General features: G+C 50.3%; 1 protein-coding gene across 1 annotated transcript; it reads right to left on the reverse strand.

Moving 5' to 3' along the window:
• Positions 1 to 59,011: 59,011 nt before the first annotated feature.
• LOC111590840 (uncharacterized) lies at positions 59,012 to 60,678 on the reverse strand. The gene is made up of 2 exons (XM_023301726.2): positions 60,360 to 60,678; positions 59,012 to 60,282 (listed from the first exon to the last, which is right to left on the reverse strand). The coding sequence occupies exons 1-2, from the start codon at positions 60,599 to 60,601 to the stop codon at positions 59,217 to 59,219; spliced, it is 1,308 nt and encodes a 435-aa protein (XP_023157494.1). The 5' UTR covers positions 60,602 to 60,678; the 3' UTR covers positions 59,012 to 59,216.
• Between the last annotated feature and the right edge of the window lie 83,501 nt (positions 60,679 to 144,179).

A 144,179-nucleotide genomic window follows, 5' to 3' on the forward strand; every position in this document is an offset into this window, starting at 1 on the left:
CAGTCCATTCCCACATGTTCGTCAGCCTTCCCTCTGGTCTTTTTTTTTTTGAAATATAGTCTACCCCGGTCTGTATATATGTCCAGGAGTGGGAGTATACACGTGGTGTTACTTAATATATTGTTGTAATATAATAATATCTAGTTTAATAAATAGAACTATATAACATGTGCAAAGGTACGATGGAATAGATTAAAAAGCTGCAGAATATACCAGCAATCACGACGAAACATAGAACGTTTTATATGTAGACTCACCTAGACAACTTTTATTCGGCGAGACTCCTTAATTTCTAGTTCATCTTAAATTTGAACTCTGCACAGTTTCTAGATTTACCTAATGATTCAAGTTTATAATGGGATCAGAATTGACATCACTCCTGTTGTCGTGTCACACGTTCCAATTCATCTTTTAGAATTGGACTCGTGAGAGCACGTTAGGATTGAAGAAATTATTATTATCTATCTAATAATTGTGCCATTTGTTTTTATTCGTCATAGAAATGAAACTCAGCACTACGGTGAACACACTTATCCAGCTCATACAATTTCAGACCACATAATTAATCGTTCGTCCATTTTGATATTATAGACATTGTACCATTGAATTGCACTAGAAACGGAACATATTGGTACGAAGATCCTCATGTAGCACTTATTTTTATTTAAGGTATTTTAATACAGAAGAATAGACGAAGAGACTGAGATGGCCAGATGGGTAGAGACATGGATGTTTAGAAGAGCTTTAGTTCTAAAAAAACATCTAGATCACCAGCTCTACCTAAACCATATTATCATGAAGCAGCTCGACACCGTGAAATTATGGTCTCATAGACTTAGGCCCTGTTCCAATCTCGCGAGATAAACTTTAGCAGCTTCTTTTTAGCTACTTTTAGCCATTTGTAATCTAAACAGGAGAGCTAATAGTGGTAATTGAAGCTAAACTTTAGCACTTCAATTCATATAGCTAAAGTTTAGGAGGAAGCTAAAGTTTATCCCATGAGATTGAAACGGAGCCTTATTTTAAAAAAAGCTCTAGCATTAATATAAACTCATACGTAATTATAAAAATGTCCAAGGACCAATGAAAAACAATACAAATTATACAAGAGAGGTACAGCCGTACAGTAGCAGGCTAGCAGCTTCGAGGCAAGGACGGCTTTAGCGCGCGAAGTCGTCGCGGTCGCCCCCAGCCACACATCAAGCCATGGGGCCGCGACGCCGTCCGGAGCTGCGGGAGGCGCGCGGCGGCGGGGAACGGGGCAAGTCGCGGCGCGCGGCGTGGCAGGCTCGGGGCCAGAGCCTGCGCGGCGACGTCGGTCGGACACGCGGCCGCCATTCCTATTATAAAAATAAGCTGGATAGCCTGGAATGGCCAGAGGCCTCGGTGGCCGGAGCTCACGATGGTGGCGCTGGCAGCGCATGCGATGCGAGCTAACCTGCGGTAGAGACACGACGGACGAGAGGGAAGGTTACTTGTTGGGCCCAAACTGAGTGGGTGCTCGGCGAATGATGGGCCAGACAAACAAATGTTCAAAAGGGCCACCAACCGGCAACCGGTTTTGGTTTGCTCTGATCCGGTCTGAGAGGGTCAGCCAGGCAGAAAAGGTTGACGTCGGTCACGCCGGCAGTCAGACGAGACGACCAGAATACCAGATGTTGCCATTGCCGACTTGCCGTGTACGTGATTAGAATTTAAAATTTCGAAAACCTAGTTTTTATATTACGGAAACTGTTGGTTGCGACCCGGTCCAGATTTATCGCGGCCTACCAGCTGACAGCGTGAGAGATTGCCGTGTACGTGCTTTTAGATGCTTCTCGCAGTAACCCTTTAAAAAAAGACGTTTAGTAGGGCTAGGGCTCTGCCTTCTTTTCAGAGAAAAACTAGAGCTTCGAGCTCTGTCAAACAGGTTCTTAGTCTTCATTTATCAACTGGGACCAGAAATCTTCGTTGAATTCTGATAATATGAGAAGTTGATCTGGCAATTCTCTTGGGATACTAGAAGATTGTCTTCAACGCCTACCCCTCCCCTCGATTTAGTGATGCTAGTGTTCCTCTATTCATGCATCGTATGCCGCTATACCTCCCCTATATGGTACAGTGATCTTCTTTCTCCCCTTGCTTCTAGTGACACGCTATCCTCTGCTTCGTACACTGCAGCAATTTTCCATGCCAACCACCAGTGTTCGGCGAGAGAGATAAAATTGACATTATATGTTTAAGGTGGGGTATAGAGTGAAAATATAGGGAAACCCATGTGGTAGAGAGATTGCTGATGTGATATGAAAATAATTTATAGGAGACTGCCCCTGTTTGTTTTGGCTTATGGCAGCTTCTGGCCACCAGAAGCTGCTGTGGACTACCAAACAATCAGCTTTTCAGCCAGCTTCTATAAAATTTGTTGGGGCAAAAACCATCCAAAATCAACACAAACATATAATCGGTTGAGTCGTTGTAATAGTAGGAATCCGTCACTTTCTAGATCCTGAGCCCTATGAACAACTTTATCTTTCTCCACACGTAATCATAATAATATTCAGATTCTCTCCATAGCTAGATTCTTCTCACAGTCAGATTTTCAGAAAAGCTGGTCAGAAAAAAGCTGAACCAAACAGCACGCTAGGTATAAGGTATACTACTCCTTTGCTGCTGAAAGCTCAACGCGCGTGTTGGGCCATGCATAGATTGCGATGCGTGTATTGCTCAGCGTGTAGCGCCCACTACTAGCATAAGCTAGCTCACTCGAGATCGTGGGTCTATGTACATGTACGTGAGGACGTTGTCGTCTCCATCAACGAACGTACGGTCTTCGGTCTACGCCGCGTAAAGTCAACCAGGCGACTCGGTGCACGGCCACGTCCACAGAAACACGTACGCATACAGCACGTTACGTGCCACCACCACGTCATCGCCCGTGACGTGGCTGTGATACCCGCAGCGAGCGAGGCTGTGTTCTCCACTTCTCCTCGTTCTTCTAGACTGTTGTATAAAATCCAGCTCTGTTGCTGAAGGAAACACATTTATTATTTGCAGGACATCGACTTCTTTCGACGTGAGTCGAGCTGGTCAGACCGGCAGAAAAGGTTGACGTGGGTCACGCACGCCGCGCCAAGCAGTCAGCCTCAGCCCCGCCGGATGTTGCCATTGCCGACTTGCCGGGTACGTGATTCGAATTCAAAATTTCAAACACCTAGTTTTGTACTGTGTTGCCAAACCGCTGGTTAATTGCGATCCGGTCCAGAGATTTATCAGCAGAGAGAGAGAGAGAGAGAGAGGCACATCGGGATACAGTCAGTGGCAACGCAGTTTGCTGGTGGATGTTCACGCGGTGACACCATAGCCCATGTTTAGGGGATACCATATGGGCCATGAAGTCCGCTGGTTACGGCTTCGGGTTGGTCTGGGTCGAGCCTTCCCGTCAGTTTCGTACCTTTGGAATTGGGGAGTACGGGCCAGGCCGTATGTGGCTCTCTCAACGCTAGAGGGGGGGGGGGGGGGGGGGGGGGGGGGGGGGAAGGGATTGTTGAACAATGTAGTTGTTGCAGATCCCCGATCCGAACTCCGAACCCTCCCAATAGCAGTAGGGACATGAGAAGTTGTAGAAGCCTGTTCCCTTCCCAGCAACCCAACACAGAGAGGAACAAGAGACACAGTGGATGGAAGCTCTTTCTGTCTATCTTTATTATGAGGGGTATGGATACCAAGGTTCTTATGACGTCGCCTAGGCGTCCAGGCGACTCTAGTTTTTAGGCGTCGGCCTCGCCGTGCCTTGGCAGCATATGGTGTCGCCACGGCGCGCCTAGGCGTCGCCATGGCATCCAGTTCCGCCACGGACGAGGGAGTTTTTGAGGGCCGCTGCTTCTCGCGCGTACAGACAGGGTTTTAGCCTTACTGTTTTAGGGTTTGCAGCCGCCTCTCCTCCATCCTGAGCGCCGCCTCTGCTATCTGCTCCAGTGCGCCGCGCCGCCGCTCCTCCATCTAGTGCCACCTCTGCTTCAGTGCGCCGCGCCGCCTCTGCTTCAGTGCGCCGCATGGCCTTTGCTCCAGTGCCGCCGCGCCACCTACTCCAGTGCGCCGCGCCGCCTGCTCCATCTAGCGCCGCCTCTCCTCCGGTGCTTTCCTCAGGTCTTCCTCTTCCTCTGTTATTCCTCTTCCTCAATTCATCTGTTGAGTGCTGCTGCTCGCCTGCTCTCCCTGTGTCCCTCATCTCCTATTTTGTATGCAGCAAGCCAGCAAGAGTGCACCGCTGCAAGTCTGCAACAACACCCGTCCACCATCATCAATCAATGGCTAGCCCATCTTCAGTCAACAATGTCAACTATGATCCAAAGACAGACAAAGCAAGGAAGGCTAGCTCAAATGATCCAGGTTGGAAGTATGGTTATTGGGCAAATTTGGCAAATAGAGATCAAGTGACATGCACCCTTTGTGACACCATAGTTTCTGGATGGATAAAAAGGCTAAAGCAGCATCTAGCAGGTGGCTATGGAGATACAAAGGCTATGGAGATAAAAAGGCTAAAACACCATAGTTTATCACTGATTTGTTAGAATTTTTTTTTGCATATCCTCGCCTAGGCAATCCTCATATGGCGTCGCCTCGCCGCACGCCTAACTCGCCTAGGCGTTTGGAAGGGGGTCGGTCGCCATGCCTCGCCTTAACGCCTTAATAACCTTGATGGATACATATATATAACTTGTGTACCCCTAAGGGCAGTTTCGGTATTAGCCCATTAAACCCGTTTTAGGGTTTCTCAACACTTCCCCTTGGACGAATACCGTGACGACTTATGTCTCATCAAAACTCCGAAAAACCCAGTGGGAAAAATGGAGAAAGAGAGCATAGTGCCACTCGATGTATTGCACTTGTTGCCTCGTTAAAAACTATATGTGAGAAACTTCAGGAAAACTCACAATGGGAAAAAGAGTACAACGGGTGTCTTCAGGACAACTATAACCTTCAAGGTGTATAATATACGATCTTCAGGTCGAATTGTAAGGGCTGAAGTTCAGAGGTGATCTCCCCCTGAACCCTGCAAATCTCTCAAATCCCTCATCCCTATACCTCGTACACATTTTCTGAATGTGACTGTAGGTAAGAATTTAGTGAATAAATCTGCCAGATTATCACAAGACTTGACTTGCAGGATTTTTACCTCACCCTCGTTCTGGAGTTCATGAGGATAAAAATACTTAGGACATATATGCTTAGTCATATTGCTCTTAATATAGCTCGTTTCCATTTGTGCAACACATGCAACATTATCTTCATAGATAATGGTGGGGGTATTTGCGGTGTTATAACCACATGACTTCTATATGTAGTTAGTCATCCGTCGTAGCCAAGCACATTCTCGTGCGGCTTCATATAGTGAAATTATTTTCTGAGTGGTTAGTAGACGTCCTTATTAATGTCTGTTTGCACGATATCCAGGATACAGCAGTGCCACCACATAGAAATACAAAGCCAGTCTGAGATATACCATTATGGGGATCTGACTGATATCCAGCATCAGCATAGCCCACCATAGTCTGGTCCTGATTCTTCGGAAAAAACAGGCCAAGATCTTGAGTGCCTTTGAGGTATCTAAGTATAGTCTTAACACCTACCCAATGTCTTCTGGTTGGGTCTGCACTGTATCTAGCTAGTAGATTTACCGCAAATGCAATATCAGGCCTGGTGCAATTCACAAGGTACATCAGTGCTCCAATAGCGCTAAGGTAAGGAACTTCAGGTCCCAACGATTTCTCATCATCGCTCTTTGGTCTAAATGGGTCAATATCCATTTCGAGGGATCTCACGACCATCGGGGTCTTTAAAGGGTGAGCTTTAATCATATTAAATCTCTCAAGGACCTTTTTACAATAGGTCGACTGGTGTACAAATATTCCTTCTGGGAGATGCTCGATCTGCAGGCCTAAGCAAAACTTGGTTTCTCCCAAGTCTTTCATTTCAAACTCTGTCTTGAGGTAGGTGCTAGCCTCCTCAATATCCTCAGCATATCCAATGATATTCAAGTCATCAACATAGATCGAAACTATGCAAAAACCCTTCTAAGATTTTCCAATGAATACGCAAGGAGAATCTGGATTATTTACGTATCCCTTTGTCGGCGTTTCGACCCCGGGGGGTCCCTGGACCGACGAGTAAATTGTCGCCGCGTGTCCCAGCCTAGATGGGTCGGCGCGAGACGGAGCACGAAGGGGGGAAGGGAACACGCAAAGGGGAAACCCGCGGCCTTCGTGTTGCCCTGTGCCCAGGTCGGGTGCGCTTGCAGTAGGGGGTTACAAGCGTCCGCGTGGGAGAGAGCGCGAGCCTTACGCGTCGGCCCGTTCTCCCGCGCGGCCAACCTTCTCGTAGAGAGCCCTGGACCTTCCTTTTATAGGCGTAAGGAGAGGGTCCAGGTCTACAATGGGGGGTGTAGCAGTGTGCTAACATGTCTAGCAGAGAGGAGCTAGAGCCTTAAGTACATGCGGTCGTGGCAGCCGGAGAGGTTTTGGCACCCTATTCATGTGATGTCGTGGTCGTCGGAGGAGCGCTGGAGCCTTGCGGAAGGACAGCTATCGGGGCTGTCGAGTCCTTGCTGACGTCTCCTTGCTTCCGTAAGGGGCTGAGAGCCGCCGTCGTCATGGAGCACGCGGGGCGCCATCATTATTTGTTTACCGGAACGAGCCAGATGGGACGCCGGTCTTGTTCCCCGTAGCCTAAGCTAGCTAGGGGTAGGGTAATGATGGCCCTTCCTGTGACGTGGTCGGTCCAAGCCCTAGGTCAGGCGAGGCGAAGGCTCCTCCGGGGCCGAGGTCGAGTCCGTCTTCCGAGGCCGAGGCTGAGTCCGAGCCCTGGGCTCGGGCGAGGCGGAGTACGTCGTCTTCCGGAGCCGAGGCTGAGTCCGAGCCCTGGGGTCGGGTGAGGCAGAGTTCGTCATTTTTCGGAGCCGAGGCTGAGTTCGAGCCCTGGGGTCGGGCGAGGCGGAGTTCGTCGTCTTCCAAAGCTGAGGCTGAGTCCGAGCCCTGGGGTCGGGCGAGGCGGAGTTCGTTGTCTTCCGGAGCCGAGGCTGAGTCCGATCCCTAGGGTCGGGCGAGGCGGAGTTCATCATCTTCCGGAGCCAAGGCTGAGTCCGAGCCCTAGGGTCAGGCGAGGCGGAGTTTGTCGTCCGAGGTCGAGGTTGAGTCCGAGCCCTGGGGTCGGGCGAGGCGAAGTCCATCTTCCGAGGCCGAGACGGGGGCCGAGCCCTAGGGTCGGGCGAGGCGGAGCTTCCTATGGCGCTCGAGGCCGGACTTGGCTGCTGTCAGCCTCACTCTATCGAGTGGCACAACAGTCGGAGTGACACAGGCGACACTGTTTTCTTGTCAGGTCGGTCAGTGGAGCAGCGAAGTGACTGCGGTCACTTCGGCTCTGTCGACTGAAGAGTGCGCGTCAGGATAAGGTGTCAGGCCATCCTTGCATTAAATGCTCCTGCGATATGGTCGGTTGGCGTGGTGATCTGGCCAAGGTTGCTTCTCTGCGAAGACTGGGCTTTGGGCGAGCCGAAGGTGTGTCCGTTGCTTGAGGGGGCCCTCAGGCGAGACGTGAATCCTCTGGGGTCGGCTGCCTTTGCTCAAGGCTGGGCTCGGGCGAGGCGAGATCGTGTCCCTTGAGTGGACTGAGCCTTGACCTTAATCGCGCCCATCAGGCCTTTGCAGCTTTGTGCTGATGGGGGTTACCAGCTGAGATTAGGAGTCTTGGGGGTACCCCTAATTATGGTCCCCGACAGTAGCCCCCGAGCCTCGAAGGGAGTGTTGATACTCGCTTGGAGGCTTTTGTCGCACTTTTTTGCAAGGGGACCGACCTTTCTCGGTTGCGTTTCGTTCCGGTGGGTGCGCGCGAGCGCACCCGCCGGGTGTAGCCCCCGAGGCCTCGGAGGAGTGGTTTGACTCCTTCGAGGTCTTAGTGCGTTTCGTGATGCTTCGGCCGGTCTGGTTGTTCCCTCATGCGAACTGGCCGTAGCCCGGGTGCACAGTCGAGTCCCAAGTTCTCGTGCTGGTATGTTGACGCTATCAACGGTTCGGCCGGAGCCGAGTTTGCGAGAGCAGCCCCTGAGCCTCCACATAGAGCGAGAGGACGGTCAAGGACAGACTTGGCTTTTTACATACGCCCCTGCGTCGCCTTTCCGCAAGGAGGAGGGGGGGAAAGCGCCATGTTGCCCTCGGAGGGCGCCGAACATGGTGTCTCCAGTGAGTTGCTAACGGGTAATCCGAGTGGACGCTCGTGCCCCATTCGTTAGGGGTCAGCTAGTGGCCCGGAGGCGCGCTCCAGAAGTACCTGCAGGTGATTTGCCGGACTCGGTCCCCTTTTGACGGGGTCCGAGGGCTCGATGCCTCCCTCTGGTGGGATTCCGTTACAAAATCGTTCCCGTGGGTCTCGGAAATGTCCTAGGGTACCTCGGGAGCGTAGTCCGAGCCTTGGTTATGTATCGAACGTACCCAGGGTCATCCCTCACTCTGCGTGCTCTAAGGCAGCTGTCAGAACCCTTCGAGGGCCAGCCTACGAACCCCTGATCAGTAGTGGGCGCGGAGCTCGAGTGGCCTGAGGCGGCCGTTGAACCCTTCCGAGGGGCCAGCCTTCGAACCTCTGACCAGTAGTGGGCACGGAGCCCGAGTTCTCTGAGGCGGCTGTTGAACCCTTCCGAGGGGCCAGGCTTCGAACCTCTGATCAGTAGGGGGGCTCGGGGCCCGCTTCCTTCGTGGAGAAGGATCCCTTTCGGAGTATCCCCTTTCTCGGTCCCTGTGGCAAGAGAGAGAAAGAGGAAGTGGAAAAGGATACGAAATCGAATGACATGGCACACCTTTTTTTTGACGCGGTCATTATGGCGGAGGTGAAGTGTCGCCTGCTTCGCCTGCCAAAAGTGTCGCCTGTCCTACCGCAGAGTTAATGCAACAGGACGGGTGGTTGGCGGGCCAGCCGTTGTGCGTGCGTGAGCCGTTCGGGGAACGGAACACGGGCGCGTCGTCTTCACGCCGTGGGAGAGGGCTCTCCCGCTGTCCCAGAAGGGGACGTGAGCCTGCTGACGACTTGACTGCTGCTTCCGCCCGCCTGCCATCGCCATTACTGCCGGCCCATTTCTGGTCGTATCGACCGTCGCGCCTTCTCCCGCGGCTGACTGACCCGTGACCGATGTGCTCGGTTGGCACTGTCGGGTCATGCGCAGGGTCGCCTCGAGTTGCGGCACCGGTTCTACAGTCGAGAAGGCGCGGTACTAGCGCGAGTGGTGGTGCAGTTTCTCGCACGTAGTAACCGGCGCGCCGGTTACATGACGTGTGGGCCTGGGCCTCCATGCTGGTCGCGTCGAAGTCGAAAGGGTGTGCCCCCTTGGTGCGGTTGCATGCCGCCTGCATGGCGGTCCGCCCTTTCACCTGCTGGTCTGGGCGAAAGTGGAGGAGCGCTTGTAACCGCTGGGCAGTTACGCGTGCCGCGCGCGGTAGTTTGGCTTCTTCTGCCCTGGGCCAGCTTGCATGACGCGTGGGACCCAGCCCCCGTGTCGTAGGGGGAGGACCTTGGAGCGTGTTGGAGAGGACTCAGCCCGCGACGGCTGAGGACGCAAGTGGGGAGAGTTGCCTTTAAAAGATGGGTGACCCCCTTGGAAGGCAACCATGTCTTCGTACTCCCTTCATGCATCGTCTTGCTGGGGAACACTCGCGTCGCATTCGTCTTGCTGTCGTTGGAGGAACGCAACTTCGCGGAAGTTGGTACCTTTCAGCCATCGCTCGGCTTCTAGGATTTTCATCAGGCAGCCTGGCTGCATCCCCTCGCCGGTGGTCACCCAAGACGGTGACCACCAGCTTGATGGTGGGGAGGAGCAAGCCAGGCTGCACCCCCTGCCCCACCCTCGGCTTCAAGGATCTTCATCATCCTGGCTAGGGCGGAGGGCGAGGCGAGCCGGAGCTCCAGCTCCCACGCGGGTCGGTGGACCACCTCTTCTTCCAGCTTCTGGGGGTGGAAACCATCCCCCAGCTCTGCGGAGGAGGCGCCCTCCAGCCATGATGGCGAAGGCGAACTGTTGCTGCCCAGCTAGGATGCAACATTCCGTCCTCTGTCCTCGCTTTCGCGGCAAGGACGGGAGTGAGGACCTGCCGGTGCGCTTTGGGGCGGCCGGCGCTCGCTGGTGCGGCGTTGGTGGACAGGTGGACGCCGCCGTTGATGCTGACGTGGTGGCAGCTGGAGAAAGCTTCTCTGTCGACAAGCCAGTCAGCGCTACCCGTGGACCAACCTCCGGCTCTTTGGCTTTAATGTCTGGTTCGCGTCCCTTGAGTGGGGACGCGAACGAGAGCCTTCCAGCTGCAGCGTCCGTCCTGGGACCATCGCTGCTGCTGCAGAGGTCGCTGGCGAGTCGCCCGGAGCTTGTCGCCCCACAGGCTCTCCGGTGTGGAGGTTGTTCATACCCACGGGAGTGGAACCGGAGTTCCGTTTGTAATGGCACCTTGAGTGCCGGTGTTTGTTCATTGTGGCTGTCGGGGCCTGAACATGTATGTATTTTTGGCATGAAGTCGTGTTTTTTCCTCATTTCGAGCACTAGGACTCGCTTGTCGGCTAACTGGACCGCTTCACCAAGTGTGAGTTGCCTCGTGCGAAGGTGACGAGTGAAGTATCCGTATCCCGGAGGCATAGGAGTCCCTCGGCTCGGTCGGCCTTGCCGCCCGAGGCTTCTCTTGCTTAGTTAAAGGAACCCTCGGCCGCTCTACGGTGAGCCGGAGCCGAGGGCAGCGGTGCCAGCGTGGACAGAGGCAGAGTTGGCTTGAAAAGAAGACTTCGTCGGCCGGAGCCTGGCCGGGCCGTCCACTGGTGGGACCAGCACCGAAGTCGGGTTGCCGAGGCCATGAGCCGGGCTGGTGTCCTCGGGGGACAGCTAGCTGAGTCTTCGGGGCGGCCGGCCGAGCCGTCTGCTCGGGCCGGGTTCCTAGAGGAGACCCTAGCGGCGATGGACCGAGCGTGGTGCTGACGTCGTCCTTCGGAGCGGAGATCCTTCGCCCGTGTTGTCGTCCGAGGCTCGGTCGGACTTCGCCGAAGGTGGAGTTGACGCCGAGGGTGCTGCTGCTCCCCCTCTATCGACGTCTAAGCTGCAGGATCGGTTCATCTTGTAGCGTGCGTATGTTTTCTGCGGCCGCCGAGGCCCAAACATATCGTCGTTGTGTTGTAAAGCTGCGTTTCTTTTCCCCTTGTTTCGAGTATCAGGACTTATTTGTCGGTAACAGAATTGTTTGTCCGAGCGAGAGTTACTTTTCGCGGAAGGTGATGAGTGAGGTATCCGTATCCCGGAGCCGTAGGAGTCCCTCGGCTCGGTCGACCTTGCCACTTACGTGTACTCTTTACTCGTCCGTAGGATTCTGCTATCGATGTAGCCGAGAAAACCCGAAAAACCGTTTCGGCAGAAAGGTTTCCGAGCATTAAGACTTGTTCGGTCAGCGGAATCGCTTATCCGAGCGTGAGTTACTTATCGCAGAAGGTGATGAGTGAGGTATCCATATCCCGGAGGCGTAGGAGTCCCTCGGCTCGGTCGGCCTTGGCTACTTACGTGTACTCCGTCGTTTTCAGGATCCCACTTTCGAAGTAGTCAAAAAGCACGAAAGACGTTCTGGCAGAAAGACTTTTTCCGAGGAAAATTTTGACGCAGAGGGGGTGCCCCCCTTCTAGCCCTCGAGGGAGGGTCGGGCTTTGCCGAGGCAGGGCTGACCCTTCCTTGATGGTTAGACTTTGTATGTAAATGAGGTGTACGAACAACTTGAAAGCATCTTAAGGGTATAAGCGACGTAGCTATCGGATGTTCCAAGCGTTGCTGTAGACCTCGCCTTGACTGTTGGCCAGCTTGTATGTTCCGGGCTTCAAAATCTTGGCGATGATGAATGGCCCTTCCCAGGGAGGCGTGAGCTTGTGCCGCCCTCGGGCGTCTTGTCGCAGCCGAAGCACCAAGTCGCCCACCTGGAGGTCTCGGGACCGAACCCCTCAGGTGTGGTAGCGTCGCAGGGACTGCTGATACCGCGCCGAGTGTAGTAAGGCTATGTCCCGAGCCTCTTCCAGCTGGTCCAGTGAGTCTTCTCGGTTGGTTCGATTGCTTTGGTCATCATACGCCCTCGCCCTCGGGGAACCGTATTCTAAGTCTGTGGGCAAGATGGCCTCGGCCCCATAGACTAGAAAAAACGGTGTGAAGCCCGTGGCTCGGCTCGGCGTTGTCCTCAGACTCCAGACCACCAAGGGGAGTTCCTTCATCCATCGCCTGCCGAACTTGTTGAGGTCGTTGTGGATCCTCGGCTTGAGTCCTTGCAGAATCATGTCGTTGGCACGTTCTACCTGCCCATTCGTCATGGGGTGAGCCACGGCGGCTCAGTCCACCCGGATGTGGTGATCCTCGCAGAAGTCTAGGAACTTTCTGCCGGTGAACTAGGTGCCGTTGTCGGTGATGATGGAGTTCGGGACCCCAAAGCGATGGATGATGTTGGTGAAGAATGCCACCGCCTGTTCGGACCTGATGCTGTTTAGGGGTCGGACCTCGATCCACTTGGAGAATTTGTCGATGGCGACCAGCAGGTACGTGTAGCCCCCGGGTGCCTTCTGCAAGGGACCGACGAGGTCCAGACCCCACACAACAAACGACCAGGTGATGGGTATTGTTTGCAGAGCCTGAGCGGGCAGGTGGGTCTGCTTCGCGTAGAATTGACACCCTTTGCAGGTGCGGACATTTCTAGTGGCGTCGGCCACCGCGGTCGGCCAGTAGAAACCTTGTCGAAAAGTGTTTCCAACAAGGGCTCGAGGCGCTGCGTGATGACCGCAAGCCCCCGAGTGTATTTCTTGTAAGAGCTCCTGGCCTTCGGCGATGGATATGCATCGCTGGAGGATGCCGGAGGGGCTGCGGTGGTAGATCTCCTTCCCGTCACCCATTAAGACGAATGACTTGGCGCGTCGCGCCAGTCATCGAGCTTCGGCTCTGTCGAGGGGTAGCTCTCCTCGGTGGAGATATTGCAGTTACGGGGTCTGCCAGTTTCGATTAGGCGAGACCCCATTCCGCTCTTCCTCGACGCATAGAGCCTCATCCTCGGTAGCCGAGGGTGCCTCGGGCTGAGCCGAGGGCGCCTCGGGCTGGGCCGAGACCTTCTCGGGCTCGGGCGTGTCATCGGTCTTGACTAAGGGTTGATGTAGGTCTCGGGAGAAGACGTCGGGAGGGACGGTCATCCGCCCCGAGGCTATCTTAACCAGCTTGTCCGTAGTCTCGTTGTATCGTCGGGCGATGTGGTTGAGCTCGAGCCCGTAGAACTTGTCCTCCAGGCGCCGAACCTCATCGCAGTAGGCTTCCATCTTCAGGTCGCGGCAGTGGGAGTTCTTCATGACTTGGTCGATGACAAGCTGCGAGTCACCGCGAGCGTCGAGGCGTCGGACCCCTAGCTCGATGGCGATGCGCAACCCGTTGACCAGAGCCTCGTACTCAGCCACGTTGTTGGACGCCGGGAAATGGAGGCGCAGCACGTAGCGGAGGTGTTTCCCGAGGGGCGAGATGAAGAGCAGGCCCGCGCATGCCCCGGTTTTCATCAGCGACCCATCAAAAAATGTGGTCTAGAGTTCCGGTTGGATCAGAGCTGCCGGGAGTTGGGTGTCGACCCATTCAGCCACAAAGTTTGCCAAGACTTGGGACTTGATGGCCTTCTGAGGGGCGAACGAGATTGTCTCGCCCATGATTTCCACTGCCCACTTTGCAATCCTACCCGAGGCCTCTCGGCACTGGATGATCTCCTCCAGGGGGAAGGATGACACCACAGTCACCGGATGAGACTCGAAGTAGTGTCGCAACTTCCGCCGCGTCAGAATCACCGCGTACAGCAGCTTCTGAATCTGTGGGTAGCGGATCTTGGTCTCGGACAGTACCTCACTGATGAAGTAGACCGACCTCTGGACGGGCAATGCATGCCCTTCTTCTCGTCTCTCAACCACGATCGCGGTGCTGACCACCTGAGTGGTAGCGGTGACGTAGATCAAGAGGGCTTCTCCAGCAGCGGGGGGCACCAAGATGGGCGCGTTCGTAAGGAGCGCCTTGTCACACCCGGGTTTTAGGGGTCCAAAGCCCGGGCGCGAACATAAACACCAGGTGTGCTGGGACCAAGTCTCACACATATGATGCATAGTGGCACAGGATCGAATGTCACATCTTTACTATATAACAGGAGTTCTATACAAAATAAATAGATAATTACATTATAAGGAGACAATAGTCCAGCAACCCAAAGTTGACTGGGAGACGACGGCCTAGACCTCTCACGAACACATCGCAGCATCCTCCATGCGCCTCATCCTGTGGTACCTGTTCTTGACCTGTGGGGGGGGTGTGAGACAGCAAGAGTGAGCTCACATACGTTCATCGCTCAACAAGTTGTGGGGAATAATGTGCATGAACTCGCCAAAGGTGGGAGCTCACGTGAAGTGTAAGGCTTACCAAAGAGGATGGTTAGAGCTGAGCATTGCTTTTAAAGTTGGTCAAAATTTTATTAGCAGTTACTAAGTATAAGTAAATACCAACCCAATTAAGTAGTAGAACAAAAGTAACAACATCACCTGCGATGCAATGCATATGACAAATTGAATTTAGTTCCATAAATTAATCATGTGAGGGTCCGAGCTGCTCATGACCGTGAGCACGACTAGTATACCAGTTTTACACTCTGCAGAGGTTGCACATCTTTACCCACAAGTCATGTTACCCATCTGCCAAGGGATCGCGACTTCCCATACACCTCTACCGAGGAGGCAAGGCAGGGTAACACTACGAGGCCTTTACAAAGTTCCACTAGCTTCAGAAAACCCGCTACAGTTTATAGGAAGCTCCAATGCAGGGTTCTTGCCTGACCGCCATCGCAGCAAAATCAACCAAGGACCTCCCTACACTGACCACTCCCCTACTGCCCTTGCCCCTTTCGGGTAAGGTAGTCCTCTACTAGCTTTCCTAATTAATCAGCCAAGGGCGTCCATAAACCCTTGTGGTAGCACTGTTTTCCCGGGTGGTCGCTCCATGTTCCAATTAACATAATGATCTTATCATGAACAGTGATAATAAATAGATAATAAAAGTGTGATCATGAATAATGTATCTTCATACCCAAAACCACATAAAGCACTAGCAAGTACTACCCAAAAAGTTCAGTGGTAAACAAGGTATAAAGATAATCAAACTAGGGCAAAATTAACCTATGCAAATCATTATGATTAATCAGAACATGAGTAGGTAAAAAGAAGTGATCAAGGGCACAACTTGTCTGGGACTTGAGATTCCAGGTATCAGGATGATCTTCAGGTGACTCGTAACCTCGCGCTAGTCGTAGCAATACAAACAAGCATGGTATAGACAAAATTAACATCACACCAAACATACGAATAAACTACGTAATAATAATCTACGCGTTTCTACAAGATCGTAGAAACAAGAACCACTAAATTCGGAGCTACGGTTATTAAGTTATGAATTTCTGAAATCATTTAGCACCTAGAATAGATTAATTCAATTGAACAATTTTAATTCAAGTTTCATGGTTAAACAAAGGTACTATGTGATAAACAATGTTAATAATTTTTTTGCAATTGGAATGGATTAAAAATAAGCTAAGATGAATTTTCTATGAATTATATAAGTTCTTGGGATTATTTTTATACTCAAAATCGATTTCTAAATCTCTTTTCCTATTTTTCTTTAATTCATGGACTGCGACCACTAATATCACAGAGTTTAGGGGTTGTTTTACAATTTCTAGGGCACAGATGTAAATACTTTACACAGGGCACAGACGACGAGTTGATTTGAGAATATTACAGGGGCTCATTAGCAAAATCGGTGGCGTGAAGGGGTACGGGCCAACTTGGGCCGCCCGATGAAGGACCAAGGGCCCGGATTAGATCCTAAAATTTAAGCGAACCGGTACGCCCACAGCCGTTTGATCCGAGATCCACGGTCGGAATTAGAAACGCGAAGGGGTATGCACGGACGCGATCCCAAACGTTCAACTAGCATCAGACGTTCGGGGCTTAAGGGTTTCTAGATCTAATCTTGACCGCACATCAATGGATGGACGGCAAAGGGGCTTTCTTCCTCCCACGGCGGAGGAGAGCGGCAGCGCGCCCCCAATGACTACGAAGCCGTCGCCGGAGCACGCCGGGTCAGCGCCCCGGTGCACCCCGCACCAATCCAGACCGCGATTCGCAACAGGGAGGGTAATTCGAGCGTGGCAGAAATACTCACCGACGATAGAGAGCTACAGAGCGATCTAGCCATGGGGATCCGTGGGTTTGGGCGTGAGGCGAACTTCCGTCGAGAAATTGCGGCCCCACCCATCACCAACGTGCAATTAGCTGGGCTGTTCAGGTGCGGTGCACACCCGCGACAACCCAGGGCGAGGAATCGGTGTCTGGCGATGGCGTACAAGCATGCTCATGGTGGCGGCCGGACAGCACACGACGACGAGCAAGTTCTCAACGCACCGATTAGAGCAGGCGAGAAGGGGGGAAAGAGCACGGTTCGATTTATACACCGGCGGCGAAGTCCGAGCGGATCGAGACGCGGTAAGCGCGGGTCCAGGCGGATTTCTCTCCCGGTTGTTACGATCTGAGCTCAACAACCAGAGGAGGGAGACCAACCTGAAAGTCCTTCGTCCTTTGAAACATTATTTCCCTTAGGATACAATGATTTTCAGACGAAGGTTATGAAGGGCGTACCTTCATAAACACAGCATACAATGACGAAGAATGAATCATAAAAAGTATGAAGGATAATATAGACAATTATATATTATTATCAACTTATTTTTGCATTATTATTATGAAGAAACAGAAATGACATTGAATTACAAATGTACCTTCAGCTTGGAAGGGGATGAAAGTACAGGTGTGACACAAAAGCAAATGCCAAATCAGCGTGAACAGTACGGGGGTACTGTTCACCTATTTATAGGCACGGGACACAGCCCATACAAAATTACATTCATGCCCTTTACATTTGATAATAATTCTATAGTAATCCACCGAGGTCTGAATAGCCTTTTCATCTTTAAGTCGGTTTCATTTTCTGCTACCACGCCGAAGCTTTCCCGCTCACATCTTCGGCGCTGTATCAACCTTCGTATTATCTTGGGCTTCTCCTACTGTGATACTGACTCGAGTCCGAAGATACCTGTTCACACATTATACTCCAGAAATACTGTTAAATCCTGTTTTTGAGGACCTTCGTAAGCCGAAGGTCCCCAACAGTAGCCCCTCGCAATATTAATTTGTTTAAAATAATAAATTTAGATTGCGACATGGATGAAGGCTTTAAGCCGAAGGTCCGAAAAAACACCTTCCCTTTGCTAGAATAGCAACATTCACTGACAGGCGGGGTCTTTCAATTTTCAACGCACTGGGCGTATAAATAAGATCATACCGCAAGCTCATTTGGCACGCTCTCTTGCCATCTGCTCCCGCCCACTCAATTTTTAGCTCTTGCGCACCAAGATTTGCTTAGCTTTTTAAGTTTTGAAGCTTCGGCACTGAAAACAGTTTTTTAGTGTTTCCGAAGATGTCTGAAGATAAGAAGGCTGCTACTGAGATGAAGCTGAGTCTCGATGAAGAGAAGAATCTGGGGTTTCTTATAGCAATGTCGAAGACCAATACAGAAAAAATCACCAAAGAGATTTTAGAAGGTTTGTCTGAAGATACTGATGACAGCGACAGTTATGATGTGGATAGTGGTGGTGAAGACTCCGAAGATCGCCCTTGGCGACCAAGCCATGCGGTTTTCGGCAAATCAAGTATCAAAGAAAATCATCTTGTCAACATGAGAGGAAGGTATTTCCGGGACTTGTCCGTTGTTAGAGCCGATGAAGGAGAAAAGACTTGTCCGAACCCTGAAGAAAATGAAGTCGTAGTGTACCGAAGCTTTTTGAAAGCTGGACTTAGATTTCCCCTGAGCAACTTTGTCGTAGAGGTGCTGAAAATATTCGAAGTATATCTTCACCAACTTACCCCCGAAGCAATCATAAGGCTGAATATCTTCGTGTGGGCCGTGAGAAGCCAAGGTCTGGAGCCTGATGCGAAAAGTTTCTGCAATATACACGAATTATCATACGAGACAAAACCTTGGGGTAAGGAACAATATCACAATAATTTTGGCTGCTACAGTTTCGTTTCTCGGTCTGGGTCAAGCTGTCCCGTGCCAACCTTTCGGAAGAGATGGCCTGGCGACTGGATGACAGAATGGTTTTATGTGAAAAATGACCTGATAGTACGGGAAGATATCAAAGGTATAATTATGCGCCCTATTTGGCAAAGCTTCGGCCTGCGGAGACCGAAGGTTGAAATGAATGAAGCTGCCGAAGAATGCCAGAGAGCCTTCGGTGTTATTTGTTCTTTTATTGGAGCAAGAGATTTGGTACAAGAGCATATTGCCTTCAGAGTATGGCCGCTCGCGGAAAAATGGGAAATGCCGCAAGAAACCATAAAGGAGGCTGACGAAGGTGGACTTATCAGGCTGAAGTATACTTTCAAGTTCGGAAATAAATTCGTTGAGCCAGATGATGACTGGCTAAAAAGTATTGAAAATTTAAGTGATGAACTGCTTGGGGCTTACTCGAAGGCCGAAGATACTGCACTGTCAGCAGCCTTCGGAGGCCGAAAAAAGAAAAGACTGAACCGGGTGTTTGATGCAATCGGGTTCATCTACCCTGACTATCGATATCCCATTCGAGGGCAGAAAAGAAAAAGCACAACCTCTGCAAAAGAAGAAGCTACAGCTGCTCCTAGTGAGCCAGCACCGAAAAGAAAAAGGATAAAGGTCCTCACACATCGGCCACGCTATATTGAACCAGCTTCGGTGCCTGAGTTCACCGGAGAGACCTCTTCGGCCACCGAAGCTGCAAAGCCAACCAAGCCAACCTTGCTGCCAGAAGTCGCAGAAATGGCCGAAGCGCCAACAAGAATAGAATTGGAAGAACCAAAGATTTTGTTACCAGAAACCAAAGAGATGGCCGAAGCGCCATCGACAGAAAAAATGGAAGAAGTAAAAGGACCAACTGAGGGATCAAAAATATCAGAAGTTTTAAGTCCTTCAGCAAATGTTGAGACAATAAAAAATCAAAAGGTGCTTGCGGTGACTCCGAAAAGAAAGAGAATGGTCAATGTGCTAGATGTTCTGGAAACAATTAAATCCTCAAGCAGACCTCCAAAGAAGACTGTTGCCACTGCCGAAGCGAAAACTGAAATTTCTGATACCAAGGCTCCAGAGCAAGAAACTGAAGCTGAAGCTGGGCTCTCAGAGCCCACGAAGGTAAAATCCTTGGAAACCGAGGAAGAAAAAATAACGGAGCCAATTCTTGTTGAAGAAATCAGTGCTATTGCCCCCGAAGCATCCCCCAAAGTCCTTGATTATATTGTTCGTCATGCTTCGGGGAAAAATTATCAGAAAAAGAAAAGCAAGAGGCCCAGCTTTACGCCCAAAAACTGAAGTATCCAAAGGGGGCGTTAATATTCAATGGCAGTGGAGAAGAAGACTTTTTGTATTGTCTCCCTGACAACAAGGAGATTTCTGTCTGTCGGGAGATGAGCAAGAGCTTCGGATTCCCAACACTAGAAGACGGGCTCTCGGTGTTGTCGAAAAACGAAGTGGCCGACAGCCTGGCATACAATAGCTTAAAGGTACAAAAAAATGAGATCTTTGTATTTTTTGTTGAAACCAAAATTTTCGTTTGCTTAAATCTATTGACGCACACACATTTTTCTTTGCAGGGCCTTATACTTAGCAATGCCCTCAGGGCCCAAAAAGATGCCGAAGACGAAGGATGCGCTATAGCCCTGAGCAACCTTCGTTCCGAAGTAATTGAACTGAGGAACGAAGGTCTCGAAAAAGATAAAATATTACATTCATTGATAAATAGAATAAAAGAAGACGAAGCTACTTTTAAAGGTCAAGCTGAAGCTCAGAAGCGTGAAATTGAAGATCTTCGAAAACAACTGGCCAGAGCCAAAGAGGAACGCCTACTTGAAGAAACGAAGCGAGAACTTAGCGACCAATGGGCAAATCATTTAGAGGGAACTGTTGAAGAGCTTCGTTCGTCCAAGAAAAGATGCTATAACAAATCTATGGAGTGTGTTAAGAAGTTGAAAGCTAGCTTCGCCAGCGTCGGCGCATTCTCGAGCGAAGAAAGCTTTACAAGAGGCAACCCCGAAGGTCCCATCGAATGGATTAATCATGAAGCTGAGGCCTTCGAGGAAATTTTAAATAGCCGCGGAGACATATGTGCTTTCTCGGGTGCCAGGGGAATTGCCACCATTTTGGAGAAAAAGGGCTGTGAGCATGTAAAGATTTTAGCGCAATCCGAAGACACCTTGTCCTTCGAAGATGCAAGAGATCCTTCAGCCGAAGCTAGCATGGTTGGTGGAAAATTTTTCACCGATGTCTGGGATAATGGTGGCCAAGAAATGGCCCGAGAAATTATCCAAAAAAGCGAAAAGGGCATTCACGATGCTAGAAAAGTAGCTGAGGCTGCTGAAAAAAGCGCAGAGCCCGAAGGACAAATAGGTATTAACTAGTGGTTTTTATTGTGTTGTAATTTTTTTTTGTTTTAAACTTCGTTCGCAATTTGTAATAGCAATGTAGTCGTACCCTGTCCTCCTTCAGATCCTACTAAAGCGTCTCCGGGCCCTCACCCGAAAGGAGACGACGAAATTAAAAAGATGGCTGAAGCTATCATGGATGAAGTTGTTAACCGGCTCCTGAACGAGGCTGCGGAAGTTGTTCTGAGAGAAGATTAAGTACTATTGTAAAAACTGCTGAAATGTAACATGTGTAACATCTTGTAGCCCTGAACATAATATACCTGCTTTTATTGTTCAATTCTTTACGATGCATGAAATTTTACATACGTACCGTTTTTGAGTCTTTGACGAAAAAACACCTTCCCTTCTTTTCATGCTTCGTGAAGAAGAATTTTTATTTGTCACAACAATATCCGTAGTGTTCTGATGAATAATATCCAAGCTTCGTGAAGATATTTTCCGAAGCTACACTTCCGAAGATCAATAGTGTATCTCCTTGCGTCTTAGCATGATTTTCCCCCTTTTCAAAACATTCTTCTGAAGATCGATATTGTCACACCCGGATTTTAGGGGTCCAAAACCCGGGCGCGAACATAAACACCAGGTGTGCTGGGACCAAGTCTCACACATATGATGCATAGTGGCACAGGATCGAATGTCACATCTTTACTATATAATAGGAGTTCTATACAAAATAAATAATTAATTACATTATAAGGAGACAACGATCCAGCAACCCAAAGTTGACTGGGAGACGACGGCCTAGATTTCTCACGAACACGCCACAGCATCCTCCAAGCGCCTCATCCTGCGGTACCTGTTCTTGACCTGTGGGGGGTGTGAGATAGCAAGAGTGAGCTCACATACGTTCATCGCTCAACAAGTTGTGGGGAATAATGTGCATGAACTCGCCAAAGGTGGGAGCTCACGTGAAGTGTAAGGCTTACCAAAGAGGATGGTTAGAGCTGAGCATTGCTTTTAAAGTTGGTCAAAATTTTATTAGCAATTACTAAGTATAAGTAAATACCAACCCAATTAAGTAGTAGAACAAAAGTAACAACCTCACCTGCGATGCAATGCATATGACAAATTGAGTTTAAGTTCCATAATTTAATCATGTGAGTGTCCGAGCCGCTCATGACCGTGAGCACGGCTAGTATACCAGTTTTACACTCTGCAGAGGTTGCGCATCTTTACCCACAAGTCGTGTTACCCATTTGCCACAGAGTTGATCAGACTCCATACACCTCTACCAAGGAAGCGAGACAGGGTACCACTACGAGGCCTTTACAAAGTTCCACTAGCTTCAGAAAACCCGCTACAGTTTATAGGAAGCTCCAATGCAGGAATCCCTTGCAGGACCGCCATCGCAGCAAAATCCTCCCGAGGGCCTCCCTACACTGACCACTCCCCTACTGCCCTTGCCCCTTTCGGGTAAGGTAGTCTTCCACTAGCTTTCCTAATTAATTGGCCAAGGGCGTCCCATTAAACCCTTGTGGTAGCACTGTTTTCCCGGGTGGTTCTCCATGTTCCAATTAACATAATGATCTTAACATGAACAATAAATAACAACTGATAACAAAAGTATAATCATGAATAGTGTAATCTTCATACCCAAAACCACATAAAGCAATAGCAAGTACTACCCAAAAAGTCCAGTGGTAATCAAGGTATAAAGATAGTCAAACTAGGGTAACCTATTGGGTCCCATCAAAATTAACCTATGCAGATCATTATGATTAATCAGAACATGACTGGGTAGAAAGAAGTGATCAAGGGCACAACTTGCCTGGGTCTTGAGATTCCAGGTACCAGGATGATCTTCAGGTGACTCGTAACCTCGCGCTAGTCGTAGCAATACAGACAAACATTGTATAGGAAAAATTAACATTACACCAAACATACAAATAGAATATACAGTAATAAACTAGACATTAAAATAAGATCACATGAACTGGAATCATTAAGTTTGGAGGTATAGATTTTAAGTTATGGATTTTCTAATGTTTTATGTGCTTAATACAAGGTTAAGTGCTAGATAAATTTAAATGAGTCTTTCATGCCAAAACAGTGTCACTATTTGATAGAGGGTAATATTACAAAATTATAGGAACTGGAATGGACTAATTTGGAGTTCATATGGAGTTTCTATGAATTATACAAATTCTAGGTATTGTTTTTATTTTTAAAACTCATTTTTCTAATTTAATAACCCCACTGGACTGGGCCTCAATAACAGAAAACAGCAGGGGCTATGGTGAAATGTTCCTAAGACTCAAAGAGTCCCTGGCGTGGACGGCGGGTTAATTTCTATCTTTTGCAGGGGCTCATTCGCAAAGCAGCACCCGCGAAGGGGTATCTGTTGATATGGGCCATCAGATTAGAAACGGACGTCCCAGATTAAATCCGATCATCCCGAACCGGTATGCGCTCACAACCTGAGGATCCCGATCTGACGGTGGTGGTTTTAAAGAGATAAGGAGGGTTCTGAACCGCCCAATCAAAATCCAAAGGCCATCGCTGATACTGTGCCAAGCTACACCCAGATTGAATCTGCACCACTCATCAACAAATCCACGGTTCCCACTGTCCTAACCTTTCATCTAATCTTGACCGCAAGCCATGAGATCAACGGCCCAAACACTCTCCCCTACCTTCCGCTATTTACCAGGTCACGGCAACCCATGACCGCACGCGGAGGTCACGGCGACGCATGCCGGAGCACCGGATTCCAACCCACCGTGCCCCACTCCCAGGCCTGAATAGTACGACGCAAAGCGGAGGCAACAACCATTCACCAGAGGAGGTACTCACCGTGAATCACCCCGCACAAAGACCTGCCCACGGCAGAACGCCGGCACCAAGGTCTGGTGCACGATTGCTTGAGTTCCGCCCAGCCGTTCCTCAAATTGGTGGTGGAGAAAGCTTCCCCAAGACTCGGCGATCAATCCTATACCCACACTGGACACCGAATGGCCCCCAGATAGCGTGACGATGGTGGCGGCGGCGCTTCCTGTCTCTCTCTCCTCTCCGCTAGATCTGCGACGACGAGCACTGGGCGCGGACGCGCGGTAGCTTCGGTGAGTGCGAGCACGGTCGCGAGGGCCGGGTTTTATAGGGTCTACGCCACGGATTCCAAGCAGAGGGGGGGCACGGATGTTGCGTGAAGTTCGCCGTCCGCTCCGGCGCGCGCGGTTTCCGCGGATTTCGTTGCCGGCCGAGTCAAACGGGGAAGAAGACCCCGCTGTCGAGGGGGTCCCACAAGCAGCGAGTATGCACAGGTGAAGCTCAGATGGAAAGGCTGGCCACTTGGGCCCACAAATCGGCGAAACAAGGCGCAACACAGCCGTGGGATGAGGGGCTGATCGCAGCCGCAGTAGCTGACCCGTGGGGCCGGGGTGTCGGCACCAAGGGGAGTTTGGGTTGTACGGTAGAGATGTTAGTTGGGCCAGGGAGTGAGAAATTGGCCCGCACGTGTGGTCTTCCCCTTTTTTTATCTTTTTTTTTCTGATTTCTTTTATCCTTAACTCTTTTAAATCCAAATCTGGATTCAAACTTATTTGGGAATTTGAACCTATCTTAATTATGCAGTTTGGTCAAACCATCATAGCAAGGTTTTATTTATCCCATATTTGTTTTATTTTGTATAGTAGTTTTCCTTTACTTCTCCAATTTTCTAAAATTGCAAATTAGGTCTCAAATCACAATATTAACTTAATTATATTTTTATCGATATTACCATTGTTTATAAATACACAATCCAATAAACTCCAGCATGGTGCACAAGTTGTTCATGTCTTATTTCTTTTATTTACTCATTCTTAATTACAATTATTCTCGTGTTGAAATGAATGTATGAAACACAAATAAGGAGATCGGTTGTATTATCATTGTATACATTTTTGGGTCTTACAGATATTGTGTCCCCCTCTTGTGCCATATGCAGCATGATGTATGATGCTTATGCTATGCGAAATGATGCGATGATGTTATGTTATGTAAATGGTGTTTATTCCGAAGACACACACACATCCCTGCGATAAATCACATAATCTTTTTGAATCAGTGTTGACTTTTTGCTATAAGCCTCCCTTAGGAGCTTCTTCGCCTTTTACTTCAGCGAAATCAGCGTTTATTTTTCGCTGTAAGCCTCCCTTAGGAGCTTCTTCGCCTTTTACTTTCAGCGGTATTCGCGTTGACTTTTCGCGCTTCGCCTTTTACTTAGGCGGTATCAGCGTTGACTTTTCGCTGTAAGCTCTGCATTCCCTTTGGAACGACTTTGGAGCAAAAAACTTACACTGCGCTCCCTTTGGAACGGCTTTTTGTGACTTCGGCAAACTTACTCTGCGTTCCTTAGAACGACTTTTTGGTGCTTCGAAGAATTTTTGATAATTCGAAGGTCCTCCTTGTTAACGCAAACCTTTAAGCTTCAACAACTTAAGCCTGTGGAGAAAATATATTTTCCTTGTGGCAAACAACGAAACTATTACATGAAATCTAAATAATGTCCTTTATTACACAGAAAATAAAACTGAATGAAAAAGACTGCTATCAAGGTAGGATATTTGTCAATAGATGTGCTTTGACTCTGGCACAGTGCTGTTGACTGTGCGAGCTTCGGACTGTTTTATGAAGTCCCTTTGGTGTGGAGTGTAGGAAACGGGTGACGCCTAAGAGGGGGGGGGTGAATTAGGACTTCCAAAACTTTCGCTAAACTAGGCCACAATTAAATCCCTAGAGCAAAACCTTTGCAAGTAATCAAACTAGAGTGTGCAAACTAGGTTTTGTCTAAGTGTTGCTATCTCTACCGCAAAGGTTAAGTTTCAATCTACACTAAACAAGTATGACTACAAGATTGAAACTTAAATGCTTAATACAAATATGGAAAGTAAAGAGCTAGGTAGAGAAGCAAACTCTCGTGGATGACGCCGGTATTTTTACCGAGGTATCCGGAACCACGCAAGGTCCCGACTAATCCTCGTTGGTGCCCCTACGCAAAGGGAAGCCCACGCGAGGGCCAAGCACCTCGGTCGAGTAACTCCGTAGAGAGCCGCGGGCCTTCTCCACGCGCAAGTGGTGCTCCGCTTCCGGCTCCTCTCGGACGCTCCCCGCCGTCTCCACTATCGAGCTTCCGGCCGAAACGCCGCGGGCCTCGTTCCCTCCGGTACACGGTGGCGGCCGTGACACAAACGCGGTTGTCACGGTCTCGCAAGACTCTCGCCCCACTCGGTACAATTACAACGACTCACGCAAGAGCCGAGGGGTTGTGTGGTTTTACAAAACTCACTCAACTAACTAGGATTCACCTAGAGCAAGCGCTAATGCGGTCTAACTAACCTAAGCACTTCACAAAGCACCTACGCTAATCACCGAGTGATTCTATTAAGCACTTGGGTGTTTGAGCACTTGGAAATGTCTACAATATGCCTTGGTATGTTTCTTGGGCTCCCACACCTCCAAATGGCCGGTTGGGTGAAGTATATATAGGCCCCAACTCAAATATAGCCGTTGGAAAGCAGTTCTGCAGCTTTCTGCGGCGCACCGGACAGGTGCACCGGACTGTCCGGTGGTGCACCGGACATCCCACGTGTACTAGCCGTTAAAAGTAGCCGTTTGAGCTTCCGAAGATGGCGCACCGGACATGGCGCACCGGGCGGTCCGGTGTGCACCGGACAACCCATGTCCGCTTGTCGTATTTTGGCCGTAACTTTTAGCTCCGAACTCCGATTTCGATGATCTTGTACTTTTTGGAAAGCTTATGAAATTCTCTACATCCCAGAGTTGAAGCCATATCAGTTTGAGCAAATTTGGCACACCGGACAGGCCAGTGTGCACCGGACATCCCATATGCTACTGCAGTTTTTCAGCAATTCCGACTTCGTATTATGGGCATAACTTTTAGCTCCGAACTCCGATTTTGATGATCTTGGACTTTTTGGAAAGCTTATAAAATTGTCTACATCTCAGAGTTAAAGCCATGTCAGTTTGAACAGATTTGATGTTGTGAAACACTTCCAATTCAGTCAGCCCTTCCTCTCAACTTTATCAACTTCACTTTTGTTTTGTAGCTTTGTATCTCACTTCTACTTCTTGATGTGTTGGACTCTTAGCATATATAAAGTGTCTTCAATATTACTTTGTAATGTCTTCTATGAGTCTTATAATGTCTTATTTGAGGTGTTGCATCCTCAGAGCCTCAGTGCAATCCACTTTGCATCCTGTGAACTACAACACACAAACACTTGGGAAATACATTAGTTCACGGATTGTGTTGTTCATCAAACACCAAAACTCAATTAGCCAAATGACCCGGGGTCCATTTTCCTTACAATCTCCCCCTTTTTGGTGATTGATGACAACACAACCAAAGCAAGCAAATATTACAAGTATTTGAATGAAAATATGCAATCTACTTGCTAGGATGCAAGTTTGTCCCCACAATGTGATATTATGGACTTAAGCCTCCCCCTAACTCCATAATTCACTTACTTCCTATTTTGGACCAAATAACCAAAACCACTGGAAAAACCATTTGTAGATATAAAATTTAAAATTGGTGGTGTTTGGTGTTTGATATAGTTTTCATTGCTTTGGTCCTTAAACTTCTCCCCCTTTGGCATCAACCACCGAAAAGGAAGACATTAAAAGCATGTAGGAAGTAAAAAAAAGCTTGCCCTCATCAAGAATCTTATCAAATGATATCACTTAGAAGGATATTAAATTAAACCACATGAATGATACCAGTTGAAAGGAACTCCCCCTAAATGAGTGTTCTCTTTAGAAAGAAGTTTCTCCCCCTTTTTAGAGATGAAGAAATACTCCCCCTGACAGAGATCCTCTACTTAGGAAAAAGCATGTGAAAATTAGAGGTGCAAGACATGATTTGAAAAGACTAACTTCCCTTATGCATAGGTAACAGAATATGAGTTAACTACTTATGCATTTTTAGCAACATGGAAGCATATGATATGAAATATAGTCTAATCAAATATTGGAGAAGACATGTAAATGATACTGAATGTAGTCTCAAAAGATACCGATTGAAGATCAATGGCGAGCTTGAGAGACATGAGAGTTCTTGGAGATTTTGCAGTGGAAGATTGTTGTCTTTCTCCGGGGACCTTATTTTCCTTACAATGAGACTATCACAAGAAATAGACTTGAAAAGGTGTTAGTCTCAAAGTGTTAGATTATAGAGTAACCTCCCCCTAAAGGTGTGCATACAAGTTTTGAATACTTGTAGGAGACATGCACTTTGATTTGATATCAAGAGGGGTAAATTATCCATAATCCTAACTTTGGCACATATAAGTTAAATGATACAACTTGTAGGAATCAAAATTTTCAATTTATGCATCATTTACTATGGAGAGATATAGAAGCTATGTGCCGTGCTTAAATAAACATTTTAAGCCATGTAGGTTTGCTCAAGTATATGAATTTAAAAACAAGCAATCCTACAATATGATTTACCTAGTATGCATGATTTTGAACAAAAGTACATAACAAATGTAATACTAGGCAAGAAAGGTAAACTAGATAAAAGGTAAATAGATACGCATATCTAAAAACAAGAAATATAATACAACTAGTTACCTTAGTCATGGGTGGGAAATTTGGGTCAAAAATTTTCACTAACCCACTTGGCAATAAACTTGATCTAATATGATGTATCCCATGATATACATCCAAATTTGCCAAGTCTCCAAATTTCCCAAGGACCTTCGGTCCACTCACTTCCCTTTCGGGATCCAAACCTTCTTGGTGCTTTTCATGGTTGAAATTATCTCCTTTGGCACCCAGATGCGTTTGGCCCCCTTTCCTTTGTTGGCTTGCTTGTTGGCCTTGATTGCTATCACCTTTTCGTTCTTTTTCTTCTTGATCAAATATGGTGTAGCATCCTTTTTGTTCACCTTTTTGATGTAGGTGTTGGAGATTTTGCTTGATGGCTTTTGCTTGAGCTTTCGCCTTTGTTTATCCCCGATCATCGCCTTGCATTGGAAAGACTTGTGGCCTTCCATGTGGCATAGTCTACAAATCACAGTTTCTCCCTCCATAGGCTTGTTCACTCCCGCAGTGGTGTTATCCTGTGAAGGTCGGATTTGTTTGGCTTTGCCTTTCTTGTCATACAAAGCCTTGCCAAGGCGAGCCACTTCTTGCTTTAATTGTTCATTTTCCTTTGCAACCTCATCCGAACATGTCTTTACAACAATATTCTCAACAACGACTTGGTTGCAGGGGTTAGAATCATCAATTAAATCAAAGCAGGAAGTAGAAGCATCTTTCTTAATTATTTCAGGTATTTCAACTAAAGATGTTGCTGGGGTGCTACCAATGTTTTCTAGCTTAGTAGTTAGCTCATTATTGTGTATGCTAAGAATTTCCATTTTCTCTAGCAAATTTTCAATAGCTTCTTGGGAGCTAGCTAACTTAGCCTTAAGTTTTTCATTCTTTTTAATAAGGCTATCATCGGTAGCAGTGGATGGAGCACTAGATTCTAATAGCTCAATTTTAGTTGATAGCTCACTATTTAAGTTTGCAAAAGTTTCAAATTTTTCTAGCAAACCTTTGTAATCATTTTGAGAGCTAACCAACTTATTTTTCAAAGTTTTAAGTTGAGCTTTTTGCTTAGTGCAAACATCCTGGAAAAATTCTACGGCTTCCGCAAGCTCATCTAGAGAGGGCTTTCCCTCACCTTCATCATTACTACTACTTTCATCACTAGAGGATGGAATGCTTTTGTTACCTCTTGCCATAAGGCATTTGTGTGATGACCGTGATGATCGTGACGAGGACCGGTGGCTGCGTGTCCTTGGAGGTTCATCTTCACTTGAAGAATCATCCCAAGTTCTAACACTTGTTAGCGCCTTGCCTTTGCTCCTCTCCTTTTTGGGTTTGGCCATATTTGGACAGTTGTCCCTGAAGTGACCCTTCTCCCCACATGCGAAGCATCCTCTCTTCCTTTGCTTTTTCCTGTCAATGTTAAAGAGAAGATCCTCGACCTGCAGGGGCACACCCATTAGATTAATCTTGCGGATCATCCCCATTACCTTTCCGACGCGTCGGATCGTTTCTTCGTCCTCGGAGGATGATGTGCATGGTTGATTATCTTCATCATCATCACTTTCTTCTTCTTCCTCTTCTTCACTTGAGGAACTTGGAGTGGGAGCCTTCTTTTTGCCCTTCCTTTCATCACAAGCAAAAGCATATGGTCTTGAGGAAGTTGGCTCCTCTCCCCGACTCATTTTTCGCGACATCTCAAAGGCCGCGATTTTCCCAATCACAATGGTCGGGGTCATGTTGCTTAAGTCCTCCATGTTGTGAAGGATGGTGATGATGCTCCCATATCTTTGTTGTGGTAGCAGGGAGATAATCTTCCTCACAATGTCCGCATCACCTAGCTTATTAATGCCAATAGAATTGAGCTCATTGATAATTAGATTCAAGCGAGAATACATGTCTCTAACAAGCTCATCATCTTTCTGTCACACCCGGTTTTGGAAGGCAAACCGAATGCGAACTATGTACGTGCCAGGATCAGAACTCACGTACACAGCGATTACATAAATGAACATCATCACACAATGCTCGAATAATAACATAAAAGAGTACTTATTACATCATAGAGTCATAGACATCCACATAGTCATTGTCTTAACAAGTAAATCAAAGTACTAGCGGAACGCAGTAAAGATAAGGCCTTCACAGGCAGCTGACTGGGGGGTTGCCGCCAACCCACACCTAGAATTCGTCGTAGTCTTGGAACTCCTGGAAGTCTCCTTCCACGGCTTCGCCTTCTCCTGAGCAGTGGTTACAATGCGGACAACCTGGTGTTTTGTGGTAAAGCAAGGATGAGTACACATCAACGTACTCAGCAAATGTCCCGTTTGGCTGAAGTGGACTAGCTTTATGTGGGGTTAGGCTCAAGCAGCTGCTTTTAGTTGGTCAGGTATTTATCATTAGTAGAAGCCAGATTTTAGCATTAACCAACCCGTAAACCATTTCCTCATCGAGGAACAACATCATCATATTCGAACCAAAACCATAACATAATCCTTGTATCCCGAACCATCTGTATCTCTAATCAAAGAGGATCCCAAGGCTGCTCTTAACCGTGAGCACGGCTGATATACCAGTTTCACTACCCTCTGCAGAGGTTGCACACTTTACCCATGAGTCATGATTCCCTTTCTACCCGGGGAGAGCTAATCCCCATTGACCACTACCTAGGTGGTCCGGCAGGGCATCACTATGTAGCTTTTACAAAGATTCCCTAGAGATCATAGCTGCCCGTTAGGTTTCTCCAGTTTGATAAACACAGTACCCCTCCCCACAGGAGAGTGACTAACAAAGAGCAAAACGAAAGAACCTCGGCACTCAGCCTCGGCAGAGCAAGCACTGTGCCTGGACCCCATTGACGGCACGACGGCTAAGCAACTACACCTCTAGTTCATCTAATTAATGAGCTAAGGGCATCCCATTTCACCCTCATGGTTGCACTGTTATCCCGGGTGGTCTCTCAACGAACAAGTCCTTACGGAGAGGTACTCAGGAAACAGCCTGAGCCCCCTAGAGTATCACAAGATCATCAACATCATCAGGATAACAGTATCATAAATAGTCACATCATGTTCATTGATTAAGTTAAGGCAATAGCAGAGTGCTAACCATAACAACCCATAAGGTCATCAAGGATAAAGTAAAGTGTAAAGCTAGTCAATCCTTAGGTTTCGAGTGAGTCACGCGGGGTAGTAAGTTATAAATGAATAGGACATAATGGGACAGAGGACACTTGCCTTCACCAAACTGCTGATCAGGGACTTCCTCTGCAACTTCCTCAGGAAACACAGACTGCTCGTTGTCTACGTAAAGTAATCATTCACACTATGCACTTGGGAAAATAACAAACAAAAAGCAACATACCAAACATATGCAGCAGAGAGGGATCACAAGTTCATAGCAGAAAAGGATGGGCACTCTGGTGTTCCCTAGGTCTGGGTAGAGGACTATACAAAGTGATTCATTATCCACTAATCAGGTTTAAGTCAGGGGTGGGATTAAATCATTACATGGTTTTAAGTTCCTAAACCTAAGTGTTTAAGTCCATAAACTTAAGTACTCTAACTTTTATTAAAGTCTACCAACTTCTAATTATCTCAAATATGGTTCCAATAACCCTAATCCTATCCTAATGATTAATCATTAATTGGTACATGGAAACAGCAGGGAAACATTGTTTAAATAGATAGACAAAAACATCATGAGCATTTTGCAATTTGAAGCACCTAATTTGGAGTTCATATGACAAAGTTATGAATTTTACAAGTTTGGGGATTAAAAATATACCCTAAATACCTATTTTGAATTAAATAAAAGGCCCAGGGACCTAACTGAGAGAAACCAGGGACGACGGGTTCAAATTCCAGAAAACCGGGGGTCTCTTTAAGAAAACGCGCGGGCGAAGGGGTATCGGGCTACTACGGCCGTCAGATCTAAAGCGAACGGCCAGGATTAGATCCTGCGGGCGGGCGCGCGAGCGCGCGGCGGCCTGGGCGGCTGACAGGCGGGACCGGGCGGGCAGAGCGAGCGCGCGGGCGGGCTGACAGGCGGGGCCGGCGGGCAGAGCGAGCGCGCGGGCGGGCTGACAGGCGGGGCCCAAACGGCAGGGAGACGGGGTGTGGGGAAAGCGGGCCTGGGCCGCTGGATCTCCGGCGGACGGCCAGGATTAGGCTTGACCTAATTAAAACGGGATCGCCCGATCTGGGACGGACGGTGGGGATCGGGTGGCCGGCCTGGGCTTCTCCTACGGCTAGCTGGGGCGGCGGCGCTCGTCCCCGCGGCGGAGGACTCGCCGGAGACGAAGGGCGCGGGCGGTTAGCGGGCCTCCGAGGCGACCTGAGCGGCCGGGAAGGTTGGGGAGGGCACGGGGAGTCCTCTGGTGGGGTCTGGGTCGGGGCAGGGGCACCGGAGGGGGGCGGTCCACGGCGGAGCGGCTCGGCGGCGGCATAAATCTACTCCGGCGAGGAATTACACACGGCAGAAGGCAATACACGGGTCGATAGGGGCGGGAGAGGTTCTTTACCTCAAGGCGGGCTCCGGGGACTCCTCGGCGGCGGCAATGGCGCGACGGTGGCCCGGGGCGGCAGTGGCGGACCTCCGCGGCTGCACGGGGAACGGCGGGTGAGCGCGGGCAGAGAGAAATAGGGAGGGGGAGAGGAAATTGGGGCGCGTCCCGGGTTGCGGACGCCGGGGCGAAGCTCACCGTGGCAACGGACACGGCGGAGCTCCAACGGCGGCCGGGAAACGAGCTCGGGACGGCGGGGATTTGTGGCGGCGGTGCTCTGGCGTGCGCGCAGCGAGGGAGAGGTGGAAGAGGGGTCTGCTGGAGCGCAAATGGGGGAGGGGGAGAGGGCGAGTGGGGCTCGGGGCTCAAGTGGCCAGGGGCGGGGCGGTTGCGAGCTCCACGCGCGACGTGGGCGCGGAGAAGGCGGGCGCGCGCAGCTCGGGCGGCGGTTACGCGAGGACGACGGGGCTGACAAGCCGGGCCCGCGAGCAGAGAGAGAGGGGAAAGCGGGGGCGGGCGCGCGGAAGGCGGCCGCGCTGACGGGCGGGCCCGCCAGGGCAGAGAGAGCGGGGGGGGAGAGGCGCGCGCGGGATGGGCCTAGCTGGGCCGAAAGGCTGAGGGGGGCGGGGGAGTGGCCTTCTTTCCCTTTTTCTTTTATCCTGGAATTGTTTTCTCTTTTCTTTTTATTTTCTCTATTTGATTCAAATCCAAATAAGCCACAAATTCAAATTAGACTTTCCAAGAATTATGCACTAAGCAAAAGTGAAATCTAGGGTTCAACATGATGCAACAACTCATACTCCCTTAGGGTTTAACCATATTAAACTATAATTACAAATAAAATAAGCACTTTTCTCCTATAGAAATGAGAAAGAAAAGAATGAGGAAGGATGAGAAAAGGGAAGTAACACCTGAATTTGTGAATATGAGCAAAGAAATTTTATACCCCCAAATTCAGGGTGTTACACTTTCATAGCAAAAGAATTATACTCATTTAAGACTAGGCAATGTTTTTGCTCACGGACATTGGTTGTGCCGTCATGGAGCTCATGCAATTTTAGCCAAATCTCATTAGCAGTTTTCAGGGTAAATACTTGATTGAAAATATCCATGCTAAGAGATTCATACAAGCAATTTTTGGCTCTAGCATTTAAATGAATTTCTTTTTCTTCACTCGTGGTGGGTTTCTCGGGATTCTTGAGGGGTTTCATCCCGTCACGAGTGACTCTCCAAACACCTAGATCAACGGCCTCTAGGTAACAAGCCATTCTAGCACTATAATATGGGAAGTTAGTGCCGTCGAAGTGTGGTGGCCTATGGGTATCCATCCCTTCCTCTAAAAAGCGTCGGCTCTTTTAGCGGTGAAGCTAAAGCGTTTCAAATGAGCCAAACCGGGCTCTGATACCACTTGTAGGAAACGGGTGACGCCTAAGAGGGGGGGGGGGTGAATTAGGACTTCCAAAACTTTCGCTAAACTAGGCCACAATTAAATCCCTAGAGCAAAACCTTTGCAAGTAATCAAACTAGAGTGTGCAAACTAGGTTTTGTCTAAGTGTTGCTATCTCTACCGCAAAGGTTAAGTTTCAATCTACACTAAACAAGTATGACTACAAGATTGAAACTTAAATGCTTAATACAAATATGGAAAGTAAAGAGCTAGGTAGAGAAGCAAACTCTCGTGGATGACGCCGGTATTTTTACCGAGGTATCCGGAACCACGCAAGGTCCCGACTAATCCTCGTTGGTGCCCCTACGCAAAGGGAAGCCCACGCGAGGGCCAAGCACCTCGGTCGAGTAACTCCGTAGAGAGCCGCGGGCCTTCTCCACGCGCAAGTGGTGCTCCGCTTCCGACTCCTCTCGGACGCTCCCCGCCGTCTCCACTATCGAGCTTCCGGCCGAAACGCCGCGGGCCTCGTTCCCTCCGGTACACGGTGGCGGCCGTGACACAAACGCGGTTGTCACGGTCTCGCAAGACTCTCGCCCCACTCGGTACAATTACAACGACTCACGCAAGAGCCGAGGGGTTGTGTGGTTTTACAAAAGTCACTCAACTAACTAGGATTCACCTAGAGCAAGCGCTAATGCGGTCTAACTAACCTAAGCACTTCACAAAGCACCTACGCTAATCACCGAGTGATTCTATTAAGCACTTGGGTGTTTGAGCACTTGGAAATGTCTACAATATGCCTTGGTATGTTTCTTGGGCTCCCACACCTCCAAATGGCCGGTTGGGTGAAGTATATATAGGCCCCAACTCAAATATAGCCGTTGGAAAGCAGTTCTGCAGCTTTCTGCGGCACACCGGACAGGTGCACCGGACTGTCCGGTGGTGCACCAGACATCCCACGTGTACTAGCCGTTAAAAGTAGCCGTTTGAGCTTCCGAAGATGGCGCACCGGACATGGCGCACCGGACGGTCCGGTGTGCACCGGACAGCCCATGTCCGCTTGTCGTATTTTGGCCGTAACTTTTAGCTCCGAACTCCGATTTCGATGATCTTGTACTTTTTGGAAAGCTTATGAAATTCTCTACATCCCAGAGTTGAAGCCATATCAGTTTGAGCAAATTTGGCACACCGGACAGGCCAGTGTGCACCGGACATCCCATATGCTACTGCAGTTTTTCAGCAATTCCGACTTCGTATTATGGGCATAACTTTTAGCTCCGAACTCCGATTTTGATGATCTTGGACTTTTTGGAAAGCTTATAAAATTGTCTACATCTCAGAGTTAAAGCCATGTCAGTTTGAACAGATTTGATGTTGTGAAACACTTCCAATTCAGTCAGCCCTTCCTCTCAACTTTATCAACTTCACTTTTGTTTTGTAGCTTTGTATCTCACTTCTACTTCTTGATGTGTTGGACTCTTAGCATATATAAAGTGTCTTCAATATTACTTTGTAATGTCTTCTATGAGTCTTATAATGTCTTATTTGAGGTGTTGCATCCTCAGAGCCTCAGTGCAATCCACTTTGCATCCTGTGAACTACAACACACAAACACTTGGGAAATACATTAGTTCACGGATTGTGTTGTTCATCAAACACCAAAACTCAATTAGCCAAATGACCCGGGGTCCATTTTCCTTACATGGAGCATATTGGCTCCCTTCTGGCTGCTGGCCTTGTTGCAGCGGTGGTGGAGGCGGAGGTTGTTGCCAGGAAGCTTGAGGTTGACTCGCCGAAGCAACAGAAACTGCAGGGTGGTTGCCTACATATTCTGGGATGTAAGGCGAATGATACGAAGCAGTGTGCATGACCTGCTTCGGCTGAGCCTGTTGTGCTGCAGCTTCGGCTATTTCCTTTTGCTTCTGGATGGTAACATGGCACATCCTGGTGGTATGGCCTTTGTTCTCACCACAGAACAAGCAAAAAATTCTTCTTGGTTGATCACCAAATCTTTCGCCGAAGCCCCTGGCGCCTCTGCCTCTCGGAGCTGGTGGTCGGAAGGAGCCTTGTTGCTGCCCCGAAGCCTGTGAGGAGCACTGTGGCCTTTGCTGCTGGCTCCCCCTATCATCATTTTGAGTAGAGTTGTGAATTGATCTAACGTGCCTCGGATAGAACCTCCCTCCGAAGCCCCTGGTCATTTCAGAAAACCTGAAAGCCTCCTCCCTTCTTTGACGAAAATCATTATCGGCTCGAATATACTCGTCCATCTTTTGGAGCAGCTTCTCCAAAGTTTGAGGAGGCTTCCTAGCAAAGTACTGAGCTGAAGGTCCTGGCCGAAGCCCCTTGATCATGGCCTCAATGACAATTTCGTTGGGCACTGTTGGTGCCTGTGCCCTCAGACGCAAGAACCTCTGGACGTACGCCTGAAGGTATTCTTCGTGATCCTGGGTACACTGGAATAGAGCTTGAGCAGTGACCGGCTTCGTCTGAAACCCTTGAAAGCTGGTTAACAACAAATCCTTCAGCTTTTGCCATGAAGTGATCGTTCCTGGTCGAAGGGAAGAATACCAGGTTTGAGCAACACTCCTGACAGCCATAACAAAAGATTTGGCCATGACTGCAGCATTGCCACCATACGAAGATACTGTTGCTTCATAGCTCATCAAAAACTGCTTCGGGTCTGAGTGACCATCGAATATGGGAAGCTGAGGCGGCTTGTAGGTCGGAGGCCAAGGTGTAGCCTGCAGCTCAGCGGACAGAGGAGAAGCATCATCAAAAACAAAATTCCCATGATGGAAATTGTCATACCAGTCATCTTCGTTGAGGAAACCCTCCTGATGAAGGTCTTGGTGCTGAGGCCTTCGGTGTTGCTCATCCTGAGTAAGATGACGAACTTCTTCAGAGGCTTCGTCTATCTGCCTTTGCAGTTCAGCTAGCCTGACCATCTTTTCCTTCTTCCTTTGTACCTGTTGATGAAGCATCTCCATGTCTCTGATTTCTTGATCTATCTCATCCTCTGGCGGTGTCGGGCTAACAGCCTTCCTTTTCTGACTTCGGGCCTCCCGAAGGGAGACTGTCTCCTGATTATGGTCCAGCGGTTGCAGAGCTGCAGCCCCAGTTGCTGAAGCTTTCTTCGGCGCCATAGCGAAGGTTTATGATCGCCGAAGGTGTTCAAAAACTCAAAGAGTGGAAGTGAGTTCACCGGAGGTGGGCGCCAATGTTGGGGACTTGTTCTCAAATGCTATGAGTTAAGAACAAGGCAACACAGAAAATGTTAATCGGTAAAGTCCTTCGTCCTTCGAAACATTATTTCCCTTAGGATACAATGATTTTCAGACGAAGGTTATGAAGGGCGTACCTTCATAAACACAGCATACAATGACGAAGAATGAATCATAAGGAGTATGAAGGATAATATAGACAATTATATATTATTATCAACTTATTTTTGCATTATTATTATGAAGAAACAGAAATGACATTGAATTACAAATGTACCTTCAGCTTGGAAGGGGATGAAAGTACAGGTGTGACACAAAAGCAAATGCCAAATCAGCGTGAACAGTACGGGGGTACTGTTCACCTATTTATAGGCACGGGACACAGCCCATACAAAATTACATTCATGCCCTTTACATTTGATAATAATTCTATAGTAATCCACCGAGGTCTGAATAGCCTTTTCATCTTTAAGTCGGTTTCATTTTCTGCTACCACGCCGAAGCTTTCCCGCTCACATCTTCGGCGCTGTATCAACCTTCGTATTATCTTGGGCTTCTCCTACTGTGATACCGACTCGAGTCCGAAGATACCTGTTCACACATTATACTCCAGAAATACTGTTAAATCCTGTTTTTGATGACCTTCGTAAGCCGAAGGTCCCCAACAGCGTCGGCGCCTATGATTCACCCCAATGGGTCGCGCGGTAGGAGCGCGTGAACTGGGCTGAGGCCAGGTTTGAGCCCATGAACCTTTCTTTCTTTTTCTATTTTTTTATTTCTTTCTTATCTATTTAAATTCAAATTCAGATTTCTAATTTAGATTTAGATTCTAGTTTGGGTTTTCATGTTCAACATTTTATTGTGAAATCAACTTTACATGATATGCAACATTGATATTATTTTATTTATTATTCTATTAACCATTGCCTTTTAAATGTGTAATTCCCACATTTTTATTTCAAGAACAATAGTTTTATATTATATGATCTCCATAAATAAAATGCTCTAACATATATCTCAAAGTGAATATCAATACTACTATTTGTAATATTTTTATTTATTTTCCTTCTTATTATTCAATTATGGGAGAAATCATTTTTTTTCTTTTTACCTCGTTTCTATTTTATATTTCCATTTATAATTTGAGATCAAATTTAAGTTATGGTTCCTTTAGTCAAATGAAATGCATCACAAAAAAAACATCAGCATGAGATGCATATTTCTTTATTTATTATTGGTCACTTGACTACTTTGATACTATTAATTGAGTATGCAAAAAGAAAAGAAAACCAAATAATCTGCAAAGGTTCCATAATCCCAAAACAACCACTTATAAATATATTTATTTATTTATCTTATTATATTTCCCTTATACAAATTTTAGGGCTTTACAAATCCTACCCCCCTTAAAAGAAATCTCGTCCCCGAGATTGGTAAGAAAAGGGATACAATAGGTTTGGTTTAGAATTTTAGTTTCTCATTGGGTTTTGGAAATCAAAGTTTTGTTCAAGTTTTTACATAACAGTTAGTAGACGATTTGGAACATATGGATATTGTATGTCTAGCCATCTATTAGGTCAGATGAGGTACGGTTATGGCATGTAGGGGTTGTGGCAAGTGTATAATAAGGAAAGACTTCATCCTAAACTCTGGACTTGATTCTTCCGACGATCCAACTTGATATTTGAATACTTGAGTTGATTCTTATCCTCCTTTGACTTGGTTGGTCTTCTTTGGCCTTTATTCTTGGAGTTGTCATCCGAGTTAAGGACATATGGCTAAGGATATATGGTTAGGATAGGCGGGGTACATGAGGTAGTTCGGTTTAAACAGAGTTTTACTTTGCTTTTGGGATATTTGGATTAGGCAGCCTATGATGTAGGTTAGGTTGTTGTTTACGGATAAGTTATTCTAAGACACTAATTTAGGTTATGATATGTTTGTAGAGGCAGTGTCTAATTCATATCCCCAGATTAACTAACCTGTTAAGTAACTCACACTAGATTGGATCATATTAGAGTATATGGGATATAGATTAAATCGGTATAATTAGATTAGACTAGATAATATCTAATTACATTGGATTAGATCATGGTTGTTACACTAGTGCGGGATAAATATGCTAATTAGGGCAAGATGAATCCATAAGGATAAGGTAGAATCTTTTGAGGTTAGTTAGATATATTAAGATGGGATAAGTAAAGTGGTTAGGATAAGATGAATCCTTCAAGATAAGATGAATCTATTAAGATAAGAGAATATTTTTAAGATAAGATGGATCCATTAGGTTTGATGTATTTTTAATAGGGAATATTCTGTGTTGTCTATTTTATAAATATTTTTCCTTATGTCTAGGTGTATATGTAGATGCAATTGTGGACATTACTCCACAACCCATCACACTCAATCAAACATCCAAATCAGACATGTACCACAAGAACAAACATTCAAGCACATAGATACTTAAAATAGTTTTTTTGTTCCTAAGAGTAGGTCTCCTATTCCTAAAAGTCACTTTAGACACTGGATTTCATGAAATCCACATTTGTCTTTAGAAGGATAAGGTAAGAATGATCAGAGTAAAGCGGAAATAGATGAGAAAGGATTAAGATAAGTTTAGAAAAGAATCAGAGTAGCAGAGGTAAGCAGATAATGGTTGTCCAGTTCTATCTAGGTTTTGTCCTACAGTCAACATTCCTCTGATACCACTTCTGTCACACCCGGGTTTTAGGGGTCCAAAGCCCGGGCGCGAACATAAACACCAGGTGTGCTGGGACCAAGTCTCACACATATGATGCATAGTGGCACAGGATCGAATGTCACATCTTTACTATATAACAGGAGTTCTATACAAAATAAATAGATAATTACATTATAAGGAGACAACGGTCCAACAACCCAAAGTTGACTGGGAGACGACGGCCTAGACCTCTCACGAACACATCGCAACATCCTTCATGCGTCTCATCCTGTGGTACCTATTCTTGACCTATGGGAGGGTGTGAGACAGCAAGAGTGAGCTCACATACGTTCATCGCTCAACAAGTTGTGGGGAATAATGTGCATGAACTCGCCAAAGGTGGGAGCTCACGTGAAGTGTAAGGCTTACCAAAGAGGATGGTTAGAGCTGAGCATTGCTTTTAAAGTTGGTCAAAATTTTATTAGCAGTTACTAAGTATAAGTAAATACCAACCCAATTAAGTAGTAGAACAAAAGTAACAACATCACCTGCGATGCAATGCATATGACAAATTGAATTTAGTTCCATAAATTAATCATGTGAGGGTCCGAGCTGCTCATGACCGTGAGCACGGCTAGTATACCAGTTTTACACTCTGCAGAGGTTGCGCATCTTTACCCACAAGTCATGTTACCCATCTGCCAAGGGATCGCGACTTCCCATACACCTCTACCGAGGAGGCGAGGCAGGGTAACACTACGAGGCCTTTACAAAGTTCCACTAGCTTCAGAAAACCCGCTACAGTTTATAGGAAGCTCCAATGCTGGGTTCTTGCCTGACCGCCATCGCAACAAAATCAACCAAGGACCTCCCTACACTGACCACTCCCCTACTGCCCTTGCCCCTTTCGGGTAAGGTAGTCTCCACTAGCTTTCCTAATTAATCAGCCAAGGGCGTCCATAAACCCTTGTGGTAGCACTGTTTTCCTGGGTGGTCGCTCCATGTTCCAATTAATATAATGATCTTATCATGAACAGTGATAATAAACAGATAATAAAAGTGTGATCATGAATAATGTATCTTCATACCCAAAACCACATAAAGCACTAGCAAGTACTACCCAAAAAGTTCAGTGGTAAACAAGGTATAAAGATAATCAAACTAGGGTAACCTATTGGGTCCCATCAAATTAACCTATGCAGATTATTATGATTAATCAGAACATGAGTAGGTAAAAAGAAGTGATCAAGGGCACAACTTGCCTGGGACTTGAGATTCCAGGTATCAGGATGATCTTCAGGTGACTCGTAACCTCGCGCTAGTCGTAGCAATACAAACAAGTATGGTATAGACAAAATTAACATCACACCAAACATACGAATAAACTACGTAATAATAATCTACGCGTTGCTACAAGATCGTAGAAACAAGAACCACTAAATTCGGAGCTACGGTTATTAAGTTATGAATTTATGAAATCATTTAGCACCTAGAATAGATTAATTCAATTGAACAAATTTAATTCAAGTTTCATGGTTAAACAAAGGTACTAGGTGATAAACAATATTAATATAAAATTTTTGCAATTGGAATGGATTAAAAATAAGCTAAGATGAATTTTCTATGAATTATATAAGTTCTTGGGATTATTTTTATACTCAAAATCGATTTCTAAATCTCTTTTCCTATTTTCTTTAATTCCTGGACTGCGACCACTAATATCACAGAGTTTAGGGGCTGTTTTACAATTTCCAGGGCACGGATGTAAATACTTTACACAGGGCACGGACGACGGGTTGATTTGAGAATATTATAGGGGCTCATTAGCAAAATCGGTGGCGTGAAGGGGTACGGGCCAACTTGGGCCGCTCGATGAAGGACCAAGGGCCCGGATTAGATCCTAAAATTTAAGCGAACCGGTACGCCCACAGCCGTTGGATCCGAGATCCACGGTCGGAATTAGAAACGCGAAGGGGTATGCACGGGCGCGATCCCAAACGTTCAACTAGCATCGGACGTTCGGGGCTTAAGGGTTTCCAGATCTAATCTTGACCGCACATCAATGGATGGATGGCAAAGGGGCTTTCTTCCTCCCACGGTGGAGGAGAGCGGCAGCGCGCCCCCAATGACTACGAAGCCGTCGCCGGAGCACGCCGGGTCAGCGCCCCGGTGCACCCCGCACCAATCCAGACCGCGATTCGCAACAGGGAGGGTAATTCGAGCGTGGCAGAAATACTCATCGACGATAGAGAGCTACGGAGCGATCTAGCCATGGGGATCCATGGGTTTGGGTGTGAGGCGAACTTCCGTCGAGAAATTGCGGCCCCACCCATCACCAACGTGCAATTAGCTGGGCTGTTCAGGTGCGGTGCACACCCGCGACAACCCAGGGCGAGGAATCGGTGTCTGGCGATGGCGTACGAGCATGCTCATGGTGGCGGCCGGATATCACACGACGACGAGCAAGTTCTCGACGCACCGATTAGAGCAGGCGAGAAGGGGGGAAAGAGCACAGTTCGATTTATACACCAGCGGCGAAGTCCGAGCGGATCGAGACGCGGTAAGCGCGGGTCCAGGCGGATTTCTCTCCCGGTTGTTACGATCTGAGCTCAACAACCAGAGGAGGGAGACCAACCTGACGACCCGGCCCCATGCGGCAGTGAGGGGTGCATAGCGCAGAGCGAATGACATTCAGGCCCCACGCGTCGGCGCCTGTGATTCACCCCAATGGGCCGCTCGGTAGGAGCGCGTGAACTGGGCTGAGGCCAGGTTTGAGCCTATGAACCTTTCTTTCTTTTTCTATTTTTTATTTATTTCTTATCTATTTAAATTCAAATTCAGATTTCTAATTTGGATTTAGATTCTAGTTTGGGTTTTCATGTTCAACATTTTATTGTGAAATCAACTTTACATGATATGCAACATTGATATTATTTTATTTATTATTCTATTAACCATTGCCTTTTAAATGTGTAATTCCCACATTTTTATTTCAAGAACAATAGTTTTATATTATATGATCTCCATAAATAAAATGCTCTAACATATATCTCAAAGTGAATATCAATACTACTATTTGTAATATTTTTATTTATTTTCCTTCTTATTATTCAATTATGGGAGAAATCATTTTTTTCTTTTACCTCGTTTCTATTTTATATTTCCATTTATAATTTGAGATCAAATTTAAGTTATGGTTCCTTTAGTCAAATGAAATGCATCACAAAAAAAACATCAGCACGAGATGCATATTTCTTTATTTATTATTGGTCACTTGACTACTTTGATACTATTAATTGAGTATGCAAAAAGAAAAGAAAACCAAATAATCTGCAAAGGTTCCATAATCCCAAAACAACCACTTATAAATATATTTATTTATTTATCTTATTATATTTCCCTTATACAAATTTTAGGGCTTTACACGCCTTCAGGTTCCCGAGGGCTTCCTCGGCCTCGGGGGTCCAAGTGAAGCACTCGATCTTTCTTAAGAGGCGGTACAGAGGTAGGCCTCTTTCGCCGAGGCGCGAGATGAAGCGGCTCAGAGCATCAAGGCATCCCATGACCCTCTGTACGCCTTTCAAGACCTTGATGGGCCCCATGTTGGTGATGGCCGCGATTTTCTCCGGGTTGGCCTCGATGCCCCGCTCGGAGACGATGAACCCCAAGAGCATGCCTCGGGGGACTCCAAAGACACACTTCTCGGGATTGAGTTTCACACCTTTCGCCTTGAGACACCGGAATGTCGTTTCAAGGTCGGAGAGGAGGTCGGAGGCTTTCCTCGTCTTGACTACGATGTCATCGACGTAAGCCTCAACCGTTCGACCAATGTGTTCGCCAAACATGTGGTTCATGCACCTTTGGTATGTCGCACCCGCATTCCTCAAACCAAATGGCATAGTAACGTAGCAGTACATGCCAAAAGGTATGATGAAAGAAGTCGCGAGCTGGTCGGACTCTTTCATCCTGATTTGGTGATACCCTGAGTAGGCATCGAGGAAAGACAGGGTTTCGCACCCAGCAGTGGAATCCACGAGTTGATCGATGCGAGGTAGAGGGTAGGGAACCTTCGGACATGCTTTGTTTAGACCAGTGTAGTCTACACACATCCGCCATTTCCCTCCTTTCTTTCTCACAAGCACAGGGTTGGCAAGCCATTTGGGATGGAATACCTCTTTGATGAACCCTGCGGCCATCAGCTTGTGGATCTCCTCGCCTATGGCCCTGCGCTTTTCTTCGTCGAATCGGCGCAGGGGCTGCTTCACGGGTCGGGATCCAGCTCGGGTATCCAGCGAGTGCTCGGCGACATCCCTCGGTATGCCAGGCATGTCCGAGGGACTCCACGCGAAAACTTCGGCGTTTGCGTGGAGAAAGTCGACGAGCACTGCTTCCTATTTGGGGTCGAGCTCGGAGCCGATCCAGATCTGCTTGGAGGCGTCGTTGCTGGGGTCGAGAGGGACGGACTTGACCGTCTCTGCTGGCTCGAAGTTGCCGGCGTGACGCTTCACGTCTGGCACCTCCTTGGAGAGGCTCTCTAGGTCGGCGATGAGGGCCTCAGATTCGGTGAGGGCCTCGGCGTACTCCACGCACTCCACGTCGCATTCGTACGCGTGTCGGTACGTGGGGCCGACGGTGATGACCCCGTTGGGGCCCGACATCTTGAGCTTGAGGTAGGCCTAGTTGGGGACGACCATGAACTTGGCGTAGCATGGCCTCCCTAGTACTGCGTGGTAGGTTCCTCGGAACCCAACCACCTCGAACGTGAGGGTTTCCCTTCGGAAGTTGGAGGGAGTCCCGAAGCAGACGGGCAGATCGAGTTGTCCGAGGGGCTGGACGCGTTTCCCGGGGATGATCCCGTGAAAAGGTGTCGCGCCGGCCCAGATCGAGGACAGATCGATCTGCAGGAGCCTGAGGGTCTCGGCGTAGATGATGTTGAGGCTGCTGCCTCCGTCCATGAGGACCTTGGTGAGCCTGACGTTGCCGATGACGGGGTCGACAACGAGCGAATATTTCCCCGAGCTCGGCACGCGGTCGGGGTGGTCGCCCTGGTCGAAGGTGATGGGCTTGTCGGACCAGTCTAGGTAGACTGGCGCCGCCACCTTTACCGAGCAGACCTCCCGACGCTCTTGCTTGCGGTGCCGAGCCGAGGCGTTCGCCACTTGCCCACCGTAGATCATGAAGCAGTCGTGGACCTCGGGGAACTCCTCTGCTTTGTGATCCTCCTTCTTGTCGTTGTTGTGGGCCCTGCCACCTTCTGCAGGTGGCCCGGCTCTGTGGAAGTGGCGCCGAAGCATGACGCACTCCTCGAGGGTGTGCTTGACGGGCCCCTGATGATAGGGGCACGGCTCCTTGAGCATCTTGTCGAAGAGATTGGCACCTCTAGGAGGTTTCCGAGGGTTCTTGTACTCAGCAGCGGCGACAAGGTCCGCGTCGGTGGCGTCGCGTTTCGCTCGCGACTTCTTCTTGTTCTTCTTCTTGGTGCCGCGCTGAGTGGATGCCTCGGGAACGTCTTCCGGCTGGCGGCCCTGGAGCTGTTTGTCCTTCCGGAAGATGGCCTCAACCGCCTCCTGGCCAGAGGTGAACTTGGTGGCGATGTCCATCAGCTCGCTCACCCTGGTGGGGGTCTTGCGACCCAGCTTGCTCACCAGGTCGCGGCAGGTGGTGCCAGCGAGGAACGCGCCGATGACGTCCGAGTCGGTGACATTGGGCAGGTCGGTGCGCTGCTTCGAGAATCGTCGGATGTAGTCCCGGAGAGACTCTCCCGACTGCTGGCGGCAGCTTCGGAGATCCTAGGAGTTCCCAGGGCGCACGTACGTGCCCTGGAAGTTGCCGGCAAAGGCTTGAACTAGGTCATCCCAGTTGGAGATCTGCCCCGGAGGCAGATGCTCCAGCCAGGCCTGAGCGGTGTCGGAGAGGAACAGGGGGAGGTTGCGGATGATGAGGTTGTCATCGTCCGTTCCACCCAGCTGGCAGGCCAGTCGGTTGTCCGCGAGCCACAGTTCCGGCATCGTCTCCCCCGAGTACTTTGCGATGGTAGTCGGGGTTCGGAACCGGGTCGGGAACGACGCTCGTCGTATGGCCCGGCTGAAAGCCTGCGGACCGGGTGGTTCGGGCGAGGGACTCCGATCCTCCCCGCTGTCGTAGCGTCCCTCATGCCTGGGGTGGTAGCCTCGGCGCACCTTTTCGTCGAGGTGGGCTCGACGGTCGCGGCGGTGGTGCTCGTTGCCGAGGCGACCCGGGGCCGCAGACGCCGTGTTGCGCGTGCGCCCGGTATGGACCGAGGCTTCCCGCATGAATTGGGAAGTCGCGGCGCGATGATCCGAGGGGTACCCCTGCCTTCGGGAGGAAGAGCTTTCGACCCGTCAGACCGCGGCATCCTCTAGGAGATTCTTGAGCTCTCCTTGGATACGCCGCCCTTAGGTGGTCGATGGTTCCGGCATCGCGCGGAGTAGTATTGCTGCCGCAGCCAGGTTCTGGCCGACCCCACTGGAAACCGGTGGCGGCCTTGCCCTGATGCCGTCGGCAATGCGGTGCTGGATGCCCTTGGGTAGATGACGCGCTTCTCCAGCCGGAGCTTGGTCCGCCATTCCTGCCCGATGTTCTGCCGGAACTGCTCAAGTGTTCCTGCTCCCTCGTCGAGCCTGGCCTGCATCTCGTGGATTTGCTCGAGCTGTGCGTCCTGACCCCCGCAGGGACTGGACCACAGCTAGCTCCCGAAGGATGTCAACGCGAGGTGCAGGCCTAGGGGGATCGCCGTTTTCCGGCATGCCAAGATGGTTGCCTTCGCCGGGACCCCCTAGATCGACGTGGAAATATTCACGACTTGGGCCGCAGTCCTCGTCGCCGAAGCTGTGGCTGCCATCGGAACAATCAGAGAGGCAGTAGTCGCATGCGGTCATGAAGTCCCGCATGGCACTGAGGTTACCGAGCCCAGAGAAATCCCAACAAAAGTCGGGCTCGTCATCTTCCTCGGAACCCGAGGGTCTGTAGGCCGAGACGGCCGTCAATCTGTCCCAGGGCGACCGCATATGGTACCCCGGAGGGTTTGGACATGCCTTTACAAAAGAGTCCACCGAAGCGGGGTTGCTTGGTGGGTCGCAACTGGATCTAAAAGGCATAGAACGAGAAACGGTCGGTACCTCTTGATCAACAGGTGGTGACGAAGTCGCGTCAGAGGCGGACTGCACCGTTGTCTCAGGTACGAGGCTGACACCTAGCAAGTCCTTCGCGAGCGTGCTGGCATCGTCCGTCCGCTTGGAGTTGGCGTGTTGCGGGGAAACAACGCTCGTCTTTGTCTCAGACGCGAGGTCGAAGCCCGACTTGTCCCCCGTTGGGGCGCCGGCGCCATCGACTCGCTCGACAGCCGACGAGGTGACGCCTCCTGCTTGGCCATGCCTGCCCCGCCTCCTCCTGCGTCGGCGGGAAAGGTGACAGGATAACCCCGGATGTTGCTCTTCCGCCACGAGGGGAAGACGTCGTCGATTCCGCCGCCGGTGGGAAGGCTGACGGCCGCCATTGTCGCTGTCGCGCGGCGGAGGAAGGAGTATCATATCGTAGCCGCCGTCGAGGGACATGAACTCAAGACTCCCGAAACGAAGCATCGTCCCGGGTCGAAGAGGTTGCTGGAGACTACTCATCTGGAGCTTGACAGGAAGCTGTTCGTCAACACGCAGCAGGCCCCTACCTGGCGCGCCAACTGTCGGCGTTTCGACCCCGGGGGGGTCCCTGGACCGACGAGTAAATTGTCGCCGCGTGTCCCAGCCCAGATGGGTCGGCGCGAGACAGAGCACGAAGGGGGGAAGGGAACAGGCAAAGGGGAAACCCACGGCCTTCGTGTTGCCCTGTGCCCAGGTCGGGTGCGCTTGCAGTAGGGGGTTACAAGCGTCCACGTGGGAGAGAGCGTGGGCCTTACGCGTTGGCCCGTTCTCCCGCGCGGCCAACCTTCTCGTAGAGAGCCCTGGACCGTCCTTTTATAGGCATAAGGAGAGGGTCCAGGTGTATAATGGGGGGTGTAGCAGTGTGCTAACGTGTCTAGCAGAGAGGAGCTAGAGCCCTAAGTACATGCCGTCGTGGCAGCCGGAGAGGTTTTGGCACTCTGTTCATGTGATGTCGTGGTCGTCGAAGGAGCGCTGGAGCCTTGCGGAAGGACAGCTGTCGGGGCTGTCGAGTCCTTGCTGACGTCTCCTTGCTTCCGTAAGGGGCTGAGAGCCGTCGTCGTCATGGAGCACGCGGGGCGCCATCATTATTTTTTTACCGGAACGAGCCAGATGGGACGCCGGTCTTGTTCCCCGTAGCTTGAGCTAGCTAGGGGTAGGGTAATGATGGCCCTCCCTGTGACGTGGTCGGTCCGAGCCCTAGGTCGGGCGAGGCGGAGGCTCCTCTGGGGCCGAGGTCGAGTCCGTCTTCCGAGACCGAGGCTGAGTCTGAGCCCTGGGCTCGGGCGAGGCGGAGTACGTCATCTTCCGGAGCCGAGGCTGAGTCCGAGCCCTGGGGTCAGGCGAGGCGGAGTTCGTCATTTTCCGGAGCCGAGGCTGAGTCCGAGCCCTAGGGTCGGGCGAGGCGGAGTTCATCGTCTTCCAGAGCCGAGGCTGAGTCCGAGCCTTGGGGTCGGGCGAGGCGGAGTTCGTCGTCTTCTGGAGCCGAGGCTGAGTCCGAGCCCTGGGGTTGGGCGAGGTGGAGTTCGTCGTCTTCCGGAGCCAAGGCTGAGTCCGAGCCCTGGGGTCGGGTGAGGCGAAGTTCGTCGTTAGAGGTCGAGGTTGAGTCCGAGCCCTGGGGTCGGGCGAGGCGAAGTCCATCTTCCGAGGCCGAGACGGGGGCCGAGCCCTGGGGTTGGGCAAGGCGGAGCTTCCTATGGCGCCCGAGGCCGGACTTGGCTGTTGTCAGCCTCACTCTGTCGAGTGGCACAGCAGTCGGAGTGACGCAGGTGGCGCTGTTTTCTTGTCAGGTCGGTCAGTGGAGCGGCGAAGTGACTGCGGTCACTTCGGCTCTGTCGACTGAAGAGCGCGCGTCAGGATAAGGTGTCAGGCCATCCTTGCATTAAATGCTCCTGCGATATGGTCGGTTGGCGTGGCGATCTGGCCAAGGTTGCTTCTTTGCGAAGACTGGGCTTTGGGCGAGCCGAAGGTGTGTCCGTTGCTTGAGGGGGCCCTCGGGCGAGACGTGAATCCTCCGGGGTCGGCTGCCTTTGCCCGAGGCTGGGCTCGGGCGAGGCGAGATCGTGTCCCTTGAGTGGACTGAGCCTTGACCTTAATCGCGCCCATCAGACCTTTGCAGCTTTGTGCTGATGGGGGTTACCAGCTGAGATTAGGAGTCTTGGGGGTACCCCTAATTATGGTCCCCGACACCCTTCTTCAGGAGGAATTCGATGAGCCGATTGTACCACATCCACCCAGATTGTTGAAGCCCATACAGCGCCCTCTGCAACTTAACGTTGTACATGTTGCGATTTGACTTGGCATCCGGAACTCTTAGCCCATCCGAGACCTTCATATAGATTTCTGAATCCAGTGACCCATACAAGTATGCGGTCACTACGTCCATCATCTGCATTTTTAAGTTTAAACCTGATGCCAGTGATATCAAATATCGAAACATTGTGCCACTCATTACCGGGGAGTAAGTTTCATCGTAATCGATGTCGGGTCTCTGCGTGAACCCTTGTGCTACAAGTCTCACTTTGTATCTCACCACCACGTTGTTCGCGTCCCTCTTTCGGACGAACACCCATTTGAACCCGACTGGGGTAACATTGGGGGGCGTGCGGGCGACAGGCCCAAATACTTGCCTCTTTGAAAGCGAGAGCAATTCCGTCTCTATTGCTTCTTTCCATTTGACCCAATCTGAGCGCTTCTGGCACTCTGCCATGGACTTTGGTTCAGGATCCTCAGCAATCACAACAGCGATCATAGAGACGAAATCAGTGTCGACAATTGTAGTCTTTCAGTTATATAACTCTCCCGTCTCAACATAGTTTATGGCAATTTCTTCAACTGAATCATCCGGTTTATTGTGATTTCCCAAGTTATTTGAAACCGGTTGTTCCGAAGTCCTTGTGCTTTTATTTGTGCGCACATTTGCACTAGGACGTTCACCTTCAAGGTGTGTCACTGCTGGAACATCTGAAAGGGAGCGCGTTGCATTCTATTCAGTAACTTGCCGGTGCAGGCGTCCCCGCTTGGCTGATACTGAATCATCCGGTTTTATCCCCCTTTTCCTAGGATGGGGAGTACGAGTAGAGTCTATACCCTGCAGAGGTATCTCCACTCTCTCCGGTGCATTTGCCGCAGGAATATGCGACTTCGACACTCCTCTTATATCAGTAAAGGCATCTGGCAGATTATTTGCTAAGTTTTGCAGGTGTATTATTCGTTGAACTTCAAGTTCGGTTTCTCTAGTGCGTGGGTCAAGCGATTGGATGCTACTAGCACTCCATTCTATTTCTCGGCATGCTTTGTTATTAAGGTACAATCCTCCCCCTAATGCCAGGAAATGCTCTTCATCGAAGATGCTATCAGCGTACCGAGTCGTGAACAGATCCCCAGTTCTAGGCTCTAAATATTTGATTATGGATAGAGATTCATAACCAACATAGATCCCCAACTTTCGGTGAGGTCCCATAGATGTACGCTGGGGTGGTGATATTGACACGTATACAACACAACCGAATTTTCGCAGATGGGAAACCACTGGTTGTTGACCACGCGTTAACTGGTGGGGAGAAGTAGAGTGGTAAGCAGATGGTCTATATTGGATTAAGGCTGCAGCGTGCAAATTTGCATGTCCCCAACAACTGGTCGGGAGTTTGTTATCTTGTAGAAGTGGCTTGGCTATGAATTTTATTCTTTTAATTAATGTTTAGCAAGTCCATTCTGTGTATGAACATGTGGTACATAATGCTCTACATTTATGCCCAAAGCAAGACAATAGTCATTAAAGTCCTTTGAGGTAAACTCTCCGGCATTATCCATCCTGCTTGACTGAATGCGGTTCTCCGGGAAGCTCGCACGCAAACGGATAATTTGGGCAATAAATTTTGCAAATGTGTGGTTCCGCGTGGACAACAGGCACACGTGGCTCCACTTAGTAGAAGCATCTATAAGAACCATAAAATATCTGAAGGGCCCCGATAGGGGGTTGATTGGACCACAGATGTCACCCTGAAGTCTCTACAGGAAACTCAGGGACTCAGCCTTTACTTTCAGGTAGGAGGGTTTAGTTATCAGTTTTCCTTTAACACAAGAGACGCATAGGAAGTCTTTAGGAATTTGTGTGGTTTTCATGCCATGGCCAATAGAGCTAGTTAAGATGTTCCGCATCATCCTTAATCCAGGGTGTCCTAGTCTTTCATGTCATACTCGAAAAGACTCATGATTTAAATATAGTAGACATCGCAACAAATTCAGGGGGTGGTTTAATTCTTGAGTAATACAACCCAGAGGAGGTGCCTTGCGCTTTCTCTACCACTTTTGTTTCACATTCGTCCGTTGATGTGATATGGAGGTATTCAGCACCACTCACACATGCAGTTGTAATGTGATAGCCACTACAACGGATATCTTTGAACGTGAGGAGAGTACGAGTTGCTCCTGGGTATAGGAATGCTTCTTCAATGAAGATCCTAGTACCGTTAGGGAGGACCACAATGGCTGGACCGGAGCCTACAATGCGGCCATTGTTGCCGACAATTGTAGTGATATTTTCAGTCCTCTTCAGGAGTGTCTGAAAATATTTCGTCTCTCTAAGAATCGAATTTGTGGCTGCGCTATCAATCAGGCATGGTTCATCGTTTTCCTCCATCGTGGGAAGTGGGTCTTGTTCTATATAAATAATATATAATATTGATTCAGTTCATCATTCATGATGACAACATATAATAGAGCAAGAACAATTAAACCATAAATGAGGAATAAACTAAATTGTAAAGCAATTAATCTCAATCAACTAAATAGTATGGGCTCAGCAGGAGCATTTATTACATCATAACCAAATAAATGTTCTTCTAGAAATAAAATTGCTATGAAAATAAATGTGGAGCTAATGGCTGATAACATGATCAACTACAGGAGATCATCAGTATCGAAATCGAAGTCAACTTTGCCTAACGAAGCATCGTTCTTAATTGTGGCATCAGCATTTATGGAAGCATGCTCAAACTGTGCAGCAGGCTGAGGCAACTCAAGGTGCTCTCCAGATGTGGCGTCTACAGGCACCTGGATAAAGTGAGCCTCTGAGTTCTGGCGTTTCTTCCATTCCTGATATATGTCAATCAGGTATTTCTCAGTGGTGCATGTACAGGACCAGTGCTGCTGAGACCCGCACCTAAAACATCCTTTGCCAGCATGCTTTGAGGCACTTGCATCGCCCTGTTGGGGGTTGCTTTTGCCTTTGCCTTTGCCTTTGCCTCTGCCACGACCATTGTTGCTACTACTGTCGTTGTCATTCTGTGGCTGCTTCTTAAAAGTTCCCCTTGTCGGCCCCTGATTATTGCGGCGCCCACGACCCCTTCCTATGGAGGAGCCTCTCTTCCCCTGAGACGAGAAGTTTGCATGTGCTTCTGGTATGGCCACAGCACTGACAGGACGCTTCTGGTAGTTTTGCATCAGGAGCTCATTCTGAGCCTCTGCGCCAAGCAACATGTTGACGAGCTCATAGTACTTCGTGTACTTGTTGTTTCTGTACTGCTGCTGAAGCACCATGTTAGAGGGGTGAAAGGTCTGGAGAGTTTTCTCAATCATCTCCAAGTCTGTGACTATCTGGCCACAAAACGTAGCTGAGCGACAATGCGATGAATGACAGTGTTGTAAGCCTCCACAGTCTTGAAGTCGAGGAAGCGGAGTGTGGCCCATTCCTGTTGCGCCCGTGGAAGCATCACATGCTTTTGCATACCGAAGCGCTCCCGCAGCTTCGTCCACAGTATTAGAGGGTCTTTCACCTCCAGATACTCCATCTTCAGTTCTGGATGGATGTGGCGCCTGAGAAAGATCGCGGCTTTTGCCTTCTCATGAAGCTGCAGGCCGATGTCGTTTGAGCCTAGCCGAATGATCGCCTTTCCCAACTGCATCGCCTCCAGATGAAATTGGCAGTCGTCAGCCCAGGTCAGGTAGTTTTTGCCATTCAGGGCACGCTCCGCGAAGTCAGTCTTGATGCCTTCAGCCATAGCCTGTCACTAGGATTGGGCGTTCGGTTCTTTGGTTCGGTTCGGTTCCTCGGTTCTTATAGAAATTCGGTTCTTCAAAAACTAGAACCGAAATAGCAAGATAAAGAAACCAGATCGACTAGTTCGGTTCTCGGTTCTTCGATTCTAACCGAACTGTAACAACCACTCTAAAATTCTGAATAACGACAACTTTTGTGAGAAATTTCAGCAACATCTCCCCACAAACAACCACAAGTGCACAATGACCAAAATTTCATAGATAATACATGGATGATTAGAGGTTCAACATAAGTCAATAAAACAACATCCAAAGTTACAAACACATGTCACAAATTGAATCTGGTACTTTCGGTTCTTTCGGTTTTTTCGGTTCTTTGGAGTGCAGAACCGAAAATATCTCATTTATTTCGGTTCTCAAAAAACCATAACCGAATTTCATTTCGGTTCCTTCGGCTCGGTTAGTTCGGTTCCGGTTCTTTTTGCTCGGGCCTACCTGTCACGCAAAATTAACTCCAGGTTAATTAGGCGTGCCAATTATCCATAACATAAATTTAAATGGTTGTACGTGCATTATTCTATTTACATAAATAAAATAGAATAAAATGATATACGAAACTGTCGGTACCCAAAATCAGGGGTACCCTCTTCTACAGCATAAAGACACCGCACCCATGCGACGTCTCCTAGCCACACGGAGGACGGCGCCTGACCCCACCGGATGGGCAGGCCAAAGGGCGTCACGTGGCAAGGAAAGACACCACACCTCAGTAAGTCCGGACCCCCACAGAAGGACACTGGACCCCTATATACATATAAGTCCGGAGCCTCCGGGTAGGTCCGAACTCCAGCAGGGTCCCGGAACGAGAAGGACCCTGGTGTGTGCAGGGGTCCAGTGCTGACACGTGTGCGGGCCTTGCCCTCCATTTCCCGCTCAGGCGGAGACCCGCTGCTTGTGGCCCATAACATAAGCTACCGGGCCGAACCTGACGAGAAGTCGTGCAGCCCCTGCATTTATTGAGGAAAAGATGCGCCACCTGCCACTGCGCTGACGGGTGACGTGCCCACTCAGCATTTAATGCGTCCCGTCCCATCCGCTGGCAGGCGGCGTCAAGGTCATCCAGCAGGCGGCGCGCCTGCTGGGTCTGTTGGCAAACAGTGCGCCCGTGCCGAGCGGCGCGCTATACTCATCTTCTCTTCCGCAAGAAGCTTCCCCTGTACGCCAAGGATACGCAGACCTCGAGCGCCAGGGCACAAGAAGATTGTCTCGGCAATAGACATTAGAGGATCCAAGCACTATATTCTTTATGTCCCTGGGCCCACATGTCGGGGCCCAGTCATTTTGTGCATGCCCCCCTTCAGCTATAAAAGGGAAGGCATACGACGTTACAAGGGGGCTCTCAGACCTAGCTTTAAGCAGACACTCATAAGTTCATACAAGCTCCAAGCAATACATCACACAGTAGAGTAGGGTATTACGCTCCGGTGGCCCGAACCACTCTAAACCCTCGTGTGCTCTCGTGTGTTGATCCACCAGCCTCGTAGCAAGCAAAACGCTTAGGCCCCTCATCTCTTCAGGATTTAGGGCGGGTGCAATCCGCCACCCGCCCGGGGAGATTTCCTCTCCGACAGAAACGTATAAAAAATCATAAACATGCATTTTTATTGTTTTCAACATGAAACACAAAATAAATAATACATACAAAATTAAATGTGCACTAAATAATACTAAACAAATTCATAAAAAATCTATCCTTATGCACGCCTGGGAGGAAATATGGTAGTAAAAAATAATAAACAAATAAATATTTATTACAGCCGAAAGTAACTAATCTCATAACAGTAGACCACAGAAATCGTCAACTGCGCATTCCTGCTCGACGCATGCACTTTAAGCGCAGCCTATTTGACGAGTCTATGCGTGCATGCAAGATGGTGAGGTCTTTTTTTTAACTGCTAGCTCCTTTCTTCACGCATCACAACGGCTGCAAAATCATATCCAGCGGCCAAGCGTGGTGGAGCCCATCGTTGCATGCGGATTACCTTTCCAACCACCATGCAAGGCACGGGGCACCATGCAAGGCACGAGGCATGGTGGAGCCCATCGTTGCATGCAGCACATTATCTTTCCAACCGCACGTCTCTAAGACTGTGTTCAACGGACGCCACTACCACTCCCCTCCCCTAACACTGTAGCCGTTTAAGGGGCTACAGTGCGCCCCTATTCTCTTCACCGCCTTCTTCCTCCTCCTCCTCTCCCCTCCCGATTCCTTCTCTCTCCCGCTAAATGGATGGGCACGCTACGGCGCTCGTGTGCCCTCCGGTTGCTAGCTTCCCAGAGAAGCCCGCGCGGTCGGAAAACTCCGAGGAGCGAGCTCCAGGCGACTCCACGGACACCGCACCACCGCCGGAGATATTTGCCGTGGATCCGCCATCCGCCGCGATTGATTTGCCTTGCTCCGGGCGGCGAGCAGCAGACGTCGTCGTCCACGCGGATCCCCTGGGCAGCTTCGCCGAGCGGCGACCCGGTCGATCCGTGCGAAGACGCCGCCGTCGGTCGTGTTCGCACGCCAGTTCGTCGTCTGCGGGACTCACGTCAAGGCGACATATTCCAATCGGCGACACATCGACGCTCACCAGATCTGCTTCTTTCGAGCTGCGACGTCGAAGGTACGCCCCTTTCTCTCCTCCCAGTTTTTCATGTCGGATTCAATCCGTGACCCAAAAACATCTCCGTGTCTTTAAACCGTACCGTTTACATGTACATGTACTTGATTTAGTAGCTGGATTAATTTGTTCATGGCGATTTGGCCAGTTAGGGTTTACTGGTTGTCCCCATCGCCTATTGTTAGGCTTTTACACTTACCTGATCCGTCGTTATCTTGTAGAGCATGTGCAAGCCTAATAGTTTTTCGAGCATACGATACAACACGAAGAGTCGGGTGTGATTTTCATAGTCGTCATCGTGGCGTGCTTATTGTTTGTTCAAGCACCTAAGTCGATCAGCTCAAATAATATGTGCTCATGTCAGTTGTATGTTCATTGCTCAGTCTTGCTGGTACACAATTCATTGTTCATATTGGAATGCCAACAACTAAGCACGAATTACCGTTCATTTCCTCATGACAACCCCTTTGTTTGATGCATATCCCTTTTTTTGCATTCTAATAAGTTACTCTGTTTATGAACTCCACTTAGTTAACATACAACCCCTTTGTTTGATACATCAGTAAACATTGCATGCAACTAACGAAACCTTCACTTATTATGCAGCTTCAAATATTTATTTCATTATTTGACGTCCACTTCAACTAACTGAGGTTCTAAATCCTTTTTCGCTTTAGTTATTTGTTTATAATCAACTTGTTAAGTGTACTGTCCATGTCTGAAGTCTGTGCTCCCATGTTTGTTGTGCAAGTTCATTTTATTAGAAGCCACGAACATATTCACCCAGGCATGGATACTGTGATCAATTAATTTACAGGGCATACACATTGCAACCAACAATTGTTGGTAAATTGTAACAATTGTTTAGTTTGTAACTGTTTCACATTTGTTTATTGCATTGGTACCAACTTTTGTTTCCTAACTGACATTAACACTTGAATTTACCCAAATAGTAACCGAAGTGCCCCTAATTTTTTGATCTATGCACCTTGTCTAGCCAAGGAGGAAGTGCTTGACGATTGAAAACAAGATGAGCAGCCATGATGTCAAACTGGTGCAAAACTTGGTCCTCAATCTTACTTCCTCAGTGGAAAGTCGTGCAGTCAATATTAGGACCTTTTTAGAAGAGGCTTTCCGTCATTTGGGTGACGAGCATTACCTTCTGAATGCTCTACTTGCTATTCAAAAAGAGGTAGACCTGATGGAGCAAGATGCAATTGAGAGCAAAGCAAGGTCTGACCCAGAGAAGGTTAGGATGGAGGAACAAATTAACCTTGCTCAGGATGCCAAGCCCGTGCCTAGACAAATAACTTTCACTCCCCCATCCTCACCAGAATTGTATGAAGCCAGTGACAATGACTCCTACGATTCCGACAGGTCCACTAGGTATAGCATTTGGAACCTGTAATAATGGTACGTAGAACCTGGTCGTAGTAGTACTAATGCATCCAAATAAAGTAGGAACCTGTGTGGTATGTGTTTGATGCTTGCAGTAACCGATGTAAGAACGGTTCCAGCTTATCTTACTTTTGTACGAACCTGTTCTGGGATGCTTTATCCTTTTGTAGTCAACTAATTTCCAATGCTTCATCCTGTTGTTCGTAATGTCTGAAGCTGATTTGCAATGCTTTAAAGTCTGACGTTTACAGTTCAAGTTTGTTATGTGTTGTCCAACTTAATGTATTTATGTATTTCATTCCAGAATGGCTGACAACAACTCAAACACTCCTTATCGACCACCTGCTACCAGCCCCAATACAGGTAACCAAATTTTCCCCCCACCCTTGTGGGATCCTCAGATGTGGCAGCCCCAAGGGTTCGACCCAACACAGGCTTCAACATTTACTAATCCTTCAAATTCCCATATGACAAATCCTACCTGGTCCCAGGGACCTAATGACCCATCTGGATATACATTTCGTACACCATGGAACCCATATTTTGGTATGACAACTCCTGGGGGTCCTCCTACACAAACATGTTTCGGTCCACCACAAATGGTACCACCCATTCCATGTCCACCGGTGCCCACCCATGTTCCCAACCAGACTGACCCTATACCATTTGAATCCGAAGCAGAACACAGCGTCCAGGAAGTAAACAGCCCTAGCAAGCCGTCAGATACACCAGGGACATTTAGGAGGACGAAGGAACAGAACTTCAAACCTGATGAAGACCTGTTGCTTTGCAAAACATGGTTAGAGATTAGTAGTGACCCAGTGATTAGCACAGGGCAGAGGAAGGAGGGTTTGTGGGCTAGAATAGAGAAAAGGTACAATGAACTTAGAGGTGAGTTTCCAATGAGACTTAATAGGGCTCTCAGCAGCAGGTGGGACAAAATAAGAGCTGAAACAGGGAAATTTGCCGGATTCTACGCAAGAGTCCTCAGGGAAAACCAAAGTGGCCTTACAGATAACGACAAGGTACAGTTATATTCACTTGTAAAAGTAAATGTATGTTCATGCTAGATGTGAACGTAATGTTATTTGTGCACTGACAAGTGGTAATACATCTTGTGTAGACTTCGAAAGCTGCAACTTTGTATGCAACATCACAGAAAAAGCCATTCCATTTCATGCACTGCTGGACTCGCCTGAAAAACGAACCCAAATGGGATGCCATGGTTCATGGCAGCCCCTGGAGAGGCAATGCGGGGACCGAGCCAGTACGTAGTCTTACACCTACTGGTTCTGTTAATGAAGTACACACTGATGAAGGTGGTTCAAAAGGCAAGAGACCATTAGGACGTGACTCAACGAAATCATCACGGAAGAAGTCAATGTCCAGTGCATCCGAATCTACAGACTACCTGTCAAGAATCCATGACATTCAGATAGCAAGATTGAAGCAAAGTGAAGAAAAATCAGAGCTGAAACAACAGAACATTGAGTTCATGAAGGAAGTTGAACTGAAGAAGTTGGAGGTTCAGTCCAAGGAAATAGAAGTGCAGTAAAAAAAATTGATGATGGAAGATAGGAAGCAAAAGGTTGAAGAGCTCAACAAACTTTTTGCCATGGATATGGATGCTTTACCAGAAGAGATGAGAGCTGTATACACGGCGATGAAACAAGGTTTAATGGAATATTTCATCAACGATCCTGTGTGACGAGTAATACTGTATTTGATAAGGTGTTTGTCACCTTTGTATCGGCGAACCGTGCTCCTCTGTGTTTGGACATGTCTATTTTAGACTGGTTGAACAATTCGTTAGTTGTTTGAGTTAATCAGCTTGGTTTTTGAACATTGTTTAATTTGACATTATTGATATTGATAATAAGGATTATGATACATTACTTGAGGTTAGGAAACATAATCAAACTTATTTGTACCAGAGCCATTACACTTACAAGGAACCATGACTTCTGAACTACGGACATACAAAGCACATACGACTACTAATCCTGGTACACATCATTTAGTTCATAATTAAAAGTAAACAACATTGGTGTAGCACATAATTCGGAAAAAATGCATCAACCCATGGCGCCTCGACGAGCCCAGAGGTGTTCTATGAGGTCGTGCTGTAAAGACAAGTATGTTGCCTGACAAGTGATGTCCAGGTCCGGATCGTTGGGTAACTCGGAGCGGATATGATTGTTCAGCCACTCGTTGCGGCCCTCACCGGTATTGTTGCACGGTTCAGGCGGCCCTGAGGGGCCAATGAAGTCGACATTAACTACACCATCTCCTTCGTCCTCGACAATCATGTTGTGCATAATAATGCAAGCAGTCATCATCTCAGCGAGGTGATTACGATCCCAACCATAAGCAGGTCCACGTAGAACAGCCCACCTTGCCTGCAAAACTCCAAAAGCTCGCTCAATGTCTTTTCGACAACTCTCTTGCTTGGTTGTAAAGTGAACCTTTTTCTCCTCATATGTGTGGCGAATAGCTTTTACAAAGGTAGGCCAATTTGGATATATGCCATCTGCTAAGTAGTATCCGAAATTGTAAGTAGTCCCATTAATAGTGAAGTGCACTGGTGGCATCGTCCCATTACGTAACGGATCAAACACAGGTGACCGATGAAGCACGTTGAGATCATTGTTGGTACCAGGCATTCCAAAGAAGGCATGCCAAATCCACAAATCGTACCCAGCGACTGCCTCTAGTATCATTGTTGGCCTAGAATTGCGCCCACAAAACTGTCCACGCCATGCAGTAGGACAGTTGCGCCATTCCCAATGCATACAATCGATAGAGCCTAGCATACCAGGAAACCCCCTGTCGGCGTTTACACGTAGTATGCGAGCAATGTCGTCGTGGTTAGGGATACGAAGGTATCGTTCGCTAAACGAAGATATGATTGCGCGACAAAAACGGATAAGGCAGTCCCTAGCGGTAGTTTGTCCAATCTGTATGTACTCATCTACCGCATCGGTGGGTAACCCGTACGCAAGAATACGCAATGCAGCACAAACTTTTTGCAATGGACCAAGCCCTGCTAAACCTGTTGCATCACAACGAATAGTGAAGTATTCGTCTTCTCGCTGAACGACACGAAGGATACGTAGAAACAAAGGACGATGCATCCGAAACCTATAAACGAAATTAAACCAAAAAATTAACAAAACAAACCTACAAATGAAAGTAAAATCATAACTTAGGAAATGTACCTTCGACGAAAAACATGTGATGGATACACAGGATTAGGTCCGAAGTAGTGATGTTTGATGAGATTTTCTCCAGCAGCGTGGTCCCTATGGATGACTCGGCGAGGCAATGAGGAGCGCCTACGGCGCGTGCTCGTGTCTCCTTGTACAAGGTGCTCAACATGTTGGGCAAGCAACAAGGTCTCAATCTCATCGTCGGAATCGTCGGATGACGAGGACAACAGAAGGCTTTTCAATGAGTCCATGACGACCTAAACTACGAGTACGTACTACGGTGTTCTTATGAAATGGCGGATGATGTAGAAGAGGTGAGTGTGTAGATGAGTGGAGCAGGTACCCAGGGTACCTTATTTATATGTGACTTAGGTGTGTGAAGGAAGCCAGGCGGTCGTGGCTTCCGGTAGAAGCTAGTCGTGTCGTGCAAGCCACTCGTGTCGTGTACTAGAAGAATGGGAATTTTTATTTATAAAAATACATCAAATTGTACCGTATTTATACTAACGTATTAATTGTAATTATGAAGTTTGCTAATTACATGTGGACCAAAATTCGCCCGTGTACTATGCAAATAATAAATAAAAATAATTTTAATATTTCATGGTAGTTGAGTTAGTTGATGAGGAAAGTATATAATATTGGTGTGGTGGGGTATAGAGGATTGTTATAGGGGGAACCGCTGTAGAGCGTGGAGATATAGGGGGAGAGAGATTGCTGACGTGGCACGTGAGTGGGATATAGGGGGACAAATTTAGGGGGAACCGCTGAACACAGTCTAAGGCTATCCGCAAGCGTTACCCCTAAATTTTTCCCCCTATATCACTTTTTCCCCTATTGTCCCCCCTATTTTTTCATCTCCCGCAGCGGTTCCCCCTAAATACTCCCCCTATACCCCACTACAACTATAAAATATCATTTTCTATATCAACTATCAATTTTTTATCTACTAACAATTACTCGTGGACCCACAGCACAGTGTTTGGGGATGAACAGTGACACGTTAGATCTAGGGGGAGAGAGAAGGGGGTCGGCGCGTAGGTGGCGCTGTAGGGGGCACCGCTGCGGCCGTAGAGTGCCCCCTACAGGCGACATGCAAGGGGAGGGGCTGCCAAGGGGGCAGTGTTGCAGTTAGCCTAAGGCTATCTGCAACCGTTACCTCTAAATTTTCCCCCCTATATCACTTTTCCCCCCTATTTTTTCATCTCCCGCAGCGGTTCCCTCTAAATACTCCCCCTATACCCCACTACCACTATAAAATATCATTTTCTATACCAACTACCAATTTTTTATCTACTAACAATTACTCGTAGACCCACAGCACAATGTTTAGGGTGATGAACAGTGACATGCTAGATCTGGATGGAGAGAGAAGAGGACCGACACGTAGGGGCGCTGTAGGGGGTACCGCTGCGGCCATAGGGTGCCCCCTACAGCCGACATGCAAGGGGAGGGGGCGGTAGTATCGACCGCTGCAGTCAGTCTAACCGCCATGCAAGGAGAAAAGAAAAAAACCAGCTGCGCAACATACGTCCCCACGCCAACCAGCGGTGGTGCCGGAGTAACCCGACAAAGGAACGAGGTTGCACGCTACGTCAGAGAGCGGCCTCCAAATTTACAATGGGGACATGCAATGCGCATAGGGAATCAAGGATGGACAGCACGACGCGTGCAGGGACGCGTGCGAGGCCCGCAGCAAGCGTTGGTGCTGCAGTGCGTGTCCGAGGCCGGCGACAAAAACGACGACGAAGCATTTTTTTAACGTCGAAAAGTAAATCGCGGATCGAGATTTCATACCGCGTTTCTCGACGAACATGAGCGAAGGCTGTCGCGTAGGACAGTTCGGTAAGGCCGGAGGACCTGCCGGCGTGGTGGAGAGTCGTTGCCGATTGGATCCACGAGTCGAGGTAGAACAATGCTGATGACGTGTTGAACAACGTAGTTGTCGCAGATCTCCGATCCGGACTCCGAACCCTCCCAACAACAGTAGGGACGTGAGAAGTTGTAGAAGCCTGTTCCCTTCCCAACAACCCAACACAGAGAGGAACAAGAGACACAGTGGATATAAGCTCTTTCTGTCTATTTTTATTATGAGAGGTATAGATACATATATATAACTTGTATACCACTAAGGGCAGTTTCGGTATTAGCCCATTAAACTCCTTTTAGGGTTTCTCAACAGGGATTAGCAATGTAGTAGCATAGCACACCAACCAAACAGCACCTCCCCACTTCGGTTTATTTACCGGTTAGACCCAATTCATTACTACTGCTGTTGACCAATAAAAGTAGAAACATAAAAGCTTTACAGGCAGGAAGGATTAATAAGCGCTGCCGGGTGCCTCAATCCAGGGATGTGACGCATGGGAATGTGATGCCGGCCCACTGTCCCGTCAGCCGCTGCCCTCTTGTCGCAACCATTGCCGTACTATTTATTGGGTAATCAGTTTTTTTATCATTTTTCTTGGATTACGAATAAATAAGATATAAAATATACTATATATATTTGTATTTTTGTTTTTAACATTGAGCTTATAAATATTCATAAAAGTTAAACCTTAAATTCATTGTATATTTTCTCCAATGATAGATATAAAATTCGGTATGGATTCGAAAACAAATTCGGTAACTTTTTCACTTTTTTGTTGTAGTGAGCAAATAATATATAAAACAATTTATGTAATATTTTATTCTTATTTGTAATAATGTGTTTGATAATATAAAAAAGATCAACATTAAATTTTATACATGTCAATTTTAAAATATTAAATTTTCCTTAACCGTTTAGATTACCATTTTAATCCTTAGCTGGAACGTCGCCCCGCCGAACCAACGAAACAGGCGGTTTTATGTGTGTGTATGTGTGAGATAGTCCGGGAGTGGCCACTCCTTCTCACCTCTCTTGCCTGCCCCACGCTTCGTGTTGTGTCGGTGTTGTGTTGAGATAGTAATGATACCCGTGAACAGATACCCTCTATTAAAATATGTACATGAGTAGGGATGAAAATGGAAACGGTAATTTTAAAATACCAGAAGTCATTTTCAAAGTTTTACCGAAATTTAGGTCTAAACGGAAACGGTTACTGAAAATACAGAAACGGAATCAACAAAAAACCTCGGAATGAAACGAATATGGTTTAGTTCTCTTCCGACCATTTCTAAAAATTACCGTTTTTATTCGGTATTTTACCGTCGGTGATAAATTCAGTATTTTCCAGTAAATTATTAAATCTCAACTGGTCTTTATAAATTTATAATAAATTCATCTTAGCTTAGAAAAATATAAACTAATTTTATTATTTCCTAAAATCAAGATCTATCTAATGGTTTATAATTTTGAATCGTTTGAAACTTTTATAAATCTTATGTGTTCCTTAGTTATCATTACTCTTGATACATATATTTATAATTTGCAGAGAATTTGAGAAGGACCAAGAGGACACTAATTATATTGACTATACTAAGTAGTAGAAGTACAAATAGAATGTAAGTGCTATATCATTATACACATCTTAATTCTACTTTATTTATATACACAATAATGATTTTATTATTGTATGACTTCTTACTTTATATATTTATTGTGACCTCTTACCTTATATATTATTACTAGTTTTATATGAATGTATGTCTTGCGTGAATTTTTGAAGTCAATTGAGAGTACATATTACAGTTTTTACTAATCGAATTTTAGATTACGATTAGGGGCGGATATCGAGCTGGCTCGACTCGGCTCGACTCGACTCGAGTTGGCTCGTTAAGATAACGAGCTGGCTCGGCTCGACTCGTTATGTTAACGAGCTGAAGATCCAACTCGGCTCGACTCGTTTGCCAACTCGAGCTGGCTCGTTTAGCTCGTGAGCCAGCTCGATAATACCATGTCTAGTGTCTACGAACGGATATAAAAACATGTAGCAAAAGAAAAGAAGGAGATCTATTTAGAAAAACAGAATAGAGTTTGCAACTTAAGATTTCACACTCAACAAAGAACAAGATTAACTATAGTAGAGTACAAGATTAACTATTTTGGATCCAAGATTATTGTAGTTTGACTAATTACTTCAACTCGTTTGGCTCGCGAGTCAGCTCGCGAGCCAGCTCGAGCTGGCTCGTTATCGTAACGAGTTGAAATACAAGCTCAACTCGTTACAAATTATAAACGAGTCGAGTCGAGCCGAGCCACTATTGAGTCGAGTCGAGCGAGTTAACGAGCTACGAGTTTTTCGTCCAGCCCTAATTACGATCGTAAACGGTGTAATTTTCGTACTGAACTTTTGTTTCCGATATTTTCGAATTACCGATGTCGTTTTTGTTTCCGTAGTTACCATTTTCGATCTCATTTTCGAGGACAAATATGAAAACTAACATGGTTTTAGTGTTTACCGATCGTTTCTGACCGTTTTCACCCCTATATGTGAGGTAAATTATTTTAACCATTATTTTTTGGTAAAAACCTTCACCCGATGGGTAAACAAGTATTATAACTTTCCACCCTTACCCATAAACGTTAACCCACAGATAAAAAATGTCCAATATAAAGTTGGCCAAAAACATAAACTTGAGCACTTGGCCTAACCCAAAATAAATGAAACACTAGCTATATAATCTCTTTCTACTTTAGAAGTCCACAGTCAGTCAGGCACAATCCACATACAGTCAAACTCCCGTCATCCTGGTCATATCCTCGTCCAACCAATTGTGCGTGTATAGTTCCAAGCAGATTTTATAGTTATTTCTTGTGCATTTATGTAATTATATAATATTCCTATAGATGGGCATAATCCTAATCATGTAGTTTTATTTTTGCAGTGTGTTTATATTGTTAGAATTTAATTGATCTAATGCTTTATTCATGGTTTATTTAAATCTCATCCCATCCCCGCAGACAAGGCACACAGCCTTTGCCCATCTCACCCCGCCGGCGTACGGAAGTAGGATGGCTCGTTTTGCGTTCTGGTAGCGGTATCGCAATGGTCAGGCCGCCTTAGGCTATCCGCAGCGGTTCCCTCTAAATTTCCCCCCTATATTACTTTTCTGGGTCACATCCTCAATAGTGTATCCCCTACTTTTTCATCTCCCGCAGTGGTTTCCCCTAAATACTCCCCCTATACCCCACTACAATATAAAATATCATTTTCTATACCTACTTTTTATCTACTATCAATTTTTCTTCTACTATTAATTGGAGTCGGGTCCACAGGAACAGTGGTAGGGGGAGAGAGCGCGCGCGCTGCAGCTGGGGGGAGAGAGAGGAGTACCGCGGCGTGGGGTGCGCGGTAGCGTGCGGCGCTGCGGGCTCTAGCGTGCGGCTGTAGCCCCCATGCAAGGGGAGCGCGCGCGGTAGCGTGCGGCGCTGCGGGCAGTCTATATAGACCCGATCAGGTCAACATCCTATTATCAAGCCTGATACACTGGTCGCCTGGGCTGTCTTTTATTGGGTTTTCGAATTGATTCATTTTCAAATTGCCTTATAGTTGGAAACTTGCCAGATATGTTTTGAAGTTGTTTGCTACTGGTATAAGTGTGAGGACCATAATTAGGGTACCCCCAAGACTCCTAATCTCAGCTGGTAAACCCCATCAGCACAAAGCTGCGAAGGCCTGATGGGCGCGATTCAGGCCAAGGCTCCGCTCAAAGGACACGATCCCGCCTCGCCCGAGCCCAGCCTCAGGCAAAGGCAGCCGACCCCGGAGGATTCACTTCTCGCCCGAGGGCCCCTCAAGCGACGGACACACCTTCGGCTCGCCCGAGGCCCAGTCTTCGCGGAGAAGCAACCTTGGCCAGATCGTCACGCCAACCGACCATATCGCAGGAGCATTTAATGCAAGGATCGCCTGACACCTTATCCTGACGCACGCTCTTCAGTCGATAGAGCCGAAGTGACCGCAGTCACTTCGCCGCTCCACTGACCGATCTGACAAGAAAACAGCGCCGCCTGCGCCGCTCCGACTGTTGTGCCACTCGACAGAGTGAGGCTGACAGCAGCTAAGTCCAGCCTCGGGCGCCATGGGAAGCTCCGCCTCGCCCGACCCCAGGGCTCGGACTCAGCCTCGACCCCGGAAGACGGACTCCGCCTCGCCCGACCCCAGGGCTCGGACTCAGCCTCGACATCAGAAGGCGAACTCCGTCTCACCCGACCCCAGGGCTCGGACTCAGCCTCGACCTCGGAGGAGCCTCCGCCTCGCCCGACCTCGGGCTCAGACCCGCCACGTCACAAGGAAGGCCATCATTACCCTACCCCTAGCTAGCTCAGGCTACGGGGAACAAGACCGGCGTCCCATCTGGCTTGCCCCGGTAAACAAGTAATGATGGTTCCCCGCGTGCTCCATGACGACGGCGGCTCTCAGCCCCTTACGGAAGCAAGGAGACGTCAGCAAGGATCCGACAGCCCCGACAGCTGTCCTTCCACAGGACCCAAGCGCTCCTTCGATGGCCACGACATCACATGAACAGGGTGCCAAAACCTCTCTGACTGCCACGACGATATGTACTTAGGGCTCTAGCTCCTCTCTGCTAGACACGTTAGCACACTGCTACACCCCCCATTGTACGCCTGGACCCTCTCCTTACACCTATAAAAGGAAGGTCCAGGGCTCTCGCACGAGAAGGTTGGCCGCGCGGGAGAACGGGCCGATGCATAAGGCTCTCGCCCTCTCTCTCTCCCACGCGAACGCTTGTAACCCCCTACTGCAAGCGCATCCATCCGCCCTGGGCGCAGGACAACACGAAGGATGCGGTTTCCCCTTACTGTTCTCTCCCTTTGTGTCCCGTCTCGCGCCGACCCATCTGGGCTGGGACACGCAGCGACAATTTACTCGTCGGTCCAGGGACCCCCCGGGGTCGAAACGCCGACAGTTGGCGCGCCAGGTAGGGGCCTGCTGCGTGTTGTCGAACAACTTCCCGTCAAGCTTCAGATGGGTAGTGAAAGTCGCCTAGAGGGGGGTGAATAGGGCGAAACTGAAATTCTCAAAAATAATCACAACTACAAGCCGGGTTAGCGTTAGAAATATAATAGAGTCCGCGAGAGAGGGTGCAAAACAAATCGCAAGCGAATAATCGAGTGAGACACGCGGATTTGTTTTACCAAGGTTCGGTTCTCTCAAACCTACTCCCCGTTGAGGAGGCCACAAAGGCCGGGTCTCTTTCAACCCTTACCCTCTCTCAAACGATCACTCGGACCGAGTGAGCTTTCTCTTCTCAATCACTTGGAACACAAAGTTCCTACAAGGACCACCACAAGATTGGTGTCTCTTGCCTCAATTACAAGTGAGTTTGATCGCAAGAAAGAATCAAGAAAGAAGAAAGCAATCCAAGCGCAAGAGCTCGAAAGAACATAAGCAAATCTCTCTCTCTAATCACTAGGGTGTTGTGTGGAATTTGGAGAGAATTTGATCTCTTTGGTGTGTCTAGAATTGAATGCTAGAGCTCTTGTAAGTAGTTGGGAAGTGGAAAACTTGGATGCCATGAATGGTGGGTGGTTGGGGTTATTTATAGCCTCAACCACCAAACTAGCCGTTTGGTGAGGCTGTCTGTTTGATGGCGCACCGGACAGTCCGGTGCACACCGGACATGTCCGGTGCGACAACCACGTCACCAAAAGCCGTTGGGTTCGACCGTTGGAGTTCTGTCTTCTGGGCCCGCCTGGATGTCCGGTGGCGCACCGGACATGCACTGTAGATTGTCTGGTGCACCAGTATGGGCGTGCCTGACCTCTGCGCGCGCAGCGCGCGCATTTAATGCGTCACAGGTAGCCGTTGGCGCCGAAATAGCCGTTGCCCCGCTGTTACACCGGACAGTCCGGTGTACACCGGACAGTCTGGTGAATTATAGCGGAGCAGTTGAACTGAATTCCCGAGGCTGGCGAGTTCCTGAGGCCGCTCTTCCTTGGAGCACCGGACATGTCTGGTGTACACCGGACAGTCCGGTGAATTATAGCGGAGTCGCCTCTGGAATTTCCCGAAGGTGACGAGTTTGAAGTTTGAGTCCTCTGGCACACCGGATAGTCCGGTGGGCCAGACCAGAGGTGCCTTCGGTTGTCCCTTTGCTCTTTTGTTGAACCCAATACTTGGTCTTTTTATTGGCTAAGTGTGAACCTTTAGCACCTGTATAACTTGTACACTAGAGCAAACTAGTTAGTCCAATTATTTGTGTTGGGCAATTCAACCACCAAATTAATTAGGGACTAGGTGAAAGCCTAATTCCCTTTCAGGTAGTCTCCAGCAACCTTTCCAACCCGGGACGATGCTCTGTTTCGGGAGTCTTGAGTTCATGTCCCTCAACGACAGCTACGACATGATACTCCTTCCTCCGCCGCGCGACAGCGACAATGGCGGCCGTCAGCCCGCCCGCCGGCGGCGGAATCAACGACGTCTTCCCCACATGGCGGAAGAACAACATCCGGGTTTGTCCCGTCACCTCCCCCACCGACGGAGGAGGAGGCAGGGAAACCATGGCCAAGCAGGAGGCAGCACCTCGTCGGCTGTCGAGCAAGTCGACGACGCCGGCGCCCCAGCGGGGGACACGTCGGGCTTCGACCTTGCGTCGAAGACGAGCGCCGTTTCCCCGCAACACGCCAACCCCAAGCAGACGAACGACACCAGCACGCTCGCGAAGGACTTGCTAGGCGTCGCCCTCGTACCTGAGACAACGTTGCAGTCCGCCCCTGACGCGACTTCGTCACCGCCCGTCGACCAAGAGGTACCGACCGATTCCCATATCGTGCCTTTTGGATTCAGCTTCGACCCACCAAGCGACCTCGCTTCAGAGGAAGCCTTCATAGAGGCATGTACCAACCCTCCGGGGTACCATATGCGGTCGCCCTGGGACAAACTGACGGCTGTCTCGACCTATGGACCCTCGGGTTCCGAGGAAGATGACGAGCCCGACTTTTGTTGGGATTTCTCCGGGCTCGGTAACCCCAGTGCCATGCGGGACTTCATGACCGCATGCGACTACTGCCTCTCCGATTGTTCCGATGGTAGCCGCAGCTTCGGCGACGAGGACTGCGGCCTGAGTCGTGAATGTTTCCACGTCGATCTAGGGGGTCTCGGCGAAGGCAACCATCTTGGTATGCCGGAGAGCGGCGATCCCCCTAGGCCTGCGCCTCACGTTGACATCCTTCGGGAGCTAGTTGTGGTCCCAGTCCCTGTGGGGGGGTCAGGACACACAGCTCGAGCAAATCCGCGAGATGCAGGCCAGGCTCGACGAGGGAGCAGGAACACTTGAGCAGTTCCGGCGGAACATCGGGCAGGAATGGGTAGACCAAGCTCCGGCCAGAGAAGCGCGTCATATACCCTAGGGCATCCAGCACCGCATTGCCGATGACGTCAGGGCAAGGCCGCCACCGGCTTCCAGTGGGGTCGGCCAGAACCTGGCTGCAGCAGCAATACTACTCCACGCGATGTCGGAACCATCGACCACCGAAGGGCGGCATATCCAGGGAGAGCTCAAGAATCTCCTGGAGGATGCCGCGGTCCGACGGGCCAAAAGCTCTGCCTCCCGAAGGCAGGGGTACCCCTCGGAGCATCGCGCCGCGACTTCCGGATTCATGCGGGAAGCCTCGGTCGACACCGGGTGCACGCGCAACACGACGCCTGCGGCCCCGGGTCACCTCGGCAACGAGCACCACAATCGCAACCGTCAAGCCCACCTCGACGAGAGGGTGCGCCGAGGCTACCACCCTAGGCGTGGGGGACGCTACGACAGTGGGGAGGATCAGAGCCCCTCGCCCGAACCACACGGTCTGCAGGCTTTCAGCCGGGCCATACGACGGGCACCGTTCCCGACCCGGTTCCGAACCCCGACTACCATCACAAAGTACTCGGGGGAGACGAGGCCAGAACTGTGGCTCGCGGACTACCGACTGGCCTGCCAGCTGGGTGGAACGGACGATGACAACCTCATCATCCGCAACCTCCCCCTGTTCCTCTCCGACACCGCTCGAGCCTGGCTGGAGCATATGCCTCCGGGGCAGATCTCCAACTGGGACGACCTGATCCAAGCCTTCGCCGGCAACTTCCAGGGCACGTACGTGCGCCCTGGGAACTCCTGGGATCTCCGAAGCTGCCGCCAGCAGCCGGGAGAGTCTCTTCGGGACTACATCCGGCGATTCTCGAAGCAGCGCACTGAGCTGCCCAACGTCACCGACTCGGACGTCATCGGCGCGTTCCTCGCCGGCACCACCTGCCGCGACCTGGTGAGCAAGCTGGGTCGTAAGACCCCCACGAGGGCGTGCGAGCTGATGGACATCGCCACCAAGTTCGCCTCTGGCCAGGAGGCGGTTGAGGCCATCTTCCGAAAGGACAAGCAACCCCAGGGCCGCCAGCCGGAAGACGTCCCCGAGGCGTCCGCTCAACGCGGCACCAAGAAGAAGAACAAGAAGAAGTCGCAAGCGAAACGCGGTGCCACCAACGCGGACCTTGTCGCCGCCGCTGAGTACAAGAACCCTCGGAAACCTCCTGGAGGTGCCAATCTTTTCGATAAGATGCTCAAGGAGCCATGCCCCTATCATCAGGGGCCCGTCAAGCACACCCTTGAGGAGTGCGTCATGCTTCGGCGCCACTTTCACAAGGCCGGGCCACCGGCGGAAGGTGGCAGGGCCCACAACAACGACAAGAAGGAGGATCATAAGGCAGAGGAGTTCCCCGAGGTCCACGACTGCTTCATGATCTACGGTGGGCAAATGGCGAACGCCTCGGCTCGGCACCGCAAGCAAGAGCGTTGGGAGGTCTGCTCGGTAAAGGTGGCGGCGCCAGTCTACCTAGACTGGTCCGACAAGCCCATCACCTTCGACCAGGGCGACCACCCCGACCGCGTGCCGAGCCCGGGGAAATATCCGCTCGTTGTCGACCCCGTCATTGGCAACGTCAAGCTCACCAAGGTCCTCATGGATGGAGGCAGCAGCCTCAACATCATCTACGCCGAGACCCTCGGGCTCCTGCAGATCGATCTATCCTCGATCCGAGCCGGCGCGGCGCCTTTTCACGGGATCATCCCCGGGAAACGCGTCCAACCCCTCGGACAACTCGATCTGCCCGTCTGCTTCGGGACTCCCTTTAACTTCCAAAGGGAAACCCTCACGTTTGAGGTGGTCGGGTTCCGAGGAACCTACCACGCAGTACTGGGGAGGCCATGCTACGCCAAGTTCATGGCCGTCCCCAACTACACCTACCTCAAGCTCAAAATGTTGGGCCCCAACGGGGTCATCACCGTCGGCCCCACGTACCGACACGCGTACGAATGCGACGTGGAGTGCGTGGAGTACGCCGAGGCCCTCGCCGAATCCGAGGCCCTCATCGCCGACCTGGAGAGCCTCTCCAAGGAGGCGCCAGACGTGAAGCGCCATGCCGGCAACTTCGAGCCAGCAGAGACGGTTAAGTTCGTCCCTCTCGACCCCAGCAACGACGCCTCCAAGCAGATCCGAATCGGCTCCGAGCTCGACCCCAAATAGGAAGCAGTGCTCGTCGACTTTCTCCGCGCGAACTCCGAAGTTTTCGCGTGGAGTCCCTCGGACATGCCTGGCATACCGAGGGATGTCGCCGAGCACTCGCTGGATATCCAAGCTGGATCCCGACCCGTGAAGCAGCCTCTGCGCCGATTCGACGAAGAAAAGCGCAGAGCCATAGGCGAGGAGATCCACAAACTGATGGTTGCAGGGTTCATCAAAGTGGTATTCCATCCTAAATGGCTTGCCAACCCTGTGCTTGTAAGGAAGAAAGGAGGGAAATGGCGGATGTGTGTAGACTACACTGGTCTAAACAAAGCATGTCCGAAGGTTCCCTACCCTCTGCCTCGCATCGATCAAATCGTGGATTCCACTGCTGGGTGCGAAACCCTGTCATTCCTCGACGCCTACTCAGGGTATCACCAAATCAAGATGAAAGAGTCCGACCAGCTCGCGACTTCTTTCATCACACCTTTTGGCATGTACTGCTACGTTACTATGCCATTTGGTTTGAGGAATGAGGGTGCGACATTCCAAAGGTGCATGAACCACGTGTCTGGCGAACACATTGGTCGGACCGTCGAGGCTTACGTCGATGACATCGTAGTCAAGACGAGGAAAGCCTCGACCACCTCTCTGACCTTGAAACGACATTCCGGTGTCTCAAGGCGAAAGGCGTAAAACTCAATCCCGAGAAGTGCGTCTTCGGAGTCCCCCGAGGCATGCTCTTGGGGTTCATCGTCTCCGAGCGGGGCATCGAGGCCAACCGGGAGAAAATCGCGGCCATCACCAACATGGGGCCCATCAAGGACTTGAAAGGCGTACAGAGGGTCATGGGATGCTTTATGGCTCTGAGCCACTTCATCTCACGCCTCAGCGAAAGAGGCATACCTCTGTACCGCCTCTTAAGAAAGACCGAGTGCTTCACTTGGACCCCCGAGGCCAAGGAAGCCCTCGGGAACCTGAAGGTGCTCCTTACGAACGCACCCATCCTGGTGCCTCCCGCTACCGGAGAAGCCCTCTTGATCTACGTCGTCGCTACCACTCAGGTGGTCAGCGCCGCGATCGTGGTCGAAAGACGAGAAGAAGGGCATGCATTGCCCGTCTAGAGGCCGGTCTACTTCATTAGTGAGGTACTGTCCGAGACCAAGATCCGCTACCCACAAATTCAGAAGCTGCTGTACGCGGTGATTCTGACGCGGCGGAAGTTGCGACACTACTTCGAGTCTCATCCGGTGACTGTGGTGTCATCCTTCCCCCTAGGGGAGATCATCTAGTGCCGAGAGGCCTCGGGTAGGATTGCAAAGTGGGCGGTGGAAATCATGGGCGAGACAATCTCGTTCGCCCCTCGGAAGGCCATCAAGTCCCAAGTCTTGGCGGACTTTGTGGCTGAATGGGTCGACACCCAGCTTCCGGTAGCTCCGATCCAACCGGAACTCTGGACCATGTTTTTCGATGGGTCGCTGATGAAAACAGGGGCAGGCGCGGGCCTGCTCTTCATCTCGCCCCTCGGGAAGCACCTCCGCTACGTGCTGCGCCTCCATTTCCCGGTGTCCAACAACGTGGCTGAGTACGAGGCTCTGGTCAATGGGTTGCGCATCGCCATCGAGCTAGGGGTCCGACGCCTCGATGCTCGCGGTGACTCACAGCTTGTCATCGACCAAGTCATGAAGAACTCCCACTGCCGCGACCCGAAGATGGAAGCCTACTGCGACGAGGTTCGACGCCTGGAGGACAAGTTCTACGGGCTCGAGGTCAACCACGTCGCCCGGCGGTACAACGAGACTGCAGACGAGCTGGCGAAGATAGCATCGGCACGAACAACGGTTCCCCTGAACGTCTTCTCCCGGGACCTACATCAACCCTCAGTCAAGACAAACGACACGCCCGAGCCCGAGAAGGCCTCGGCCCGGCCCGAGGCACCCTCGGCTACCGAGGGTGAGGCTCTGCGCATCGAGGAAGAGCGGAATGGGGTCACGCCTAATCGAAACTGGTAGACCCCGTACCTGCAATATCTCCACCGAGTGAGAGCTACCCCTCGACAGAGCCGAAGATCGGCGACTGGCACGGCGCGCCAAGTCATTCGTCTTGCTGGGTGACGGGAAGGAGCTCTACCACCGCAGCCCCTCCGGCATCCTCCAGCGATGCATATCCATCGCCGAAGGCCAGGAGCTCTTACAAGAAATACACTCGGGGGCTTGCGGTCATCACGCAGCGCCTCGAGCCCTTGTTGGAAACGCTTTCCGACAAGGTTTCTACTGGCCGACCGCGGTGGCCGACGCCACTAGAATTGTCCGCACCTGCCAAGGGTGTCAATTCTACGCAAGGCAGACACACCTACCCGCTCAGGCTCTGCAAACAATACCCATCATCTGGCCGTTTGCTGTGTGGGGTCTGGACCTCGTCGGTCCCTTGCAGAAGGCACCCGGGGGCTACACGCACCTACTGGTCGCCATCGACAAATTCTCCAAGTGGATCGAAGTCCGACCCCTAAACAGCATCAGGTCCGAACAGGCGGTGGCATTCTTCACCAACATCATCCATCGCTTCGGGGTCCCGAACTCCATCATCACCAACAACGGCACCCAGTTCACTGGCAGAAAGTTCCTGGACTTCTGCGAAGACCACCACATCCGGGTGGACTGGGCCGCCATGGCACACCCTATGACGAATGGGCAGGTAGAACGTGCCAACGGCATGATTCTGCAAGGACTCAAGCCGAGGATCTACAACGACCTCCACAAGTTCGGCAGGCGATGGATGAAGGAACTCCCCTTGGTGGTTTGGAGCCTAAGGACGATGCCAAGTCGAGCCACGGGTTTCACGCCGTTTTTTCTAGTCTATGGAGCCGAGGCCATCTTGCCCACGGACTTAGAATACGGTTCCCTAAGGACGAGGGCCTACGACGACCGACGCAACCAGACCAACCGAGAAGACTCACTGGACCAGCTGGAAGAGGCTCGGGACGTGGCCTTACTACACTCGGCGCGGTATCAGCAGTCCTTGCGACGCTACCACGCCCGAGGGGTTCGATCCTGAGACCTCCAGGTGGGCGACTTGGTGCTTCGACTACGACAAAACGCTCGAGGGCGGCACAAGCTCACGCCTCCCTGGGAAGGGCCGTTCGTCATCGCCAAGGTTTTGAAGCCCGGGACGTACAAGCTAGCCAACAGTCAAGGCGAGGTCTACAGCAACGCTTGGAACATCCGACAGCTACATCACTTCTACCCTTAAGATGTTTTCAAGCCGTTCATATACCTCGTTTACATATGAAGTCTAACCATCAAGGAAGGGTCAGCCTTGCCTCGGCAAAGCCCGACCCTCCCTCAGAGGCTAGAAGGGGGGAACCCCCTCCGCGTCAAAAATTTCCTCGGAAAAAGTCTTTCTGCCAGAATATCTTTCGTGCTTTTCGACTACTTCGGTAGTGGGATCATGAAAACGACGGAGTACACGTAAGCAGGTAAGGTCGACCGAGTCAAGGGACTCCTACGCCTCCGGGATACGGATACCTCACTCATCACCTTCTGCGAGAAGTAACTCGCGTTCGGATGAGCGATCCTGCTGAACGAACAAGCCTTAACGCTCAAAAGACTTTCTGCCGAAACGGTTTTTCGGGTTTTCTTGGCTACGTCGATAATAGAATCCCGCAGACGAGCAAGAGTACACGAAAGCGGTAAGGCCTACCGAGCCGAGGGATTCCTACGCCTCCGGGATACGGATACCTCACTTATCACCTTCCGTGAGAAGTAACTCTAGCTCGGATAAACGATTCTGCTACCGACGAGCAAGCCCTGATACTCGAAACAAGAGGAAAAGAAACGCAGCTTTACAACGCGACGACAGTATATTTGGGCCTCGGCGGCCGCAAAAAACATATGCATACTGAAAGGATCACAATGCCCAAGAGGGGGGGGGTGAATTGGGCTTTTCTAAAAAATCAACACTAATGAAAACCTAAACAAGAGCTAAGCAAGAGCCCAACTTCACCCCAACAACTAGCACTAGGAATATAATACTAGAAATGCAACAAAGCTAAGATAATACTTCAAATACTTGCTAAACAAATACACAAAGTAAAGTGCTTGAATTAAGTGCGGAATGTAAAGCAAAGTTTAGAAGACTCCTCCAATTTTTCCCGAGGTATCGAAGAGTCGGCACTCTCCACTAGTCCTCGTTGGAGCACCCGCGCAAGGGTATCGCTCCCCCTTGGTCCTCGCAAGAACCAAGTGCTCACTACGAGATGATCCTTTGCCACTCCGGCGCGGTGGATCCCTCGAGACCGCTTACAAACTTGAGTCGGGTCACCAACAAGATCTTCACGGTGATCACCGAGCTCCCAACGCCACCAAGCCGTCTAGGTGATGCCGATCACCAAGAGTAACAAGCCGTAGACTTTCGCTTGACCAAGAGAAGCCTAATGCAAGTGGTGTGTGCTCTAGGTGGCTCTCACTAGCGCTAATGAGGAACAAACACGGATTATGATTCTCTAATCTCCTCACTAGGCTTTTGGTGCTTGCAATGCTCTAGCAATGTGCTGAAATAAATGTGGAGTGCAAGACATTGAATATGGTGGGTGGAAGGGGTATAAATAGCCCTCACCCCACCAACTAGCCGTTACAGGCATTTTACTGCGCGATGGCGCACCGGACAGTCCGGTGCGCCACCGGTGCGCCAACGGTCGTTTCCAACGGCTAGTTCTGACAGCTAGCCGTTGAACTCATGGCGCACCGGACAGTGAACAGTTCACTGTCTGGTGCACACCGGACAGTCCGGTGCGGTGTCCGGTGTGCCACTAAAATTCAACTCTAAAAGCTGCGCTTTCGGATTTCTGGGGAGGGGAGGCCTCTGCCGCGGACCAGCCTGGCCCCACCTGGCAGAGGGTGCACCGGACAGTCCGGTGCACACCGGACAGTCCGGTGCCCCAAGGCCAGAAACCCTAACTCTTGATTTTCAGCTGATTTTAAAATCGGTTTTCGTTCTAACTTGTGAGTGAGTTCTAGAGTGACACCTAGCACTGTGTAAGAGTGTGATTGTGCACCAACACTACACTAGAACTCTCTTGGTCAAACTACTCATCGACAACCCCTCTTTATAGTACGGCTAAAAGAGAATAAAAGACCTAACTAAATCGCGAGTGTCCACATCTCCTTGACACTTGGACTCCGTAGATCTTCACCTTTTGTTTCGTCGTTTTAGCCGTCGCTTTGAGTTCTTATCTCCGGGATTGTTTTCACCATTGTAGTACTTCTACCTGTCATGCGACCTAACTTACCATTTGTCTCTGCAAAACACACGTTAGTCACATATAATATTACGTTGTCATTAATCACTAAAACCAACCAGGGGCCTAGATGCTTTCAATCTCCCCCTTTTTGGTGATTGATGACAACCCTACAAGTTTTGTGAGAGTAGTTTGTTTTGGAGTTTCTGTCAATAGAAAGAATGGTTAGTTATACTCAGTAATCTTTGACAGAAAGAACGTGTGCCATAATAATAAGAGTGAGCGCATACACATTATAAGATTCTTGTTCATATAAAAGTGAAGTTAAATCAATGAAACAAGAACTAGAAGACTGGTGATAAAATATAAGGTGAAAACATAATACACACAGTCAATCATAAGCAACGAGAGTATATGTCGAGTTTGTGAGCCAAAAACATCAAGCTAGTACAGAGAGTAGCAAGCACATATATTACATCAAAATGACTCTCTACTAACTCTCTAACTCCCCCTAGCTCTCACAACTCATATATCTCCCCCTTTGGCGTCAAACACCAAAAGGGACCTGAACCTAAACACCTGAAGCAGGAGGAGGAGGCGGGGGCGCATCCGGTCAAGGTCGAGGCAGCAGAGCAAACGCCGGCGGAGGGTCAGAGTCAGTCTCGGATCCAGGATCTGCGGTAGAAGCTGGAGCTGGTACTGACTCGGACTGAGGCCGTGCTGCAGGAGCTACCGGAACAGAAGCGGTCACAGATACTGCCACAGCGGTAGTGGTAACAGCAGATGCTGGTGGCACTGGCGGCTGCGGGCAGACAGAGCTGAGAACCGGAGAGGTGAACGCCAAAGTGACCGGCCAGAGCGGAGAGGTACCAACAGGGGGTCCTGACAAAATCGATGGCACCACTGGAGCGTGGAGCGGAGGAGGTGGAGCAGACTGAACCGGAGGTACTGAGATACCAGAATGCTGAAGCATAAGGGCCATGAATGCCCTAGTCTCAGCCCGATCCTGAAGTAGCTGCTGCTGAAGGGCATCCTGCCTGTCCTGCATGTTCTGAAACATCGAGAGCATCCTCTCGGATAACCGGGCCTGCTCGGCCGCCAGGTTGGCCAGAATCGAAGCAAGAGCAGGGTCCATAGCCTGAGGAGGAGCAGGGGCAGCACTAGAACTCCCAGCCTCATGATCATGTGAGCGTGGAGGCATAGGAGGCGGAGGCGGAGGAGGAACACCAAAATCATCATCATCATCATCATCATCAGCTGCTGTACCCTGAGTGTCAAACTGTCGAAGAGCTGCATCCTCGGCCTGAGAGTCAAACACAGAAGCAGAAGCTGGCACAGGAATCTCAGGCGCAGGACGGTAGGATCCAAAAACAAGGCGTGAGGCCTCAAGGGTGCTCTGAAATCGAGGGGGCTGAATCAGCTGCGCAAAGATGTGGCATAAGTAGTGAGCATAAGGCAACTGCCGACGAGCACGAATCCCATCCAGAACGGTGTCCTCGATCTCACAAATCAGGAAGTCCACAACGTCAAACTCAGAGTGGGAGACCAGGGCACCGAGGAGCCAAAGCTGAATATGAGTGGTAGCCTCCCTGTATCCCATCCTCGGCAGAAGAGTCCGTCTGATGAGCTCATATAAGTACTTTGCTGCTGTAGTAAAATCTGCCGGTGAACGTCGCGACCCATCTGTGAAAGGCGGGCGGAACAGAGCCGCGACGTGAGCTGTACCCGGAGCCACACCACCGTGAGGGCAACGAGGAGGGTCAGAAGTGCCGTAGCAGAGACTGTGAAGGCGAGTCGTCGACTCGGGGAATCCAAAGAGCTGACGGATCTGACTGGCAGTAATTGTGACATCCTCTCGCTCAAAGCGGAACCTCATCCAGTGATGATCCGGGTCTATCCAAACAGAGGCGTAAAAGACACAGACCCACTCCTCAACATACCTGCCGCTGATAGTCAGAAGGGTCTGAAGGCCAGACAGATAGGTGAGATGCGCCTCAGAGTCAGCACCGGCTGCAAGCAGAAAGGCTGGAAGATCCAAAAGCCGGTGCACTCGCAGAGCTATCTGAGCAGACATCTGAGCTCTGAAAAACGACTCCTGAATCCATGTGCTGAAAAGGTCACCTGCTGCAGGGTCTCTCTGAGCTGGTAGCCAAGACTCCACGGGTACGTATCTGAACCTACGTACTCGTGCCGCTGTAGCACGCTGAAGGTCAAACAGACGAGGATCCGAAACCAGAGGACGAACCTCAGTCTCATCACGCTCCCAGAATCGAGGTGGAGGGACAGAAGGAGCTGAAGCGGGAGCGGGAGCAGGGGAAGCAGTGGAAGCTGGCGTAGTGGAGGTAGTGGGTATGGCTGTGGAGGTGGATGGAGCAATAGGAGTGACGGGAGCAGGCAGAGTGGGTGGCGGAGTGGAAGCGGAGGTGTGAGTGGAGGAGCGAGGCCGGGAGGTGAGACGACGAACACGGTATGCAATCTGATCGGATGGAGTCTGTGGCTGATCTCCAAGCTCGGCCTGCGCGGCGGCTGCTGCAGCTGCTGTCGCTGCACGGGCGGCTCTGTCCGTACGCCGCTTCTTGCGGCCTTCCTGCTGCTCCAAGTAAACAGTCTTGCCCTTGACCTGCCTGAAGGGGCGACGAGGATCCTCATCATCGCCTCCCCCTGGCGCCGACACATTCTTCGTGCGCGGCATCCTGAACTGATGTCTGCAAATGAGAGAGAGTGACTAAGCACAGAGCAAAAATGACCGAGAGATTTTAGCAAAGGATGAGATGACTACCTGGAAAGCTCATACGAGAGGTGACGATCCAGGTAGGACGGGAGACGGCACACGGGCAATCAAGGTCACTGAAATGACAGAAGAGGTGAGCACGTATTAGTCACATAGTCATAAGTATATGAAATGTGAATAAATACATACACAAGAGAAATATGGCACAGGAAACACAAGATGAGACGATCGAGAAGTCAAACGACGTGAAAGCGACGTTTGAAGGATAAATAGTGCCATAGGAGGTTTGGAATTCGAATTGAGGCACGAAACGATATGGAATTGAGCCGATACTTCACGAATAGGTTTATATAGGTGAATATGAGGGAAGTGTGTGCTTGGTTTGAATTTAGGCGAAGAAAAAGGGATTTGGGCACGCGGCTCGGAAACGATCGCTCAAAACGGGAAATTTGGTGAAATTTAAGCCTGGAATCTCGGATTGCGTGAAATTTGGCAAGGATGTTGCTGGAAGTGTTGTGAAGGTGCCTGAAAAATTTGGGTTCAATTGGAGCATTTTTGGCTGGTTTGGGCATTTCACCGAGCACGTGGCGTGCGGGGAATTAGGTTTTCGGTGAAACGGATATTTGAGGTTTGAAAACCCTCCCGAAGGAGCTAAAAGCCTGCAGGGATACATAATAGGGACAATTGAATACATTCCACCAACTGGATTCACAAGATTTCACAGGATTTGAAGTGATGCACAAGGGGTGGAAAAAGGGAGCCTAACTGCCCACAGAACCGAGAGGGAGGAGAAGGGGGCAGCTCACCGAGGAGGGAAGGAGCGGTGCCCGAGGAAGCCGGAGCACAGATGGAGACGGTGGCCGCCGGTGGTCGCCGGAGAGGGGATGTCGCCGGCGGGCTCTGGGAATCGCCAGAGAGAGAGAGCGCGCTGGTGGGAAAAGAGTGAGCCTCTTGCTCGGATGCGGGCTGGAGGCCTTTTTTTAAAATGCGATATGGGCGCACCGGACAGTCTACAGTGCCTGTCCGGTGCACACCGGACAGTGCACAGGAAAATAGATTTATAGCGCGCGACTACCGGTGCACCGGACATTGCACAGTGCAATGTCCGGTGCACACCGGACTGTCCGGTGAGCCCAGACAGAGGAGAGTTTGGAAAATTTTGAATTTTTCTATCTAACTCCCAACCAAACCAAATCCCAACTTATAATCTCACAAAATAACACTTGTTGGGACAGGTATTGGCACCCTCATATACTTTTCAAAATATTTTGCCATAGGCTAGATAATTTTTAGAGAAAATAGGCAAATGGTGAAATTTGCATTCTGGCTTGCACTAGGGGTTTTCATGAGTGATTTGAGTTTTGAATACTCCCCCTAAGTGCAGTACCTCATGCATATTTCAAGAACCAATAATTGCATAAAAAGTAAGAATTTAAGTGCTAAAAGCTTAAAACTAAGACTTGTCAGGTTTGACCCGAGTTAAGCTTTTTCACTCGCTTTGTTGGCGGTAGGGGTGTAAACGGTACAGATATTATCCGACCATCCGACCGTCCGAAGAGGCTAATTATTCGATTGGATAGTTTTTTTCGGATATCCGCAGAATTTTCGGATTTCGGATTCGAATTCGGATAGTACAGTTCGGATATCGGATACGGATATGATATGACTGATATCCGTCGGATTTCGGATATCCGGATATCTTCTCGGATAACTATCCGGATTTCATATTTCGGATATCCGGACATCTACCCAGATATCTTACCAGATTTCAGATTTCAGATATTCGGATAGTTACATGTGGAATCGCCCTAAATATCCAAGTTTCAACATAATCAATACTTCACTTTATCATTTTCATATGGGGATTTGAGGTTATGTTCTTACATAATGTTTATTGTTCCTGGTAACATATTTGCAATTTTCGGTCGATAGTGGAATATTTTATGAATTTAAATGCATTTTGATAATTTTCTGTAGAAAAAATTATAATAATACACAAATAGTCTCAAAAAATCATGAAATTTGACGGAGGAGCAATATATGCCCATATAGCATCCTCAAAAATGTTTGGGCCATAAAGTCCATAAGATGCCAGTAATTCTTTTCATTTTCTTACACTTGTTGTGTGAGTTACTCGTGAAATCAGTTTAAGTATCCAAGTTTCAACATAACCTTTACTTCACTTTCTCATATTCATGTAGGGACTTGAGGTTATCTTCTTATAGAATGTTTATTAGTCTTGATAACTTATTTATAATTTTTGGTCGATACTATAATATTTTATGGATTTAAATGCATTTTGATGATTTTCTGCAAAAAGAAATTAATAATATACAAATAGTCTCAGAAATTCACGAAATTTAGCGTATGAGTAACATATGTCCATATAGCATCCTCAAAAATGTTTGAACCATAAAAACCACAAGATGTCACCAATTATTTCATTTCATTTCCACTTATTTGTGAAACCCGTAATGATTACAACCACCATAATAATAAGTGAAACCACATATCATAATAACACGTGAAACCACATATCATAGTTCTCAATATTTTATGAATTTAATTGTATTTTAATGATTTTCTACATAAAGAAATTAATAATACTCAAAATAGCCTTAGAAATTCATGGATTTTTATGGAGGTGTAGCATATGTGCACATATAATCCTCAAAAATGTTTGGACTAAAGGAGGGGCTAAATGATTACAACTATGATATGTGTGGAATGGTTTCTTACACGATATCCGACAAAAATATTCATTACCGACGCTACCCGTGTCCGATTAGCTCCATATTCGATCCACGACTATCCGTATTTGTATTCGAGAACATCCATATTTGTATTCGTATTCGAAGCTATCCGTATCCGAATTCGAATCCGACTAAAAATATGAAAACAAATATGATTTCATTGATATCCGTCCGTATTCGATCCGATTACACCCCTAGTTGGCGGTTATCTCAACTAGGTTAGAGAAGTCCTAGATGCAATACAAGGAATTTAAACATGCAATGCAAGCTTGACAACACCATTTGACATTTTACATAAAATTTCTGAGATCAAGAATATTTAGTTCATTTCTCAACATGCAAAAGCGGGTCTTATCAAGAGGCTTAGTGAAAATATCCGCTAATTGATCTTCCGACCTCACTCCTTCTAAAATGATATCTCCTTTAGCAACATGATCTCTAAGGAAGTGATGACGGATATCAATGTGCTTGGTGCGAGAGTGTTGTACAGGATTATTAGCAATTTTAACAGCACTCTCATTATCACACAACAAAGGTACCTTTTCTAGAACTATGCCATAGTCTAGAAGAGTTTGTTTCATATATAAAATCTGTGTGCAACAAGCACCTGCGGCAATGTATTCCGCTTCGGCAGTTGACAAGGCAACACTATTTTGCTTTTTGGATGTCCATGAAACTAGTGATCTACCAAGCAGATGGCATCCCCCAGAAGTACTTTTCCTATCAATTTTGCAACCAGCATAATCCGAATCGGAATAGCCAATTAAATCAAAGGTAGCTCCTTTGGGATACCACAGACCGACGCTTGTGGTGTGCCTGAGATACCTAAGAATTCTCTTAACAGCGCGAAGATGAGCTTTCTTAGGATTAGATTGAAATCTAGCACACATGCAGACACTAAACATAATATCGGGCCTAGATGCGGTAAGGTATAATAAACTACCAATCATAGAACGGTAGAGAGTTTGATTAACCGGGTTACCTCCCTCATCTAAGTCGAGATGTCCATTTGTAGGCATGGGGGTCTTGATTGGTTTGCACTTCTCCATGTTGAACCTTTTTAACAAGTCTTTAGTATACTTCTCTTGTGAGAGAAAGTTACCATCTTTCATTTGCTTGACTTGAAAGCCGAGGAAGTACGTTAGCTCACCAATCATTGACATCTCGAACTCCTTCGACATCAACTCACCAAATTCCTTGCAATGATAGTCATTTGTCGAGCTAAAGATTATATCATCAACATATACTTGACAAATGAAAATATCACCGTTATGTTTCTTTGTGAAGAGAGTTGTGTCGATGGTCCCGATCTTGAAGCCCTTTTCGATGAGGAAGTCGCGAAGGCGCTCATACCAAGCCCTTGGAGCCTGCTTTAGCCCATATAGCGCCTTAGACAACCTGTAAGCATGGTTAGGATATCTAGGGTTTTCAAATCCAGGCGGTTGCTCAACATATACAAGTTCATTTATGAAGCCATTTAAAAATGCACTTTTTACATCCATTTGATAAAGTTTTATATCATAGCATGATGCATATGCAAGTAGGATACGGATGGCTTCCAGTCGAGCAACCGGTGCAAAGGTCTCTCCAAAATCTAAGCCTTCAACTTGAGAGAATCCCTTTGCGACAAGTCTTGCCTTGTTTCTTACAATCACACCTTGATCATCTTGTTTGTTTCTGAACACCCACTTTGTTCCAATGATTCTTGCATCTTGTGGGGGCTTCTCCAGGGTCCAAACTTTGTTACGGGTGAAGTTGTTAAGTTCTTCATGCATGGCATTCACCCAGTCCGGATCCTGTAGCGCCTCATCTATACAAGTAGGCTCAACACAAGAAACAAAAGAGTGATGTTCAATAAAAGAAGCATGTTTATGTGAACGAGTAATAACCCCTTGTGAAGGACTCCCGATGATTTGGTTTTGAGGATGAGCTTGAAGTAGTGATGAGTTTCTCCTGTCAACCACTTGGGAAGAAGATCCTGGAGCATCAATATCTTCGGCTTGTACCCTTGCTTGTTCATGAGAGACAAATGTATCTTCATTTGCATGCCTCTCATCTTTTTCATCATCTTGTGGTACATTTGATGAAGAAGCCCTGTCAATGATTTGCACTTCTTCTTCATCTTCTTTTGGTTTTATAGCTCCAATAGGCATGTTCTTCATTGCTTCCATAAGTGGCTCATCACCTACATCATCAAGATTTTCAAGTGCTCCATGGGAGCCATTAGTCTCATCAAATTCCACATCATATGTTTCTTCTACCACGCTAGTGGCATGGTTGAATACTCGATATGCTTTGGACTTTAATGAATAACCCAAAAGAAAACCAATATCACAACGTCTTTGAAACTTCCCTAGATGATGGCGTTTCTTGTAGATGTAGCATTTGCACCCAAACACCCGGAAGAAAGAGACGTCTGGCTTTTTCCCATTAAGCAGTTCATAAGGAGTCTTCGCAAGTAGCCAGTGAGGAAATAGCCTGTTTGATGCATAACAAGCAGTGTTGACAGCTTCAGCCCAAAACCTCTCCAGTGTGTTATACTCATCAATCATTGTTCTTGCAAGAGTGATCAAGGTCCTATTTTTCCTTTCAACAACTCCATTTTGTTGAGGTGTGTATGTGGCAGATACTTCATGCTTGATCCCAATTTCATCACAGTACTCATGAATGTTGGTGTTGTCAAATTCTTTGCCATTGTCACTTCTAATCTTCTTAATCTTGCAATCAAATTCATTTTGTGCTTTCTTGGCAAACTTCTTGAATATAGATGCAACTTCAGATTTGTCATGGAGAAAGAACACCCAAGTGTATCTTGAGAAGTCATCAACAATCACTAGACAGTAGAGGTTGCCACCGGTACTGACATAATTTGTAGGTCCAAATAAATCCATATGAAGTAGTTCCAGTGGCCTTGATGTTGACATGAAAGCTTTAGTGGGATGTGTATTAGCAACTTGCTTTCCAGCTTGACATGCACTGCATGGCTTGTCTTTTTCAAACACCACATCCTTTAATCCTCTAACCATATCTTTCTTTAATACCTTCTTGAGTGTGCTCATCCCAACATGTGCAAGCCTCCTATGCCAAAGCCATCCAAGAGAAGCTTTGGTGAAGAGGCAAGTTCTTAAGTCTGCATCTTCTGAATTGAAATCCACTAAGTAGAGGTTGTTGTATCTAAATCCCTTGAATACCATTGATTCATCATCCATCTTTGTTACAATAACCTCTGTTGGAGTGAATAAGCATTGAAGTCCAAGATCACAAAGTTGACCCACTGATAATAAATTGAAGCTCAAAGGTGCAACTAAGAGAACATTTGATATTGATAAATCATTTGAGATTGTCACCTTGCCAAGTCCTTGCACTTTTCCTTTTGAATTGTCTCCAAATGTGATTTTATCTTCACCATCAACATTTTCATCTAGTGAGGTGAACATCCATGGGTTGCCTCTCATATGTTGTGTGCATCCACTGTCAATAACCCAATGACTCCCACCGGTCTTGTAGTTCACCTACATTCACAGACAATTCAAGCTTGAGTTTTGAGGGCCCTATATTGCATAGGACCAGTGACTCTCTCAATTAAGGACTTTGCCACCCAGATTTGTCTAGGTCTACTCTTATTTGGTGGACCTAGGAATGTAACCTTAACCTTTCCATTTGCAACCTTTCTTAGAACATAGTGAGCATTGAAAGCAAATGGTCTTGAGTGCTTAGGCAAGGGAGTTGGTGGTTTAGCTTTGCAGTTGTGGGCAAAATGACCTTCATTTCCACACTCAAAGCATTTGATAGGCTTGTGAGTCTGCTTTGGCTTGTATTGAGTGATAGCTTTCTTTTGCACAAAAGCATTGTATCCAATACCACTCTTGTTATTTTTCATAACAGTGTTCATAAGCAGCTCATTTTGGAGGTATTGACCCTTGTTGAACTTTTGCACACTTGTTGCAAGATGTTCATTTTCACTTTTTAGTTTCTTGACCTCATTCTTAAGCCTTTGATTATCCACTGCCAACTCATTGTTGAAATCATTGTTCTCAATAGCAACTTTTCCTCTAGTAGTTGCATCAGTCAAGTAATTCTTCAATTTTTGATTGTCTAAAGTCAGGACTTCAACTTTTTCAGTCAATTCAGCATGTAGACTAGTTTGCTCTTCTTGAATCAAATCGTCACATGAGGTTGCTACATCAAACTTAACAACAGGGTTAATAGCCTCATGTGTTTTGCAAGATAAAAGTTCATTTTCAACAAGAAGATTGTCATGATCAAATTTAATTTGAGTATAGTCTTTCTTGATCTTTACCAGTCTATTTTGCAACTCCCTATTAGCTTCATTTAATTTGTCATATTTTTCCTTAGCATCTTTTAGGGAGTTTGTGAGCTCATTTATAGTTGATGACATAGTTTTATTCTCTTCTTTTATTTCATCACTAGCTTTTATAACTATGTCATATTTGGCATTTAAAGATTCATTTTCATTTTTTAACCTATCACACTTAGCTTTTGACTTTCTAATGATTTGAGTATATTCTTTAAGCAAGTCAGCTAACTCATCATATGAAGGTGAAGCAAATTCCTCATCACTATCACTATCACTATCATCAGCAATATTAATATCATTTTGTACCTTCCGTTCACCCCTAGCCATGAGGCATAGGTGAGAAGTCGATGATGGCGATGGTGGTGGTGAAGAGAAGTCCCCGGCGATGGCGGCAACTTTTTCATCATTCTCTTCTTCACTTGAAGAAGACCCACTTGATGATTCGATGTCGGTGAGCCAGTCGCCAACAATATATGCCTTTCCATTCTTCTTCTTGTGGAACCTCTTTTGCTTCCCATCCTTTCTCTTGAAGAATTTATTTTCCTTCTTTTCATCATCGCTGTCATCTTCTTTCTTGCCCTTGAACTTATTCTTCTTGGGCTTGTTGCATTGATGAGCAAGATGATCGAGCTCACCACAATTGTAGCAGTCCATCTCAGAAATGGGCTTTCTTTTGTTGGAAAAGAATTTCTTCTTCCTTGAATCAAATTTGATGCCTTCTCTATTTAGCTTCTTCAACATCTTGGTGGTCTTCCTTACCATCAAGGCAATGTTTGCATCAAGGTCATCATCACATGATGATTCTTCCTCAACTTGTATTTTTGCTTTTCCTTTTCTTTCATGATTTGCTTTGAGAGCCAAATCCTTTCTTTTGGAAGATGATTCTTCTTTGTCGTTGATGTGCATGTACATTTCATGGGCATTGATCTTTCCCAAAATTTGTGTAGGTGTGGTAACTGAAAGATCCATTTGATGTAGCACAGTGACAATGTGTCCATATTTGTCTATTGGGAGGACACTGAGAATCTTCCTCACAACATCCGGTTGTGAGATTTGAGTAAGCCCCAATCCATTAACTTCCTCTACAAGAATATTAAGTCGTGAGTACATAGCATTTGCATTTTCATTAGTAAGCATTTCAAAAGAATTTAACTTTCGCATGGCTATGTGGTATCTCTCCTCACGTTCACTTCTAGTTCCTTCGTGTAGAGCACAAATGTCCATCCACAAATCATGAGCATTTTTATGATTTCTTACTCTATTGAACACATCCTTGCAAAGGCCTCTAAAAAGGGTGTTTTTGGCCTTAGCATTCCATTTCTCATAATTGAACTCTTCACCTACAAGATTTGTGGGATCTCTAGGTTCAGGGAATCCTTGTGTGGCGGCTTTATAGACACCAATGTCTATAGCCTCTAAGTATGCTTCCATACGAATTTTCCAATAAGGAAAATCGTCACCATCAAAAACGGGAGGAGGTCCATCCCCACCGGACATCGTAACTCTAGCGGTTAAGCTAATCTATGAGCAACAAGGCTCTGATACCAATTGAAAGGATCACGATGCCCAAGAGGGGGGGTGAATTGGGCTTTTCTAAAAAATCAACACTAATGAAAACCTAAACAAGAGCTAAGCAAGAGCCCAACTTCACCCCAACAACTAGCACTAGGAATATAATACTAGAAATGCAACAAAGCTAAGATAATACTTCAAATACTTGCTAAACAAATACACAAAGTAAAGTGCTTGAATTAAGTGCGGAATGTAAAGCAAAGTTTAGAAGACTCCTCCAATTTTTCCCGAGGTATCGAAGAGTCGGCACTCTCCACTAGTCCTCGTTGGAGCACCCGCACAAGGGTATCGCTCACCCTTGGTCCTCGCAAGAACCAAGTGCTCACTACGAGATGATCCTTTGCCACTCCAGCGCGGTGGATCCCTCGAGACCGCTTACAAACTTGAGTCGGGTCACCAACAAGATCTTCACGGTGATCACCGAGCTCCCAACGCCACCAAGCCGTCTAGGTGATGCCGATCACCAAGAGTAACAAGCCGTAGACTTTCGCTTGACCAAGAGAAGCCTAATGCAAGTGGTGTGTGCTCTAGGTGGCTCTCACTAGCGCTAATGAGGAACAAACGCGGATTATGATTCTCTAATCTCCTCACTAGGCTTTTGGTGCTTACAATGCTCTAGCAATGTGCTGAAATAAATGTGGAGTGCAAGACATTGAATATGGTGGGTGGAGGGGGTATAAATAGCCCTCACCCACCAACTAGCCGTTACAGGCATTTTACTGCGCGATGGTGCACCGGACAGTCCGGTGCGCCATCGGTGCGCCAACGGTCGTTTCCAACGGCTAGTTCTGACAGCTAGCCGTTGAACTCATGGCGCACCGGACAGTGAACAGTTCATTGTCTGGTGCACACCGGACAGTCCGGTGCGGTGTCCGGTGTGCCACTAAAATTCAACTCTAAAAGCTGCGCTTTCGGATTTCTGGGGAGGGGAGGCCTCTGCCGCGGACCAGCCTGGCCCCACCTGGTAGAGGGTGCACCGGACAGTCCGGTGCACACCGGACAGTCCGGTGCCCCAAGGCCAGAAACCCTAACTCTTGATTTTCAGCTTATTTTAAAATCGGTTTTCGTTCTAACTTTTGAGTGAGTTCTAGAGTGACACCTAGCACTGTGTAAGAGTGTGATTGTGCACCAACACTACACTAGAACTCTCTTGGTCAAACTACTCATCGACAACCCCTCTTTATAGTACGGCTAAAAGAGAATAAAAGACCTAACTAAATCGCGAGTGTCCACATCTCCTTGACACTTGGACTCCGTAGATCTTCACCTTTTGTTTCGTCATTTTAGCCGTCGCTTTGAGTTCTTATCTCCGGGATTGTTTTCACCGTTGTAGTACTTCTACCTGTCATGCGACCTAACTTACCATTTGTCTCTGCAAAACACACGTTAGTCACATATAATATTACGTTGTCATTAATCACTAAAACCAACCAGGGGCCTAGATGCTTTCACATACTACAGGCGAACCAATTCTGCAGGCTCAGACGTCGATGGAGGGGGAGCAGCAGCACCCTCGGCGTCAACTCCACCTTCGGCGAAGTCCGACCGAGCCTCGGACGGCAACACGGGTGAAGGATCTCCGCTCCGAAGGACGACGTCAGCACCACGCCCGGGCCATCGCTGCCAGGGTCTCCTCCAGGAACCCGGCCCGAGCAGACGGCTCGGTCGGCCGCCCCGAAGCCTCAGCCAGCTGTCCCCCGAGGACACCAGCCCGGCTCGTGGCCTCGACAACTCGACTCCGGCGTTGGTCCCGCCAGTCGACGACCCGGCCAAGCCCCGGCCGATGAAGCTTCCTTTTTCAAGCCAACTCCGCCTCTGTCCACGCTGACACCGCTGCCCTCGGCCCCAGCTCACCGCAGAGCGGCCGAGGGTTTCTTAGACTAAGCGAGTGAAGCCTCGGGCGGCAAGGCCGACTGAGCCGAGGGATTCCTACGCCTCTGGGATACGGATACCTCACTCGTCACCTTCCGCACAGAGCAACTCACATTTGGTCAAGCGGTTCGGCTAGCCGACAGGCGAGTTCTAGTGCTCACAATGAGGAAAGGACACGGTATTACACCCAAAAATATCTACATGTTCAGGCCCCGAGAGCCACAATGAACAAACACCGGCACTCAAGGTGCCATTACAATCGGAACTCCGGTTCCACTCCCGCAGGTACGAACAACCCCCCACATTGGAGGGCCTGTGGGGCGACAAAACCCCTGGTGGCTCGCCGACGCCCGCTCCGGCAGCAGCGACAACGACCTCCGCTCCGAGTGGCCAAACAGCAGCCGCGATGACCTTAGGGAGGACGCTGCTGTGACGAGCTCCTCGCCCACGTCCCCACTCGAGGGGCGAGGACAAGCTATCAAAGCCAAAGAGCCGGAGGCCTAGAGCGCGGATGGTGGCGGTGATCTCGTCGGCAACGAGGACTTCTTCAGCCGCCACCACCTCAACGTCGACGACGGCAGCCATATGCCCACCGGCAGATCCCCACTCGGATCCTCCCGGACAGGCGAGCACCGACCTCCGCGCAAGAGGCGTCGTACCGGAGCAAAGGCAGGATAGCCCAAGAACACGAACGCCGCCCTAGCAGCGCGCGACGTCTTGGGCGGCCCTCTGGTGCGCGCGGCGCGGCGACCTCTCGTACGGCGGAAGGGGGCACCGGGAGCCAAGCCAGAGCCAGTTGAGCCAGCGAGCCCAACGCGCTGAAGCTGACGACGCTCGCGGCCGACCAGCCCCGCGTTGTCGGAGTCCGCCCCTTCCGCTAGGCCAGTGAGCACCCTCTCCCCTGAATGTTGAAGGAGAGGGTGACCCACGAACCCATGCGGGAGGTAGAGCTCCGGCTCAGCCCGCCCTCCGCCCCAGCAAGGATGATGAAGATCCTTGAAGCTGAGGGCGGGGCAGAGGCCGCAGCCCGGCTCGCTTCTCCCCACCATCGAACTGGTGGTCACCGTCTTGGGTGACCACCGGCGAGGGGATGCAGCCGGGCTGCCTGAAGCCGAGCAATGGCTGAAAGGTACCAACTTCCACGAAGTTGCGTTCCTCCAACGACAGCAAGACAAAGCGACGCGAGTGCTCCCCATTCGGGGGCTCGGGAGGTGGAAGGACGCGATGCATGAAGGGAGTGCGAAGACATGGTTGCCATCCAAGGGAGTCGTCCTCCTTTTAAAGGCGACTCTCCCCACTTGCGTCCTCAGACGTCACGGACTGAGTCTTCTCCAACACGCTCCAAGGTCCTCCCCATACGACACGGGGGCTGGGTCCCACGCGTCATGCAAGATGGCCCAGGACGGAAGAAGCCAAACCGCCACGCGCGGAGCGCGTAACTGCCCAGCGGTTACAAGCACTCCTCCACTTTCGCCCAGACCAACGGGTGAGAGGGCGGACCGCCATACAGGCGGCATGCAACCGCACCAAGGGGGCGCACCCTTTCGATTTCAACGCGTCCAACATGGAGGCCCAGGCCCACAGGTCATGTAACCGGCGCGTCGGTTACTACGTGTGAGAAACTGCACCGCCACTCGCGCCAGTACCGTGCCTCCTAGACTGCGGAACCGGTGCCGTGACACGAGGCGACCCTGCGCATGACCCAACAGTGCCAATCGAGCACATCGGTCATGGGTCAGTCAGCCGCGGGAGAAAGCGCGACGGTCGATACGACCAGAAATGGGCCAGCAGTAATGGCGGTGGCAGGCGGGCGGAAGCAGCAGTCAAATCGTCTACAAGCTCATGTCCCCTCATGGGGCAGCAGGAGAACCCTCTCCCACGGCGTGAAGACGACGCGCCCATGTTCCGTTCCTCGAACGGCTCGCGCACGTACAACGGCTACCCCGCAAACCACTCGTCCCATCACATTAACTCTGCAGCGGGACAGGCGGCACCTTTGGCAGGCAAAGCAGGCGACGCTTCACCTCCGCCATAATGACTGCGTAAAAAAAAGGTGTGCCACATCATTCGATTTCGTATCCTTTTCCACTTCCTCTTTCTCTCTCTTGCCACAGGGACCGGGAAAGGGGATACTTCGAAAGGGATCCTTCTCCGCGAAGGAAGCGGGCCCCGAGCCCCCTACTTGTCGGCGTTTCGAGACCGGGGGGTCCCTGGGCCGACGAGTGAATGTCGCCGCGTGCCCCAGCCCAGATGGGTCGAGCGCGAGGGCGAGCGCGAAGGGGGGAAGAGCGAGGCGGCCGGAGACCGGCGTGAGAGAGGTGGGAATCCTGCGGCCTTCGTGTTCGTCCCACGCCCAGGTCGGGTGCGCTTGCAGTAGGGGGTTACAAGCGTCCACGCGGGAGAGGGAGCGAGCGGCCCCAAGCGAGCGCCTGTTCTCGTCCTCGTCCCCGCGCGGCCAACCCTCTCTAAGAGGGCCCTGGTCCTTCCTTTTATAGGCGTAAGGAGAGGATCCAGGTGTACAATGGGGGGTGTAGCAGAGTGCTACGTGTCTAGCGGGGGAGAACTAGCGCCCTAAGTACATGCCGTCGTGGCAGCCGGAGAGATTTTGGCACCCAGCTGGTGTGATGTCGTGGCCGTCGGAGGAGCGATGGAGCCTGGCGGAGGGACAGCTTTCGGAGCGGTTGGGTCCTTGCTGACGTCCTCTTGCTTCCGTAAGGGGGCTGAGAGCCACCGTCGTCACAGAGCATGCGGGGCGCCATCATTGCCTATCTGGCGGAGCTAGCCAGATGGGACGCCGGTCTGGTTCCCTGTGGCCCGAGTCAGCTCGGGGTAGGGTGATGATGGCGCCTCCTGTTGACGTGGCTGGCCTGCGCCCTAGGTTGGGCGATGCGGAGGCTCCTCCGAAGCCGAGGTCGAGTCTGTCTTCCGTGGCCGAGGCCGAGTCCGAGCCCCTGGGTCGGGCGAGGCGGAGGTCGTCGGATGAGGCCAGGGCGGAGTCCGAGCCCTGGGGTCGGGCGAAGCGGAGTTCGTCGTCTTCTGGGACTTAGCCCGAGTCCGAGCCCTGGGTCGGGCGGAGCGGAGTTCGCCGTCTTCCGGGACTTAGCCCGAGTCCGAGCCCTGGTTCGGGCGGAGCGGAGTTCGCCGTCTTCCGGGACTTAGCCCGAGTCCGAGCCCTGGGTCGGGCGGAGCGGAGTTCGCCGTCTTCCGGGACTTAGCCCGAGTCCGAGCCCTGGGTCGGGCGGAGCGGAGCTTCCTATGGTGCCTCCGGCGGGGCCTGACTGCCTGTCAGCCTCACTCTATCAAATGGCACCGCAGTCGGAGTGGCGCAGGCGGTGCTGTCCTTCTGTCAGGCCGGTCAGTGGAGCGGCGAAGTGACGGCGGTCACTTCGGCTCTGCCGGGGGGCGCGCGTCAGGATAAAGGTGTCAGGCCACCTTTGCATTAAATGCTCCTGCGACTTGGTCGGTCGGTGCGGCGATTTAGTCAGGGTTGCTTCTTAGCGAAGGCAGGGCCTTGGGCGAGCCGGAAATATGTTCGCCGTTGGAGGGGGGCCTCGGGCGAGACAGAAATCCTCCGGGGTCGGCTGCCCTTGTCCGAGGCTAGGCTCGGGCGAGGCGTGATCGAGTCGCTCGAATGGACTGATCCCTAACTTAGTCGCACCCATCAGGCCTTTGCAGCTTTATGCTGATGGGGGTTACCAACTGAGAATTAGGAGTCTTGAGGGTACCCCTAATTATGGTCCCCGACACTACTGATCAGAGGTTCGAAGGCTGGCCCCTCGGAAGGGTTCAATAGCCGCCTCAGAGCACTCGGGCTCTGCGCCCACTACTGGTCAAAGGTTCGAAGGCTGGCCCCTCGAAAGGGTTCAACGGCCGCCTCAGGCCACTCGGGCTCCGCGCCCACTACTGATCAGGGGTTCGTAGGCTGGCCCCCGAAGGGTTCGACAGCCGCCTCAGAGCACGCAGAGCGAGGGATGACCCTGGGTACGTTCGATACATAACCAAGGCTCGGGCTACGCTCCCGAGGTACCCTAGGACATTTCCGAGACCGACGGGAACGATTTTGTAACGGAATCCCACCAGAGGGAGGCATCGAGCCCTCTGACCCCGTCAAAAGGGGACCGGGTCCGGCGAATCACCCGCAGGTACTTTTGGAGCGCGCCTCCGGGCCACTAGCCGACCCCTAACGAATGGGGCACGAGCGTCCACTCGGATTACTCGTCAACAACTCACTGGAGACACCTTGTTCGGCGCCCTCCGAGGGCAACATGGCGCTTTCCCCCCCTCCTCCTTGCGGAAAGGCAACGCAGGGGCGTATGAAAAAAGCCGAGTCTGTCCTTGACCGTCCTCTCGCTCCTCCGAGGTCTCGAAGGAGTGGTTTCACTCCTCCGAGGTCTTAATGCCTCGCGTAATGCTTCGGCTGGTCTGGTTGTTCCCTCATGCGAGCTGGCCGTAGCCCGGGTGTACGGTCGGGTCCCAAGTTCTCGGGCTGGTATGTTGACGCTGTCAACGGTTCGGCCGGAGCGGGGTTTGCGAGAGCAGCCCCCGAGCCTCTGCACAGGGCGAGAGGGCGATCAGGGACAGACTCGGCTTTTTTACATACGCCCCTGCGTCGCCTTTCCGCAAGGAGGAGGGGGGAAAGCGCCATGTTGCCCTCGATGGGCGCCGAACATGGTGTCTCCGGTGAGCTGCAAGCGGGTAATCTGAGTGGACGTCCGTGCCCCGTTCGTTAGGGGTCAGCTAGGGGCCCAGAGGCACGCCCAAAAGTACCTGCGGGTGATCTGCCGGACCCGGTCCCCTGGCGACGGGGTCCGAGGGCTCGATGCCTCCCTCTGATGGGATTCTGTTACAAGATCGCTCCCGCTGGTCTCGGAAATGTTCTAGGGTACCTCGGGAGCGCAGCCCGAGCCTTGGTTATGTATCGAACGTACCCATGGTCATCCCTCGCTTGGCGTCTGAGGCGGCTGTGAACCCTTCGGGGGCCAGCCTTCGAACCCCTGATCAGTAATGGGCGCGGAGCCCGAGTAGCCTGAGGCGGCCGTGGAACCCTTCGGGGGGCCGGCCTTCGAACCTCTGACCAGTAGTGGGTGTAGGGCCCACGTGATCTGAGGCGACTGTCGAACCCTTCGGGGGGCCAGCCTTCGAACCTCTGATCAGTAGGGAGGCTCGGAGCCTGGTTCCTTCACGGGGAAGGACCCTTTTCGGGGTATCCCCCTTTCCCGGTCCCTGTTGCAAGAGAGAGAGAAAGAAGAAAAAAGGAAAAGGATACGAAATCGAACGACACAGCGTACCTTTACTGGCACGGTCATTATGGCGAAGGCAAAGCGTCGCCCGCTTCTCCTGCCAGAGGCGTCGCCTGTCCCGCCGCGGAGTTAATGCGACGGGGCGAGTGGTTGGCGAGGCGGCCGTTGCGCGTGCGCGAGCCGTTCGAGGAACGGAACACGGGCGCGTTGTCTTTACGCCGTGAGAGAGGGTTCTCTCGCTGCCCCTGGATGGGATGTGAGCTTGGCTGACGACGTGACTGCTGCTCCTGTCCGCCTGCCACCGTCATTACTGCCGGCCCATTTTTGGCCGCACTGACCGCCGCGCCAGGCTGGTGCTGCTGGGTCGTGCGCTGGGTCGCCTCGTGTCGCGGTATTGGTTCCGCAGTCGAGGAGGCGCGGTGGTGGCGCAAGTGGCGGTGCAGTTGCATGCACGAAGCAGTCGGCGCGCCGGTTGCATGACGCGTGGGCCTGGGCCTCCGCGCCGGGCGTGTTGGGAGTCGGAGAAGCGCGCCCACTTGGCACGGTTGCATGCCGCCTGCATGGCCGCCCACCCTTTCGCCCGCTGGTCTGGGCAAAAGTGGAGGGTCGCTTGTAACCGCTGGGCGGTTGTATGCACCGCGCGCGGCGATTTGGCTTCTTCTGCCCTGAGTCGGCTTGCATGACTTGTGGGACCCAGCCCCCGCGCCGTAGGGGAGGACCTTGGATTGTGTTGGAGAAGACTCAGCCCGTGACGGCTGGGGACGCGAGTAGGGAGAACCGCCCTTAAAAGGAGGGTGACCCCCTTGGAAGGCGACCATGTCTTCGCGCTCCCTTATGCATCGTGTCTTTCCACCTTCCAAGCCCCCGGATGGGGGAGATCCGCCGTCTTTCCGCCCCGTCGTTGGGGGAACGCAACTCTCCGGGAGTTGGTACCTTTCAGCCATCGTTCAGCTTCAAAGATTTTCATCAGCTAGCCCGGCTATACCCCCCCGCCGGCAGTCACCCAAGACGGCGACTACCAGCCCCTGGGTGGGGAGAAGTAAGCCAGGCTGCGATCTTGGTCCCACCCTCAGCTTCAAGGATGTTCATCATCCTTGCTGGGGTGGAGGCCGGGCTGAGCCGGAGCTCTACCTCCCGCGCGGGTTCGTGGGTCACCCTCTCCCGCGGTGTTCGAGGGTGAGGGCGCTCGCTGGCCCTGCGGGCGGGCCGGACTTCGACAACGCGGGGCTGGTCAACGGCGGGCGTCGTCAGCCCCAGCGTGTCGAGCTCGTCGGCTTGGCTCCCGGCGGCCCCTCCTGTCGGAAGGCGGCTGCCGCGCCTTGTGCACGGGAGGACCGCCCAAGATGTCACGTGCTGCTAGGGCGGCGTTCGTGTTCTGGGGCGGTCCTGCCTTTGCACCGGTATGGCGCCTCCGCGCGGAGGTCGGTGCCCCACTCGTCCGGGAGGATCTGAGTGGGGATCTGCCGGGAGCGGCTCCTGTCGTCGGTGCCAAGGTGGAGGCGGCTCGAGAAGTCCCCGTCGCCGACGGGACCACCGCCACCATCCGCGCTTCGGGCCTCCGGCTCTTTGTACTTGTCCTCGCCCCTCGAGCGCCGACGTGGGCGAGGGCAAGATTGCAGCAGCACCCACCCTGAGGCCTGCGCTGCTGCAGTTCGGCCACCCGGAGCGGGGGTCGTTGTTGTTGCCGTCAGAGCGGGCGGCAGCGAGCCGCCCGTCAGTCTTCTGTTGCTCCGCAGGCCCTCCCCCATCGAGTGGGGTTGTTCGTACCTGCGGAGGCGGAACCGGAGTTCCGTTTGTAATGGCACCTTGAGTGCCGGTGTTTTTGTTCATTGTGGCTGTCGGGGCCTGAACATGTATGTAGTTTCGACACGGAGCCGTGTTTTTTCCTCCTTTTCGAGCACTAAGACTCGCCTGTTGGTTGTCTGAACCGCTTCACCAAGCGTGAGTCGCCTCGTGTACAGGTGACGAGTGAGGTATCCGTATCCCGGAGGCGTAGGAGTCCCTCGGCTCGGTCGGCCTTGTTGTCTGAGGCTTCTCTAGCTTAGTTAAAGGGACCCCTTGGCCGCTCTTCGATGAGTCGAGGCCAGGGGTAGCGATATCAGCATGAACAGGGGCGGAGTTGGCTCGAAAATGAAACCTGGTTGGCCGGAGCCCAGCCGGGTCGTCCGTTAGCGGGACCGGCGCTGGAGTTGACCAGCCGAGGCCTCGGGTCGGGCTGGCGCCCTTGGAAGATGGTTGGCCAAGGCCCCAGAGTGACCGGCCGAGCCGCCTGCTCAGGCCAGATTTCCGGAGAAGACCCTGGCAGCGATTGCCCGGGTGTGGCGATGACGTCGTCCTTTAGAGCGGAGATCCTTGGACCGCGTCGCCGTCCGAGGCTAGGTCGGACCTCGCCGAAGGTGTCGTCGATGCCGAGGGTGCTGCTGCCCCCTTCCAGCGTCAAGACCCGAGCCTGCAGGATCAGATCGTCTTGTAGCGTGTGTCTCCTGCGGCCGCCGAGGCCAGAACACACACCCTCATTGTGTTGTAAAGTTGCGTCTCTTTTCTTCTTGTTTCGAGTATCTGGACTTTTTTGTCGGCAACAGGGATGTTTGTGCGAGCGAGAGTTGCTTCTCGCGGAAGGTGATGAGTGAGGTATCCGTATCCCGGAGGCGTAGGAGTCCCTCGGCTCGGTCGGCCTTGCCGCTTACGCGCACTTTTACCCGTCCATGAGGCTCTGTCACCGACTCAATCGAGAAGGCTCGAAGGATCACTTCGGCAGAAGAACTTCCGAACGTGAAGACTTGTTCGGTCCGCGGAACCACTTATCCGAACGTGAGTTACTTATCGCAGAAGGTGATGAGTGAGGTATCCGTATCCCGGAGGCGTAGGAGTCCCTCGGCTCGGTCAGCCTTGGCTACTTACGTGTACTCCGTCGTTTTCAGGATCCACTTTTCAAAGTAGTCAAAAAGCACGAAAGACATTCTGGCAGAAGGGATCTTTTTTCGAGGAAAAAATTCGACGCAGAGGGGGTTCCCCCCCTTTTAGCCCCCGAGGGAGGGTCGGGCTTTGCCGAGGCGAGGCCGACCCTTCCTTGATGACTAAACTTTGCGTGGGTGCGTGTAGCATCCCAAAAATTCAAATCCTGAAATTTTCTCAAACTCGCTCTAAATTCAAAATGAATTTCAAATTTCATTTCAAAATGTTTGTTTGCGAGTTGATATCAGCAAATAAAATATAGTGGTCTATATTCTCTCAAAAATCCTCCTCAAAATATCCTACAAATATTTCCCCAGTGATCCCCCTCAAATTGTTTACAGAAATACTGCCCAGATATTTCCCTAGTGATCCTCTTCAAGTTCTTTCCAGAAATACTGCCCAAATATTCCACCGATATATCTCCAGGTATTTTCCTCTTGAGAAATACCTTCAGAATCATTTTTCAAGTCCCTACAAATATTTTCTTCATAACTTTCCTCATGCTCATACGTATACGTATGCCTCTGGTGTCATACACTGAGCTCTACAAGCTAATTACACTTATACAAGACAAATACATGCTAACATCCCACTAATCCTCTCATCCTCCCACTAATCCTCTCATCCCTCCCCCTAATCCCCCCACCATGGCTATAAATAGAGGGGCAAGGGCCTCCTCTCATCCCACCCCAAGCCATTTCATGGCAACTCTCTTCCCCCCCACACACACCCACTCCATGTTCCACACAAGCACACACTAGCACAAGGATCGTTCGATCGTTCTTCGATCGTTCGTCCCCCTGTTCTTAGTTTGTTCGTTCGTTCGTCCGATCGTTCGATCGTTCGTCCGATCGTTCATGGTTCGTTCATCCGTTCGTCCGATCGTTCGATCGTTCGTTCGTTCGTTCGTCCAAATAATCTTTTTCCTGCCGTTATGCTGCCGAAATTCCGATCGTTCGTTTGTTCGATCATTCGATCGTTCATCGTTCGTTCATAGTTCCCTATTCATCGTTCATCGTTCGTTCATAGTCCCTATTCATCGTTCTTCCAGATAATCTTTGTCCTACCGTTATGCTGCCGAAATTCCGATCTTTTGTTCGTCCGATCATTCGATCGTTCGTCCGTTCGTTCGTCCAAATAATCTTTTCCTGCCGTTATGCTACCGAAATTCCGATCGTTCGTTCGTCCGATCATTCGATCGTTCGTCCGTTCGTTCATAGTTCCTATTCATCGTTCATCGTTCGTTCATACGAACTATTCACTGTCACTATTCACCATTACTATTCACCATTACTATTCACCGTTACTATTCACATACACTATTCATCATCGTTACTATTTATCATTACTATTCATCATCGTTACTATTCATCGATGATATCTATAATTACTTTTCCATCGCCACTATTCATCGTTACTAATCATCGTTACTATTCATCGATCATCCGATCGCCCCAAATTTCAACTACTCATCCATCATGCTGTCCAGTCCACTTAATACCAGCCAGACCCATATTCCAGTCATACGGACTCCGGTGACTGTGATTTTCCTTCCAGTAGGAACTTACCATCTGGTCACCCATCCCAGGTTTCTCCAAGTTGAGCATGCTTGACTTTGAGATTCCTTCGAACCAGGCTTCCAAACTCAGATTCCAATAATTCTTGTTTCTAAATTCTTATCAAACTATTCCCTATCCAACCATGTCATCCCTTAAGTGTAATGCCTAAATTTGTAACTCATATGAAGAGAGAGTATTTCCTTTATCTATATGTGTGTACCATCTCTAGTTAATATCACATGTGAATAAACACCATCAAAAGGGGATTGAATAACCAATAACACCTAAATAAATCATGCATCATGCTGAGTTTTACTTGATTGTGCATTTGTGGCTAATAAAATAAAGGCATTGTTAATAAATTTATGAACAATGGATTTATCCCATACTAGAATATTCAAAATTTCGTATTTGATCTGAGAACAAACTTGCCACAAAAATTCGAATTTGAAATTTGGAATTCAAAAATAAAAAGGGGAAAACATAAATCAGAAAAAAAAAGAAAAAAGAAAAGAATAGCAATGCTACCTGGGCCGGACTACCCCATTTCGGCCCATATGCCCTAACACTCCCACGCGGCCCACTTCCCTTTTCACTCCGCCGCACGCCGTCTCCACCGTTCTCCCACTGTCGCGTGGGCCCGCTTCGTCAGCTGATGCCTCGCGCGCGTCACGGTGTTGGACGCCAACTGGCGAGCCCCACTGGTCATCCTGACCTACGCCCTCTCTGTTGCACCGACAGCATGGCCCCACCGCCTCGACCTGGATTCAACAGAAATGCCGCACCCACCGTCGTGGTTGGCGCCGGCGATCTCGCTTGGGCCGTTGCTCTCGCGGCTAGATAATGGTGGGGAACGATTCCTCGGCCGCACTCGCCATCTCACCTTTACCAACCTTCCCATACCGAGCCCAGACCAACGTCAATCGCACTCGCCGTGTGCAGCTTCGTGCGCCAGCGCCCGCTACCGTCGTCGTGCGTTGCGCCGCCGTCCGAGGTCTGCAAAGCGGGTCCGGGGTGATCGCCAAATTGCGTAAGGGCCGCACGTACCTCGACAAGGACCGGACAGCCGAGGAATCCTACGTTCACGCACTTCACCGCCACAGAATCTTCCCTCGCCGCGGACCGACCCTTTTCGCCGCGACGATTACCGGTGAGACACCTCCTCCATGTTCTCCTAGCCTTCAATTTGGTTTTCCACACGTGTTTAATTGAACTTAGTCACCGGGGCGGTAGAATTTGGTGGAGCACCGGCGAGATGGCCGCCGTGGGCAGGGGCTGTAACGCCCCGAATTTTTTGCAGTTGAATTTTTTCTTTTCTTTACTCGCCAAATTCGGGCGTTACCTTTTCTTTTTCTTTTTGCCCTCGCTAGACCTTGACTTTTTCCAAAGCTAGCGGGATTCGGTTTGGAATTCCCGTGTAAAGAAAAACTCTAAAAAAATACTTTATGTTGTTTGATGCACCATGCCGAGCTATGCATTCTTTGATTGTTTGAAAGTGCAAATGCATTCATCTAGGAAGATCGGATTTCGAAAACAGGGAAATAATCTTTTCTTTTTCTTTCTCTTTCTTTCTCTCTCCCTCTTCCCCTTTCCCTCTCTCCCGCGCCATGGGCTCCTTGGCCGGCCCAGCCGCCCCTTGGCCGGCCCAAGCCCCCTGCGCGCCCCCCCTCTTGGGCCTTGGCAGGCCCAGCCGCCCCCCCACCTCCCTTTTTTCCCCCAATTCCCTCTCCCTCTCTCTCTCCCTCTCATTTTCCCTCTCTCTCCCTAAGCCGCCGCCCCTACCCCTCTGCCCTAACCGCCGCCGCCCCCTGCTCGGCCGCCGCCCTCGCCGTCGGCCGCCCATCGCCGGTGAGCCCCCCCCCCCCCCCTTTCCCTCTCCTCCCTCCCTCTCCCCTCTCCCCTCCTCCCTCCCCTTGGCAGCCCAGCCGCCCGGCCACCCCTAGCCGCGCCCCTGGCCGCCCCCAGCCCAGCCGCCGGCCGCGCCCTGGCCTCAGCCGCTCCTGGCCAGCCTCGGCCGCGCCTGGCCAGCCCCGGCCGCGCCCAGCCGCGCCCCCGGCCGCGCCCAGCCGCGCCCCGGCCCGCCCTGGCCGCGCCCTCGGCCGCCCCTGGCCCCTGGCCGCCCGCCAGCCGCCCCCTGCCCGCTGGTTCGACCGCGCCCCTGGCCGGCCTAGCCGCTCGCCCAGCCGGCCGGTTCAACCGCCCTAGGGCCGGTTCAACCGCCCCCCCTGTTTTTTTATTTTTTTTTATTTTATTTTATTTACTTTCTGTGATCATAATTACCTTATTTTGGGTAGACTAATCATGGTTCATGCTATGGAAATGAGAAGTTTAATTTAGAATTTCGTTGCGCTAGTTGATTCATTTAGTTAATTGTTTATCCCGTGCAATGTTAATCAACTTAAAATGATTAGGTTCCCACTAGTGCATATAACAGAATTCTTTTGTTAGGAACCTATTGAAACTAGAGTGCATAATTTAACTAATCATTAGTGCATAAACTTTAACCCCCCCTGCGAGACCCTTTTCCCGTTTCTTTCTAACCATAACAAATGCAATGTCAAATGTCATACTTGATGCATATTCGCTTTATTTGTTCCCTTGTATGGTGTACTGTTCTTTTGTATTAAATATGTGGATGGATGTATGTATGTTTGCGCTCGCATAGAGAACGATCCGGTCGAAGAGCCCGAGGAATTCGCAGGAGAAGCCCCTGAGCAGCAGTCGGTTGGTGGAGGCAAGTGTCCTTTGACCTATCTCTGTCCTAATCATTCTTTAATTCACCTCCCGCATCACACATTTATACCTAAGGATTGACTAGCTTTTTGTTATCCATGTCCTTGTTTACCTATTTGGGTCGGATTATTACTGCTTAGTTTGATGCTATTGCTCAACTTTAATCAATGAACATGATGTGGTTATCTATGATACGCTGTTTTCCCGTTCTTATTTATGATTATACTTGTGGCATTTAAGGGGACTCGAGCGGTTTCTCGAGTGCCTCTCCGTAAGGACCTGTTCAATGGATGACCGCCCGGGAAAACAGTGCAACCATGAGGGTGGAATGGGGTGCCCTTAGCTGAATAATTAGAGGATCCGGGGTGTAGTTCGCTTCGCCGTCGTGCCGTCAATGGGGCTCGGTGTATGCGGCTCGCTCTGCCAAGGTTGATTTGTCCCTTGGGGAGGAGTGCGGTACATTTAGGAAACCTAACGGGTGGCTACAGCCCCGGGGAATCTTTGTAAAGGCTTCGTAGTGAATCCTTGGCCATTCACCTCGGGAGTGAATAAGGGTCTTGCAAGCCCGGGCCAGAGAGGGAATCACGGCTTGTGGGTAAAGTGCACAACCTCTGCAGAGTGTTATGAAACTGATATATCAGCCGTGCTCGCGGTTATGAGCGGCCAAGGGAGCTCCAGAGATTAGTGATACTTGATCAGAGATACTTTGGTACAGGTGACAATGAGATTGATGGTTCTGATTACGATTATGGTATTGGTAAGTGGTATTCTTTCCGTTTGGAAAGGATACATTGGGCTAATAACTTGGGTTAATGTTAAAACCTGGCTTTCTACTAGTAAGTAATAACCTGACCAACTAAAAGCAACTGCTTGACTTATCCCCACATAAAGCTAGTCCACTACAGCCAAACAGGATACTTGCTGAGTATGTTGATGTGTACTCACCCTTGCTCTACACACCAAACCCCCCCCCCCCAGGTTGTCAGCATTGCAACCACTGCTCAGGCGAAGATGAAGCTGTGGAAGGAGACTTCCAGGAGTTCCAAGACTACGACGAGTTCTAGGTGTGGGTTAGCGGCAACCCCCCCAGTCGGCTGCCTGTGAAGGCCGCGGTTATCTACGTTTCTTTTCCGCACTTTGATTTATTGTAAGACCTATATGGACGTCTCAGACGTATGATGTAATCGACTATTTCCCTTATTAATACTATTTTGAGCACTGTGTGATGATGTCCATATTATGTAACTGCTGTGTACGTGAATAACTGATCCTGGCACGTACATGGTTCGCATTCGGTTTGCCTTCTAAAACCGGGTGTGACATAAGTGGTATCAGAGCCGTGCTGACTGTAGGACCGCTAACCTAGAATAGAATGGTCGTTCTAAGGACTATAGACCTCTGTCTCTGCCTTGACTTTGATATCCCTTCAAAAGTTGGTCATACCGACCAAACCTATGTTCTACTATATATTATACCTTGCTGAAAATCATGTTTTATTCTAATCCTTCATTTACTTATGATTCATTATTTGCTGGTCATATTAATTCTGTTCTCACCCTTTTGCTTGCGATGTCTTTTGTAGATGGCTCGACTTAGACACACTGCACGAAAGTCCGTCATCCCCTTCTTACCCTCCCGCCTTGCTGAGCGTCCGCTTCGCCGTCCCGTGGCCGGACAGTCCAGCCACTTGGAGAGACTACATCACCGCCTGCGTGAGGAGCAGGAACGTCGACGACAGGAGCAGCAGGGCTCTTCTTTCTCGCTCCACCAGGAGATAGAGTCTGTGAGGAGCTGCTCTCCTGTGCTTCCTCTGGAGGCGCCCCCTGCACCACCACTAGGCGCCCCAGCTTCTAGAGTAGCTGCTGGAGGAGACCCAGACGACGGAGATGGCGACGACAGCTCGAGCCACGACACCGACTTCTCTGCTAACCTTGAGCCGGAAGGATGGGTTGCTCGACCCATCACTCGCGACGCTGCTCGCGGGTGTCACTTCCACGATGCGCTCGACACCCTGCTACGTCGGGCATTTGACCGGCATACTTGGTCCGTCGAGTATCGCTGTGTGGTCTACCAGCATAGTCGCGGGGTCTACCCGGACCGCTGGGAGGCGACTTGCTTGGTGCGCTGCCCGGAGGACAGTCTCCAGGGTGCAGAGGCCTGCTCAGAGCACTATTCTATCTCTGAGCGGGACTCAGCTGAGGCAGCCATGCAAGATGCTGCACGGCGTGCGCTTTCGCACTACTGCTCGGTTTTCGGTGGGGCAGCTGACGGTCTTGACCTGAAGTATTACCCCCGCCGTCCATCTGGCAGCACAGGAGGCGTGATTGTCTCACCTGTCGGTGAGGGCAATCCTAGGTTGAGCAGCACAGTCAACCTAGCCGCCGTGCTAAACACGGAGCTGGACCATGCATTAGACGAGCTGAGTAGGGCTCGTGCTGAGATCGCCCTGCTGCGGGCTGAGCGCGCGGAACGTCGTCATCTGGATGGTGGTTCCCCCGCTCCCGTCGGGACTCAGCACCCGTACCGCTCACCTCAGCGTGGACACCAGCCTTATGGCAATCCCGACTGCAAGACCAAGATAAATCTAGAACCATAGATCGCTAGAGTTGGATCTTGTAATTAATACGAAATATATGCATAGAAGCTTCAGTCTTAGCGTTAATCTCGGTCTTAGTTAGTCTTAGTTAGACAGGGTAGTTTGCTATATCCTGTGCATTTATGTTTGTCATGATGAACTATGTTTGGTTTGGATCTTTGTAATGATTGTCACCAGAGTGTGGGTATCCCCTGCATTTTGGTTTACATATTATGTTAATGGAGTTAGTTATATAGTTGGGAAACCTTTTATTCCACTTTCCTCTTGATCTGAGAAGCTGTGTGGTCTGTGTTGGAGATCAGTGAAGATGCTCACCTGCTCAGTGCTGTTGAAGAATTCTATACTCTTTTCTTATGCTGCAAGATTTGCCAGATCAGTTCTGATGTGTGGTTGCATTCTGCAGATGTCAGAGAACAGGCGCAGAGGAGGAAGGCGTGCTCAGCAGGAGCAAGCCGGTCAACAAGATGAGGCGCCCCAGCAGCAGCAGCTGCCACCCCCGCCCCCGATGTCGATCGAGCAGATGTTTCTGATGCAGACTCAGGCAGTTCAGGCCATCGGTCAGACTCTGGCCGCCATTCAGCAGCAGCAGCAGCAACAGCAGCAAGCACCACCCCAGCCTCAGATGCCTCAGATGCCCAGAGACAAGCGTGCTGAATTCATGAGAGGTCATCCCCCAACGTTCGCTCACTCTTCTGACCCCATGGATGCTGAAGATTGGCTGCGCACTGTGGAGCGGGAGTTGCATACCGCTCAGTGTGATGACAGGGAGAAAGTCTTGTATGGTCCCCGTCTGTTGAGAGGAGCAGCCCAATCATGGTGGGAGTCTTACCTCGCCACCCATGCCAACCCCGACACCATCACCTGGGAAGAATTCAGAGGTAGCTTTCGTCAGTACCACGTGCCTGTAGGTCTGATGACAGTGAAGAAGGAGGAGTTCCTGGCCCTTAAGCAAGGGTCATCATCTGTCAGTGAGTATCGAGACAGGTTTCTGCAATTGTCTCGCTATGCTCCTGAGGATGTCAACACTGACGCCAAGCGACAATACCGTTTTCTGAGAGGCTTGGTCGACCCCCTGCAGTATCAACTGATGAATCACACCTTCCCGACATTCCAGCACCTGATTGATAGAGCGATCATGACAGAAAGGAAGCGTAAGGAGATGGAAGATCGTAAGCGCAAGATCAGTGGACCCCAGCCTGGAAGCAACAGCCGCCCTCGTTTTTCAGGCAATCAACCTCAGCAGTTCAGGCAGAACCAGCGTCCACCTCAGCAGCGTCAGCAGCATCAGCAGTTCCAAAGGCAGTATCCTCAGCATCAGTACCAGAACCGTCAGAGCAATCAGTCAGGAGGTCAGTTTCAAAGGCAGAATCAGCAAGCACCCCGTCTTCCTGCCCCAGCAAACCAGCAGAACAGTCAGGCAGCACCAGCTCAGGTTGGAAACAGGGCATGTTTCCACTGTGGAGAGCAGGGCCATTGGGTGATGCAATGTCCGAAGAAGGCAGCCCAGCAGCAGTCAGGCCCCAATGCCCCAGCAAAGCAGAATGTGTCTCAGCCTGGAGCAGGCAACCGCCCTCAACAGCGCTATAATCATGGAAGATTGAATCACTTGGAGGCTGAAGCAGTTCAGGAGACCCCCGGCATGATAGTAGGTACGTTCCCAGTCGACTCCCATATTGCAGAAGTGTTATTTGATACTGGAGCAACACATTCTTTCATTACTGCATCATGGGTAGAAGCACATAATCTTCCAACTACTACCATGTCAACCCCCATTCAAATTGACTCAGCTGGTGGTAGAATTCGAGCTGATAGCATTTGTTTAAATATAAGTGTGGAAATAAGGGGGATAGCGTTTCTCGCCAACCTTATAGTAATGGGTACTCAGGGAATAGATGTCATCCTAGGGATGAATTGGTTAGATAAGTATCAGGCAGTTATCAGTTGTGATAAAAGGACAATCAAGTTGGTGTCCCCACTAGGAAAGGAAGTGGTGACCGAGTTAGTCCCACCTGAGCCGAAGAAAGGAAGTTGTTATCAGATGGCTGTCGATAGCAGTGAAGCAGATCCAATTGAGAGTATCAAGGTTGTGTCTGAATTCCCAGATGTGTTTCCAAAGGATTTACCGGGTATGCCACCAGAGCGGAAAGTTGAGTTTGCCATAGAGCTTCTTCCTGGAACCGCCCCCATCTTTAAGAGAGCTTACAGAATATCCGGACCAGAGTTGGTTGAGCTTAAGAAGCAGATTGATGAGCTGTCAGAGAAAGGTTACACCCGGCCAAGCACCTCGCCTTGGGCCGCCCCTGTCTTATTTGTGGAAAAGAAAGATGGCACCAAGAGGATGTGCATCGATTATCGAGCTTTGAATGAGGTCACGATCAAGAACAAGTATCCCTTGCCCAGAATAGAAGATCTGTTCGACCAGTTGAGAGGAGCCAGTGTGTTCTCCAAGATTGATCTGAGGTCAGATTATCATCAGCTCAGGATCCGACCTTCGGACATTCCGAAGACGGCATTCATTACCAAGTATGGTTTGTATGAGTTCACAGTGATGTCTTTTGGTTTGACCAATGCACCAGCGTTCTTCATGAATCTGATGAACAGTGTATTCATGGATTACCTTGATAAGTTTGTGGTGGTATTCATTGATGACATTCTGATTTATTCCCAAAGCGAAGAAGAGCACGCATATCATTTGAGGATGGTATTGCAGAGATTGCGAGAGCACCAGTTGTACGCAAAGTTGAGCAAGTGTGAGTTCTGGATCAGCGAAGTCCTGTTCTTGGGTCACATAATCAACAAGGAAGGATTGGCTGTGGATCCGAAGAAAGTGGCAGACATTCTGAACTGGAAAGCGCCAACGGATGCTCGAGGAATCAAGAGCTTCATTGGAATGGCCGGATACTATCGGCGATTCATTGAAGGGTTTTCGAAGATTGCGAAGCCAATGACAGCGTTGCTAGGCAACAAGGTTGAGTTCAAATGGACCCAGAAATGTCAAGAGGCCTTTGAAGCGCTGAAAGAGAAGTTGACTACATCGCCTGTCCTAATCTTGCCTGATGTGCACAAGCCATTCTCGGTGTATTGTGATGCTTGTTACACAGGTTTGGGATGCGTGTTGATGCAAGAGGGAAGAGTTGTGGCTTACTCGTCCCGACAGCTGAAGGTTCATGAGAAGAACTACCCAATCCATGATCTAGAGTTGGCAGCAGTGGTTCACGCACTGAAGACATGGAGGCACTATCTGTATGGACAGAAATGCGATGTTTACACATATCACAAGAGTCTGAAGTACATATTCACTCAGACAGAGCTGAACATGAGGCAACGAAGATGGTTAGAGCTGATCAAAGACTATGAGTTGGAGATTCATTACCATCCAGGCAAAGCAAACATAGTGGCAGATGCTTTGAGCAGAAAGAGTCAAGTCAATCTGATGGTCGCTCGCCCGATGCCTTATGAGTTGGCCAAGGAGTTCGACAGGTTGAGTCTCGGGTTTCTGAACAATTCGCGAGGAGTCACAGTTGAATTGGAACCTACCTTGGAGCGAGAAATCAAAGAAGCGCAGAAGAATGATGAAAAGATCAGTGAGATTCGGCGATTGATTCTAGATGGCAGAGGCAAAGATTTTCGAGAAGATGCTGAAGGCGTGATATGGTTCAAAGACCGCTTATGTGTTCCCAATGTCCAGTCTATTCGAGAGTTGATCCTCAAGGAAGCTCATGAGACAGCCTATTCGATTCACCCTGGTAGTGAGAAGATGTATCAGGATCTGAAGAAGAAATTCTGGTGGTACGGAATGAAGAGGGAAATCGCAGAGCATGTGGCTAAGTGCGATAGTTGTCGAAGAATTAAGGCAGAGCACCAGAGACCAGCTGGATTGTTGCAACCGTTGCAGATCCCTCAGTGGAAATGGGATGAAATTGGTATGGATTTCATAGTCGGATTGCCTCGCACTCGAGCCGGCTACGATTCTATTTGGGTAGTGGTGGACCGTTTGACCAAGTCAGCCCACTTCATACCTGTCAAGACCAGCTACAACAGTGCAGTATTGGCAGAGTTGTATATGTCTCGGATCGTTTGTCTTCATGGTGTGCCAAAGAAGATAGTGTCAGACAGAGGAACGCAGTTCACCTCTCATTTCTGGCAGCAGTTGCATGAAGCCTTGGGCACACATCTGAATTTCAGTTCAGCTTATCACCCGCAGACAGATGGCCAGACTGAAAGGACCAATCAAATTCTCGAAGATATGTTGAGAGCCTGTGCGTTGCAAGATCAGTCCGGATGGGACAAGCGATTGCCTTATGCAGAGTTTTCCTATAACAACAGTTACCAGGCCAGTTTGAAGATGTCACCGTTTCAGGCGCTTTATGGAAGGAGTTGTAGAACTCCGTTGCAATGGGATCAGCCTGGAGAGAAGCAAGTGTTTGGGCCAGACATTCTGCTTGAAGTCGAAGAGAACATCAAGATGGTTCGAGAGAATCTGAAGATAGCGCAATCGAGGCAGCGAAGCTATGCAGACACAAGAAGAAGAGAGCTGAGTTTTGAAGTCGGAGACTTTGTCTATCTGAAAGTGTCACCGATCAGAGGAGTCAGAAGATTCGGAGTGAAAGGCAAGCTAGCACCCCGCTACATTGGTCCGTACCAGATCCTCTCAAAGCGTGGAGAAGTGGCTTATCAGCTCAGCCTGCCAGAGAATTTGTCTGCTGTGCATGATGTCTTTCATGTGTCTCAGTTGAAGAAGTGCTTGCGTGTGCCAGAAGAGCAGTTGCCAGTGGAAGGTCTTGAGGTCCAGGAGGACTTGACCTATGTTGAGAAGCCAGCTCAGATCCTTGAGATTGCAGACAGAGTCACCCGAAGGAAGACCATCAGAATGTGCAAAGTCAGATGGAATCACCACTCTGAGGAAGAAGCAACCTGGGAGCGTGAAGATGATCTAGTGGCCAAGTACCCAGAGCTCTTTGCTAGCCAGCCCTGAATCTCGAGGGCGAGATTCTTTTAAGGGGGATAGGTTTGTAACGCCCCGAATTTTTTGCAGTTGAATTTTTTCTTTTCTTTACTCGCCAAATTCGGGCGTTACCTTTTCTTTTTCTTTTTGCCCTCGCTAGACCTTGACTTTTTCCAAAGCTAGCGGGATTCGGTTTGGAATTCCCGTGTAAAGAAAAACTCTAAAAAAATACTTTATGTTGTTTGATGCACCATGCCGAGCTATGCATTCTTTGATTGTTTGAAAGTGCAAATGCATTCATCTAGGAAGATCGGATTTCGAAAACAGGGAAATAATCTTTTCTTTTTCTTTCTCTTTCTTTCTCTCTCCCTCTTCCCCTTTCCCTCTCTCCCGCGCCATGGGCTCCTTGGCCGGCCCAGCCGCCCCTTGGCCGGCCCAAGCCCCCTGCGCGCCCCCCCTCTTGGGCCTTGGCAGGCCCAGCCGCCCCCCACCTCCCTTTTTTCCCCCAATTCCCTCTCCCTCTCTCTCTCCCTCTCATTTTCCCTCTCTCTCCCTAAGCCGCCGCCCCTACCCCTCTGCCCTAACCGCCGCCGCCCCCTGCTCGGCCGTCGCCCTCGCCGTCGGCCGCCCATCGCCGGTGAGCCCCCCCTTTCCCTCTCCTCCCTCCCTCTCCCCTCTCCCCTCCTCCCTCCCCTTGGCAGCCCAGCCGCCCGGCCACCCCTGGCCGCGCCCAGCCCAGCCGCCGGCCGCGCCCTGGCCCCAGCCGCGCCTGGCCAGCCTCGGCCGCGCCTAGCCAGCCCCGGCCGCGCCCAGCCGCGCCCCCGGCCCGCCCTGGCCGTGCCCTCGGCCGCCCCTGGCCCCTGGCCGCCCGCCAGCCGCCCCCTGCCCGCTGGTTCGACCGCGCCCCTGGCCGGCCCAGCCGCTCGCCCAGCCGGCCGGTTCAACCGCCCTAGGGCCGGTTCAACCGCCCCCCTGTTTTTTATTTTTTTTTATTTTATTTTATTTACTTTCTGTGATCATAATTACCTTATTTTGGGTAGACTAATCATGGTTCATGCTATGGAAATGAGAAGTTTAATTTAGAATTTCGTTGCGCTAGTTGATTCATTTAGTTAATTGTTTATCCCGTGCAATGTTAATCAACTTAAAATGATTAGGTTCCCACTAGTGCATATAACAGAATTCTTTTGTTAGGAACCTATTGAAACTAGAGTGCATAATTTAACTAATCATTAGTGCATAAACTTTAACCCCCCCTGCGAGACCCTTTTCCCGTTTCTTTCTAACCATAACAAATGCAATGTCAAATGCCATACTTGATGCATATTCGCTTTATTTGTTCCCTTGTATGGTGTACTGTTCTTTTGTATTAAATATGTGGATGGATGTATGTATGTTTGCGCTCGCATAGAGAACGATCCGGTCGAAGAGCCCGAGGAATTCGCAGGAGAAGCCCCTGAGCAGCAGTCGGTTGGTGGAGGCAAGTGTCCTTTGACCTATCTCTGTCCTAATCATTCTTTAATTCACCTCCCGCATCACACATTTATACCTAAGGATTGACTAGCTTTTTGTTATCCATGTCCTTGTTTACCTATTTGGGTCGGATTATTACTGCTTAGTTTGATGCTATTGCTCAACTTTAATCAATGAACATGATGTGGTTATCTATGATACGCTGTTTTCCTGTTCTTATTTATGATTATACTTGTGGCATTTAAGGGGACTCGAGCGGTTTCTCGAGTGCCTCTCCGTAAGGACCTGTTCAATGGATGACCGCCCGGGAAAACAGTGCAACCATGAGGGTGGAATGGGGTGCCCTTAGCTGAATAATTAGAGGATCCGGGGTGTAGTTCGCTTCGCCGTCGTGCCGTCAATGGGGCTCGGTGTATGCGGCTCGCTCTGCCAAGGTTGAATTGTCCCTTGGGGAGGAGTGTGGTACATTTAGGAAACCTAACGGGTGGCTACAGCCCCGGGGAATCTTTGTAAAGGCTTCGTAGTGAATCCTTGGCCATTCACCTCGGGAGTGAATAAGGGTCTTGCAAGCCCGGGCCAGAGAGGGAATCACGGCTTGTGGGTAAAGTGCACAACCTCTGCAGAGTGTTATGAAACTGATATATCAGCCGTGCTCGCGGTTATGAGCGGCCAAGGGAGCTCCAGAGATTAGTGATACTTGATCAGAGATACTTTGGTACAGGTGACAATGAGATTGATGGTTCTGATTACGATTATGGTATTGGTAAGTGGTATTCTTTCCGTTTGGAAAGGATACATTGGGCTAATAACTTGGGTTAATGTTAAAACCTGGCTTTCTACTAGTAAGTAATAACCTGACCAACTAAAAGCAACTGCTTGACTTATCCCCACATAAAGCTAGTCCACTACAGCCAAACAGGATACTTGCTGAGTATGTTGATGTGTACTCACCCTTGCTCTACACACCAAACCCCCCCCCCAGGTTGTCAGCATTGCAACCACTGCTCAGGCGAAGATGAAGCTGTGGAAGGAGACTTCCAGGAGTTCCAAGACTACGACGAGTTCTAGGTGTGGGTTAGCGGCAACCCCCCCAGTCGGCTGCCTGTGAAGGCCGCGGTTATCTACGTTTCTTTTCCGCACTTTGATTTATTGTAAGACCTATATGGACGTCTCAGACGTATGATGTAATCGACTATTTCCCTTATTAATACTATTTTGAGCACTGTGTGATGATGTCCATATTATGTAACTGCTGTGTACGTGAATAACTGATCCTGGCACGTACATGGTTCGCATTCGGTTTGCCTTCTAAAACCGGGTGTGACAGGGGCGCTCCCCAGCTCGGCTCCGTTGGGGGGAAGATGACCGATCTGCCGTCGGATGGCCGCTGGACGGAGTAGATTAGAGCGCGCGTGCTGGTTGGATCCCGACGGTAGATATCGGATCGGACGGCTCTGGGCGGATCCGGGGTATTTAAATCCGCGCCATTGATTTCGGATCCAAGGGCCATGATGGAGTACCTGTTCTGGGTAGCGGGGATCTAACCGGCACCGTATAGTTTTGATCCAATGGCCCATAGAGCACCGTACCCCTTCGCGGTGACGTTTTACACAAGAGACCTTATGATTTTACAGAATAGAACCCGCCGTCCTTGGCAACAGGAATCTGAGTCTAGGAAATGTTTGCAAGTAGACCCCGAGCTTTATACTATTTAGCGCGCTGTCCAGAGCTCAGAGAAATCAAATAAATGAGTTTAGAAATTGAGTTTTAATATAAAAATAATTCTAGAAACTTATATAATTCATATTAAACTCATACTAGCTCCAAATTGAGCCATCCCAATCTCTAAAATTTTGTAATAATATTCTCTACCATCTAGAGTCTCTGTTTCTACATGCAAACAGTAAGAAAATTAATTTCTCGTCTAATCCTATTTTAATCACATTAAACCTTAGGAAATTCATAACTTGAAATCTATAACTCCAAATTTAGTGATTCCAGTTCCTGTAATTATATTTTAATGTCTAGTTCATTACTGTATATTCCATTTGCATGTTTGATGTGATGTTAATTTATGCTATACTATGTATGTATTGTGTTGATGCGAGTAGACGAGCAAGCCACTGTGGAACCTGAGGGTCAACAAGTAGAAGTAGTTGAGCAGGAGCTCATTGAAGGCAAGTTGTGCCCTTGATCACTTCTTTTACCCATTCATGTTCTTATTATTCATAATGATCTGCATAGGTTAATTTTGATGGGACCCAATAGGATACCCTAGATTTGACTATCTTTATACCTTGTTTCACCACTGGTTTTACTACTAAACTTTTGGGTAGTACATGCTATTGCTTTACGTGGACTTGGGTATAAAGATATTTATGACTCATGATACACTTTCTATTATCTGTTCATTATTTTATGTTCATGATAAGATCATTATGTTAATGGGAACATGGAGAACCACCCGGGAAAACAGTGCTACCACAAGGGTATAATGGGACGCCCTTGGCTGATTAACTAGGAAAGCTAGTGGAGGGCTACCTTACCCGAAAGGGGCAAGGGCAGTAGGGGAGTGGTCAGTGTAGGGAGGTCCTTGGGTTGATTTTGCTGCGATGGCGGTCAGACAAGAACCCTGCACTGGAGCTTCCTATAAACTGTAGCGGGTAGTCTGAAGCTAGTGGAACTTTGTAAAGGCCTCGTAGTGGTACCCTGCCTCGCTTCCTTGGTAGAGGTGTATGGGGTCTGATCAACTCCGTGGCAAATGGGTAACACGACTTGTGGGTAAAGATGCGCAACCTCTGCAGAGTGTAAAACTGGTATACTAGCCGTGCTCACGGTCATGAGCGGCTCGGACACTCACATGATTAATTTATGGAACTTAAACTTAATCTATCATTTCATTGCATTTGGGATTATTTTATTATTACTTTTACTTATTATTTCTAAGGTTTGGTATTCACTTACACTTAGTAACTGCTAATAAAATTTTGACCAACTCCTAAAAGCAATGCTCATCTTCAGCCTTTATTTCATTGATCAGCCTTACACTTCATGAATTCCCACCTTTGGTGAGTTCATGCCACATTATTCCCCACGACTTGTTGAGCTATGAACGTATGTGAGCTCACTCTTGCTGTCTCACACCCCCCCACAGGAGAAGAACAGGTGGTTCAGGAGGAGCCACAAGGCGAGGAGTATGATCTGATCTAGGTGGCGTTTCTCAGTCGACATTTGCGCCGACGATCCTTAGTTCGTTTTATATTCATTATTTTATTTTGTAATAAGTCTTCCGCTATGTAATAAATACTCTGATGTTTTATGACATTTATCTCTATACACTCTGTTATTATATATGTTGTCTTCTTTGGCGCATGTATGAGATGCACCCGGCTTTGTTCCTTAAAACCGGGTGTGACAGAAGTGGTATCAGAGGAAATGTTGACTGTAGGACGAAACCTAGATAGAAATGGATAAAACCCTTACCTACTTATCTCATTCTGATTCATTCTATACTTACCTTACTCTGATTCTTTCTACACTTACCTTGATCCTGTCTCACCTTCTACTGTTCTACTCTGATCATTCTTACCTTTTCTATTCTGAGACAAGATGGATTTCACACCTTGGAATCCCTACCCCTATGACATTCATAAGAGATAGGAAGCCTAAGACAAAAATCAAAACTATTTTCTCTATTTAAAAATGTTGGTTGATTGTTCTGATGATCAATGCCTGATTTGCTTCTTTGATTGACTGAATTATTATAGATGGACATCTTAGCATGTACCAACATAAGGTATTGAATTAGCTTTAGTAGGTGAAATATTAATCTGCTTAGCTAATAAATCCCCCAAAAATAACCTGATTTGTAAGTACCTGCCTTGGCTACTATTTTCTTACCATATGTATCTAACTCAGATGGTCAATACCAGGCGGGGTGGTGGAATTGATTTGCCTCCTAATCAACACACTCGGAGAATATACAGACAACCTCAGCCACAGCCTGCAGAGATGAATCCTCCTAATCCTCCACCAGGCGGAGTTGACCCACTGGTTGCTGCTCAGATGGCGGTGATGCAGCAAATGGCGGACACTATGGCTGATATGCGTGCCCAGATGCAGCAAGAACGCCAAGAAATGCGTCAGGAAAGAGAAGATATACGCCAGGAGTTGCGTCAGGAGAGAGATGAGATACGCCAAGAAAGGAGAGCGCAACAACAGCAGCTGCAACAACAACTTCAACAACAGCAACAACAGCAGCAAGTGCCATTGCCTCCACCACCACCACCAGTTCCACCCCGAGACAAGCATAGAGAGTTCATGAGTCATAAGCCACCTACATTCGCTAGCTCACCTGATCCACTGGACGCGGATGATTGGCTGAAGTCCGTTGAGAAGATGCTGAATATTGCACAATGTACCGACCGGGAGAAAGTTCTTTATGCTTCTGGACGTCTGACAGGTCCTGCTGCTGATTGGTGGGATTCTTATACTGCTGCCCATGATGCTGCTGATACTATTACTTGGGCAGAGTTCAGTACACAGTTCAGGAACTACCATATTCCAGCTGGGATGATAAAGATCAAGAAGAAGGAGTTTCTGTCATTGAAGCAAGGCAATATGTCGGTCAGCGAGTACAGAGACAAATTTATTCAGCTGTCGAGGTATGCTCCGGAGGAAGTTGCTGAGGATGAAAGAAAGCAGGAGCACTTTATTGAAGGACTTAATGGACCCTTGCAGTATGCACTGGTTGCACACACCTTTCCATCATTTCAGAGGCTACTGGATAAGGCTCTTGCTATTGAACACAAGCGTGTTCAACTGGGTGATTTGAAGAGGAAGGCTATCTCTCAAGGACAGGGTAGCAGCAGTGTTCGTCCTCGCTACAGTTCACCACAGGGTACACCGACTCGACCAGGAGGACCGCACCCAGTTCAGCAATCACCACTGAGGACTCCACCTCCTCGACAGGCTACCCCCACTGGCACTCCGACAAAGTTTGCAGGACAGAGTCCAGGCACTACGTGTTTCAAGTGTGGGAAGACTGGTCATTATGCAAATGTCTGCCCACAGAGGATTGCTACTACTCCAGCTCAGAACAAGCAACAGACCCCTGACAAGGGATATTCTATAGCCAGGGTGTCGGCGTTTCGAGACAGGGGGGTCCCAAAGCCGACGAGTGAGTGTGCTGCGTGCCCCAGCCCAGATGGGTCGAGCGCGTGGGCGAGCGCGAAGGGGGGAGAGGCGAGGTGGCTGGAGTCGAGCGTGAGAGAGGTGGAAGTCCCGCGGCCTTCGTGTTCGTCCCGCGCCCAGGTCGGGTGCGCTTGCAGTAGGGGGGTTACAAGCGTCCACGCGGGTGAGGAAAGCGAGCGGCCCCAAGAGAGCGCCTGTCCCGTCCTCGGTCCCGCGCGGCCAACCTTCTCTAAGAAGGCACTGGTCCTCCCTTTTATAGTCATAAGGAGAGGATCCAAGTGTACAATGGGGGGTGTAGCAGAGTGCTACGTGTCTAGCGGAGAGAGAGCTAGCGCCCTAGGTACATGCCAATGTGGCAGCCGGAGAGGTCTTGGCACCTTGCTGGCGTGATGTCGTGGCTGTCGGAGGTGCGACGGAGCCTGGCGGAGGGACAGCTGTTGGAGCGGTCGAGTCCTTGCTGACGTCGCCCTGCTTCCGTAAGAGAGCTGGGGGCCGCCGTCGTCACAGAGCTTGTGGAGCGCCATCATTGCCCATCCGGCGGGGCTGGCCGGATGGGACGCCGGTCTTGTTCTCCGTGACCCGAGTCGATTCGGGGTAGGACGATGATGGCGCTTCCTGTCGATGTGGCGGGCCTGTGCCCTAGGCAGGGTGACGTGGGGGCTCCCCCGAAGCCGAGGTTGAATCTGTCTTTTGTTGCCGTGGCCGAGTCCGAGCCATGGGGTCGGGCGAGGCGGAGGTCGTTCGGCCGAGGCCAGGGCGGAGTCCGAGCCCTGGGGTCGGGCGAGGCGGAGTTTCGTCGTCTTCCGGGTCTTAGCCCGAGTCTGAGCCCTGGGGTCGGGCGGAGCGGAGTTCGCCGTCTTCCGGGTCTTAGCCCGAGTCCGAGCCCTGGGGTCGGGCGGAGCGGAGTTCGCCGTCTTCCGGGTCTTAGCCCGAGTCCGAGCCCTGGGGTCGGGCGGAGCAGAGTTCGCCGTCTTCCGGGTCTTAGCCCGAGTCCGAGCCCTGGGGTCGGGCGGAGCGGAGTTCGCCGTCTTCCGGGTCTTAGCCCGAGTCCGAGCCCTGGGGTCGGGCGGAGCGGAGTTCGCCGTCTTCCGGGTCTTAGCCCGAGTCCGAGCCCTGGGGTCGGGCGGAGCGGAGTTCGCCGTGGCGCCTTTGGCAAGGCCTGACTGTCTGTCAGACTCACTCTGTCGAGTGGCACCGCAGTCGGAGTGGCGCAGGCGGCGCTGTCCTTCTGTCAGACTGGTCAGGGGAGCGGTGGAGTGACGGCGGTCACGTCGGCTCTGCCGGGGGGGCGCGTGTCAGGATAAAGGTGTCAGGCCACCTTTGCGTTAAATGCCCTGCAACTCGGTCAGTCGGTGTGGCGATTTAGTCAGGGTTGCTTCTGAGCGAAGCCAAGGCCTCGGGCGAGCCGGTGATGTGTCCGCCGTAAAAAGGGGGGCCTCGGGCGAGACGGAAGTCTCTCGAGGTCGGCTGCCCTTGGCCGAGGCTAGGCTCGGGTGAAGCGTGATCGAGTCACTCGTGTGGACTGATCCCTGACTTAATCGTACCCATCAGGCCTTTGCAGCTTTATGCTGATGGGGGTTACCAGCTGAGAATTAGGCGTCTTGAGGGTACCCCTAATTATGGTCCCCGACAGTAGCCCCCGAGCCTCGAAGGGAGTGTTAGCACTCGCTTGGAGGCTTTCGTCGCACTTTTTTGCAAGGGGACCAGCCTTTCTCGGTTGCATTTTGTTCCGGTGGGTGCGCGCGAGCGCACCCGCCGGGTGTAGCCCCCGAGGCCTCGGAGGAGTGGTTACACTCCTTCGAGGTCTTAATACCTTGCGTAATGCTTCGACTGGTCTGGTCGTTCCCTCATGCGAACTGGCCGTAGCCCGGGGCACGGTCGGGGCCCAAGCTCTCGGGCTGGTATGTTGACGCTGTCAACGGTTTGGCCGGAGCCGGTTTTTGCGAGAGCAGCCCCCGAGCCTCTGCACAAGGCGAGAGGACGATCAGGGACAGACTCGACTTTTTACATACGCCCCTACGTCGCCTTTCCGCAAGGAGGAGGGGGGAGTGCGCCATGTTACCCTCGATGGGCACCGAACATGGTGTCTCCGGTGAGCTGCAAGCGGGTAATCCGAGTGGGCGTCCGTGCCCCGTTCGTTGGGGGTCGGCTAGGGGCCCAGAGGCACGCCCAAAAGTACCTGCGGGTGATTTGCCGGACCCGGTCCCCTGGCGACGGGGTCCGAGGGCTCGATGCCTCCCTCTGATGGGATTCCGTTACAAGATCGTTCCCGCTGGTCTCGGAAATGTTCTAGGGTACCTCGGGAGCGCAGCCCGAGCCTCGGTTATGTATCGAACGTACCCCTGGTCATCCCTCGCTCGGTGTCTGAGGCGACTGTGAACCCTTCGGGGGCCAGCCTTCGAACCCCTGATCAGTAATGGGCGCGGAGCCCGAGTAGCCTGAGGCGGCCATGGAACCCTTCGGGGGGCTGGCCTTCGAACCCCTGACCAGTAATGGGTGTCGGGCCCACGCGATCTGAGGCGACTGTTGAACCCTTCGGAGGGCCAGTCTTCGAACCCCTGATCAGTAGGGGGGCTCGGAGCCCGGTTCCTTCGCGGAAAAGGATCCTTTTCGGGGTATCCCCCTTTCCCGGTCCCTGTTGCAAGAGATAGAGAAAGAGGAAAAAGGAAAAGGATACGAAATCGAACGACGTGGCGTACCTCTTTTTGACGCGGTTATTACGGCGAAGGCGAAGCGTCGCGCGCTTCTCCCGCCAGAGGCGCCGCGTGTCCCGCCGCGGAGTTAATGCGACGGGGCGAGTGGTTGGCGAGGCGGCCGTTGCGCGTGCGCGATCCGTTCGAGGAACGGGTCACGGGTGCACCGTCTTCACGCCGTGGGAGGAGGCTCTCTTGCTGCCCCAGGATGAGACGTGAGCCTGGCTGACGACGTGACTGCTGCGCCCGCCCGCCTGCCACCGCCATTACTGCCGGCCCACTTTCGGTCGCTTTGACCAACGCGCCAGGCTGGCGCTGCTGGGTCGCGCACCGGGTCGCCTCGAGTCGCGGCATAGGCTCCGCAACCGAAGAGGCGCGACGGTGGCACAAGTGGCGGTGCAGTCGCTTGCATGCAGCAACTGGCGCGCCAGTTGCTTGACGCGTGGGCCTGGGCTTCCAAGCTAGCGTGTCAGAAGTCGGAGAAGCGCGTCCACCTGGTGCGGCTGCATGCCGCCTGCATGGCTGCCCGCCCCTTCCGCCCGTTGGTCTGGGCAAAAGTGGGGGGTCACTCGTAACCGCTGGGCGGTCGTGCGCACCACGCGCGGCGGTTTGGCTTCTTCTGCCCTGAGCCGGTTTGCATGACATGCGGGACCCAGCCCCCGAGTCGCAGGGGAGGGCCTTGGAGCGCGTTGGAGAAGACTCAGCCCGTGGCGTCTGGGGGCGCACGTAGGGAGAGTTGCCTTTAAAAGGAGGGAGACTCCTTTCAGAAGGCAACCATGTCTTCTTCCTCCCTTATGCGTCGTGTCTTTCCATCTTCCAAGCCCCCGGATGGGGGGTATCCGCCGCCTTTCCGCCTCCTCGTTGGAGGAACGCAACCCCATGGGAGTTGGTACCTCTCAGCCATCGTTCGGCTTCAAAGATTTTCATCACGCAGCCTGGTTGCTTTCTCCCGCCGGTGGTCACCCAAGACGGTGACCTCCAGCTCCTGGATGGGGAGAGGCAAACCAGGCTGTGATCCCGCCCTCAGCATCGGGTGTGTTCGTCATCCTCGCTGGGGCGGGGGTTGAGGCGAGCCGGGGCTCTACCTCATGTGCGGGTCGGCGAACCACCTCCTCTTCCAGCTTCTGGTGGTGGCAATCGCCCTCCCGGGCTACGACGGAGTCGTCCTCCAGTCATGCCGGGGAAGGCGAACTGTTGTTGTCCAGCTAGGATGCAACATTCCGTCTTCCTCCTCACATTCGCGGCGAGGACGGCAGCGAGGATCTACCGGAGCGCTTGGGAGCGGCCCGCTCTTTGGCTTTGATGGCTTGTTCGTGTCCCTTGAGCGGGACCACGAACAAGAGCCTTCCGGTGGCCGCGTTCACCCGGGGCCATGGCTGCTGCTGCAGAGGTCGCTGGCGAGCCTCCCGGCGTTCGCCACCCCGCAGGCCCGAGGTCGCTCGTACCCACGGGGACGGAACCGGAGTTCCGTTTGTGATGGCACTTTGAATGCCAGCGTGTTTTTTGTTCATTGCGGCTGTCGGGGCCTGAACATGTATGTAATTTCGGCACGGAGCCGTGTTTTTTCCTCATTTTCGAGCACTAAGTCTCGCCTGTTGATTATCTGAACCGCTTTACCAAGCATGAGTCGCCCCGTGTCAAGGTGACGAGTGAGGTATCCGTATCCCGGAGGCGTAGGAATCCCTCGGCCCGATCGGCCTTGTTGTTTGGGGCTCCTCTAGCTTAGTTAAAGAGACCCCTCGGTCGCCCTTCGATGAGCCGAGGCCAGGGGTAGCGATATCAGTATGAACAGAGGCGGAGTTGGCTCGAGAATGGGAACCTGGTTGGCCGGAGCCCAGCCGTGTTGTCCGTCAGCGGAGCCGACGCCAAAGTCGATCCGCCGAGGCCTCGGGTCGGGCTGGCGCCCTTGGAAGCCGGTTGGCCGAGGCCCCAGGGGTAACCGGCCGAGCCGCCTGCTCGGGCCGGATTCCCGGAGGGGTCCCTGGACCGCGTCGCCGTCCGAGGCTGGGTCGGACTTTGCTGAAGACGTCGTCGATGCCGAGGGTGCTACGGCTCCCTTCAGCGTGAAGACTCGAGCCTGCAGGATCAGATCGTCTTGTAGCGTGTGCCTTCTGCGGCCGCCGAGGCCAGAAAACACACCCTCGCCGTGCTTGCGAAGCTGCGCCTTTTTTCCTCTTGTTTCGAGCATCTGGACTCTGTCGGTAACAGGGATGTTTGTGTGAGCGAGAGTTGCTTCTCGCGGAAGGGACGAGTGAGGTATCCGTATCCCAGAGGCGTGGGAATCCCTCGGCTCGGTCGGCCTTGCCGCTTACGCGTACTTTCACCCGTCCATGAGGCCCTGTCCCCGACTTGGTCGAGAAAGCTTGAAGGACTGCTTCGGCAGGAGAGCTTCCGAACGTGAAGACTTGTTCGGTCCACGGAGTCGCTTTATCCGAGCGCGAGTTACTTATCGCAGAAGGTGATGAGTGAGGTATCCGTATCCCGGAGGCGTAGGAGTCCCTCGGCTCGGTCAGCCTTGGCTGCTTACGTGTACTCCGTCGTTTCCAGGATCCGCTTTCCGAAGTAGTCAAGAAGCACGAAAGTAATCCTGCTAAAAAGAGATCCTTTTTCGAGGAAAAATTCGACGCAGAGGGGGTCTCCCCCCTTTTAGCCCCCGAGGGAGGGTCGGGCTTTGCCGAGGCTAGGCCGACCCTTCCTTGACGACTAAACTTTGCGTAGGTGCGAGGTATATGAACAACTTGGAAACATCTTAAGGGTAGAAGCGACGTAGCTGTTTGATGTTCCAAGCGTTGCCGTAGATCTCGCCTTGATTGTTGGCCAGCTTGTATGTTCCGGGCTTCAGAATTTTGGCGATGACGAATGGGCGGCAGATGGCCTTCCGAGGGGCGAACGAGATCGTTTCGCCCATGATTTCCACCGCCCACTTTGCGATCCTGCCCGAGGCCTCTCGGCACTGGATGATCTCCCCCAGGGGGAAGGATGACACCACAGTTACCGGATGAGACTCGAAGTAGTGTCGCAGCTTCCGCCTTGTCAGGATCACAGCATATAGCAGCTTTTGAACTTGTGGGTAGCGGATCTTGGTCTCGGACAGCACTTCGCTGACGAAGTAGACCGGCCTTTGAACGGGCAATGCATGCCCTTCCTCTTGCCTCTCGACCACAATCGCGGCGCTAACCACCTGAGTGGTCGCGGCGACGTAGACCAAGAGGGCTTCTCCATCCGCCGGGGGCACCAAGACAGGCGCCTTCGTAAGGAGCGCCTTCAGGTTGCCGAGGGCTTCCTCGGCCTCAGGGGTCCAAGCGAAACACTCGGCCTTCCTTAAGAGGCGGTACAGAGGCAGACCTCTTTCGCCGAGGCGTGAGATGAAGCGGCTCAGGGCCGCGAGGCATCCCATGACCCTCTGTACACCTTTTAAGTCCTTGATGGGCCCCATGCTGGTGATGGCCGCGATCTTCTCCGGGTTGGCTTCAATGCCTCGCTCGGAGACGATGAACCCTAGGAGCATGCCTCGGGGCACCCCGAAGACACACTTCTCAGGATTGAGCTTGACTCCTTTCGCCTTGAGACATCGGAATGTCACTTCAAGGTCGGAGAGGAGGTCGGAAGCCTTCCTTGTCTTGACTACGATGTCATCGACGTAGGCCTCGACTGTGCGACCGATGTGTTCGCCGAACACATGGTTCATGCACCGCTGGTACGTCGCGCCCGCATTCCTCAAACCGAACGGCATGGTGACATAGCAGTACATGCCGAACGGCGTGATGAAAGAAGTCGCGAGCTGGTCGGACTCTTTCATCCGGATCTGGTGATACCCTGAGTAGGCATCGAGGAAGGACAGGGTTTCGCACCCAGCGGTGGAATCCACGATTTGATCGATGCGAGGCAGAGGGTAGGGAACCTTCGGACATGCTTTGTTGAGACCAGTGTAGTCTACACACATCCGCCATTTCCCCCCTTTCTTCCTCACAAGCACAGGGTTGGCAAGCCATTCGGGATGGAATACCTCTTTGATGAACCCTGCTGCCATTAGCTTGTGGATCTCTTCGCCAATCACTCTGCGCTTCTCCTCGTCGAATCGGCGCAGAGACTGCCTGACGGGTTGGGCTTCGGCCCGAATATCCAGCGAGTGCTCGGCGACATCCCTCGGTATGTCGGGCATGTCCGAGGGACTCCACGCAAAGACGTCGGCGTTTGCGCGGAGAAAGTCGACGAGCACTGCTTCCTATTTGGGGTCGAGCCCGGAACCGATCCGGACCTGCTTGGTGGTGTCGCCACTGGGGTCAAGAGGGACGGCCTTAACCGTCTCTGCTGGCTCGAAGTTGCCGGCATGACGCTTCACGTCTGGCACCTCCTTGGAGAGGTTCTCCAGGTCGGCGATGAGGGCCTCGAACTCGGCGAGGGCCTCGGCGTACTCCACGCACTCCACGTCGCATTCGAACGCGTGTTTGTACGTGGGGCCGATGGTGATGACCCCGTTGGGGCCCGGCATCTTGAGCTTCAGGTAGGTGTAGTTGGGGACGGCCATGAACTTCGCGTAGCATGGCCTCCCTAGTACGGCGTGGTAGGTTCCTCGGTACCCGACCACCTCGAACGTCAGGGTCTCCCTTCGGAAGTTGGAGGGCGTCCCGAAGCAGACGGGGAGGTCGAGTCGCCCGAGGGGCTGGACGCGCTTCCCAGGGATGATCCCGTGGAAGGGCGCAGCGCCTGCTCGGACGGAGGACAGATCGATGCGCAGGAGCTTGAGGGTCTCGGCGTAGATGATGTTGAGGCAGCTGCCCCCATCCATCAGGACCTTGGTGAGCCTGACATTGCCGATAACGGGGTCGACGACGAGCGGGTATTTCCCCAGGCTCGGCACATGGTCGGGGTGGTCGGCCGGGTCGAAGGTGATGGGCTTGTCGGACCAGTCTAGGTAGACTGGCGCCGCCACCTTCACCGAGCAGACCTCCCGGCGCTCTTGCTTGCGATGCCGAGCCGAGGCATTCGCCGCATGCCCTCCATAGATCATGAAGCAGTCGCGGACCTCGGGGAACTCTCCTGCTTGGTGATCTTCGTTCTTGTCGTCGTCGCGGGCCCTGCCACCCTCGGCGGGTGGCCCGGCCCTGTGGAAGTGACGCCGAAGCATAACGCACTCCTCGAGGGTGTGCTTGACGGGCCCCTGATGGTAGGGGCACGGCTCCTTGAGCATCTTGTCGAAGAGGTTTGCACCTCCGGGGGGCTTCCGAGGGTTCTTGTACTCGGCGGCGGCGACAAGGTCCGCGTCAGCGGCGTCGCGTTTCGATTGCGACTTCTTCTTGCCTTTCTTCTTGGCGCCGCGCGGAGCAGACGCCTCAGGAGCCTCTTCCGATGGGCGGCCCTGGGGCTGCTTGTCCTTTCGGAAGATAGCCTCGACCGCCTCCTGGCCAGAGGCGAACTTGGTGGCGATGTCCATCAGCTCGCTCGCCCTGGTGGGGGTCTTGCGACCCAGCTTGCTCACCAGGTCGCGGCAAGTGGTGCCGGCGAGGAACGCGCCGATGACATCCGAGTCGGTGATGTTGGGCAGCTCGGTGCGCTGCTTCGAGAATCGCCGGATGTAGTCCCGGAGCGACTCCCCCGGCTGTTGCCGGCAGCTTCGAAGGTCCCAGGAATTCCCGGGGCGCACGTATGTGCCCTGGAAATTGCCAGCGAAGGCTTGGACCAAGTCGTCCCAGTTGGAGATCTGCCCCGGAGGCAGGTGCTCCAACCAGGCGCGAGCAGTGTCGGAGAGGAACAGGGGGAGGTTACGGATGATGAGGTTGTCGTCGTCCGTCCCACCCAGTTGGCAGGCAAGGCGGTAGTCCGCGAGCCACAGTTCCGGTCTCGTTTCCCCCAAGTACTTCGTGATAGTAGTCGGGGGTCGGAACCGGGTCGGGAATGGCGCCCGTCGGATGGCCCGACTGAAGGCCTGCGGACCGGGTGGTTCGGGCGAGGGACTCCGATCCTCCCCGTTGTCGTAGCGCCCCCCACGCCTGGGGTGGTAGCCTCGGCGCACCCTTTCGTCGAGGTGGGCCCGACGGTCGCGTCGATGGTGCTCGTTGCCGAGGTGGCCCGGGGCCGCAGGCGCGGTGTTGCGCGTGCGCCCGGTGTAGACCGAGGCTTCCCGCATGAATCGGGAAGCCGCGGCATGAGGTTCCGAGGGATATCCTTGCCTTCGGGAGGCAGTGCTCTCGGCCCGTCGGGCCGCAGCGCCTTCCAGGAGATTCTTGAGCTCTCCCTGGATTCGCCGACCCTCGGTGGTTGATGGCTCCGGCATCGCGCGGAGGAGCATCGCTGCGGCTGCCAGGTTCTGACCAACCCCGCTGGATGCGGGCGGCGGCCTGACCCTGACATCGTTGGCGACGCGGTGCTGGAGACCTTGGGGCAGGTGACGTATTTCTCCGGGCAGGGGTTGGCCCGCCCATACCTGCCCGACGTCCCGACGGATCGGCTCAAGCGCTCCTGTTCCCTCGTTGAGCCTGGCCTGCGCCTCGCGGACTTGCTCGAGTTGTGGGTCGTAACCCCCCGCCGGAGCGGGGACCACAGCTAGCTCCCGTGGGATGTCGGCGCGAGGCACCGGCCTAGGAAGATCACCGTCCTCCGGCATGCCGAGATGGTTGCCTTCGGAGGGATCCCCTAGCTCGATGTGGAAACATTCGCGGCTTGGGCCGCAGCTCTCGTCGCCAAGGCTGCGGCTTCCGTCAGAACAGTCGGATAGGCAGTAGTCACATGCGGTCATGAAGTCCCGCATGGCACTGGGGTTGCCAAGTCCGGAGAAATCCCAACAGACGCTGGGGTCGTCATCTTCCTCGGACCCAGAGGGCCCGTAGGTCGAGACGTCCGTCAGCCGGTCCCAAGGCGACCGTATACGAAACCCCAGTGGGGTTGCACTCGCCTCAATGAGAGCGCTCGCCAAAGCGAGGTCGTTTGGCGGGTTGAGGCCGAGTCGAAATGACGTAAGATGGGAGTTAGTCGGTACCTTTTGGTCGACGAGGAGCGACGTAGTCACATCGGGGACTGGTTGCACCGTCATCTCAAGTACGAGGGCGACGTCCTGCAGGCTTTCCGCGAGCGCGCCGGCGTCGTCTTTTTGCTCGGGGTCAGCGTGTCGCGGGGGGACGGCGCTTGCCTTCGTCTTGAACGCGAGGTCGACGTCCGGCGTGCCTTCCGTCGGGGCGTCGGGGGCGTCGATTCGCTCGACGGCCAACGAAGCGCGGCCTCCAGCTTGGCCTTGATGGCCCCGCCTCCTCCTCCGTTGGCGGGGGAGAGAACGGAGCGAGCTCGAATGTTGCTCTTCTACCACGCGGGGAAGATGTCGTCGATTCCGCCGCCGGCGGGCGGGTTGTCGGCCGCCATTGTCGTTGACGCGCGGCGGTGGAAGAAGTATCATGTCGTAGCTGCCGTCGAAGGACATGAACTCAAGAGTCCCGAAACGAAGCACCGCCCCGGGCCGGAGAGGTTGCTGGAGACTGCCCATCTGGAGCTTGACGGGGAGCTGTTCGTCAGCACGCAGCAGGCCCCTACCTGGCGCGCCAACTGTCGGCGTTTCGAGACAGGGGGGTCCCAAAGCCGACGAGTGAGTGTGCTGCGTGCCCCAGCCTAGATGGGTCGAGCGCGTGGGCGAGCGCGAAGGGGGGAGAGGCGAGGTGGCCGGAGTCGAGCGTGAGAGAGGTGGAAGTCCCGCGGCCTTCGTGTTCGTCCCGCGCCCAGGTCGGGTGCGCTTGCAGTAGGGGGGTTACAAGCGTCCACGCGGGTGAGGGAAGCGAGCGGCCCCAAGAGAGCGCCTGTCCCGTCCTCGGTCCCGCGCGGCCAACCTTCTCTAAGAAGGCCCTGGTCCTCCCTTTTATAGTCGTAAGGAGAGGATCCAAGTGTACAATGGGGGGTGTAGCAGAGTGCTACGTGTCTAGCGGAGAGAGAGCTAGCACCCTAGGTACATGCCAATGTGGCAGCCGGAGAGGTCTTGGCACCTTGCTGGCGTGATGTCGTGGCTGTCGGAGGTGCGACGGAGCCTGGCGGAGGGACAGCTGTTGGAGCGGTCGAGTCCTTGCTGACGTCGCCCTGCTTCCGTAAGAGAGCTGGGGCCGCCGTCGTCACAGAGCTTGTGGAGCGCCATCATTGCCCATCCGGCGGGGCTGGCCGGATGGGACGCCGGTCTTGTTCTCCGTGACCCGAGTCGATTCGGGGTAGGACGATGATGGCGCTTCCTGTCGACGTGGCGGGCCTGTGCCCTAGGCAGGGTGACGTGGGGGCTCCCCTGAAGCCGAGGTTGAATCTGTCTTCTGTTGTCGTGGCCGAGTCCGAGCCATGGGGTCGGGCGAGGCGGAGGTCGTTCGGCCGAGGCCAGGGCGGAGTCCGAGCCCTGGGGTCGGGCGAGGCGGAGTTTCGTCGTCTTCCGGGTCTTAGCCCGAGTCCGAGCCCTGGGGTCGGGCGGAGCGGAGTTCGCCGTCTTCCGGGTCTTAGCCCGAGTCCGAGCCCTGGGGTCGGGCGGAGCGGAGTTCGCCGTCTTCCGGGTCTTAGCCCGAGTCCGAGCCCTGGGGTCGGGCGGAGCGGAGTTCGCCGTCTTCCGGGTCTTAGCCCGAGTCCGAGCCCTGGGGTCGGGCGGAGCGGAGTTCGCCGTCTTCCGGGTCTTAGCCCGAGTCCGAGCCCTGGGGTCGGGCGGAGCGGAGTTCGCCGTGGCGCCTTTGGCAAGGCCTGACTGTCTGTCAGACTCACTCTGTCGAGTGGCACCGCAGTCGGAGTGGCGCAGGCGGCGCTGTCCTTCTGTCAGACTGGTCAGGGGAGCGGTGGAGTGACAGCGGTCACGTCGGCTCTGCCGGGGGGGCGCGTGTCAGGATAAAGGTGTCAGGCCACCTTTGCGTTAAATGCTCCTGCAACTCAGTCAGTCGGTGTGGCGATTTAGTCAGGGTTGCTTCTGAGCGAAGCCAAGGCCTCGGGCGAGCCGGTGATGTGTCCGCCGTAAAAAGGGGGGCCTCGGGCGAGACGGAAGTCTCTCGAGGTCGGTTGCCCTTGGCCGAGGCTAGGCTCGGGTGAAGCGTGATCGAGTCACTCGTGTGGACTGATCCCTGACTTAATCGTACCCATCAGGCCTTTGCAGCTTTATGCTGATGGGGGTTACCAGCTGAGAATTAGGCGTCTTGAGGGTACCCCTAATTATGGTCCCCGACACAGGGTGAATCAAGTCAGCGTTGATGATACTCCTGATGGCGGTGACCTCGTAATTGGTATGTTTTATGTTAATGCAATCCCTGCAACAATATTATTTGATTCCGGTGCTACACATTCATTCATGTCTGCTAGATATGCCAACACAAATGAAATACCACTGCTAAATATGAGAAAACCCATGATAGTAATTACACCTAAAGGGCCTGTTGAGGCGAATCAAATGACACGTAGATTGACATTAACCATTATGGGTAGAGAATTTGGAGCCACTGCTATAATATTAGAGTCAAGCAGTATAGATCTGATCCTTGGTATGTCATGGCTAAGAAAGGCAAAGGCCGTTATAGCATGTGGTCGAGGTACCGTAGAACTCACTACTGCTAAAGGAGAAAGATTTCAAGTTAATATTGCAGTAACCTCCTCATCCATGCGTGCAATGTTCTTTATGCCTGAGGAGTTTGTTGGTAACAACATCCGGGTGGTTAGAGATTTTCCGGATGTCTTTCCAGAGGAGTTACCAGGGATGCCACCTGATAGAGAAGTTGAGTTTGTTATTGATCTCTTACCTGGAACCGCCCCCATTTCAAAACGGCCTTATAGAATGTCCGTAGAGGAGTTGAAGGAACTGAAGAAGCAGTTGACGGAGTTACAAGAGGCTGGTTACATTCGTCCGAGTTCCTCACCCTGGGGAGCACCGGTGTTATTTGTGCAGAAGAAGGATGGGTCACAACGGATGTGTGTGGACTATAGATCACTTAATGATGTTACTGTGAAGAACAAGTATCCGTTGCCCCGTATTGAGGATCTATTTGATCAGATGAGAGGTGCTAGGGTATTCTCGAAGATTGATCTCCGATCGGGATACCATCAGATGAGGATTAGACCATCGGATATTCCCAAGACGGCTTTCTCGACTCGATATGGATTATATGAGTTTACTGTTATGTCGTTTGGATTGACCAATGCACCGGCTTATTTCATGAATTTGATGAATAAGGTGTTTATGGAGTATTTGGACAGATTCGTCGTGGTGTTCATCGACGATATTCTTATCTATTCTGGGAATGAAAGTGATCATGAGGAGCATCTAAGGTTGGTGCTACAGAAGCTACGAGATAATCAACTCTACGCTAAGTTCAGTAAGTGCGAGTTTTGGATTGACAAGGTGCCATTCCTTGGTCATATTATTTCTAATGGAGGAATAGCAGTGGATCCTGCTAAGGTCAAGGAGATTATGGAGTGGAGAGTGCCCACTACAGTTACTGAGATTCGGAGTTTCCTGGGACTCGCAGGATATTATCGGAGATTCATTGAAGGGTTCTCTAAAATTGCCAAGCCTATGACATCGCTTTTGGAGAAAGGAAAAGAATTTAAGTGGGATGAGAAATGTCAAGAAAGCTTTGATCAGTTGAAGGAGAGATTGATGTCACCTCCAGTATTGATTATGCCGGATCTGCAGAAGGGATTTGACATTTACTGTGATGCATGTGGCCAAGGACTTGGATGTGTGCTTATGCAAGAAGGACATGTGATTGCCTATGCGTCACGTCAGTTGCGGAGACATGAATTGAACTACCCCACCCATGATTTGGAATTGGCAGCAGTTGTGCATGCGCTTAAGATTTGGAGACACTACATTATGGGGACTAAGTGCCAAGTATACATGGATCATAAGAGTTTGAAGTATATATTCACTCAGAAAGATCTCAACCTTAGGCAACGCCGTTGGTTGGAGCTCATTAAGGATTATGATTTGGAGATTCACTATCACCCGGGCAAGGCGAATTTGGTCGCAGATGCCTTGAGTCGGAAAGAACATGTTCACTCCGCTTTTGTCGTCCAGCTACCCGATCAATTAGCAAAAGACTTTGAGAGACTCAATTTGGGAGTTGTTACTTACACTGAAGGAGTTACCATTGAGTTGGAACCTACCTTGGAGCAAGAGATTCGTAAAGGTCAGGTTGGTGATGCTAAGATTCAAGAGATTAAGGATCTAATCACGGAAGGTCGAGGTCCAGAGTTCACGGAGGATGAGCAAGGTACCATATGGTTCAAAGATCGGATATGTGTTCCAGAGATTGATAGCCTCCGGGAGACTATATTGAAGGAAGCCCATGATTCTGATTATTCAATCCACCCTGGTAGCACTAAGATGTATCAAGATTTGAAGCAAAAGTATTGGTGGTATGGACTGAAAAGAGATGTGGCTGCTCATGTGGCTAAGTGTGATGTGTGTCAAAGAGTCAAGGCCGAACATCAAAGACCCGCTGGACTATTGCACCCATTGAAGATTCCTGAGTGGAAATGGGAAGAAATTGGTATGGATTTCATTGTTGGACTACCCCGCACCCCTGCTGGATATGACTCTATTTGGGTAATTGTGGACAGATTGACAAAGGTGGCTCATTTTATACCTGTGAGGACTAATTATACGGGAGCCAAGCTAGCAGAATTGTATATGACTCGGATAGTTTGTCTACATGGAGTGCCTAAGAAGATCGTGTCTGATCGAGGATCACAATTTACTTCTCGATTTTGGAAGAAGTTGCATGAGAGCTTGGATACAAAGTTGAATTTTAGTTCAGCCTACCATCCCCAGACTGATGGACAGACAGAGAGGACTAATCAAGTGCTGGAAGATATGTTAAGAGCTTGTGCTCTCAAGCATGGTGGCAGTTGGGAGAAGAGTTTACCATATGCTGAGTTTTCTTATAATAATAGCTACCAGGCCAGTTTGAAGATGTCACCATTTGAAGCTCTGTATGGTAGAAAATGCAGGACTCCTCTATATTGGGATCAAACTGGAGAGAGACAGTTCTTTGGGCCTGAGCTTATTCAAGAGGCAGAAGAACAAGTTCGAATGATAAGAGAAAATTTGAGAATTGCACAATCCAGGCAAAAGAGCTATGCTGATAATAGAAGGAGACTACTGGAGTTTAAGGAGGGTGATCATGTCTATTTGAAGGTGTCACCACTTCGGGGTATGAGGAGATTTAAAGTTAAAGGAAAGTTGTCCCCTCGCTTCATTGGACCTTTCTTGATCTTAAAGCGAGTGGGAGAAGTTGCATATCAATTGGAATTACCCGATCATCTGTCAGATATACATGATGTATTCCATGTGTCTCAGCTAAAGAAGTGCCTCAGGGTACCTGAGGAGCAGTTACCAATGGAGGACCTTAGTGTTCAAGATGATCTGACCTATGCTGAGTACCCTATCAAGATTCTGGACACTTTGACTCGAGTTACAAGAAATAAGGTGATCAAGATGTGCAAAGTGCAATGGAGTCACCATGGTGAAGATGAAGCCACCTGGGAAAGAGAAGAAGAGCTTCGCATAGACTTCCCCCATCTTTTCCCTAGATCTTCTTAAATCTCGAGGACGAGATTATTTTTAAGGGGGGTAGGATTTGTAATGCCTAAATTTGTAACTCATATGAAGAGAGAGTATTTCCTTTATCTATATGGTGTACCATCTCTAGTTAATATCACATGTGAATAAACACCATCAAAAGGGGATTGAATAACCAATAACACCTAAATAAATCATGCATCATGCTGAGTTTTACTTGATTGTGCATTTGTGGCTAATAAAATAAAGGCATTGTTAATAAATTTATGAACAATGGATTCATCCCATACTAGAATATTCAAAATTTCGTATTTGATCTGAGAACAAACTTGCCACAAAAATTCGAATTTGAAATTTGGAATTCAAAAATAAAAAGGGGAAAACATAAATCAGAAAAAAAAAGAAAAAAGAAAAGAATAGCAATGCTACCTGGGCCGGACTACCCCATTTCGGCCCATATGCCCTAACACTCCCGCGCGGCCCACTTCCCTTTTCACTCCGCCGCACGCCGTCTCCACCGTTCTCCCACTGTCGCGTGGGCCCGCTTCGTCAGCTGATGCCTCGCGCGCGTCACGGTGTTGGACGCCAACTGGCGAGCCCCACCGGTCATCCTGACCTACGCCCTCTCTGTTGCACCGACAGCATGGCCCCACCGCCTCGACCTGGATTCAACAGAAATGCCGCACCCACCGCCGTGGTTGGCGCCGGCGATCTCGCTTGGGCCGTTGCTCTCGCGGCTAGATAATGGTGGGGAACGATTCCTCGGCCGCACTCGCCATCTCACCTTTACCTACCTTCCCATACCGAGCCCAGACCAACGTCAATCGCACTCGCCGTGTGCAGCTTCGTGCGCCAGCGCCCGCTACCGTCGTCGTGCGTTGTGCCGCCGTCCGAGGTCTGCAAAGCGGGTCTGGGGTGATCGCCAAACTGCGTAAGGGCCGCACGTACCTCGACAAGGACCGGACAGCCGAGGAATCCTACGTTCACGCACTTCACCGCCACAGAATCTTCCCTCGCCGCGGACCGACCCTTTTCGCCGCGACGATTACCGGTGAGACACCTCCTCCATGTTCTCCTAGCCTTCAATTTGGTTTTCCACACGTGTCTAATTGAACTTAGTCACCGGGGCGGTAGAATCTGGTGGAGCATCGGCGAGATGGCCGCCGTGGGCAGGGGCGCTCCCCAGCTCGGCTCCGTTGGGGGGAAGATGACCGATCTGCCGTCGGATGGCCGCTGGACGGAGTAGATTAGAGCGCGCGTGCTGGTTGGATCCCGACGGTAGATATCGGATCGGACGGCTCTGGGCGGATCCGGGGTATTTAAATCCGCGCCATTGATTTCGGATCCAAGGGCCACGATGGAGTACCTGTTCTGGGTAGCGGGGATCTAATCGGCACCGTATAGTTTTGATCCAATGGCCCATAGAGCACCGTACCCCTTCGCGGTGACATTTTACACAAGAGACCTTATGATTTTACAGAATAGAACCCGCCGTCCTTGGCAACAGGAATCTGAGTCTAGGAAATGTTTGCAAGTAGACCCCGAGCTTTATACTATTTAGCGCGCTGTCCAGAGCTCAGAGAAATCAAATAAATGAGTTTAGAAATTGAGTTTTAATATAAAAATAATTCTAGAAACTTATATAATTCATATTAAACTCATACTAGCTCCAAATTGAGCCATCCCAATCTCTAAAATTTTGTAATAATATTCTCTACCATCTAGAGTCTCTGTTTCTACATGCAAACAGTAAGAAAATTAATTTCTCGTCTAATCCTATTTTAATCACATTAAACCTTAGGAAATTCATAACTTGAAATCTATAACTCCAAATTTAGTGATTCCAGTTCCTGTAATTATATTTTAATGTCTAGTTCATTACTGTATATTCCATTTGCATGTTTGATGTGATGTTAATTTATGCTATACTATGTATGTATTGTGTTGATGCGAGTAGACGAGCAAGCCACTGTGGAACCTGAGGGTCAACAAGTAGAAGTAGTTGAGCATGAGCTCATTGAAGGCAAGTTGTGCCCTTGATCACTTCTTTTACCCATTCATGTTCTTATTATTCATAATGATCTGCATAGGTTAATTTTGATGGGACCTAATAGGATACCCTAGATTTGACTATCTTTATACCTTGTTTCACCACTGGTTTTACTACTAAACTTTTGGGTAGTACATGCTATTGCTTTACGTGGATTTGGGTATAAAGATATTTATGACTCATGATTACACTTTCTATTATCTGTTCATTATTTTATGTTCATGATAAGATCATTATGTTAATGGGAACATGGAGAACCACCCGGGAAAACAGTGCTACCACAAGGGTATAATGGGACGCCCTTGGCTGATTAACTAGGAAAGCTAGTGGAGGGCTACCTTACCCGAAAGGGGCAAGGGCAGTAGGGGAGTGGTCAGTGTAGGGAGGTCCTTGGGTTGATTTTGCTGCGATGGCGGTCAGACAAGAACCCTGCACTGGAGCTTCCTATAAACTGTAGCGGGTAGTCTGAAGCTAGTGGAACTTTGTAAAGGCCTCGTAGTGGTACCCTGCCTCGCTTCCTTGGTAGAGGTGTATGGGGTCTGATCAACTCCGTGGCAAATGGGTAACACGACTTGTGGGTAAAGATGCGCAACCTCTGCAGAGTGTAAAACTGGTATACTAGCCGTGCTCACGGTCATGAGCGGCTCGGACACTCACATGATTAATTTATGGAACTTAAACTTAATCTATCATTTCATTGCATTTGGGATTATTTTATTATTACTTTTACTTATTATTTCTAAGGTTTGGTATTCACTTACACTTAGTAACTGCTAATAAAATTTTGACCAACTCCTAAAAGCAATGCTCATCTTCAGCCTTTATTTCATTGATCAGCCTTACACTTCATGAATTCCCACCTTTGGTGAGTTCATGCCACATTATTCCCCACGACTTGTTGAGCTATGAACGTATGTGAGCTCACTCTTGCTGTCTCACACCCCCCCACAGGAGAAGAACAGGTGGTTCAGGAGGAGCCACAAGGCGAGGAGTATGATCTGATCTAGGTGGCGTTTCTCAGTCGACATTTGCGCCGACGATCCTTAGTTCGTTTTATATTCATTATTTTATTTTGTAATAAGTCTTCCGCTATGTAATAAATACTCTGATGTTTTATGACATTTATCTCTATACACTCTGTTATTATATATGTTGTCTTCTTTGGCGCATGTATGAGATGCACCCGGCTTTGTTCCTTAAAACCGGGTGTGACATTAAGCATGGTTCATGTTCCAAAAGACTCCCAAAATACTCTTGTCCCATATTCTGCCTATAACTCTCTTGTTCATACTAAGTCAGACGATTCATTCGTCACTATTCTCACCAACAGTGAATTTCACTGTGCTACACCACATACACCCATCTATAAATACACCCAGCTACCCTCTCCCTCCACACACACTCAACACCCTCAGCCAAGGCAAACACCCCACCCACTCAGTTACTCTGCTCTGCCGGCTACACACATAGTGTCGCTTCGCCTCCAGTCCACCCTACTGGTAAGCACCTCCGCTCCACCACTAGTAGTATCTCAACACCACATGACACAAATTCTACTCAAGACTCTACCCATCCATATATTGTTGTTCTGACCACTATACTAAATATTTGTTGGTATACTTGCTTGTTTGTATGTTTGCTTGTTCATGTTGCATAGTTATCGGAGCGTTCGTGCCGTCTCGTGGAGGCCAGATCTGCAAGTCTACGCCAGGCAGTGGAGCTAGAAGCCAGTTCCGCGAGCTCCCCTTCCCCCTTTGCCAAATAAGCACGGCAAGCTCACTGGATCCCTTTGATGCATAAATTACCTATGATTTTTCAACCACAACCCTCAGCCTGTTATTTTATGCATGATATGATTTTGAGACAAGTTATTATGGCCACCCAGCCGCTTGCCGCAATCAATCCCTGATATATATGTTCCAAATGATTTGAGAACAGGTGTGAGTTTTCAAAAGAAAATGCTTTTCAAAATGTGTGTGATGAAGGGTTTTCACCCTTATCACCTTGTGAGTGGGATAATCAGGGACTCCCTGGTTTAGGGGAGGGCCTAAGGTGTTGGCTCAGCTGGTTTAGGCGTGAGCAGAAGGATTGTCCCCTCGTATAAGGACCGGTTTGTCATCTTCACTACCTGTACTCTTTAATAGTACAACCACTCGAGACTGTGTGGGCAGTCACTCAATCTGAACTTGTACGGTCCAACCCCAGGGTTATGAAGGCTGGGGAGCACCGGGAGGATAAGGAGGGGGAAAGTTTTGTCCGGTTTGGACATGGCGGTGGCCTGACTCCTTCTGGTATAACCGTTAAGGTTAGGACGTGCGAGGAAAGAAAGAGATTCGGATTCGGATCTCATTGATCATGAGATCGCAGAGCTGGACTAGTGGGTAAAGTGTACACCTCTGCGCAGAGTTTGAAAACCTATTCGAATAGTCTGTGTCCACAGGAATGGACGAGTCTGGTGTGGTATGACAATTAGTGTTTTGTTTTCCAAAAAAAAGGGTGCGTTTGAGAAAAGTGGTTTTTAAAAGGACCGGCGGTTGAGCCGTGAGCTATGGTGGACGGGAAGTCCAGTAGCGGTTTTTGAAAAGGAAAACCAGTGGGAAACTGCTGAGATACCTGGATGGTTTAGTCCAGGGGATTTGGTTATAATATTGAAAAACTTCCTGCTCCTTTTGGAGAGGATGCACTTTGCAAAATACAAAATGTTTTTCAAAACAACCCTGCATAAAATATTGCTGTTTCTGCAAATATCCTGAGCTCTACATATTCCATGCATTATATCTGATTTCCCCATTCCGCGGGTGAAGGTGGGCTGCTGAGTATGTTTGTACTCACCCTTGCTTATTTGTTGTTTTTCAGAAAAAAGGAGATCGGGTAAGAGTTACGACTGTTCCCAACCTTGCTTGTGGCTGTTGGACCGCTGATTTGCTTCGCTGCGTATATCGGGCTGCTTCAGCCCCACTCTGATGATATGTCCCGAGTTGTGGACCAACTCTTAAAGTTGATCGCCACCTTTATAGGTTTGTCTCGTTTAAGCAGATCTGAAATCATCTGTTGTATAAATGTGTTTACTAGCCTCCTGGGACTAGTAATTGTATCACATTTGAGTCCCAGAGGACCGGGACGCTTCAGGTGGTATCAGAGCTGTTAGGTTGGCCGCAGGACGTAACCCTTAGCCTGATCAAAAGGTTTTGAGTCAAAACTATTTTCTTAAAAAATTCTTGCTCTCATCCCTTGATTTCAAAAATGTTTTCCCCCTTTCCTTCTCTCAGAAGTCAGATGGAGGTTCAGTGCCAAACCAGCTTCTGCTAGAATGAAGATGGTTTCCCCAAGTTGCTGAGAGCATGCACAGTCCGCCTCGGAATCAGGAGCCAGCCAGAGTATGATGGTCGTGAATTCATCGAGCATGGCACAGAGAAGTGTGTCGTGACTGTATACATTGGATCCAGTCCGCACCATGCGGAATGGAGTGTCACTACTGCTGGGCACAGATTCAAAGACACCTGCCAAGTCATCGCTCGCAAGGCATTGAGGGCCCTGTGTCAGATCTATGAAGAAGAAGTGGCTGACACCCCGCTCAGATTCTTTCCGCCCTTTCAGAGAGACCGTCCAGTTTGGATGGCCAGGATGCGTGCATTGGAAGAGCAGCAGCTGCTTGAGGACGACCCCACAGTCGTGTACCTCACTGCATACCTGCTCACCCTGGATGCCCAGTATGATTTCTTGGCCCGGCACCACCGTCAGATGATTGCCCGAGCAGAAGATGTAGAGAAGCTCAACCGTAAGCTCCATGTGGATCTCACCACAGCTCAAGCCCGTGCAACTGCCTTGGAGAGTCGTGAAGTCATTGCTGTGGAAGCCTTGAAGCAAGCCAAGGATGAGCACGTCCAGAAGTTGATGGAGGCCTACTTGGTAACCCACAACCAACGTAGAGCCCTGCGGATCCAAGAGCCCACTTCATCCAACCCTGTTCAACCCATCAGAGCTGAAGACCCCCAGATTCTTGAAGGTCACCCGGTCTCTATCAGAGGAGAGAAGAAGGCTTGGGAACTACTGGAAGGAGCCATAGTCTTGGAAGGAATTCCAGTCTTCCCTCAGGCTATGGATAAGCAAGAGCACCCCGAGTCCTCCCAAGATCCCCCGCCAGAGTTGTTTGAGCCCCTCACCATGAAGAAGATTCCAGCACCATCCCTTGAAGTCAAGGAAGAAGCTGCAAGCACCCTGCCAGCACCGCCGCCCTCTAAGGAGCTACAAGAGCCAGTCCAGCTTGAAGAAGAGTTCGACCACGTCTTGCCATCTCAGTCGTCGCCAGAAGAAGTCATCAACATCAGCTCCCTCTTGACCCATCCAGGAGATGTCTCAGATTGAAGTTGTGCGCCAGCCTTGCCAGAAGAGAAGCTGCCAGATCTGAGTTAGTTATACCCAGTCCTCTGCGTGCATTGGGTAGTGAAGTTTTTCTTCACTTTGGTAGAGCCCTGCATGTATGAGAGGTAATCGTGTAGCCGCGTGTTTTGAAAAACTCTAATTGTGTGGCCCCCTAGGGCATTTCAAAATGAATTTCGCTTGATGTTTTCTTCCCTTTTGAGTGCATATGTGATGCTTTAACGTTAATGCTCATAAGTTAAATTTAGCATAGTTCTCAATTCAGGAGCCAAGCAATAGTAGTTATGCTTAGCCCCCGAATCTGAGTAGTCCGTGCTTTGGAAAAACTCTATTCTTTCCTTATTCAAAACATTTGATTTGTTTGTGCTTATCATTGTTGAGCTTGTGTGTTTTCTTTCCGTTTGTCTTAAAAAAGGTTTTATCTAAAAACATAGATCACAAATTAGATCCAATCCTCACCTTATTCTTCCATTCTCATCTTAACCCATCTCAAGAGAAAAGCACCTTACCCAAGAAGATACCGGAAAGCTTGCCCTTGAAGCCTGGAACAAGCTACAGAAGAAACCAGTCCAGCCGCTCAGTCAAAAGGACCGACCGTGAGAATCAAAGCACTGCCCCTGAGTCAAAGTAAACAGGAAAAGAGGACAGAAGGAGTTATTACCATACAGAGAGGCAAAGATTCTTGGAACCAGAGACCACAAACATCAGGGTCATTGACCCCACCACTCACCCGTGCCCCTCGCACGCGTGCCCGCCTCCATGCGCACTACCACCGCCCCACGCCCCCCCTTTGCAGCGCACTACCGCCGCCCACGCCACCTTTGCAGCGCACCCACCGCCACCATCATCGCCGGCAACACCAGACCCCCCCCTCCCCTTGTCGCACCCGCTGCCGCGTAGCACCTACTCCATCACCACCACTCTGCAACCGGACACCCCCGCTCGCCTATAAATCCCCCCCAGCTCCCTCAACTCCCATCCCAAGCAAAACACACACACCAGATAAAATACCCTCTGCCAAATCGCAAGCAACTCCATTTTCCACTCCCTTGCCCCTAAGATCACAATGCTTGGTAATTCTTGGGTTGAAGACTGTTGTATATGGTTCAACATTTTTAATTTCCTCCTCTGTATGATGGTAATACTCTTTGATAGAATCCTCCAGTGGGAAGAGCAAAGAGAAAGAAAGGAGCAGTGAAAAGAGAAAAAAAGATAGCGAAGAGAAGATAAGAGGAAGGTTCTCCCAAAATCAACCCTGTGTCAGTCATCTCTCCGCAGCCTGCTCAAGCAGCAACAACAGAAGAAGGCCCCGTAACACCCTTGTTATGAGGTACTTCAAGGAGTTCAAATCCCCAAGATTCAAGAGATCTACCCTCATTCTTTTAAGTGGGGTAGTATTCCAGTAAGGTTCCTGCTATGGAGAAAAAGAAGAAGGCCTGTAGTAAGCTTGTGGAGGACCAGATCATCGAAGCTTATAAGTTTCTGGATGAGAAGTGGTTACCCAAGTTTTGTTGATGAAGCACCAGAAGACCAATCAAGGAAGGAATCCATGTGGGAGTTCGCAAGAGAAAGGTTTGCGTGTTGGCATCGATGCTTCCTCAATAAGCTAGCTGCCAAGCGAAAGCTGAAGCCTGAAGATGATCTTTGAGTAGCCAGAATCAGCATTTGCAATCAGCAACCGGATGCTCCTCAAAGGCCGGATTTTGTTGAAGTTCCATCTCCTCGAAGAGTTGCAAAGTGAAGATATGTAGCTGAAGTAAAGCTATACCCATAACCCTTCTAAGCCAAATCTCGAGGACGAGATTCCTTTTAAGTGGGGTAGATTTGTAGCATCCCAAAAATTCAAATCCTGAAATTTTCTCAAACTCGCTCTAAATTCAAAATGAATTTCAAATTTCATTTCAAAATGTTTGTTTGCGAGTTGATATCAGCAAATAAAATATTGTGGTCTATATTCTCTCAAAAATCCTCCTCAAAATATCCTACAAATATTTCCCCAGTGATCCCCCTCAAATTGTTTACAGAAATACTGCCCAGATATTTCCCTAGTGATCCTCTTCAAGTTCTTTCCAGAAATACTGCCCAAATATTCCACCGATATATCTCCAGGTATTTTCCTCTTGAGAAATACCTTTAGAATCATTTTTCAAGTCCCTACAAATATTTTCTTCATAACTTTCCTCATGCTCATACGTATACGTATGCCTCTGGTGTTATACACTGAGCTCTACAAGCTAATTACACTTATACAAGACAAATACATGCTAACATCCCACTAATCCTCTCATCCTCCCACTAATCCTCTCATCCCTCCCCCTAATCCCCCCACCATGGCTATAAATAGAGGGGCAAGGGCCTCCTCTCATCCCACCCCAAGCCATTTCATGGCAACTCTCTTCCCCCCCCACACACACCCACTCCATGTTCCACACAAGCACACACTAGCACAAGGATCGTTCGATCGTTCGTCCCCCTGTTCTTAGTTTGTTCGTTCGTTCGTCCGATCGTTCGATCGTTCGTCCGATCGTTCATGGTTCGTTCGTCCGATCGTTCGATCGTTCGTTCGTTCGTTCGTCCAAATAATCTTTTTCCTGCCGTTATGCTGCCGAAATTCCGATCGTTCGTTTGTTCGATCATTCGATCGTTCATCGTTCGTTCATAGTTCCCTATTCATCGTTCATCGTTCGTTCATAGTCCCTATTCATCGTTCTTCCAGATAATCTTTGTCCTGCCGTTATGCTGCCGAAATTCCGATCTTTCGTTCGTCCGATCATTCGATCGTTCGTCCGTTCGTTCGTCCAAATAATCTTTTCCTGCCGTTATGCTGCCGAAATTCCGATCGTTCGTTCGTCCGATCATTCGATCGTTCATCCGTTCGTTCATAGTTCCTATTCATCGTTCATCGTTCGTTCATACGACTATTCAATGTCACTATTCACCATTACTATTCACCATTACTATTCACCGTTACTATTCACATACACTATTCATCATCGTTACTATTTATCATTACTATTCATCATCGTTACTATTCATCGATGATACCTATAATTACTTTTCCATCGCCACTATTCATCGTTACTATTCATCGATCATCCGATCGCCCCAAATTTCAACTACTCATCCATCATGCTGTCCAGTCCACTTAATACCAGCCAGACCCATATTCCAGTCATACGGACTCCGGTGACTGTGATTTTCCTTCCAGTAGGAACTTACCATCTGGTCACCCATCCCAGGTTTCTCCAAGTTGAGCATGCTTGACTTTGAGATTCCTTCGAACCAGGCTTCCAAACTCAGATTCCAATAATTCTTGTTTCTAAATTCTTATCAAACTATTCCCTATCCAACCATGTCATCCCTTAAGCATGGTTCATGTTCCAAAAGACTCCCAAAATACTCTTGTCCCATATTCTGCCTATAACTCTCTTGTTCATACTAAGTCAGACGATTCATTCGTCACTATTCTCACCAACAGTGAATTTCACTGTGCTACACCACATACACCCATCTATAAATACACCCAGCTACCCTCTCCCTCCACACACACTCAACACCCTCAGCCAAGGCAAACACCCGACCCACTCAGTTACTCTGCTCTGCCGGCTACACGCATAGTGTCGCTTCGCCTCCAGTCCACCCTACTGGTAAGCACCTCCGCTCCACCACTAGTAGTATCTCAACACCACATGACACAAATTCTACTCAAGACTCTACCCATCCATATATCGTTGTTCTGACCACTATACTAAATATTTGTTGGTATACTTGCTTGTTTGTATGTTTGCTTGTTCATGTTGCATAGTTATCGGAGCGTTCGTGCCATCTCGTGGAGGCCAGATCTGCAAGTCTATGCCAGACAGTGGAGCTAGAAGCCAGTTCCGCGAGCTCCCCTTCCCCCTTTGCCAAATAAGCACGGCAAGCTCACTGGATCCCTTTGATGCATAAATTACCTATGATTTTTCAACCACAACCCTCAGCCTGTTATTTTATGCATGATATGATTTTGAGACAAGTTATTATGGCCACCCAGCCGCTTGCCGCAATCAATCCCTGATATATATGTTCCAAATGATTTGAGAACAGGTGTGAGTTTTCAAAAGAAAATGCTTTTCAAAATGTGTGTGATGAAGGGTTTTCACCCTTATCACCTTGTGAGTGGGATAATCAGGGACTCTCTGGTTTAGGGGAGGGCCTAAGGTGTTGGCTCAGCTGGTTTAGGCGTGAGCAGAAGGATTGTCCCCTCGTATAAGGACCGGTTTGTCATCTTCACTACCTGTACTCTTTAATAGTACAACCACTCGAGACTGTGTGGGCAGTCACTCAATCTGAACTTGTACGGTCCAACCCCAGGGTTATGAAGGCTAGGGAGCACCGGGAGGATAAGGAGGGGGAAAGTTTTGTCCGGTTTGGACATGGCGGTGGCCTGACTCCTTCCGGTATAACCGTTAAGGTTAGGACGTGCGAGGAAAGAAAGAGATTCAGATTCAGATCTCATTGATTATGAGATCGCAGGGCCGGACTAGTGGGTAAAGTGTACACCTCTGCGCAGAGTTTGAAAACCTATTCGAATAGTCTGTGTCCACAGGAATGGATGAGTCTGGTGTGGTATGGCAATTAGTGTTTTGTTTTCCAAAAAAAAGGGTGCGTTTGAGAAAAGTGGTTTTTAAAAGGACCGGCGGTTGAGCCGTGAGCTATGGTGGACGGGAAGTCCAGTAGCGGTTTTTGAAAAGGAAAACCAGTGGGAAACTGCTGAGATACCTGGATGGTTTAGTCCAGGGGATTTGGTTCTAATATTGAAAAACTTCCTGCTCCTTTTGGAGAGGATGCACTTTGCAAAATACAAAATGTTTTTCAAAACAACCCTGCATAAAATATTGTTGTTTCTGCAAATATCCTGAGCTCTACATATTCCATGCATTATATCTGATTTCCCCATTCCGCGGGTGAAGGTGGGCTGCTGAGTACGTTTGTACTCACCCTTGCTTATTTGTTGTTTTTCAAAAAAAAGGAGATCGGGTAAGAGTTACGACTGTTCCCAACCTTGCTTGTGGCTGTTGGACCGCTGATTTGCTTCGCTGCGTATATCGGGCTGCTTCAGCCCCACTCTGATGATATGTCCCGAGTTGTGGACCAACTCTTAAAGTTGATCGCCACCTTTATAGGTTTGTCTCGTTTAAGCAGATCTGAAATCATCTGTTGTATAAATGTGTTTACTAGCCTCCTGGGACTAGTAATTGTATCACATTTGAGTCCCAGAGGACCGGGACGCTTCAGTGCGAGGTATATGAACAACTTGAAAACATCTTAAGGGTAGAAGCGACGTAGCTGTTGGATGTTCCAAGCGTTGTCGTAGACTTCACCTTGACTGTTGGCCAGCTTGTACGTTCCGGGCTTCAGAACTTTGGCGATGACGAATGGCCCCTCCCTGGGGGGCGTGAGCTTGTGCCTCCCTCGGGCGTCTTGTCGCAGCCGAAGCACCAGGTCGCCCATCTGGAGGTCTCGGGACCGGACCCCTCGGGTGTGGTAGCGTCGCACGGACTGCTGGTACCGCGCCGAGTGTAGCAAGGCCTGGTCCCGAGCTGTGGGGG

This window comes from Zea mays, chromosome 2, assembly GCF_902167145.1.
Source record: "Zea mays cultivar B73 chromosome 2, Zm-B73-REFERENCE-NAM-5.0, whole genome shotgun sequence".
NCBI classification, from domain to species: domain Eukaryota; kingdom Viridiplantae; phylum Streptophyta; class Magnoliopsida; order Poales; family Poaceae; genus Zea; species Zea mays.

Excerpts from the sequence above, each read along its gene's own strand:
- LOC111590840 (XM_023301726.2), bottom strand. The coding sequence starts at position 60,601 with ATGGACTCATTGAAAAGCCTTCTGTTGTCCTCGTCATCCGACGATTCC. Across the intron at positions 60,283-60,359 it reads TCACATGTTTTTCGTCGAAG|GTTTCGGATGCATCGTCCTT; the intron begins GTACATTTCCTA and ends TTTCGTTTATAG.